At 37.4% G+C, this 129478-nt stretch overlaps 1 protein-coding gene across 1 annotated transcript; it reads left to right on the top strand.

The window, feature by feature from the left end:
- Positions 1–21934: 21934 nt before the first annotated feature.
- LOC150078468 (solute carrier family 35 member E1 homolog) lies at positions 21935–99768 on the top strand. The gene is made up of 6 exons (XM_090384578.1): positions 21935–22259; positions 41293–41363; positions 67056–67193; positions 84039–84164; positions 86907–87152; positions 99562–99768. Exons 1-6 carry the CDS (start codon positions 21935–21937, stop codon positions 99766–99768), a joined length of 1113 nt encoding a protein of 370 aa, XP_090240704.1.
- The last annotated feature ends 29710 nt before the right edge of the window (positions 99769–129478 follow it).

Genomic DNA, 129478 nt, shown 5'->3' with positions numbered 1-129478 from the left:
TGCGGACAAGGTGATAAAGGAGTCATGAAAAGGGGAACACATTCAGGTGAATTAAACTAAATATCCTTCTGATGTACAAGCACACTTGTACATAAGAAGGAAGCTTGTGGTAATCAGAATTTACAATTGAAGAGAACGATAGCTGCCATTCACCTGATCTAACAGATTTTAATCAGTACAATTTTCAGATGAAAAAAAAAAATAGCTTACAGATTTCATTATAGCCTAAATACAGATCAGAAATTGTCCATTGCTACCTTAGCCAAAATTAAATCCGTTTTAGAACGATATGATAATAAAGTAGACAAATACCTACCAGATTTTCTTTACCATTGGCTGCTTTAGGGCATAACGTCAGCAGCTCCACCGGCGAGAGCCCCCTATTGAAGGAGAATCTTTTTAAATATGGCGGGGGGAAAATAAGGTTTCTAACAGACTTTCGCGTTTCTGTATAAGCCATTGACTAGGATAAAGCGGGACCAACGTTACTACCACCGAACTAAACCGATGTTTGAGTCTGGCGCTGAAAAGCGGAAGTTTTCCGATTTATACGCACGATAGGTATGACCTTTATAAACAACTTCACAGTTGCTTGCTACTACAGCTGAAAAGAATTTAATTTGAGCACTGTTTCCGGAAGGAATACGCTGTACTCAATAAACAAGGACTCTCGAGCTTCTGACAAATGCTTCGCCACTGTACAACCCTATCCAATCAAAAATAGCAAACACAACTAGCAAAGGTAATGGAAAAGAAATATGGAAAATAAAATATTGTCTGTTTTTGATTTCTCTTTTTTTTCCTTTTTTTTTTTGTGGGTTTCTCAAAAGTTCCTCCAATCAAGACGGATTCGAACCTAAATTTCTCATGGTGTGAAAGGACGGCGACTGTAACCAGTGTGCCACACGCGAGGGCAAGCTGGAGTGGGGAGGAGTTGCTAACAAAAGCAAAAAAAAAAAAAAAAAAAGCAACATCTTTCTTACCACTTTGTCTTTAGTACAGAAAAGTTACAGCTTGTCAAAAGAATATCTTGCAAGTTTACCAGGCATTTGGGACTCACAAAAAGATCACTAATTAAGTTATCAGCAGATTAATTTGTTTATAACTGATCTAGATAGCCCAGTAAACTTATAGTTCGTTTTGCGATTTGTGCACAGGTCATTGCAGTCTTCTTTCTAGTTTAGTGGAGGATTGGTGTAAATTTATAAGAACAAGAATTCTGAGGTTATTTTCTTCTAAACATGTTTTCTTATACCTTCAATCGTTGCAGAGAAGTTCTGCTTTACAGCTGTTAAGAAACTCGATAACGTTCGCAAGGAATCGCCACAAACCGCTGAGATTCGTTGATTAAAACAAAATGGCCGAGATCTACATCTATATGCTATTTTTTCTGGATCACGGAAATGAAATGACATCCTAACAGTTGTCATTTCATTTCTGTTAAGACGGAAGTGTCCGGTCTACCCATAATTGTTTGGCAAAGGAGTAAGTTTGTTTTTTCTACTATCACTCTTCATGATTTTCGGTCCAGGTATGAAGAGAGGACTTCCATTAGAAATAGTGGATATCTTTCCAACTGCGTTGCTGAACCATCTCATGACCCAGAACTGAACATGTAAGAAGTTTTTGAGATGTATTGTCGGGGCAGAGCGCCAAATTTGGGAAGTATAAATTGTGATGAAGGAATATACCTTCATATGTACTCCTTTGTTAGTTTTAGGTGTCGAATCCTGAGCTCTGTTATCAAGCGTTCCAAAAGTAGTGGCCTTACTAATGTTGATGGCGCCCTAGTGATCAGTAAAAATCCGTCCAACGCGGGTAATGTGGCTGAGATAGTCGATCTCAGATGAGTGTAGCATGGTTTTTCTCCCGGAAAGTAGAGTTTTTCGTCCAGCAAAGAGTCAAATTGACTACAGAATACACGCAAGAAACCGATCAAATGCAATAGCACACAAGAAGACGAATCGTACTGCTTATTGCGGCATCCCTCAAATGATTATGAAGCAGTGTATAAGCGTACCAACGGGGGAGGCTTGGGGAGATAAAGTTCCCAAGAATATTTTATTTTATATTATATTATTACACTGTCACTGACGCTTGTTAAAGCTACCCGAGTGGAAGGTACGAGCCCTTCCGCTCCCAAACAGAATTTCCGGGTGTGCCACTGAATAATAACAATAGCCATGTTATTAAGCATATGCCTCCTTACTGAAAGACCTCGAAATAAATCTGTATATTTCTGGAAATCGCAAAATGTTCTCCAAAGATTTCCAGGAAACGATGTATCGAGATCTTATCAAATGTTGCCTATGTACCAAAAAGAAAGAAAAAGAATAAAGAAAGTTATTCTTTGTTGTTGAGAAGTTTCTCTGAATCCTACATTGTTCCTGAAGGCTTGTAACAGTTCACTTCTTTCAAACAATTTGAGAAACCCACGACTCATTCAAATCTGTCTATATTTCTTTCACGGCTTGAAATTTTGTGGTTTTTTTTATTTATTTTTTTTTTATTGGTTTTATTTTACGTATTGGTAAGGAAGGCCGATTAATTCAAGAAAGCGAAATTTTTCTACCTCAGCCAAAAATAAATAAAAAAGTAATAATAAATATTCAAATAAATCCAGAATATTCATACTATTTCTATTCCCACAAAGTAATTATCCAAATTTGCTTTAAACTTAATCAGACTCACTGCCTGCACCACATTGTGTGATTTCGTATTCCAATGTTCGACAACTCGCTGCCTATAGGTGAACCTGATGAGATCCAATCTTTTCATTCGCCAAGATTTTATATTTGTGTCCTCTGGTTCGTGTTTCACCAACGAGGGAGAACAGACCATCCTCATTCATTTTACCCAATCCCTTCATAAGCCTCCGAAATAAACTTGAAACTCTCGAACAACTCTTGTTGTCCAACAGCATGGATATAATTTGTCTATCCGAAATGTTGGCTTGAACCTGACCAGGAGTCAATAGCCTGTGCTCCGGCCGCTGGATTTTCATCGTTCTTCACATCAAGATCTCAATCTAGAGGCGGCGGTGTTGCCATCTTCGTCAAAGATTCCAACCTGAAATTTGTGCACGTCGCATCTAGCAACTCCTTATTTTATGAAGTAGTACTCGTGACTGTGAAGTTTAATGCCTGTTTAATCGATTTAGTGGCAATCTACATACCCCCAGCTCCAGATATTGCAACAATTTACGATGCTACCGGCTGGATAATGAGTAAGTTACACCATTCTGCTACTCACATTCTCTGCGGCGATTTTAACCTTCCACCCCATCTGAGCCCTCCCCTTCACCGACTAATGAACAATCTGTGTCCATTAATCGTAAACTTTAATGAACAATCTGTGTCCATTAAAGTTTACGATTATCAATGAGGAGCCAACGAGAGACACCAATCGCCTCGACTTGTTTCTATGTTTTGGAATTTGAAGAGTCGACATTCGACCAGAAACGTCCTTCAAATCAGATCACGACCCAATTGCATTTCTTCTTGTTCTGCCTATGCCCAGCTTCAATTGCGATAATACTGTTGAAAAGAAAATCATATTCTCTCCGACTTTTCTGGATCCAAAAAAGTTCCTCGAGGCAGCGCAGTCTATTCCATGACATGTGCTTGATGGATGTGACCCAATCTTCGCAGTTGATCTAATCAAAAGATGGATAAATACAGTCACCCTCTATGCTTCAGCCAAAACCGTACACATTTCTCCAAGGAATAGAGCTTGGTGCACCAAAGATCTAGCACGCAGTTTCCACAGCAAGCAGTACTTTCACAGGCAGTGGAAAATCTCTGGCACAACCCAAGATCGAATCCTATACTCCAGAACAAGAGCTATTTTCAACAGACTCAAGGCATCAGCAATAAAGAGATACACCGATGCTACCTTTTCTAAAGGAAAAGCGCCATACTCATCCAGACACAGTCTTATTAATTCAAATCTTGATCTAGTTAAATGGATAGACTACATTTCAAGATTCAAAACCAATTCCGCTTCTGCTGAAATTCCTCTCCAAAAATCTCAATTTTCTCCTACTGATGACCTTTCCATAATTTCCATCACAAGACAGCAACTGATATATGCTATTAACTCCCTGCGTCCATCTTGTACCGCAGGCCGTGATAAGATACCTCATTTCATAATTAAGTGATTTAGTCCCTATATCCTAGATGCATTACTCTCAATCTACAACTCTGTTCTTTCCACACGAGTTTTCCCATCAATGGAATGAATACCCTGTGAGGCCACTGCCTAAGGTTAAAGCGCCAACAAGCCTAAAAGATTTCAAACCAATCTCGACTTCTTCTACCCTCCTCAAACTTCTTGAAAAGGTACTCCTTCCAGCATTAAACAAACAGCTGATGCCACAGAAGCCGAAACAGTTCCATTTCGCAGTCGCAAATAGATCCACCATAACAAACCTCATGGCCGCACAGACATCGATTGTTCAAGCCTTCGAAACTAAATCAGAATTAGCTATTGTGTACGCCGATATTGAAGCTACTTTTGACAGCCTAGACTTCACAGCCCTCCTCAGTCTTCTGCAATTACTCTTCAGGATTAATGGAGACCTACTAGCTTTATTCACCGCCTTATTGAGGAATAGACGTGTTCACCTCACAATGAAGAAGACCCACTTTACAAGAAAAATCAATGCAGGAGTCCCACAAGGTGGCGTCCTGTCTGGCCTTCTTTTCTCAGCCATTCTAATTCCTTTCATGAGTCCCCGTGATGATGCTCTAATATATGCCGACGATATAAAGTTGCTTACCTTAATCCCACAGTCTGCAAACCCAATGGCAATTACGTCTTCAATCACAAAGAACCTGACCACTCTTTCAACTTACTTGAAGATATTTGGGTTAAACCTTAACCCTTCAAAATCTGCAAGAATGATTTACTCATTGAAACAGCAACCAACAGTAATTCAGCCGTCAGTTTTGGGTACTCTCATCCCAGTGGTTACCTGCCATAAGGACCTCGGTGTCTATTTTGATCCGAAACTGAAATTTAATGTTTACACAGAATACCTCCGGAAGCGATTTAACTCCCTACGCTGGAGAGCGAAGCAACACTTACTTCATTCCAATGATGCCGAAACCACTATCAGATATCTTCAAACCACTGTTTATCCAGTTATTTTATACGCTGCTGAAATTTGGGCATCTGCGTCGCCCTCACTTCAAAAACCGGTGTTCTCGTGTGAATACTGGATCCTGAAATGGGCCAAAAATAAGCATCGCCGACCCCCTCAATGGAGAACAACTGACATGGCTGAGCAGCTAAATGTACCCAGGCTCCCGAGGTTAATTGACAGCAGGCGTTTAATGACTACAGTAAAAATGTACACAGGAGTGATAAACGCCCCAAACATCTGGGATTTCTGTCAGTGGCACAATCCTCTGCCATCCTTGAGGTCAGACCCACACTAATCCTCAAATACAACCGGTCGAAACTGTGCAGTCGGGTCCTACCTGCCCAGGCACTCCCCAAAATTCAGGCACTGCTCCGTCTTGGAGTCGACCTACAGAAAATGGCTACCGACTACAAATACCATCACATGCTCCTCGAGTGGATTACATCTGTGGAATTGGGATAATTTCCTCCACACGACGTTCAATTCCTCTTTATATTTTCCTATTATTATAATTTCATTTTTACATGTTTAATTTTGTGTAACTCATAATTTCCCATGTAACGGTAATTTTTGCCAATTAATCACCTATATAATGTAAAACTCCTGGCCATGTCGCCGTGATGAGAATTATTGTCACTAGTACATGTACCGTACTTAGCAGCAATAAAGAAGTTTTATTTATTTATTTATTTATACAAAATGAAAAAGATCTGGGAGTACTTGTGCAGTCAGATATGAAGTTCTCTGATCAGTGCAGACAGGCTGCCAGAGCTGTTCATGAGGTATTGTCAATGATATGTAGGAATTTTTTTAGCAGGGATAAGGAGGTGATTATCCCTTTGTATAAGGCAATGGTCAGGTCACACCTTGAGTACTGCGCGCAGGTCAGGACGTCTCATTTTAGAAGGGTGTAGAGTTGCTTCAGGGAGTACAGAGAAGGGCAACAAGATTGGTAAGGGCAGCGAAAGGCTGGTCTTACCAAGAAAGGCTTAGTTTCTGCAAATTTCAGCTACTGGAGATTAGGCACCTGCGAGGTGATCTAATTGAGGTGTATAAGGCCTTGAATGGGTTGAGCACGCTGAATTCTGATGGGATCCTTCCACTTGTTCAGATTACGAACCTAAGGGGGCATAACTTCAAATTAAGAAAAGACAGCTGTAGAATAGATGTGCGGAAATTTGCCTTTAGCCAGCAGGTGGTTAATTGCTTGAACAAACTTCCATTTGTCGTTGTGGAAGTTGATAGCTTAAATAAATTCAAGGAGGAACTGGACAAACTTTTAGAGGGAATGGTTGTGTGATTTTTTTTTTTTTTTTAGCTGATGCTACATAAGCTCATACACTTGATTTCTTGCATCACATGCCACGATTACTATTACTATAAGCTTGTATGGAGGATCATTTTCTCACTAAACTATAGGCACTTACTGTATTTTGCTAATAAAGCTAGTTTCATTTCTTTCGGGAACCATTGTCTCAATGATTTATCTGTTCAGCAAGCAAATCAATGGTTAATTTAATTTAATAGTTTTTTTGTTTTTTTTTAATTGTAGTTGTTTTATATCGCTTTCCGATTATTAACCGTGGGATAGGGAGGGAGGGAATATTCCCCCATATTCTATTGTATTAAAATCCGAAACTGTAATTCACTTAGCTTGTTTGTCATTTCTCCATTCAAATGATTTCTTGCATCCTTTTCATATCCCGTTTTGCTTTTAAGCCAAAAGCAAAAGAGGGAAGGAGTATGCCATTTTATTAGAATCGAAACTGTGATTAACAGTTGTTGCCGTATCTCCATACATTATATAAGTACGAGGAATAGCAGTGGAAATGATGCTTATTCCTCGCGGATAGTACAATTGGTAGAATCGCCATCCTCTATACACTGGGAGGAAAAGACGCGAGTTCGAATCCCATCTATTATATAGAGAGTTTAATGGGCCTTTTTCACAACATGGCTGAGTTAGTCGGTCTCAGACGAAGGTGGCATGGTTTTTTCTCCAGAAAACTCGGGTTTTTCGTCCTGCAAACAGTAAATCAGCCAAAGAACACATGCAATATATACAGCCAATATGGCCTCAGTCGCCGATGCTCTTACAACAAATAAACAAAGCAAGCTTACAACATCAGCCAGAAAAAAAAAATAATAAAATAAATAAACTTCCATGTTCTTTCATCAATTTATTCAAACCACCCACTTCCATTAATTCATAAAAACCAAACCAAACCTTTCAGAACCAATTTATCCAAACCTTCCATAAAAACAAATGGAAGCTGCTGTAATGGAAGTTTTTAGCGCAACAGCACATTAGGCCATATTGCGTATCTTCTGTGTTCGATTTACTGTTGCTGAAGAAAAATCAATGCTGCTCCCGCCTCAGATTGATTTACTCACACACACATCGTGAAAAAGACCTTTCCCGTGTCATTGATGGTATTCGAACTCAGGTCTTTTCCACCGCGTGTGGGGAGACCAGTAATATACTGTGCTACAAACGAGAGCAACAAATAGAACTTTGTTCCAACGATCAGACACCAGCTATCTCAAGGGAAACTAACGCATATCCATCCTACAACCATCCTTCCTCAATTTGAATTTATGGACCATCATTTGTGTAATCTCAGCAGGAGGAAGGATGCAATCAACAATGAGCTTGTTCAATCGGACATCTCGCAGGTGCATAGTCTCCAAACGCTGCAATTTGCAGAAATTAAGCTTTTCTTGGTAAGAGTACCTTTTGTTCCTCTCACCAATTTCGTTGGTCCTTCTCTGAACCCATTCCAACAGATCTACGTCCTTCCTAAAATGAGGCCACCAGACCTGCCTTTTTCATTTTTCACATTTCCCTGAGTTTATACCACGCAGTTGGTCTCAGTCTAAGATTGTCACTACCCATACGCAGTATCTGGCATTTGTTAATATTAAACTCGAACTGCCATTTCTCAGCCCATCTGCCTAATTTTTCTAGATGTTGTTGCAGTAACATACCTTTGATTACTGTCATTAACCACCTTACCAATCTTCATATCATCTGAAAACTTGGACATTAAGCCTGATATACCTTTCATCAATTTATCCAAACCTTCCATAACAACAAATGGAAGTTTTTAGCGCATCAGTAACTTATGCAATATTGTGCTGTATATTGCACCTTATATTGATAAATATTGAAAACTACAATGGGTCCAGCACCGAATCCGAAAACTCGAGTTTTTCGTCTTGCAAGCAGCAAATGGGCCAAAGAACACGTGTAATTTGCAGGCTATGTACATACGGCGTGTTATTATTATTATTATTATTATTATTATTATTATTATTATTATTATTAGCCATATGGTGCAAGGAAGCCTGAGGCTCTTGCTGCACCAGCCAAAAAAAATTTCAGTTACCTTGAGAGAGAGAATCAGAAATAGAAGAGAATCATCAAGAAAGAGAAGAATGATAATATCCAGCTCAGGACCCTGGGTGTGCCAAGCCCATATTCACCAGATGTGAGCCCCTAGGGCCAATATGGCCTCAGTCGTCGATGTGCCTAAAATCTTACAACAAAACAAACAAACCAAGCTTATACGACATCAGCCAATACCCCTAAAAACCCAATAACAATAACTAAATCATGAGCCTTGTATATATTCTCCAGGTTCGAATTGATTGGCAAGGCCCTCATCATGTACTCCCTCCTATAATGGACAGGGAGAATTGCAGTCACTTTCAAATTTAATCCTACCTCGGTAGTTTTTCCTCAAGGTTGCCCTTTACTCTTGACGGTAGTTACATCTTTAAGTCATTCCTCATCAATACACTGTGATCACTGCTAACTAGTGGTTCTTTTATCTGCAGATTCTTAATGAATGTAGAATCACTGCTGATAATTAGATCAAGAGTAATACTCTCTCTTGTTGCCTCTCTAATATGCTGCTGTAGAAAAGAGTCATCCAATAAATTCACAAAATTCTTGTTAGTCTGTGAGTGATCAACCCACAAATTCCAGTCAATATCTAGAAAGTTAAAATTCCCCGTTATAAGACATTCTGATTTACTGGCTCGCTTTATTTCTCTGTACAGTTGTTCGTTTTACTCATCAAAATCATTAGGCCTATAGCATACTCTTACTCTCGATATTGTTTTTCCAGTGTTTATATCACACCAGACTAACTCAACATTGCACTCCTCACCCATGTCAACTGGATGCACTGCCTTACATTTAATATTCTGCTTAACTAAGAGCATAAGCCCGCCACTTATTCTGTCCTGTCTGTCCTTCCCGTATACATTGTACTCCCCATATTCAAATTCAGCATCACTTATGTCTGAGTGACACCACGTCTCTGCAATTCCTACAATGTCCAGGGCGCCTCCGTAGCCAGGTGGGCAGGAGCAGCAGTGCGTAGCATACGCTTCTTGATTACACCGGGGTTCGAGCCCGTGCCCACCAAATACGGAGGATGCGGAAAGGTCAGGGAATGACCACCGCATATCCCCGGAGCAATATGGCCTTAGTTGCTAATGCTCCTAAAAAACAAATAACGAAATAACCTACAATGTCTGCCATCGACGATTTAATCAGTACTTCAAATTCATCAAATTTATTTACAATGCTCCTAGCATTAGTGTATATGCAAGTATAGATGCATATGTACAAATAAATAGCCCATGTATTCATTTGTTCCATGATGACCCACAGCAGCACCTGAAATTCCAGACATCCTGCTTTCCAGGCTGCTGCATGTAGCAGTAGTAGCAATGCAACAATCTCTTTCACCTCTGTCTGGATACGCAGAGTAATAGTTAAATTATTAGTCAGTATATCTCCAGGCTAGCAGTTTTTCGACCATCCTATCACTGTCTCGATGGCATCAGCAAATATTCTTGCACCCTTTCTATTTAAGTATATCCCATCCTTGTAGAAACAATCTCTTCTGTTAACATGCACAAACCACGTTGGGAAAAATTCTACCCCATGAGCCTTACACATTCTCTCCAGGACTGAATTGACTGACAGGGCTTTCAACATATACTCCTTCCTATCGGGTCTGGACAGAATTGCAGACACTTTCAAATTCGATCCAAACTTGCCAACATTGCCGTGTACTTCACGGCAATGTTTGCAAAAACGTAGTGCCAACGCGTAGAATAATATCACTTTTTGTGCCCTTAAAAGATGATTCTGTTCTACAACGTCATCTACTTTTGCCTCTAGTAGACATACCCTAGTACTATTTCACGTATCCTTCTTGCACAACATATTTCCCGTTTCCCTAATAATAGAGTCACCGACAATAACTAGCTCCTGTGGGACCAGCACATTCTGTCTTGAAGATTGCCACTGTGTTGTCTGATGCACAAGAGTGAGCTCTGGCTTTAAGTTGGGCAGCTGAGAGCTTGATGAGTCACTCCATTTTAATTCCTTCCAGAGCACTGTCCTACTCTTTAAATTCTCATAAACGCCCATCAGAACTCTGAGTTGGCTCCTAATTTCTTTACACTCTCTGCACCTAAAGACCAGAGAGTTCTACACACATTTCACAAGTTACACACTGTTTTAGCCTGTGATGCGTTGGAGGATTCCCCTCCCCCACTTTTGGCTCTTCCCAGAGCCACAGCATGGGGGATTTTAATTTCCCAGATATTGACTGGAATTTGGGGGCTGGTCACTCACACAGTAGCAAGGCTTTTGTGGATTTATTGGATGATTGTTTTCTACATCAGCATGTTCGGGAGGCAACTAGAGGGAGTAATACTCTTGATTTGATTATCAGTAGTGATTCTTCATGCATTCAGAATCTGCAGATAAATGAACCACTTGGTGGCAGTGATCACAGTGTGCTGAAGTGGGAGTTACTCAAAGAGGTAACTACCATTAGGGGTAAAGGGAAGGGGTATTGCTTTCGTAAAGGCGACTACAATGGACTGAGACAGTATTTAAATTCTATACAGTGGGATCAACTGATGATATTGCCAACAGCAAATTCAAAATGGGAAGCATTCAAAGAACTTATCGTGGAAGCTACTAGGCTTTACATACCAACTAAGAAATATTGTTCAAGGTTTAGGCCTAAATGGTTGTCAGATGAACTAATGAGGCATATGGCAGAGAAGAAAAATGCATGGGATACATACAAATTAACACGTGACACGGATGCCTATGATAGATACAAGTTGATCTGTAACCAAGTTACAAAGGAGGTTAGGCAGGCGAAGGCAGATTACGAGAGATCCTTGGCAAGGGATGCGAAGAAAAACAGCAAAGAGTTCTTTACTTATGTAAACTCTAGAAGGAAGGGGATGAATCAGATTGGTCCACTTGAGATCGATGGGTCAACTGTTGATGACCCTGCTCGGGTAGCTAACAAACTAAATGAATATTTTGCATCGACATTCACACATGAGGAGTTATTCAGCGAGGGGAATGCCAGAGGTGTATTCAACTCTAGCAGTAAGCTAGAGAATCTTGTAATAACTGAGAGCAAAGTGGAGGAGAAATTGTTGAAGATAAACACAAGAAAGGCACCTGGGGTGGATGGGATCTATCCAGTTATATTAAAGGAGGCAGCAAAGGAGGTAAGCAAACCCTTAGCCATAATTATGAGAGCTTCCTTGGACTCAGGGGAGGTACCCATTGACTGGAGATGTGCAAATGTGACCCCAATTCACAAAGGGGGATCAAAGGCTGACACAAGTAATTATAGACCTGTGAGTTTAACTTCTGTTCCCGGAAAATTAATGGAGGCACTGGTGAAAGAAGCACTGCAGGATCATCTAGACAAGACTTCAGTTATAGCTAGGACACAGCATGGTTTTGTTAAGGGGAAGTCTTGCCTGACCAATTTGATTGGATACTATGATGCAGTCACAAAAGAACTGGATGCAGGGAATAACTTTGATATTATATACTTGGATCTTAGAAAGGCTTTTGATACTGTTGCACATGGAAGACTGCTGCACAAATTGGAGCAGTGTGGCATTGGAGGCAAGTTGCTGCTATGGATAAAGGGGTGGTTGAGGGGGAGAAGACAGAGAGTGGTAATCAATGGACACTGCTCATCGTGGACTAATGTTATTAGTGGAGTCCCTCAGGGTTCAGTATTGGGGCCTTTATTGTTTTCTGTATTTATAAATGATATTGATGATGGTATATCAGGCTTAATGTCCAAGTTTGCAGACGATACAAAGGTTGGCAGGGTTGTCAAGGACACTACTGACACTATGCTGCTGCAACAGGATTTGGAAAGGTTGAGCAGATGGGCTTCGAGGTGGCAAATGAAGTTTAACATTGACAAATGTAAAGTACTACATATGGGAAACAGCAACCCCAGAGCAACGTATCAACTCTGTGGTACTACACTGACAGTGGTAGAGAATGAAAGGGACCTGGGGGTGGTGGTGCAGGCAGATATGAAGTTCTCTGAGCAGTGCAGACGAGCTGCAAGAGTAGCTCATGGTGTATTGTCAATGATATATAGAAATTTTTCTAGCAGGGATAAGGAGGTGATTATTCCCTTGTATAAGGCAATGGTCAGGCCACACCTAGAGTACTGTATACAGGCCTGGAGGCCTCATTTCAGGAAGGATGTAGAGCTGCTGGAACGAGTACAGAGAAGGGCAACTAGATTGGTGAATGGGACAAAGGGGTTCTCTTACGAAGAAAGGCTTAAGTTTTGCAAATTACAGTGTCTGGAAACTAGGCACCAGCGGGGTGATCTGATAGAGGTGTACAAAGCCTTGAATGGTTTGAGCATGCTCAATGCTGATGGGATTCTTCCTCTAGCTCAGAAAAATCACCTGAGAGGGCATAAATTCAAATTGAGGAAAGACAGATGTAGGATAGATGTGCGGAAATTTGCCTTTAGCCAGCGGGTGGTTGGTGGGTGGAACAGACTTCCATCCCTTGTCGTGGAAGTTGATAGCCTAAATAAGTTTAAGGCTCAGCTGGACAGGTATTTCGAACGAACAGAGGGGTGAAGTGGAAGTGGTTATTTTTATTTATTTATGTTACTTTTTTTTTTTTTTTTTTTTTTTTTTTGGCTGATGCTGCATAAGCTTGCTTTCTTGCATCAAATGCCTCTACTAATGCTAATGCTAATGCTAATGCTAATTTCCGTTTATTTGTGCCGTTGCTTTGCTGCTCTTGTCTGAGGCATGATTTCGGTTTAAATACAATTTTAATCGATTAACATGAAAATTAATAAGATTAATAAATTTAATTGATTAATTGACAATACTACACTAAGCTAATAATTCCTAAATGCAGTGATACGTATTATGCTGTCTAGTTTTACGTTGTACCTTACAGTATACCGTAACGATTGCAATGTTAAATTAGTTATACCGTTGCTAAAAAGTGAAAATTACTTAGCTCAACACAAAAGAAGATATAGGCCAAACAAGTGATTAGAACCTCAGAGTTACTTATTTATCACAATTAAAATCCTACTGTTCCTCTGCACTGCTCATTGCATGATAGGGTCCCTTTCTTCCCTTTCCTACAAGCGCTCGTATGTAGCACAGTTAGTAGGATCGCCGTCCTCCCCACACCTGGTGGAAAAGACCTGAGCGAATACCGTCGATGACGGGAGGAATTTTTATGGGTATTTTAAACATCGTGGCTGTGTTAGTCGGTCTCAGGGGAGGGTAGCATAGCTTTTTCTCCCGGAAACTCGGGTTTTTTCATCCAGCAAAACAGAAAATCGACCTTGGAACACACACAATTCACAGACAATATACTCGGAGCTACATAGCCCAAGTAGCCCATGCTCCCAATAAAATAACAATAATACTTCCTTCGATCCTTTCCCGTAAGTTTCCCTTTCTCTGATGTTGGAGAAAGGCTTATAGACTATTGACATGAATTATGTGTAACAGTTAAAGATGCTGAAATAAACTGTGTACTTGACCTGGACCCTGCTAGTTAATGATCATTGTCTTCCTTTATCTTATTGCACACTTTATACAGTTATATGCGACCATATTGTTATTTGTCTTCATATAATGTTGACTTCGTGAGATCAGCGGCTCTTTGCGTCACGTTTGGTCTTATTCATGTCATATGGCTTACTGTGCTATGTGCTTGTCCTGTGGTTCCTTGTGCCGCAATTTATATTTCTGTATATCATAAGAATCTGTATATTATCTGCATATCACATGAATCTGTATAATATCTGTATATCATATGAATCTGTATATCATATGAATTGTATATCATATGAAGCTGTATATTATCTGTATATGTATATAGCGGAGTTATCAGTTTTTGGCTGGGAGCCGCTTGCTAATAAAAATGAAAAAAAAAAAAAAAAAAATGAAAACGACGTTGGAGGGATGGTACTGCATTCTTCTTTGTCTTTAGGTGAAATAGCATCTAGAATCTGTTTTTAGGCTAAAAACAGCATTAGCATTAGTACAGGCATATGATGCAAGAAAGCAAGCTAATATAGCATCAGCCAAAAAAAAAAAAACCCTTCCCATTTCTCCGATCAATTCACTCCAAAAGTTTGTGTAGCTCAGCCTTGAATTTGTCAGGGGGTGGAGGGAATGTTAAATCTTACTTTTATTATATACCTTTATTATCATTAATTATAACTTCTGTAATTAATAAATCTCGTTAAACTTTCAGACCCACCTCTCTTAACTTTGTATTTCCCAGTTTATTTTCCCCCTAATTTACCCCCCTCCACATTAACACCTGACTTGTATACTGCACAGAAGATCACAGATTCTGGGGGAATAGAAGTTCGTGTATGTCTCCTCTGGACTGGCTGAGTATTCAGAATGACTCATACTACACTTGATAAACATATACAATATTGTTTATTCACAGTATATACATTAAAAAAATATATCATACATCATCAATTGGGTATTATGTTAATTACTAGCATTGTATGTGTGCTAAGATGTAAAGATAATCACAACTCATATACCATGTCTCTCCATGTCTTTCTTTTTTTTTCCTTCTGGTTTAGGTTACATTTCATAACATTCTCTTGTCTTCTAACAATTTAAACTTCCCAACTGGGATTGCAGCAGTGAGCATAACAACTACATGTGTATTTTCCTAGATTTATAAATCCCCGCTATAATCTTTCTTTAATTATCCCTTCCAAAATAATTACATGTGCTTAGAACACTCTTTAGTCTCAACTTAAAACATACTAGTCTCGAGTACATATATCTAAATCTTCCTTGCTTATTAACTTATCTTTGTGATGAAGTACATATATCTATATCTTATGAACTTTCTCCTTCCCTTTATGCTAAACAATATCAAATCAAACTATCAACTAATTTAAAACATTCCTTAGAGTCCTTTCCTTCAATTCAAACTTAAAATTATTATCTGGTACTTACATAACAGCTTAGGGGATCACTCTTTACACAACCTTTTTCTCAGCTCAGGGGCGGCCATCATCATCAATATAGGGCATCATCAGACTCCTACTGGAATTAGACCTCGGCTAAGGAACTGCTGCTCATCTACAGGAATTCTCCTTCGTTCAGGAACTCACTCTTTTCTCCATAAATGGGTTGCTCTGGCCCGCTTTGGGCGTCTGAGCAGCTCGACGATACTGGGGTGCATAATAAAATTATCAAGACTCTCCTTACTGCTTTATCGAGAAGGCAGACTGTATAACTCTTCCTTATCTTTCTATACCGGGACTTTTCGATCCTTATCACTCAGCTCCAGCATATGTGTTTCCATCTTTCATTGGGCATCTCCTTCCTATTTCTACGTTGCGGCTGACCTCTCCCAGAACTTGCCTAACGAATTGTCTTTGCGACAAACTGCTTCAATTCCCACTACCTCATTCCAACGATTCACAAGAACTCCCACCTTCTTCAAAACTTCCTACAACTCCAGAAAACTCTAAAACTCTCTAATTGCCAAAAACTCCCCAAACTGTCCAAAAGACTGTCAGCCAAAAACTCATTTCTCTGTCCGCTACTCTCCAACGATTCTCCTGGCACTTCTCCGGATTTCTTTCCAGCCGCACATCACTCAGGCACACCCACAGGAACTCTCAACTTCCAAAAACTGCCCAAACTGTCAAAAAACTCTGTGACTCCCTCTCTTCCTCCTGTTGCGTCTTCTTTTGTTTCAGCCACCCCTTCTATTCTGATCCAATCGTAGTTCGTTCTTCATCATCTCTTTATTCTCATTCGCTCTCTCTCCCACTTCCTCCGTTTTCTTGACCCTTCCCTTTCCTGGGGAAACATCCGACTTCTCAAATTTCTAGAAGCTTCGATGAACTTTCGATGAACTTCCGGACGTCTAGAAATTTCTAGATATTTCCTTGTGATCATTCCGATGCACTTACACCCATTAGTCCACTCTGTTTTTTCTCTACCGCTCCTTGAAATCAGTAAGTGATCAAGGAGTCGGTTTGTTTTATCCAGCGGCTAGCCATTCCCACACGGTATATGCCGCATCCAGGGTCCCCTCCACCCTCTTAGTCTTTAAAATTCTTCCTCTCCATAAGGGGGAGTCGGTTCTCTTGTTCTTTTCTTCCAAAGAGCTGCCCACTTTCTGTTTATAGCGACTTGAACTGGCCTTACGGTGCTCACATTGTACTTTTATGCCCTGTCCAGCTACCCCCCGTTGTTACACTAATCCTCCCGTACTTAACTGTACGGTACAGAGCGATTTTTTGCATCCAGTTCCAATCTAAGCTGAAAATCATCCTATGTAAATAATATTATTTAATATATACATATATTTTCTTGTTATGTTATAATATTTATTTCCCTAGGATAAGTGTAAGAATTGGGTTCTTACATAATTTATTTAAGCTTTCAACTCCCACAACAACAGATGGAAGTTTGTTCCAGCAATCAACCAAGCATTGAGCTTGCTCAAACCATTCAAGGCCTTATACACTTCAATCAGATCACCTAACAAGTGCCTAGTCTCCAGACGCTGCAATTTGTAGAACTTAAGCCTATCTTAGTAACAGCAACCCTTTGTTCCATTCACTAATCTCATTGCCCTTCTCTGTACTCGTTCTAGTAGCTCAGTCTTTCTTAAAATGAGGCCTACTTAGATCTGCACGCAGTACTCAAAGTGTGGCCTGACCATTGCCTTATACAAGGGAAAAATTATCTCCTTATCCCTGCTAGCAAAATTCCTATATATAATTGACAAGCCCAAATGAGCTACTCTTGCAGCCTGTTTGTACTGCTCAGAAAATTCAAAACTGACTGCACAATTATCCCCAGGTCTTTTTCATTCTTCACTGCCCTGAGTGTCGTACGGCACAGTAGGTATGTTAATCCGGGGTTACTGCAACCCATGCTGTACCTTGCATCTGTCAATTTTAAACTCAGTTGCCACCTTCAGCCCATCTTCCCAAATTTTCTAGATCCTGTTGCAGAAGTGAACGTCCGCACTGTCATTAACAAACCTACCAACCTTCGTATCGACTGCAAACTTGTACATTAAGCCTGATATAGCTTCATCAATATCATTAATAAATACAGAAAACAACAATGGGCCCAAAACGCACCCCTGAGGAACGCCGCTAATAACATTAGTCCATGAAGAGCAGTGTCCATTGATTACCACTCTCTATCTTCTCCCACTCAACCATCCTTTTATCCATTGTAACAGCTTGCCCTTAATGCCATACTGCTCCAACCTATGCAGCAAACATCCATATGCAACAGTATCAAAAGCTTTCCTAAAATACAAGTATATGATATCAAAATTATTTTTTGCATCCAGTTCCATTGTGAACATATCGTAGTATGCAATCGAATTCGTCAGACAGGACTTCTCCTTAAAAAACCGATGCTGTGTCTGAAGTATTACTGCTGTCTTGTCTAGATGATCCTGCAATGCTTCTTTAAGCAGTGACTCCATTATTTTCCCTGGAACAGAAGTCGAACTAACAGGTCTGTAATTACTCGTGTCACCCTTTGTTCCCCCTTTGTGAATTCGGGATATATTTGCACATCTACAATCCGTGGGGTTCTCCCCTGAATCCATAAATGCCCTCATAATCATGGCTAAGGGACTGCTTACTTCCTTTGCTGCCTCCTTTAATATAACTGGATAGCATTAGCATTAGTAGAGGCATATGATGCAAGAAAGCAAGCTTATGCAGCATCAGCCAAAAAAAAAAAAAAACCTTCCATTTCACCCCTCCGTTCGTTCGAAATACCTGTCCAGCTGAGCCTTAAATTTATTTAGGCTATCAACTTCCACAACAAGAAATGAAAGTCTGTTCCACCAACCAACTACCCGCTGGCTAAAGGCAAATTTCCGTACATCTATCCTACATCTGTCTTTCCTCAATTTGAATTTATGCCCTCTCAGGTGATTATTCTGAGCAAGAGGCAGAATCCCATCAGCATTGAGTATGCTCAAACCATTCAAAGCCTCATACACCTCTATCAGATCACCTTGCCGGTGCTTAGTCTCCAGACACTGTAATTTGTAAAACTTAAGCCTTTCTTCGTATGAGCAACCCTTTGTTCCATTCACTAATCTTGTTTCCCTTCTCTGTACTCGTCCCAGCAGCTCTACATCCTTCTTGAAATTAGTCCTTGTATCCTCCCCAAGCTAGCAGTTTTCCGACCCACCTAACACTGCCTCGATATTCTTGCACCCTTTCTATTTAAGTGTATCCCATCCCTGTAGAAGCAGTCTCTCCTGTGAACAAGTACAGATCAGGCTGAAAAAAATTCTACCCCTTGAGCCTTGCACACTCTTTCCAGGGCCGAATTGATCGACAAGGCTCTCATCATATACTCCCTCCTATCGTGTCTGGGCAAAATTGCAGACACTTTCAAATTTAACCCTAATTCACGGCTTTTTTTCAACAGTGACCTATACTTGTTAAGTAATTCTGCTGGTCTCCAACTCTTAATATCAATACTGCCAACGAGTACAACTATATCACTTTTTGTGCCCTTAAAAGATGATATCCGCTCTACAACGTCATCAACCTTTGCCGCTGGCAGACATACCCTGTTCCTGTTCCACCTATCCTTTTTACAAAGCATGTTCCCCGTTTCCCTGACAATAGAGTCACCAACAACTACTAGTTCATCCACCCCACGTGCCTTCCTTATGTTTTCAATTTCTCCTCCACTTTACTCTCAGTTATTACAAAATAATTTTACTCCATGTTAGCGTTTGATAAGCTTCTGTCCTCCCCTTTCTTACAGAATCAACCTTGTTATCCTTTTGTGAATGTATATGCAAAATGCTCATTCAGTTTGTCAGCTACCTGGGCAGAATCCTTAACAATCGAACCATATATCAAGTGGACCAATCTCATTCACTCCTTCCTTCTGGAGTTTACATAAGTAAAGAAGGCTTTACTGTTTTTCTTTGCATCCTCTTCCAAAGATTTCTCTACTCTTCCTTTTCTTGCCTAACGTCCTTTTTGACTTGATTACTGATTATCTACCATTGACATCTGTGTCAATGGTAGATAATCTGTAAATGACCTGATAATTTATATGCGTCCCACGCATTTTTCTTCTCTGCCACGAGTCTCATTAGTTCATCTGACATCCATTTATGCCCAAACCTTGAGCAGTATTTCTTAGTTGGTATGAAAAGACTAGTACCTTCCAAAGTAAATTTCTTGAATGTTTCCTATTTCGAATTTACTGTTGGTAACATCATCAGTTGGTCCCACTGTATAGAATTTTAAAAGTCTCTGAGACCACTGTCGTCTCATTTACTAAAGCTAAAACCCTGCTCTTTACTCCTGATGGTAGTTACATCTTTGAGTGAATCCCACAGTAGTACATTGCGATCACTACCACCTAGTGGTTTCTTTATCTGCAGATTTTTAATAATGAATAATTCTGCTGATAATCAGGTCAAGAGTATTACTCCCTCTAGGTGCCTCTTGAATATGCTGTTGTAGAAAATAGTCATCCAATAAATCCACAAAAGTCTTGATAGTGTGCGAGTGACCAAACCACAAGTTTCAGTCTATATCCAGAAAGTTAAAATCCCCCATTATAAGACAATCTGATTTACTGGCCCACTCTGTTTCTTTGTACAGTTATTCGTTCTACTCATCAGAGTCGTTAGGCCTATAACACACTCCTACTCTCAAGTTTGCTTTCCCAGTGCTTATGTCACACCAAGCTGACTCAACACTGCACTGTCCACCCATGTCAACTGGATTCACTTCCTTAGATTTTATGTGTTTCTTAACTAACAGCATCAACCCTCTTCCCCTTCTATCCTTTTTGTACACATTGTACTCCCCAAATTCTAATTCTGATTTCCTTATTTCTGCGTGACACCACGTCTCTGGTGTTCCATCAACATCCACCTTTGATATCTGCACCAGCACCTTAAATTCATCAAATTTATTTACTATACTGCTAGCATTGGTGTACATGCAAGTATAGAAGCACCTGTACTTACTCTTAGTTACCCTAACACAACCCATGTATTTACTTGTTCCATGATGACTCCCAGCAGTCCTTGAATTCCCCAACACCTCTCTTTCCAGGCTGCTGTTCATTCCAATAGAAGCAATGCAAGAATTACTTTCACCTATGCCTGTGGCTACAGTTAATCTATTAATCGGTGAATGTCTCCCCCCCACTAAGCTAGTAGTTTTCCGACACATCTAACAGTGCCTCGATAGCATCAACAAATATTCTTGCACCCTTTCTGTTTAAGTGTATCCCATCCCTTTAGAAAGTATCTCTCCTGTTAACAGGCAGAGACCACGTTGAGAAAAATTCTACCAAATGAGCCCTGCACAATCTCTCCAGGGCTGAATTGATTGACAAGGCTCTCATCATATACTCCCTCCTATGGGCAGAATTGCAGACACTTTCAAATATAACTCTAACTCGCGACTTTTTTTCAACGTTGACCTGTACCTGTACTTGTTAAGTAAATCCTTAGATCTCATACACTTAATGTGATTACTGCCAACGTGTACAGCGATATCATCTTTTGTGCCCTTAAATGAGGATATCTTGTACGTAGTACTCAAGGTCTAACCTGACGATTGCCTTATACAAGGAGATAATCACCTCCTTATACTTGCTAATAAAATTCCTGTATATCATTGATAAAACATCGTGAGCTACTCATGCTGCCTGTCTGCACTGCTCAGAAAACTTCATATCTGACATCACAATTTATCAAAGTTACCCGTTTGTATAATTATACCCAGAAAATAGTGGCGTCAGATAATGGACTGCTGGATTTGGGAAATGAAGCTCTATAGGGATAAATTACTTTTCAGCGTGTCCAAGACTACGTTATCAAAGTTGAATGCGGAATACAGGATCCTTTTTATGTGAGAAGAAAAGTGTACGGTTTATTCATTTTTCTCATCACCAAATTGAATTATGAAAAGTCTGCTCGTTGCACCATTTTACACATTCTGATACAATTATTATATAAATGTTAAACCGCAGCTATTGTCCATCCACTGCAGAGATGGAAGCCTCCATAATCTGCCACTCTTGTCCAGTGCGGATTGCAGATCTGCCGTATTTAACAGTTAGGGGATTGAAACCCCGGTCAACTCAAAGAGCGTGTGCTACTGCACTCCCGCTCCTGACCATTCGGTTATATAATTTAAATTAAACTATGTATATATATGATTTAAATTAAACTACTGATATATATACTTCATTTATTTTTTTAATTATTATTATTATTTGCTCTCGTAGTTTTCCAATTTCGATTTCCTGGATGGTTGCAAGCGACACATGGGCAAAGTTTTGTTGGCAGCGTTGACTACAACGTTGTTTTCAATATGTTACTAGTTCAGACTGTGATTTAAATATACGTTTATAATGACTGATAGAACTACATTTAAGGAGATTATCAATGTCGTTTGTCTTTGTATTGTTTGGTATGCTGTGAGCTCTGGAAATAATATAATTGGTAAAACAGTTCTCAACGATTTTCCCTATCCTATGACGATAACCATGGTACAACTTCTTACTGCCACAGTTTGTTCTGGACCGTTATTTGCTCTGTGGGGTGTACGTTCTCGTGTAGATATTTCATGGAGATATTATTGGAAATTTATTGTACCTTTAGCGTTTGGAAAATTTTTTGCTTCAGTTTCATCTCATATTAGCATATGGAAGGTTCCGGTTTCATATGCACATACAGGTAAGTGCTCATCCTTGATGTAAATCTTGGTCAGAACTTCTTGTGTAGGTTTTCTTGTATCATTATGAACTAAATAAATTGCTTTTTTGTGTATTCATTTCAGAAATGTATAAATTCAGAAAAAAGTTAGTAGTAGTGAACAATACAAAGCTTTTTTTATGTTCCATGCACTACAAATCCATGGGGCCCACCTTGCTCTTGTAACAGCCTAACCAAACCAACCCCCCCCCAAGTCTCCCTACCCTTCAGGCTCCCCCACTAGCAAAGCCTTCTCTATGGTATTTTCACCTGAGGATTGTGAGTTGTTTGTAAGTAAAGTTAAGGCAGTGGTAGAGCAGCAGATTTGTAAGTACACAGGCAAGTTTGGCTGAATGGAAAAGTTAAGTGGTCAATGTTTATAAAGCAAGATTAGCATTTTCAGATAAAGATTGAAGGAGCAAAATGGAAAGGAATGTTTTCATGGTTTGTGGGAAGTATCTGGGCAAGATGCAGTGCCCAGATAGCATTATTCAGGAATATAATGGTTCATAAGGGAAGACTGTAAATACTGCATACTACTACCCATTCCTAGAGAAGCACTTTCATTTAGCAACATGATGAAAATACCATTTCTTGGGGTCAACACCAGTCATTATGTACAACAATGCAAGGTGTCATGTGGAGAAGCATAACTAGTTTTACACTTGTGGCAAAATAGTAGAAATGGTTTGGTTTCATAAATTATATTAATTATAATATTCATTAAATTATAATTAAAATATAAATAATCACTGTTAATGGTTAATTATTAACAGTATTACCGTTGATTGTTGATAGTATAATATAATACCTTTACATAAAACAGGCAGGCGTTTATTGTTTTTATCTAAATAGTTAATTTAAATAAAAACAATTGTCAAATATTTTAAAATAACTAAATAAATTTAGTTATTTTAAAGTATTTAACTCACTTAGTGCCTGTAATGAATTGGCAGATGTGGCTGGGGCCACATTTGTTATACCCAAGTTATGCCTGTAGTCATGTGCCTGGTGCTCTGAAATTATAACTGCATTGGTGGTAATGGGAAATTCTTGAATTCTTCTAGTAAAACAGAAGGGGGAGGAGACCTTAGAAACTGCATTTTGCTGAGGAACCATCAACAGAGGACTGTGACAGAAGGTCAGAACTTGGAGAATTGGTATGCTGTTTTAAATATATCCTATGGTCGGATTAAAATATTTTTCACATGGGAGTATTTGTCAACAGGCACGAAAACCATTACTGGGCCCATAAATCCAAAGGACATGGTTGAAATGAGTCAGAGTTGATTGAACACTTTCCACTTGGTACTCATTGACCAATGGGAGTTATTGAACCATTTGTTGCACAGTACGATAAATGATATCTTGATATATGACAGGCATTTTCTCTCCTTAATAAATCAAATTAAATAATTTGAGGCTTGTGAAAATGGTGATGGGTGCATTGAACTGTGTTACAGCACATTTTAAATGGCATTATATTACTTAGCAAATGCTGACTGGGTGATGGCACTGTTTTGACTAGTCAAGCATTACACCTTTAAATATAGGAATAAATTTTCATTCATCAAGTAGCAAGGAGAGCCCATATGTTAATGATTTATCAAACAGTTTTTTTTTTTTTTGTTGAGATAGGAAGGTTAAATTCCAATGTAGAAGGCAGTTGTGAGATCGCACTTGGAATACCATGTCCAAGTTCTCTGTGACACCAGAGTGGTTTTGCCACTTGTTACTAATTCTAGGTTGGAGTCCTGTTGATGACTGGAGGAATGTGTAAAGGTTTCTTCAATCAAGGTTGTGGCTCATTAATTTCAAGCACTGGGAGTAGGGTTCTCCCCATGAGTTATTTCTGTTGTTTTTCAACCCACACAGCATACAAATTAGCCAGTGACTCACACTTGTACAGGCATAATATACAATGGGACAATATGGTCTAAGTTACTGATGTGCCTAAAATAAAAAAATAACAACTGTGTCCAAATATGAAGGACACACCTAAAAAAAGTCATCAAGGTTACTAAAAAAGTTTAGAGACAGGTAGCAAAGAGTATCATTTCTTGTCCTTGACTAATCTGATTGCTTTTCTCTGCACCCATTCCAATAGATCCACATCTTTCCTAAACTTAGTCTTCCAGACCTGCATGCAGTATTCAGGATGTGGTCTAACCCTTATCTTATAACAGCAGTTCCAAAAGTGCTGCTGGAGGGCACACTAGGTTTTTTTTAGGGGGAACCATATGTGCTAGTTTTAATGAACTTTTTTAACAGAAAAGTACAAACCAACCCACTAATCCCTTTTTTAACAGAAAAATACAAACCATCCCACTAATCCAGATACAAAGCTGTTTTTATTTATTTCTGTTATTCATAAATTTCTTTGAGATGAAATGTATTGAAGTACTGTATATATTAATTTATAAAAGGTATAGAAGTTTGAACTGTAGCCATTATACAATGGGATAATTGCCTCCTTGTCCCTGCTGGTAATGATCCCCACGAGGTTTTCTAGCAGCTTCTCGGCACTGTTCAGAAATTCCTCCAGTTACTGACAGAATTTGAAACCAAACCGGGGGGGGGGGAGTGGCCATGCCATGCCACCGTACTGTTTATGGTGGGGTGCTTTCATTTGGTTCATACCATACAAACTTTCAAGCCTAAAAGCAGGTAGGGCTGTGGGAGTTGATGGCATATATCCAGTAATTTTGAGGAAGGTGGTCAACTTAATGAACAATTGAAGTTAATTATGAGGACATCATTGGACTCGGGAGAGATTCCTTTGGATTGGAGAAGTGCCAAAGTATTACCAATACAGAAGTTAGTAACTACAGACCTGTTAGTCTGCTTCAGTGGTAGGGAAAATCTTGAAGGCAGTGATTAAGATTGCAATGCAGGGACATTTAGATAGATATGGCATTTGGATAGAAACACAACATGGTTTTGTTAAGGAAAAATTGTTTAACTAACTTGGTAAACTATTTGGGCACAGGTACCCATGAGTGGGATGTAGATAACAGTTTCAACATAGTTTTATTTGGATTTTAGTACGTTTGTCTGTCTCTCATGAGAGGCTACTGTATAAGCTGGAACATGTTGGAATTACTGGAAAGATTCTAAGTTGGATTGCAGGGTGACTGCAGAGCAGAAGGCAGAGGGTTGTGATTAATGGATATTATTAGCCATATGGTGCAAAAAAGCCTGAGACTTATGCTGCACCAACCAAAAAAATATTTCTGAGTTACCCTGAGAGAGAGAGGGAGAAGGGAATTTCCAAGAAAGAGAAAAATTATGACATGCAGCTCAGGACCCTGGGTATGCCAAGCCCATACCCACCAGATGTGAGCTCCTGAGGTATTCTTCACATTGGTATAATGGCAGAAGTTAGGTCCCCAAGGATCAGTTCTTGGACCACTATTTCTGATTTTCATAAACAACATTGACAGAGTGATAGAGGCCATGATGTCAAATGCAGATGGTGTAAAGATTGGGAGAATCATTAGTGATCAGTGCCAAGAAGCACTCCTTCAGGGTGGCTTGAGCAGGCTTCAAGAATGTTGAGAAAAGAAGCATCTACTATGTTTTAATGCAGCAAAATGCACAGCCTTGCACTTGGCAAATAGCAACCCCAACATATGTGTTTGGTGGAATTGAATTAAAAACAGTAGAGGAAGAAAGGGATCTAGGAGTGATGATACAGTTGGATATCAAGTTCTCCGAGCTGTTTAGCCGTGCAGTGACTAATGCCCACAGTGTCCTTGATGATTTTTCAAACATTTACTTTGTAGCAATAGGGAGGTCATAATATGTATGTATAAGGCAATTGTAAGGCTACCCTTGGAATATTGTATCTAAATATGGAGACCTCAACTGAAAGAAAGGCATAGAGCTTCTTGAAAGGGGTCCAAAGACAGACCTTCACATGATGAGATTGGCAAATGGGCAACTGTATGAGGGAAGGCTTCATTTATACGGGCTATAGAGCTAGACCTTAGAGGAGATGTCGTTGAGGTTTATAAGACACTGAGGGGGGGGGATAAAATTAATGAAGGCAGAATTTTCACTCTTATTAAGAATTCCAGAACCAGGGACCTGAAATTTAAATTACAGGGGAAGAGATTTAGACTAGACTGTAGCAAGTTTTCTTTTAGCCAGTGAGTTATTTGTTACTGGTACAAGTTGCTTCTGCAGGTAGTTGAGGCCGACAGTTTGAAGAAATTTTAAAGGTCAACTGGATAGTTACTTACATGAGGAGAAAAGCACATAATTTTCATTGCTGACCAAAGGAATGTTTTCTAGGGTTTTTTTTTTTTTTTTTAATTAGATGCTGATTTAGCCACTCTCAGACAGAATCATAAGAGTGTTTCCACAAGGAATATAAATTTGTCTTGGTGATTGGTTTATTTTATCTGGTTTGCTATTAAAATGGAATGTTTCATTGGAAAAATATATAAACTAAACTAATCTTTAGAAAAACCACACACGATTTGCAGATACAATAACTGCTATCATTAATAAGATTTATTCTGATTAATGATAGCAGTGCTTTGTTTTTGTGTGGTTGTGTCCATCCCATTATGGAAGCTAAAACAAGTTTATGGAGTTGTAAAATATGAAGAATGAAGCCCTGAAAATCAGAGTACTATCAATTGTGCAAAAACAACTGAAATCTGATACATCATGTGAAGAGGTAACAGGATAGAAGACTAGCCAAGGAGAAAACAAAAAAAAAACCCAGTAAATTGTACGTATATATATATATATACACAGGGTGTCTCAAAAATACATGGCATAACTTCAGGAATGAGTTCCTCATACGTAGACAATAAAAATATTTTATATCAACATAGCTCATGGACTTGGAAGACGATGCCAAATTCCTGGCATGTTTCGTATTGTCTCACAACCTGCCACAATTCGATTGCGGAGAGTTTCCACATCAGCTACCAGAGTCAAATACACCAATGACTTTAAATGGCCCCACAAGAAGAAATCTAGTGGGTTTAAATCAGGTGAGCTTGGAGGTCTGGCATTTGGTCCGCCGACCAGGAAACCTTCGGTTCAGGTAATTGCTGGCTAGGTGGCTGAAATTTGTGCGAGCACTATCGTGCATGAAGTGTGCTTGTTGGTGAATGATCAGTGGCATGTTGTCCAAGAAATCATGTTGTTTTCCAGAAAGTTTCTGTACGCCTGCCCTGTGAGTTGGTACCTCCATAGACAGGTGGGCAGGAGTGTCTTCAGTTTGTCTTCGGTTTAGATATTGCATCGCTTCTTGATTAGACCAGGGTTCTAGCCCACGACCACCAAATACGGAGGATGCGGAAAATGTCAGGGAATGACTACCGCATATCCCCGGAGCAATATGGCCTTAGTTGCTAATGCTCCTAAATACCAAAAAACAACAACAACAGTCCTGTGAGTTTGTTTGGAAGTACATGTGGCCCAAATAACTTATCACCAAAAACACCCGCCCAGATGTTGAGGCTGAACTGCTGTTGGTTATGTGATGGAAGAATTGCATGTGGGTTTTCCTCAGCCCATACATGCTGATTGTGAAAGTTTTGGATTCCGTCTCTTGGGAACTGTGCTTCATCTCTGAATATCGGCGCCTCCGTAGCCAGGTGGGCAAGAGCAGCAGTGCATAGCACTCGCTTCTTGATTAGACTGGGGGTTCGAGCCCGTGACCACCAAATACGGAGGATGCGGAAAGGTCAGGGAATGACCACCGCATATCTCTGGAGCAGTATGGTCTTAGTTGCTAATGCTCCTAAAAACTAAATAACAATAACAATATGTGAATATCACTAAGACAGGAAAGTGAGGAATTGTACCACACTGCTATAAGAACCACTGGCAAAACATTACTCGTGCAGGGTAATCTGCTAGTGACAAGGCCTGTACCCGTTGCAGATGGTAAGGATACAGTTGGTGTTCTCTCAGCACACTCCAAATAGTCGAACATTGAACAACCAGTTGTATTGCTATTCTGCGTGTGCTGATTCCAGAAGTAACATGCACAACATCCAAAATCTCCTCTACTTCAAGAGTTGTAGATCTTGGTCGTCCTCTGTCGGCAGCACGAGGTGTAAAGGTCCCATGTTCACAAAGGCGGCAATGGATACCTTCAAACGTTTTCATGTCTGGACATCTTCGTTCTGGAAACCTTTTGCGGTACAAACAACGAGCCTCCAGAGCATTGCCGTCTGCCAAACTGTACATAAAGTGCATATCCGCTTGCTCCTGATTTGAGTACATGGTCGGAATGGAAAACCACCAGATTCTGTCAGTACCTTGTGATGAAGAAAATCACCTGCGAGAGATAAGACATTCCGGTTAATAACTCGGGATCCAAGCATTTCCGGAACTATGTTGATATAAAATATTTTTATTGTCTACATATGAGAAAGTTATGCCGTGTATTTTTGAGACACCCTGTATATATATATATATATATATATATATATATACAGGGTGATTCTGCAGGAATAGTAAATATTTTTGGAGGTTATAGTATCAATTATTCTGATTATAAGTGTGTCCAATTCTCAATGGAATAGGAGATACAGCTGTTTGAAACTGGCACGCACAAAGCCATTATGAGAGGTATTAAAGAACGATAAATGACTTATTGTTTGTATTTATTGACTTTTTGAATGATACAAAATGCAAATAATTGACATATTTTTTACAGTTCACAATAAATGTTCAAAAATCCCACCACCAACCTCAGTGCACTTTACAACTCTTGTAATAATATGGCATGTTCTTCTGAGGTTGTCTTGGCATTCCTTTAGGAGGGCAGCAGTATCAAAAATGCAAGCAAGCAATTTGTCTCTGTATTCATCTTTTTTTTGGTATACAGAATACCTCGCACAGTGCAGTTAATGCGTTGGGAAAAAACTACCGCACTGACTGAACGGGGAATAATTTCAATGGGAAAAATAATGATACGTGGGTATCAAAGGATTTTTTTATATTAGAAATAATTATGCATGATTAGTTAGAAAAATAATAAATACAAATAGTAATGAGGTAGACTAAGAACGAAATTAATTGATAATCAATTGCAGTTGTAGATTATAAACTGCACTATAGTGAATCCTGTACTGATTGAAGCCACACTGTGCAAGGTATTGCTGTACTACGCTTTTCATCCATCCCCACAAAGAAAAATCTAACGGAGTGAGGTTTGGAGACCTTGGTGGCCAATGGACAGGATCACCGTGGCCGATCCATCGTTTAGGGAAAGTTCGGTTTAGATATTGCATCAGCAGACGGGTATAATGTTCATGAGCTCTGTCATGCTGAAAGTACATACCAATCCTTGTAGTCAAGGGAACATCTTCCAATAGTAGTGGAAGTTCATTTTGCAGAAATTCTAGGTAAATGGGCTCTGTAAGAAGATTTTTAACACAACTGGCCCAATCAACTGATTGTCGATGATACTGCACCACACTCTTACAGAGAAGCGATGTTGAAAAGTTTTCTTCATCGCTTCTCGTTTTTTTTTTTTTTTTTGTGTACGCGCTTTTGTATGGGTGGCTCCTAGGACGAAATTTCATCTCTGCATCGTTGCTCTGTTCAGTTTTTACAGACTGTCAAGGTAAGGCCAGTGTGTGTCGTGTAAAAAAAAAAAAAAAAAAAAATAAATATATACAGGGTGATTCATTACCAGTGCAACAAACTCGCAGGAGGTGTAGGGGGGCACAAAGACGAATCAGAATCACATAGCATTACAGGGTCCGAAATGCCTTCGTCATGCGGTAGAGGACGTTGAATGGGAGGTTGCATGAACAGCGATCCCGCTGGAAGTCAGCATTTGCGAACCGGTTTCCTAGACAGTAGGATGGACGAGTATTCAAACGTTGAACTGGCGGACATGCACCTCGCGTATGGAGCTGCGGACTGTAATGGGTGTGCCGCTCTGCGTTTGTACCAGGAACGTTTCCTGCACAGGCATGCTCCTCATCATACGATTTTCGCACGTGTGCCCAGAAGGTTACGTGAGACTGGTTGTTTCACGAGATGTACCATGAATTGAGAGCAAATGACGAGGATGCCAGACAATGAGGAGAATGTCCTACGTCTTGCAGAAGGCAATCCGAGTAAGAGTACTCGAGCGATAGGCCAACGATTGGGTATTTCCCAGTCCACTGTATGGAGGATACTGTCAACAAACCAAATGAGTTCATACCATCTGCAACGCGTCCAATCATTGGAGCCTGCGGATTATCCACTCTGGAGGACTTTTGCTACTTAGTTTCTTCAACAGAAACGGTTCGCAAATGCTGACTTCCAGCAGGATCGCTGTTCACACGACCTCCTGTTCAACGTCCTCTACCGCATGACGAAGGCATTTCGGACCCTGCAATGCTATGTGATTCCAATTCGTCTTTGTGCCCCCTACACCTCCTGCAGAGGCGCCTCCATAGCCAGGTGGGCAGGAGCAGCAGTGTGTAGCACACGCTTCTTGATTAGACCGGGGTTCGAACCTGTGACCACCAAATACGGAGGATGCGGAAAGGTCAGGGAATGACCACCGCATATCCCAGGAGCAATATGGCCTTAGTTGCTAATGCTCCTAAAAACCAAATAATAACAACAACAACAACAACAACCACCTCCTGCAAGATTGTCGCACTGGTAGTGAATCACCCTGTATATATATATATATATCATGCATAGCAATATCCCATGCTGGATAAAGATAGATGGGCGAGCAGGCAAGAGAGAGAAAGAAAGAAAGAAAGAGAGAGAAAAGTTTTTTTATCCCACATGAGAGAAAGTGACAGAAAAGTAAAGCTGTGTTTGTGAGCTTGTTTGTGTTCTGTAGTGTGATGTTTTGTTTTGGCTTTTTGGCTATCTGGAAGCAGTGATCACCTCAATGACTGCAACCAGGTACTCATATCTAGCAGTGTGAGGGCAAGGCCTCCCTTACTATCTGCACGCCCTCCTCCCTGGGGAATGAGTTTCCCAGGGAGGAAAGAAAAACTTGTATAAGAGGGAAGGAGAAAAGAGAAGGACTTCCCCGGCTCAGAAGCCCCAATCCAGGATGGATTGCTAGAAATCCATCCTGGATTGGGGCTTCCAGGACAAAAAAAAAAAAAATAAATAAATAAAATAAAATAAAAAAACCTATATAGGGTGAGAGAGGGAGGTGCTGGCCTGGTCAGGGTAGCCCCAGCAGAGAGCAGAATGCAAGAAAAAAAATAAAAGAAAAATAAAAAAAAAAGAGAAAGTTAAATCGCAACAACCTAGTCAAGGAAAGAAAGAGTGTTGGCCAGGATGCCAGCAGACAGAATGATAGAGAGAAGAAAAAAAGTTTTTCATCCCGCACGGGATGAATAGAGAAAGACTAGCAGATGAAAGCTATGGCTACTCCAGATCAGGGACCATCCCCACACCCAAAGCAGATCATGAGACAGGGAGAAGAGAGAGGAAAAAAAAAAAACTAATGGAATTAATCGACGATTAGAATTTACCCAGCGACAAAATTCCAATCGCTGGACATTATGTCCTGGTTGAAGGTGTTGCACCCGCTGTATGTGGCCACCTCCGTAGCTAGGTGGGAAGGATCAGCAGTGCGTAGCACACGCTTCTTGATTAGACCGGGGTTCGAGCCCATCACAACCAAATATGGAGGATGCGGAAAGGTAGGGAATGACCACCGCATATTCCCGGAGCAATATGGCCTTAGTTGCTAATGCTCCTAAAAAAAAAAAAAAATAAGAAAACCGCTATATGTCTACAGTATTCTCTACAAGCAGTAGTAGCACTTCCACCACAAGCCGTGCTCATGTAATGTTCACCATACTCTTGTCTGTGGAACACTGATACGTGTAGAAATTCTTTGTGTGCTAATAGTAGGACTACGTTCTGCCAGCTGAAGAGTGTGTTCCGTTTCATCCACATTTTGTTTATTCGCACGTTCAAAACAAATAAGAGCGCTGGGAATTGTACCAGTCTCACGCAGTTTGGTGTAAACTCTCTTGAATCCAGTATTCTGCAGTTAGGAAACCATCTACAGTATTCTCTACAAGCAGCAGTAGCACTTCCACCACAAAAATCGTAGACAAACACCATATCGGCATATTCAGCATGTGCGAAGATGTCTGGCATTCTTAACAACACTTCTAACACCAAACAACATCGGGTTATAACTGCTTCTTTGTCACATATGATTCAGGAGTTGTGCTTGCCAGTTTCAAACAGCTGTATCACCGTATCCATTGAGAATTGGACACATATTTATATCAACTTTTTTACTCAGAATAATCGATACTATAACCTCCCAAAATATTTACTATTTCTCCTGAATCACCCTGTATATATTGAGTGGAATGCGTTCTTAAATTGGCGCCTCCGTAGCCAGGTGGGAAGGAGCAGCAGTGCGTACCACACGCTTCTTGATTAGACCGGGGTTCGAGCCCGTCACCACCAAATACGGAGGATACGGAAAGGTCAGGGAATGACCACCGCATATTCCGGAGCAATATGGCCTTAGTTGCTAATGCTCCTAAAAACCAAACAACAACAACGTTCTTAAATTCCTTTCTGAATTGAAAAAATCTGTTAGTGTTAAAAGAGCACTTTATATATAATGCATTATAATGGCATCAGTCTTTCATAATAAAGATCACAAAGTAATATAAATTTAAAAAATAATTACAGGACAGACACTCCCCGGCTTACGTAATACTCAACTTATTGAAATTAGACTTTACACAAGTTTTTGCTGGCCAGTGTAAACTTAAAAAAAAATCGTGGAAATGTATTTTGCATCCCGTAGGAATAAATGGAGGTATCATGAAAATATCGTAATATGAACCCAATAACACTTTTTTTTTTTTTTTTTTGGCAATTCATCCAAGACATTGGAAGTTGAAATTTTTGCTATATAACTAAGCTATTTATCTCTCTAAAAGATCATTGGAAATTGTACTACACTTTCATCATTATCATATGTTCAGTTAAATTATCAACCCACTGCAGAATGTAAGCCTCAAAAATTCATGTTGAGGGAAATGGACCGTAATATGCCATGCTGGTCCAGTGTGGGTTGGCAGATCGACCGTATTTAGCAGTCAGGGGCTTAAACTCTGGTCTACTCAAAGAGTGTGTGCTACTGCACTCCCGCTCCTGACCACTCGGCTATGGAGGCTTTGTTCAGTTTTGAATCAATTTTGAATGCCTTAGTGATATTTTTCTAAAACACATTTCTGGAGGTCGCTACCATAAAACAATAAAAACAATTTTCACTTTCCGGTTTATTGGACTTTTCTGGTAGTACAATCTATTATAAACAGGTAGTAAACTCGATCTTATTGCATTTGTGATAATACCGATAACTAGAATTGTGTGGGATTTTATGTCACGGTATTATGGTGAAATGAATTCCCCTTCACTGAAATCTTCAGTCATATAAAAAAACAAATAAATTTTCAGAATCTTCTCTTCATTCCTATTTACTTATTACAATGGTGAAGGGAAAGGGACCAGTGGAAAGTGCAAGTGCTGGCTGTGCTAGGAAACTAAACAAAATTGATTTAAAAATGAAGATGTTTAATTAAGACGTACGAAGCAGGACAAAGTTTATTATCTATTGCATGGAATTAGGTCTCGCTGCTTCAACAGTGAATACTGTTTTAAGGGAAAGTGCGCGTATAAAAGAACATGTTAAAGGTGCAATGTATTTAAGATCAACAGTGGTCACAAAACAGTGTTCAGTTGCTATATCAAAGATGGAAAAGCTATTAATAATATGGATGGAAAATCAGATTCAGAAACAAGTGCCAATGAGTCCAATGGCCAGCAAAAGCAAGAAGTATTTATGAAGATATTAAGGATAAGTATGGCAAACCCCAATCCAAGTTCCTGGCAAGCCACGGGTGGTTTAATAGGTTCAAGCACTACGCTGGTTTCCAAAACATTAAAGTATGCAGTGAAGTTGCCAGTGCCAATTCTGCAGCTGCAGAGAAATTTTGTGATGTGTTGGAGAAAACCCCTTCTAAATCTCCACAGCCCTCAACTTTTGCAGCGGAGAGTTAATTCTGGCAATGATGTTCGAAAGGTAAAACTAACTTGCTTGTCTCCTCTCTCTCTTTTTGTAATTTTATAATTTTCGAAATTTTTGTAATTTTGTACACTTTTGTAATTTTTCCTGTGCATGAGATAAAAAAAAATTGAATAAATAATTCTATTTACATGTTCGGTGAACATTTCTTTTTTGCTTCAATCAAATTTGTGAGTGCTGCATAAGCATTTTAGGGAAATTCGACTTACATAGAGTTCCACAGAACCCAACCCTTACGTAAGTCGGGAGTGGTTGTAATTAAGTTTCGTCGCAAATACAAGCTTTTCATAAAGTGGAAGGAAGGGAGGAAGAAAAAAAATTAAATGTAAACTGATGAAGTTATTTAAATTACATTGTGAGCATACAGAATAATATATGAAAGTATATAATAGGGTGATTCCGTGTTAAGTGACCTAATTTGAAGATAGTCCCTGCTCAACCATCTTCAATTTTGTTAAAACTTGGTGTAGATGTTTAAACAGGTTTCCAAAGAAGCTGTGCACAAATTGAGTTCAAAACATATTATGCTTGAGGCACCAGCACCCAGCTGGTGATTCCAGCAGTGATTCAATATCTTCACACTCACTTGCTTATTTCAAATTGTATTGTGTTTTAAATAAATTTTGTCTTTTTAAATAAACATTATCTTTATTTATTTATTTTTTTTTTATGAGAACCCCAAACACGAGAGGTATTAAACCTATAGTACTTAGTACTGTGCTTGGGTTGGAGGTTGAGAAGACGAAAGAAGATATTTGTTGATATTGGACTTGAACTTCTGTAGATTGTAATTTTCAGGAAATACGTATGAAGGAAGGTTGTTCCAGAAAACGGCAGTTGAATGAATAAATGAGGAAGATGAAAAGTTGGTTCTGTGGGTTTGAAGTTGGACAGTAAATGGATGTTGGCTGGTGGCGGCACGTGTTCGGACTGTTTTGAAAGAGAGAGCGGGAATTATAGAAGCCAATTCAGAAGAACAGTGCCCATGGAAGTATCTGTAGAAGAGGCATGCAGCAGAAACAGTGCGTCTATGAGACAGCGAGTGGAGAGACTCTGTTAGAGATGAATCATTAATTGTTAGAGATGAATCATTAATTAACCGAACTGCCCTCTTCTGAATGGAATCAAGAAGCCTGAGAGAGGTTTTGGGGGCACCACCCCAGATGTGGGAACAATATTCCATGGCAGGGCGGATTTGCGATTTATACAGAGTGAGCAGCTGTTTGGGAGAAAAGTAACGCCGAGAGCGAAAGAGAAAACCAAGTTTTTTAGATGCAGAGGAAGCAATATTTGTAATGTGCTTGTGCCAAGAGAGATTAGAAGTCAGGGTAATCCCCAAAAGAGATATATCATTTTGCCTAGAAATCGGAGTGTCACTAAAGATAAGCATAGGAGCAGAAGAATCCTTTTTGCGAGATATAAGACAAGATTGAGTTTTAGAAGGGTTGAAATCAACTAAGTTGTCTTTGCCCCACTGGAGAATTACCTGAAGATCGGCATTTAAGGAATTGGCAGCAGATTGTCGAGAACTTAAAGCTGATTGAGCTGGACAAGGTTTCTCAAAATGGAAAGTTGAATGCAATGTGCTATCATCGGCAAAACTATGGATAGGATTTCCAGTCAATGGAAGAAGGTCATTGATATACAAGAGGAAAAGAGTGGGGGAAAGAACTGAACCTTGGGGGACACCGGCATTAGTGGAGAAGTTAGAAGACAGAGAGCCATCTACCATCACCCTCAGTGAGCGATCAGAGAGAAAACTGGATAACCAATTACTAAAAACAGTTGGCAAACCATAAGATGGAAGCTTGTTTAGAAGACCTTTATGCCAAACACGATCAAAAGCCTTTGAGATGTCAAGAGCAACTACTTGTGTTTCACCGAACCTTTCCATTGAATTAGTCCATAAATGGGTAACATAAGCCAGAATATCACCAGTGGATAGACACTGACGGAATCCATACTGGCGATCGTTGATCAGACGGAAAGTTTCTAGGTAGTTTAAGAGTTGGCGGTTAATTGATTTCTCCATTACTTTAGAAAGAGTAGAAGTAATTGCAATGGGACGATAATTGGATGGGAGGGATTTGTCACCCTTTTTAGGAACTGGCTGGATATGAGCAAATTTCCAAGCAGAAGGAAAAACACCTTTGGAATAAGAAAGTGAAAAAAGGCGGCAAAGAATAGGAGTAAGTTCAGGAGCACAGGTTTTGAGAACAAGTGGAGAAATACCATCAGGACCTGGAGCTTTCTTAGCATCAAGATTCATCAAAATCCTTCTGATATCCTTTTGACGGAAGACCACAGGAGGCATTGAATGGAGCGTGTTAGGAATGGTGGGAGGTGTTTTACCAAGATCGTTAATACATGAGCTCAAAGAAAAATGGGATGCTAGCAGGTCAGCTTTATCCTTGGCTGAAGTGACAACAGAACCATCTGGTTTGGACAGAGGTGGGAGCAGAGATGGGCAAAAGTTGCGGCCAATAGCTTTGGCAAGAGACCAGAATGCTCGGCTACCATTAGGGCAAGAAGCAAGTTTTCTACTCTTAGCCTGTTCAAACTCTAGTTTGGACTGATTAATAACTGCTTTACAATTGTTTCGAGCTTTGGTGTAGGCAGAAAATGAAACTGAAGAATTAGAAACAAGCCAATTACGATATGCAACGTTCTTCTCTTGGACAGCCTTAGCACATTTATTGGAAAACCAAGGTTTAGATAAAGGATGAGATTTTAAAGTGGAGTGTGGGATAAAGGATTCCATTCCTGCAAGAATAATTTCACTGACACGATCTGAGCAAACGTTGACATCAGAAGTTTTGAAACAGTAATCAGACCAAGGAAAAGAAGAAAAGAAGTCTCGCAGGTCATCCCATTTTGCATTCTTGTAATGCCAAACAATACGAGGTTGGGAATAGCCATGAGATAAAGGTTCCATTGGAGAAGAGGCAATCACCAAGTTGTGATCTGAAGTGCCTAAAGGACCTCTCACTTCAACCTTGTACTTAGAAGGGTTGTTTGTGAGAAAAAGATCAAGCGTATTGGCTGTATGATTAGGATTGTCCAGTATTATTGTAGGTAAATGAACAATCTGTGCTAGGTCATTAATAATTGCAAAAGCCTCAGCATCTCGACCAGCTGAGTTGGTGTGACTAGAAAACGAAAGCCAGCTGGAGTTGTGAACGTTAAAATCACCAAGGAAAATTACCTCACTGTTAGGAAAGTTGGACTGGAGAAAGTCAAGTTGCAAAGAGAGGAAGTCAAAGAGCTCCAAGTGATTAGTGGAGTTGGGAGAACGGTAGAGACAACAGATGAATTTTACACAATGAGGTAGAGAGATTTTAAGCCAGAGAAGATCAAAGAGAGGAGATTCCAAATTGCCAAGTCTCTGACAGGGAATATCAGAACGGACATATGCACAAGTACCACCTTTGAGGCGAAAGGAATCATACAGCAAATAATTTGGACATCTGAGATGAGCAGTAGTTGAATCAACTGATAACTGAGATTCAGTCAGAAAAAGTACATGGGGTTTGGAAGACTGCAAGTGGAAATGGACATCGTTGAGATTAGAATTGAGACCACGTATACAGTGGTACCTTGGATTACGAGTAACTTGGTATGCGAGTGTTTTGCAAGACGAGCAAAAATTTTTAATAAATTTTAACTTGATAAACGAGCGAGGTCTTGCAATACGAGTACAGTCAGTTCTCGTATAACACGTGTTTACACTACACGAATTCGATCATACACGATTTATAAATAGGGGAACGATATCTTATATAACACGAACCGAATTCGCTTATGCACAATTAGCCTTTGTGTTTACAAGAAATGGCAGTCGAACGCAGAGTCACCCCAACCGAACGCAACCCGATAGGAATGAAGAGAAGATTTTAAAAATGTATTTATGGTTTTTTATATCAGTGAAGGGGAAACACATTTCACCATAATAACGTAAAAACCAACAATTCCAGCTATCGGTATAACCGCAAATGCAATTAGATCGAGTTTACTACCAGTTTATAACAGATTCCACTAGCAGGAACGCAACTGGAAATTGTTTTTATTGTTTTATGGTAGTAAATTTTACTAAAGCCCTAGAATGTGCTTTAGTAAAATGTGAGGTGTTAATAGTGTATCTCTGCCTTTATGGTGTTGTTTATTCAGTTGCTACACGCGCGCAGCTTTGTTTATGTGTATCAAGCGTGCCTCCTCGTTTTGTAATAGTGCGAGCGATGAATCTGATTTCCGTGAAATCCTCAAAAGGAGGCAAAAGCAAGTGTCATTGGAAAGATTCCTTGTTAAAGTCGCACAAAAAGAAAAAAATCAACAGATAGCAGTGATTCCGTTAGAGACAGTGAAAGTCGTCCTACCCAATAATTAATAAATTCGATTGCTTTATGTATATTAAATTTAAATATTAAAAATACAAAAAGGTATGTATTTTGTATTAATCATTTTTACAGTATATGAATATTTTTGAGTTTTGGAACAAATCATCTGGGTTTCCATTATTTCTTATGGGGAAATTCGCTTTGATATACGAGTGCTTTGGATTACGAGCACGTTCCCGGAACGAATTATGCTCGCAAACCAAGGTACCACTGTATTTGTGAAATGAATTAGGAAGTCCTTGGGAGGTTTAGATCTTTTCGCAGATAAGCTTGCTCTATTATTTTGACAATTCATGGTGTATTCAATAGTAAGAAAAAGTGGGTGGGACATGCTGTATGAAGTAATGAAATTTTTGGATATGGCGTACATGTGGTAAGAATATACCCAGATCCTTGACATAACGTGGCCTCGACAATGCTCCCCGCATACACACTACTCGGACTCCCTCCAGTCACTATCTGGCAGAGTAGAGGTAGCAAGATTATACACTAGCTGATCCGGAAGCTTCCTAGAGAGTTACCAATAGGTTCAGTCCGGTGTACTAACTAGCGGCCGGCCTGCAAACACCGTTTTAGAGCTGTACCCTCGGAATGTAAGGAATATTGGATCTCGCCACGACATTCATCATAACCTCAAAAATCATCAATCATACTGCATGATGGAAGAGTTGGCCGGAACTTAGCTCTAGAGACTAAACATGGGTTCCACCACTTCAAGCCTCCAATAAGCAAAGTGGTGGTATTTCACCGGTTGATGAGTCATCTACCACCTAGTACTGCCTGGTAACATAGAGGGGCGGCGTTCCTCCATGTGGTGTGGGCGCCACACCTCGACCCCTGCTTACGTTGGTTCACACCTGGGTGGTCACCCACCATGTACTTGTGCATGAAGGTTATACCCAGGATTACTAACAGTCCCACCATCGTGAAGGTGCAAGCAGAGGATTTGGCTGTCATAGACCGTCCGGACTTCGCCGAAATTGGGTCCACTTTGACTTGAGTGTCACCCGAATATCAGTTCCATCAGCGTTTTAGACTCACAGGTAGCAAGAACAGCTTGTCTGGCATATCTGAGAGAATGTCTGTGACAGCCTCAAGGACCATGCTTGGAATCCAGAATAAAGACCACTTATGCTTGGAATCCAGAATAAAGACCACTTTTGGGGCTTGGGAACTTGCACTAAAGAAACCAATGCAATTTCTTTTCTTGCCATTTGCACTCCCATTGTAAAAAAATACAGATCTTTTTGCGAATTGGCAATATATCCTTTTTCCTTAAACCAAAGGGAAGAGTAATTGCAGAAAATTTCATTCTTGTAAATGCAATAGTTCTGTCCTTAGTGAGATGTGAATCTTCACCATCAAATAAATATACAAATATTATGTGGAAAATATAAAATGTTTAAGGCTATTTTTTAGGCCTTAAGTATCAAGACACAAAACTGAAAAACCATGATTCTTGTTGCTTAAAACCTGCTCTTTCCAATGGTGGCAAAAATAAGAGAATTGAAGGTGTCTCACATTAAGATATTTTGCCCCTAAAGATAGGTAAAATTTTGAGTCTATCTTTGAAGGAAAATATCTCAGCCAACAAATAAGTACAAGAGCTCATATTTAGTTAGGCTGAATTCATTCAGCTGATAAGTGGAATGTCCAAAGAAGAAGGTACCAAAGGTTTTTATTTCAAAGTTATGACTTTCAAAAGTCTTGCTTAAATTTGTTGCGACAAATTTTTGGTGCCAGTTTTAGACCACATTGTAAAAAATGTGAAGGTTTTTGAGGCTGGACACCAAAAGTTTTGCATTCTCTGCCAAAAGTTAACTAGGTGTAACAAGTTTCAGAGCACTACCTCTCACCTTTGTGCAATAGTAACACTTAACACTTGGAAAATTTTTTGTGATTTGCTCCGCGTAACACAAGTGACCTCCACAAAAAAGGTGCTGGTGCCTCAAGCATACTATATTTTGAACTGAAATTTTTCACAGCTTCATTTCAAACCTGTTTAAACCTCCACACCAAGTTTCAACAAAATTGAAAATGGTCGAGCAGGGACCCCTAGGCCACTTGACCTAGAATGACCCAATAGTAGTCATATTATATAATGTTGAAAATCCTAAACAATTTAGAGCCAATGAGCTTCAGACAGTGGGAGTTTTATAATGCTTACTCATGTGTAGTGCAAAAGCATCAAACATCTCTTATTATTAGATTCTCTACTAGTTTTCTCAGTCTAATATTGAAGTAAACAGCATTGCTCCTTAATGAGCATGACATTGCTATTTATTTATAATATGTGCCATTACCCAGGCATCAATTTTATGCATTATTAAAAGGAAAACAATCCCTGAATTGGTCATATCATATTCTACTATTGTGGCAGAGGAATGCATTAAACTTTCCAGTCCAATTTAATTCATATATTCAAAAATACAGAACTATTAAATTAAACTCCTTTTTTGTGATTGAGCATATAATGCAAATCTTCTATAAATGAGCTTTTCCCTTCATGGTGAAATAAGTAAAGGTTTTCATAACTTTTCTTTTTATGCAGTTAAAGCTACAATGCCATTATTTACAGTGGTTTTATCAAGAATAATTTTAGGTGAAAAACAGACTTTTAAGGTAAGTTATTTTTTTACATTTTTAGTGTAAAGTATTTGTTAAAGTCTTGGTGTTTATTATTTGTTAAATTTTTTTCTATTTTACAGTACAGTGTATTTCTATTATAAAGTACGGTGCATGTTGTGTACTTTTTAGGTAAATCCTCAGATCTCCTACTCTTAATATCATTAGCACTGATATGTACAATAGCATTGCCTTTCATGCCCATAAAAATATAGCTACTTTACATCATCTTCATCTTTTACCCCTGGCAGACGAATCCTGGTCCTATTCCTCTTGTCATGTTTACAAAGTATATTTCCCATTACTTCAACAGTAGTCACTGATGACAGCTACTTCCTCGGGTGCCTCCGTAGCCAGGTGGGAAAGAATAGCAGTGCGTAGCACATGCTTCTAGATTAGACTGGGGTTCGAGCCCGTCACCACCAAACACGGAGGATGCGGAAAGGTGAGAGAATGACCACCGCATATCCCGGAGCAATATGGCCTTAGTTGCTAATGCTCCTAAAAACCAAATAACAAACAAACAAGCTACTTCCTCTAGGACCAGCACTTTCTGCCATGGAGGATGTATATGAATGTATTTATTTTCCTATAAAAATAAATACACTCATGTTTTCCTTTTTATTGTGAGAAAAATAAGTGGACAGTAGTTTCACAGAGAAATCAATTCTTACAAAGGGTAACCAGAATGGGTATGCAGAATAAAATAGTTGTTTGATGTTCAGAATGTCATCACAGCTAAACAGGAATAATTAGTTGGGGTAGGGGATCAGAGGTGGACTGGCCATAGGACTTACCAGGGAAATCCCTGTGGGCTGGAGGCCGGTGTGATTTTGGATATAAACAATATGTCCATGAACCCTAGATGAGGCCACTACAAGTTTTTTCCCCGGTAAGAATTTTTGACCAAGTCTGTCTCTGGGGGGAATTAATTCAGTATTTCACCTTCAAGAAAATATTTTTAATTCAGTAGAACTGCCATTATATTCATTATTATTATTATTAGCTATATGGTGCAAGGAAGCCTGAGGCTTATGCCGCACCAGCCAAAAAAATTCCCGAGTTACCTTGAGAGAGAGAGAGAGAGAGAGAGAGAGAGAATCAAATGGGAATCACCATGAAAGAGAAGAATGGTGATATCCAGCTCGTCAGGACCCTGGGTGTGCCAAGCCCATATTCACCAGATGTGAGCCCTTGGGGTCTTATCTGGTGGTCATTAAGTTTGTAACTCTGAGAACTCAGTTACTTTTGGCAAAAGGTAGTGTATCATTTAGAATACTGACATTTGTTAACCTTCTGTCACAGTTTAAAATAATAACACTCATGTGAGATACATGTAATACCCCTTTTTGTTTTAATTATAAAAAATGAATTTTCTGCTTTTTTTACTGAATTGAAAACAGTGATAAATATTGAATGAAAATAAATGAGAGCAACCAATAAATTAATAATAATGAAGATTTTATTTTTTTTTGGGTTTTCAAAGTCACTGATTTTCCAGATGTGTGCATGGCATCTGGGAGATGCAACTGAAGACGTATTTTTGTCAGCTGTTCACACTGGTGAAATCAAAGTTCTATCTGTCATGGCGCAATATAACCTTGTTGTTTTTGGCCCATAATAAACCAACCAACCAATCAAAGTTCTATAACAAGATTAGATAACCATTGCTGGTATCTCACAGATGCTACGTGGAAATGGGAATTGTCTAGAAGAAAGACACTTTTTTTGTCTTTCTTCGCTTTTGACCCTTAGACACTTTTTTTACACCTAGACACTTTTTTTTATATACATGGACACATTTGTCTTTCTTCTCTTTCTTGGCATCTGTTAAATGCCACACAAAAAATTGGCTCATATTGCATAATATATCAACATGAAAACAGAAAATACTGTATAACTAGTTAACTCTGTGATAAGTATTATCATCATCTAAATCTGTTATAGCATTAGCTTTAGTAGTGGCAAATGATGCAAGAAAGCAAGTTATACAGCAGCATCAGCAAAAAAATTAAAAAAAAAAAAACAAACCATTTCTCATTTCACCTATCCATTTCCTCCAATAGTTTGTCTGATTCTTCTTGTATTTATTTAAGCTATCAACTCCTACAACAACAGATGCAACAGATGGAAATTTGTTCCAGCAATCAACAACCTGCTGGCTAAAGGCAAACTTCCACACATCTATTCTGCAACCGTTCTTCCTCACTGTAGTCTGAGAAGAGCAAGAGTCCCATTGGCATTGAGCTTTCTCAATCCATTCAAAGCCTTAAACACCTTAATCTGATAACCTTGCAAGTGCCTAGTCTCCAGATGCAGGAATTTGCAGAACTGAATCCTTTCTTGGTAAGTGCATTCCTTTGTTCCCCTCACCATTCTCATTGCCCATCTCTGCACTCACTCCAGTGGCTCTACATCCTTCCTAGAATGATGCCTGCAGACCTGTATACAGTACTCAAGATGTGGCCTGACTATTGACTTATACAATGGGATAATCACATCCTTCTATCTGTTAGCAAAATTCCTATATATATTGACAGAACCCCATGAGCTGGCCTGGCAGCCTGTCTACATTGCTCAGAGAACTTCTTATCTGACTTCACAATTATCCCAGGTCTTTTTCATTTACCACTACCCTGAGCATAGCACCACACAGTTAGCATTGCATTAGTAGAGGCATATGATGCAAGCTTATATAGCAACAGCCCAAAAAAAACAAAAAAACACTTTCTTCCCATTTCACCCTTTCTTGGTAATTGCAGCCCTTTCGCCAATCTCGCTGTTCTCTGTACTCATTCCAGCAGCTCTACATCCTTCCTAAAATGAGGCCTCCAGACCTGTATGTAGTATTCAATCCGTGGCCTGACCATTACTTTATACAAGGGGACAATCACCTCCTTATCCCTGCTAGCAAAATTCCTGTATATCATTGACAATGTACCAAGAGGTACTCTTGCTGCTGGTCTTCACTGCTCAGAAAGCTTCACATCTCACTGCATAATTACCCCCAGGTCCTTTTCGTTCTCCACTACCCTGTGGTTGGTACATTACTCTGGAGTTACTGCTACCCATATGCAGTACTTTACATTTGTGGATGTCAAACTTCAGTTGCCACCTCTCAGCTCATCTGCTCAACTTTTCTGAATCCTGTTGCAGTAGCATACTGTCATTAACAACCCTACCAACCTTCATATCGTCTGCAAATGTGGACATTAACCCTGATATACCTTCATCAATATCATTGATAAATACATAAAAAAAAAAGGGCCCAACACTGAACCCTGGGGGACTTCACTAATAACATTAGTCCCCAAAGAGCAGTGTCCATTGATTATCACTCTGTCTTCTCCCCCCACTCCCCATACTTCCCATGCATGGTACTAAGTACTATAGGTTTTGATACCTTTTGAGTTTTCATAAAAAAAAAAAAAAAAAAAAAAACCATCCCTTTATCCATAGCAGCAACTTACCCTTAATGTCATACTGCTCCAATTTATGCAGTACTATTGCATGTGCAACAGTATCAAAAGCTTTTCTAAAATCCAAGCATATGATATCAAAATTATTTTTTGTATCCAGTTCCTTTGTGACCACATCATAGTATCCAATGAAATTTGTCAGACGAGACTTCTCCTTAACAAACCCATGCTGCGTCTGAACTATAACTGCAGTCTTGTCTTAGATGATTCTGCAGTGCTTCTTTAACTGATAACTCCATCATTTCAGTTTAACTTGTACATATTTATATTTTTATACATATTGACATAGTGGCCTAACCAACTACATCACTACAATTTTTACTGTTATTCAGTATGGCACGTGGTTTTGACACATTATAGCCCTAGTTGCTGATGCACCATTAAAACTCAAAACAACTAACTCCATCATTTTTCCTGAAACAGAAGTTAAACTTAACAGGTCTGTAATTACTCGTGTCACCCTGTGATCCTTTTTTGTGAAGTGTGAACACATTTGTACTTATCTAGTCCATGGGGACCTCTCCTGAGTCCAGGGAAGCTTTCATAATTGTGGCTGAGAATTTGCTTACTTCCTTTGCTGCCTCCTTTAATATAACTGGATAGATGTCATCCAACCCAGGTGCCTTTCTTATGTTCAAGTGCGTAGCACACGCTTCTTGATTAGACCAGGGTTCAAGCCCGTGACCACCAAATACGGAGGATGTGGAAAGGTCAGGGAATGACCACCACATATCCCCGGAGCAATATGGCCTTAGTTGCTAATGCTCCTAAAAAAAACTGAATAACAATAATAATGTTCTCCACTTCCCTCCAGACTTCCTCATGTGTGAATGTAGGTGCAAAATACTCATCCAGTTTGTCAGCTACCTGCAGGATCATCAGCAATCAAACCATCGATATCAAGTGAACCAGTCTGATTCATCCCCTTCCTTCTAGAGTTTACTCTGGAGTTATTGCTATCTACATGCAATACTTTTGCATTTGTCGGTGTTAAACTTCAATTGCCATTTCTCACTTCATCTGCTTAACTTTTCTAGATCCTGTTTCTGCAGCATAACTTCATTCCTGTCATTCTTCTATTCTGCCAACCTTTGTATCATCTGCAAATCTGAAAATTAAGCATGATATGCCTTCCTCAATATCATTGATAATTATAGAAAACAACAATGGGCCCAACACCGAACCCTGCGAGAATTCCACTATTAACATTAGTCTACAAAGAGCAGTGTCCATTGATTACCATCTGTCTTCTCCCACTTATTCGCTCCTTCATCCAAAGCAGCAACTTTCCGTTAATGCCACACTGCTCCTAATTGTACAGCAGTCTTGTATGTGCAGCAATATCAAAAGCATTCCTGAAATCTAAGTCTAGGAAATGAAAATTATTTTTTGCGTCCAGTTCCAGTGCCCTTGTGACCACATCATAGTATCCAATCAAATTGGTCAGACAAGATTTCCCTTTAACAAACCAGTGCTGTCTGAAGTATAATAGCAGTCTTGTCTGCATTACTTCTTTAACCATAACTCCTTTATCATCCCTGAAACAGTAGTTAAACTAACTGGTCTGTAATTACTCATGTCACACTGTGATTCCCTTTTGTGAATTGGGGATACATTTGCACATCTCTAGTCTGCAGGGACCTCTCCTGAATTTAAGGTATGCTCTCATAATTATGGAGAAGGGTTTGCTTATTTCCTTTGCTGCTTCCCTTAATATAATTGGATTGTTTGTTTGTTTTTTGTTATTTCGTTTTTAGGAGCATTGGCAACTAAGGCCGTATTGCTCCGGGGGGATATGCAGTGGTCATTCCCTGACCTTTCCACATCCTTCGTATTTGGTGGTTACAGGATCGAACCCCAGTCTAATCAAGAAGTGTGTGCTACGCACTGCTGCTCCTGCCCACCTGGCTACAGAGGCACCCTATAATTGGATAGATCCCATCCATCCCACGTGCCTTTCTTATATATCATTGACAAGATACCAAGAAATTGTTTAACTTCAACAATTTCTCTTCCACTTTCCTCTCAGTTATTACAAAATGCAATGGGTCACTATGGTGGTACAAATCAGTCCTTGTGCACTATCAGTATGATTCTTCTTTATTTTGTCCTATCATAGTGATAAAGATTTCGGCCTGTAAATTATCAAATTTGGTCAGTTTAATTCTATATTAGCTGCTTGTTCTCTTTTATTGAGTAGCCACAGAGCTGACTCCCTATTAAGAGATTACATCACAAGGTGAGTGAACATTGGGTCAGGACCCTATTAGTCAGTTCACCATACAGCTAGCATAGGAGATGTGGTGTCTTCTGTTTAGTTAGCCTCAGACCCTTCAGTTACCCAAGGTTGATATTAGAAAAAAAATATATAAATAAATATCGGTCTTAATATTGTTTTGCAAGCATGTGCTCATAACTATGTGTGTTATGTTTCTAAAACTGGTGTGTGCTGAAAAATCCAGAATAATTCACAGGAGAAAACCATCTAATCTCCACCGGAGATTGTCTGACCAAAGCCTCAATTGAGGCCTACTTTAGAAATTCCTCCGGTCATTGACAGGAATCAAACCTAGAACACTCTCCAAACAAGTGGTAGATAGCAATATGTTTTGATGATTAGGCTGCCTCAAAGGGCTAAGTACTAGGAAAAGAATTTTCCCTCCTAGATTATAAAGAAAGTCCCACTGTAGCAACACTTATTTTACAAAAAAAGAATAAAGAATTTTACTGTACTGTACAAATATGTACAATATAGATTAAAATACAGTGGATTCCGGTTATTTGGGCCACTGGTTAATTGTGGGAGCCGTTTATTTGGGCAAATCTTAAAAAAACAGAACCCAATTAAGAAAATAGCCAGGGTTTATTTCACTTAATTGGGACAACATTCTGTTTAAACGGGGCAGGCGATCGCAGCACTGGAGATTACCCTATGATTGTCTCCAACCGTTCAGCCGGATTTCTGGAGGTCACAACCATAAAACAATAAAAACGATTAGCATTCACCTGTTTATTGGGCTTTTCTGTTAGTGCAGATTATCTTAAACGGATAGTAAACTCGATCTTATTGAATTTTCAATAATACTGACAGCTGGAATGCTGCGGGTTATTATGGTGAAATGTGTTTACTCTTCCACGGAATCTTCAATCATATAAAAAAATTAATTTTCAGAATCTTTTCTTCATTCCTATTTTTAAAGCTTCGTAACTTGTTACTCCATTCTCACTTACACATATCGTGTTATTTGCAATTTGTGTGTGTGTGTGTGTGCCATGTTCTTTGTAATTGATTACTTATCATTTTACTGTTTTTAATTTTATCCCTCACCCACAAATGTCAGCGTACAGAAATGTCAGCTAGTTAGTATGTAATATTACAGTACGTATTAATTATTCCGATTTTCACGTATCATTTAATTTTTTAATTGGTAAGGTAATAAAGGGTAAATTTGTGCTTTAATGTCTTTACTTGGTGCGTCCATAGCCAGGTGGGCAGTAGCAGCAGTGTGTAGCACAAGCTTCTTGATTAGACCAGGTTTCGAGCCTGTGACCGCCAAATACGGAGGATGCAGAAAGGTCAGGGAATGACCACCACATATCCTCGGAGCAATATGGCCTTAGTTGCTAATGCTCTTAAAAAAACCAAAATAACAATGTCTGTACTTTTATAGTCTGTGGATACTATTCCTCCTATTTTCGCTAATTAGAATCGCTGTTTAATAGAATTGAAATTCAATTCACAGACATGATCACAATGACTGGCACTTACTACACATCGTATAGTGAACTGAACTGTACTATACTATGATGACTCCATCGTAACGTGATTTGATTGTACAGTGAACCAATTGTAAAGCGGGGCTCCATTGTATTTTTACATGAAAATTCGGATAATCGGGCCAAAATGCACTAGTCCTGATGTGTCCCAAATAATCGGAATCGACTGTACATAAATATCAAAAGTATTTTGTTCACATTAATTTAAATTTATAAATATTCTTGCATAGTTACTTCAAATGAGTAAGAGTTTTTGAGATTAATTTCTCAAATTGGTTGTTTTATAAGTTAGGAGAGTACTTTATTCTTGTTTCTGTGATAATGCCAAATATTCTTTATTTTTATTTTTTATTAAAAAAAATCTTCAAATACTAAAAGCTGGTTCCATAGTTGCTTTATTCTTAGCCCTGCAATATTCCTAGAGCCAGCCTTCCCTCAGGATTCTATTTTTATCAATTATTTTTTCCCTTGTATCTTAACAACTTGTCCTATTGATTGGAAAACCTGTTTGTGGTTTTGTTATGATAATGTACTGCATTTCACTTTGCAGTTTTGACAAACTTTGCTCTGCACAAACAGTCACAACTACTTGACTGCAGACCATCATTTTTACTAAATGTTGGTCTTAATGTTAGTAATTCTTCCTCTGTTCAGAGCAAGAGAATAATATAGTTAAGTCCTAAAATCCAGTCCTGCTTTATTTTTTATGTAGCAAGAGCATTATTTTTTTTTATTGCTAGCACTTGTTATTTGCTTTGAAAAAAAAATAGCCTTTGGTGACACACACTTTTCACTTTCGAGCTTTGCAAAAATTATATACTTAATTATGACTCATCCTGTGTATATAAGGCTGTTTGTAGACTGTTTCTAATTGGTAACAAAAAACTATCCATGTAAAATTTTAGGGTAACAGAATTTATGTTGCATTTTTATGCTGATATGATATAGATCAATCTAATGCTCTAAAACAGGCATGTCAAACTCGTTTCACACCATGGGCCATATAAGCTATTTTGCATTAGGCTGTGAGGGTCACATGCCTTCAATACTCAAAAAATAAATGAAATATAATTTTTAGAATTACTGTATTTAGTATATGGATAACCTGTTTTGTATCCTATGTTAGTTTTTAAATTAAACCTTACAATATTTAATTTACTTAATTAATTAATTAAGTAAACTTTACAATATTTAATTAAATACTTTACAATATTTAATAAAAAATAAACAAAACCACAGTTTATTATTATATTATTTTTTAAAGAACACTTGACATCGTTTCCACAAAGCAGATCATCAAAATTTGGTCGAATGTCTTGAGCTGATGTAATCTTTAAGGTTGATGATAGATGGTGATCGGTTAATCTTGTACTTTCTGGAGTTTTGTTATTTTTCATTGAAGAAAACAGTTGCTCACATAAGTATGTGCTGCCGAACATAGCGAGTATATTTGTAGCGAAAGATAACATTTTTGGAAATCAATCTGTGGGTAAATAAGTGTAAAAGTCTGGAATTCCAACTTCTGTATATTTTTGCTTTAGCAAAAAGTCACATTGGATTTCAGTTAATTCCATTTGTAAGCTCTCATCAACAATTTCAATATCAATAGGTCTATAGGCGAAGTAAAAAGACGAAACTGTAATTCAGTTTTTGAAATCAGAAAATCTTCTATCGAACTCCATTTCTAACAACTTAATTTGGTGTGCATATTCTGTAAATTTTAAGTCAGGTGATTTTAGCAATGATTGGCAACTTTTAAAATGAGATAAGTTTTCTTTTTGTATTTGTTTGCGCCAAAGTAATAATTTTTCTTTGAAAACATTAATATTATCAAATAAAATTGTAACAGTGTGATGTTTTCCTTGAAGTTTAAGATTAAGTTGGTTAAGATGACTTGTAATGTCAACTGAGAAGGCCAGATGCTTTATCCATTGTGCATTTTTTTAATTCAGTACATTCATAATTTGTTTCCAAGAACATCATTTCATCCAGCACCTCGAGGATTCGTTTTAAGACTTTGACTCAAAATCCATCGAACTTCTGTATAATAGGGTAGATCAGTCTGTTCACTTTCTATATCTTTCAGAAATGAAACAAATTGTCAATGATTAAGTCCACGTGCTTGAATAAAATTTATAATTTTGGAGACTTTTTTTTTTTTTTTTTTTTAAGCACATGTCCAATATTTAAAACCTTGGAACATAATACTTGCTGGTGAATAATGCAATGAAAATGTTCAAAATGATTATTACCATGTTTGCATGTTTCTTTTAGTTTTGCAATGACACCCTTAGTAATACCCATCATGGCAGGTGCACCATCAGTTGCAAGACAAACCAACTTGTTCAATGGTAATTTATATTTATTCAGAATTTCCATGAGTACACCAAAAATATCAGCTCCAGTGGTTGTATCATGGATAGGAATAATTTCTAAAAACTCTTCACTTACTTTCAAGTTCACATCACACCCACAAATAAAAATGGCCAGTTGAGCAATATCTCAAATGTCTGTACTTTCATCAATTGCAATAGAATAAGCTTCAAATGTGGATATCATTGAATTGATCAGCTATTTCATCGATCCTATTAGCTACTGTTTCTACTTAAGCTTACACTTTTGAAGCTTTTTACTTTCTCTGGACACAACACTTTCATTACTTTAATTAAACACTCACTAATAAAACCTCCTTCTGTAAAAGGTTTTGATTTGCTTGCAATTAAATGTGATAACAGGTCAAGCTTTTACATCTGCTGTATTTTCCTCAGAAGGTTCGGTAAACAAGTTCTGTTTTTTAAGAATTGATTTCAATCCTAACAACTTACTTTCACGATGTTTCTCGACATATTTATCATAGATTTCTTTATGATGTGTACTATAATGTCTTCTGATATTGTATTCTTTGCAGACTGAAATAGATTTACTACATATTAAGCATACTATTTTGCTCTTTTTCTGGATGCAGTAATAGTCTAGCTCCCATTCCTCTTGGAAGTTACGGCATTCTTCTTCAATTGTTCTTTTCTTACTCATACTGGTATTAGGGATTGACATAATGTTTATTATTATGCATCTTTTTAATTAATACAAATAAAACACAAAATTAACTGCACACAGTTAAAAATATAATTCAAATATACAACCGAGCAAACACTTTGCTGTCTGTAGTATTCAAAGCTGTAGGCGTAGGTCTAAAAATGAAACATTGTCCTATCTTTTCTCTCTTTTTAGAGCGCTGCATTGAAAATTGGTGAAATGTAAAAATTCGAAATAAATTGTGTGAAAACAAAAATAAACTTGATTAGTATTTTTTTCCATTTCTTTTAATTAAAAAAAAAAAGATTTTTAAGAAATCTCTGTGGGCCAGAGCCTTTTTGTTGGAGGGCCGCATGTTTGACATGCCTGCTCTAAACGTTTTTCAGGCTGTAATTTTGTAATAATTTTATCCAGTTTATACAGGCTGGATAAATTTCTTTTTTTTTATTTTTGGGACAAGAGACAGTATTACAGGTCTCAGCAAATCCGGGCACCCATTCATAACTGGTATTTTAGTAGTCATTCTAGCAAATGGAAGGTCAAGGCTTAAGATTGGGTGCAAGAGTGCATGTGAACAGGCAAAGTTCTTACGGCTCCCGCAAATAGAGAAGTTTTTGCTTTTTTATTGACATTCTAAAAAATTTTATTTATTTTTTAGAGTTGCTTTATATTCCTAGTAACAATACTTTAGTTTAAATTGAATTTAGATAGAGATTTTGTAGGTTATTACTTAGTATCGGTAAGGGTATCAAATCCACGTGTGGACAGGTTTTGCAGCTCCCGTGAACGAAAAGTTTTTAATTATACTTAGCCTCTTTATTGACTTAATTGTTAGATTAAATTATTTTCTATAAGTAGCTTACAGACCTAGTCAAGCACTGTGGTTTATTTTAAATTTAGATAGTGCGATTTGGAAAGTAAATAATACCTCGTGTCCGTAGATTAATGGTTCGTAACTTGCCGCCATTGTTATACAATACAACGTGTGCTAGCATAAGGTTTAACAGACAACTAGATAGTGTAAGGTTTAACAGAAAACTAGATAGAGAGTATAGTAGTATCAATTAATCAGTAAAATTTATTAATCTTATTAAATTTCATTGTCAATTGAATTGTACTTTTTTAACTAAATAAATATACGACCTAGTTATTACAAACATAACATTATAAATTAATACATATAAGTTAACAGGGGATAAGAAAGTCATATAACGAAACTCGGAGATAATATTTAATACCGAAATACTTATATATAGTGTTATAACTGCATTGGGATATAGGTTTAGGGTTATATTTTGTATTGGAATTTTATTGAACTTGAATAGAAATCATGACTCAGACCAGAGCAGCAAAGCAAAAGGCTCAAACTAGTGGAATTGCTGTAGCTCGGGAGAACTGTGGGTGGCAGTTGTCCTCTGAATCACAGCCTATTGAAATGCACTGCTTGTTTGATGTTTGTGGAGCAATCAGGAATGGGACATGATATTGCCAAGGGGAATGTCTTTGTGTGTGCATGATGTAAGGAGTGCGAGGAAATCATTCACCAACTCGGCATTGTTATGGGCTTATATGAGAGCTTGAAGGACAGGATGGATGCCCTTGAAGGATTTAAATGGAGGGGCTCATCAATGCCAGAGCTTGTACTTGAACATCATGCAACACAGCAGCAACCCCCAAGGCAGAATGTGCTGGTCCCAAAGGAACTAGTTGTTGTAGGTTATTCTGTTGTCAGGGGAACATATTGTGCAAAAAGGATAGATGGAACAGGACCAGGGTATGTCTGCCAGGGGCAAAAGTTGATGACGTTGTAGGGCAGATATCATCCTTTAAGTGCACAAAGGTTGATATTGTTGTACACGTTGACACTAATGATATTAAGAGAAGGAGACCGGCAGAATTACTTAACAAGTACAAGACAATGCTGAAAAAAAGCCGTGAGTTAGGGTTGAATTTGAAAGTGTCTGCAATTCTGCCCAGACACGATAGGAGAGAGTATATGATGAGAGCCTTGTCAATCAGTTCGGCCCTGGAGAGATTGTGCAAGGCTCAAGGGATAGAATTTTTCTCAGCCTGGTCTGTGCTTGTTAACAGGAGAGACTGCTTCTACAGGGATGGGATACACTTAAATATAAAGGGTGCATGCAAGAATATTTGCTGAATGTTTCATTATATTTCATTTTGAATAGTTGGACTCAAATATGTTGATCGGTAATTACGTTTTGAAATTAATTCCTTTAATATGGGATCATAGTTTGATAGAGGCTCAATTATAGACAAAAAAATTCTAGTTTTTATATTTTATCATTCAGATTTTCTCAGTGACCTCTGAATGCCATGTTGCAACTGCTTAATACTAATGTAACATGAATAATGTGTTTCAAACCTTATTTTTTTCTTCAGTTATACTGGTTACTAAATCAGCATCAATTGTTTTATTTGTGTGCCAAAGATCGTATATTATACAAGCAGAAATGTGAATAGAGGAAGCTTAGTGTCTCTTAATTTTATTAGGCTCAGGTGGTAGATGACTTTCATCAACCGGTGAAATACCACCACTTTGCTTATTGGAGGCTTGAAGTGGTGAAACCCGTGTTTAGTCTCTAGAGCAAAGTTTCCGGCATCCCCCTCCCCCCATACTTCTCCTTCAACCCATGCACGGTACTAAGTACTATAGGTTTTGATACCTTTCGTGTTTGGGGGTTTCATAAAAAAAAAAAAAAAAAAAAAAAGATAAATTTTTCTAGTCAGATATGCCGTTTATTCAAGATTTTTTTAAATCTGCATTAGAGTGATCTCCAAATAACCAACATGGTTCACAATATACAAAATATGATTTTTGAGAATAACATAGCCATGTAACTTGTACTTTAAGACCAGTTTTTGTTGTTTTACTATAATAAAATTCAGAAAATGACCTCGACCTATTATTTTGTACAGTAATTGGAAAGGGACCTTTAGGTTGACATGGACCTGAAGCTATTATCATACATTTGTCTACATCAGAAATATTTTCTGAAAAATTTGCATGGTCTTTTGGATACTTTTGCAAAATAACTGAAGGATCTAATCTTGAACCTTTGTAAACAAATGAGTTTGTTTCTGGACTTACTGCTTCATTTTCCATAACTTGATGGTCTTGATCGTCATTTATTCTTGCCAGATCCAATGAAGCAGGATGATCTTCACTCAATTCAGCTGGTACATTATGTGGATTGGCCTGCGGTTGTTTTTGGAAAAAAATATCAATCTTCTGCATTTTGTTTAATTTTCGGTGGTTTCCCTTACTTTTTTTTTTTGTTTTTGTGCACTGCTAAGGTGTTTATATACATGGCAGACATCTGCAATTTATGGGGTAAAGTAAAAAAAAAAAAAATGAAAATTAGATTTTTTAAGTAGGTATGTGAAACTTCATGCATAAATTGATTAAAATGGCCAGTTGCACCAATGTAACTTAAATTGACAATATCATATCGAAAGAAATGGCAAATGATTTATTGAGTGTTGCGTCAAAATTTTGATGTGTAGTTTTTTGTTTAAGTCTAGCTTAAAATTTAAGTCTGATTGGTGCAACTGGGCATAAAAATAATAACTTTAAGTTATTATTTAAGCATTAAGCTGAGGTGTTTAGCGTGAGGAGTTTCGAAAACAGCTTCAAAAGGGTGAATAATAATAATCGAAATAATATAAGATAAGATTCAATAGCGTCACTAAAGTCTATTTGGTTTAAAGTGCAGCATAGCTTGGTATAGGGTGCAAATTTGATGGCTTGTGATTGGTGCAGACACGAGACAGATACAGACTGTCCCAATGTTTATATTTACGTTAACCATTGTTGACACTGATCAATCCGACTTACATCCTTCACTTACTGCACACGATTTATGGTTATGATGTATTGGTCTTCTTTCCTGAATACGAGTGTAATATATCGCCATTTTTAACCTTAAAATGTTCCTGCGTAAATCGGTCTTGCCAAGCACCCCCTAGTGCTGCACTCTTAAACCAAATGGAGTTTAGCTGTTTTTTTGTTCACCCTAGGATCTCATGTTGCAGACCAAGGTGATACATAAAGTTTCACTAGGCAATAACATACTTACCCTTTAAATACCTTTCCTATTTGTTTTCCACACACAAAAACATAACTAAGGAGGTCACAAATTAATATGAAAACAATTAAATAAAATTAGCCAAAGACACTGGGCCCCTAAAGGGCCCGGGCCAGGAGGCAATTTCCTTGCCTGCCTGGTAGCTACACCACTGTCATGTACACTTTTTTGTGAGTTAAGTCGTTAACAGTTTGACTCTTCTAAATGTAATTTCATTGTCTAGGAAAAGATGTTATATGTTTTTGTTTACTCGCTAACTGAATATATTACATTGGCAAGTACAGCAGCTAATTGTTCCCTTTCATACCAACACCCAAGAAGTAAATGTTTACTTATAGAAGTTTCCTTATGAAATTATCTCCTTGTAATCTCCCTTCCCCAGCCTTATCAAACTTCCACTTGCAATTACATTTGTTTTAGAGTTAATGTCTAGTCTTAACAGTTATCAGCTAAGGTAAAGAAAGCCAACATGGGAAACTTCAGTAAACTTACCAGGCAAACTCATTTCCCACTACTGCAGTTTCTCCCTGCATTCTCAGTAAACAGATGGTGCGTGTTATCAGTAGTGGCAGTAGAAGTCTATAACAATGTATTGATTAGTTTTTTCTCATTATTAAAAGCAGATTATTGGAGTTCATGAGTGGGCCGAAATTTATTTATGGGTACACCCTCCAGGCTGCCCCAGTCTTAGGGTGTTTATTCCCTCTTCCTGCTATTTTAACCTGATAGGAAAACTTCTACTGCCACTACTGATAACATGCACTGTCTGTAGAAGTTGTTTTCCAATTTTAAAACAGTGGGAAGGGGGTATGAACACCCTAAGACTGAGGCAGTCTGGAGGGTGTACCCATAAGTAAATTTCAACTGCAAAGGCATTACATTCATGAACTTCAATAATCTGCTTATAATAATGAGAAAAAAACTAATCAATACATCATTATCGACTTCTACTGCCACTACCGATAACATGCACCATCTGTTTACTGAGAATGCAGGGAGAAACTGCAGTAGCAGTAAGTTTGCCAAAGTTTCCCGTGGTTCTCGTGCTGGCTTTCTTTACCTTTCTTTATCTTATTTACAAAAAGACTTAACTGTCCTCCTGTAAATATTGATGATTAAAGACTTTTGCACCCAGTTATTAGTAGTTGCTAGCTTTTCCAATGTGATGTGATGTATAGCTAATTTCATCTTGATCATTAATACCCCTTGTTTTGCAGAATATTAGTCTATTACACAGAGTAGAACCCCACCCCTCATCAAAGAAAAGGGTTGGATGACTGATTAGAACAAGTTTCTTTTGATATCACTGCATGTATATTCTCTCACAACTTTAAAAAATTTTTTTTATTAGTCATGCACCATTACAATTTGGTTTTTCTGTTGTCCATGCCAGCAGTTATAATCATTTGAAGAGTAAAGTGAATCATATTGATATTTTCATGCTCAAAGGTCTTTATTCTAGAAAGTGGATATGCTCATTATGTGTGATGATAGCCATCTATCATGCCTCTTGTGAAAAGATCTGTCCTTTTCTTATCCCATTATGTTTCACCTACCTTAATTGACTGTGCATCCCTTTTTATATCATACATTTAAATGATTCTTACGTCTACCTATTGTGTAACCTCTAGAATTGAATATAATTTCCCAGTGGTGGTGTTCCTATACATGGTATGTTTGTGTCAGAACATACCATGTACAGGAACACCACCCTGTACATGGTGTGTGTGTGTGTGTGTGTGTGTGTGTGAGAGAGAGAGAGAGAGAGAGAGAGAGAGAGAGAGAGAGAGAGAGAGAGAGAGAGAGAGAGAGATGCAGATCAGGAAGCTGATGAAAAATCACAGCTTCGCTGCATACTTGTCTTTGTCTTAGAGTGAAATTTCTACTTGTACATCATTCAACGATATTGTGTAATCATAAGGCAGAGGTATCCAAAAAGATTGTCAACAACATGCTAACTGGTTTTCCTGCCCTTGGTTGCAGTATGATGATAAGTTTCATTTTCTACAAGCCCACCTTTGCTATTGGTGGCCTTGTAGAAAGTGAAGTTGGTGAAGAGCAGGGTGAAAGGTTTCACCAAGACCATAGAAAAAAAAACAGTGCCAGAACACCAAATAGGCATTGATGCCTATTTGTTCAAAAAAGGATTTGTCTACTCTTCACAAAAAAGATGTGCAAATTCACACATATAAAAATAATTTCTTGCCACCAAATCAGCACTCAAGGTACGCTATTGTATGCTCTGATGTCATAAAGTCCCAAATACATGTAAAAAACATTTAATAGTCAGCATTTTGGTTTTTGTTATCACTGTTTTTCCTTATCATGGTTTATGTATGTGCAGTGGAAGTGCACATACATAAACCATCTTAACACACTGATTTGTTCTTGAATTCCAACACGTTGCATGTCTAGTTACTGCTTTTGCTTATTACATTTTACGTGGTTGTCAGTGGCATTACTACCAATCTGATTGTTTTACAGTAGAGCATTAACTCATTTGTAATTGTTGATTTTAATATTGTCTTTATTTATTTTTAATAATTTGTATCGATCTCCAAGAATGTTAATACTTTCATTTTTATTGCTGACTTTCTCAAAGAAATAGTGGCTGGAGAGATTGTGCAAGGCTCAATGGGTAGAATTTTACTCAGCCTGGTCTGTGCTTGTTAACAGGAGAGACGGCTTCTACCAGGATGGGATACACTTAAATAGAAAGGGAGCAAGAATATTTGCTGATGCTATCGAGGCAGAGTTAGGTGGGTCGGAAAATTGCTAGCTTGGGAGGATACACAGACTAATAGATTAACAGTAGCTGCTGGCAGAGGTAAAAGTGATTTTTGCCTACTTCTATTGAAATGCAATTGAGCAGCAGCCTGGAAAGCAAGGCAGTGGGAATTTCCAGGACTGCTGGGAGTCATAGTGGAGCAAGTAAATACATGGGCTGTGTTAGGGTAACTAAGAGTAGAAACAGATGCATGTATACTTGCATTTACACCAATGCTAGGAGTATAGTTAATAAATTTGATGAGCTTGAAGTGCTAGTCGAGACATCAAAGGCAGATATTGTTGAGATACCAGAGACATGGTGTCGCACAGACATAAGCAGTGCAGAACTGGAATTTGGGGAGTACAATGTGTACAGAAAGGATAGACAGGACAGGAAGGGAGGAGGGGTTATGATGTTAGTTAAGAAACGCACAAAATCTAAGAAAGTGCATCTAATTGCTGTTGGTGGACAATGCAATGTTTAGTCAGTTTGGTGTGACATAAGCACTGCGAAAGCAAAAATGAGAGTAGGTGTATGTTATAGGCCTAACGAATCTGATGAGTATGATGAGCAATTGTGCAGAGAAATAGAGTGGGTTAGTAAATTAGAGTGTCTTATAATGGGGGATTTTAATTTCCCAGGTATTGACTGGAATTTGTGGGTTGGTCACTCACACACTAGCAAGGCTTTTGTGGATTTATTGGATGATTGTTTTGTACAGCAGCATGTTCAGAAGGCAACTAGAGGGAGTAATACTCTTGATCTGATTATCAGTAATGATTCTTCATGCATTAAGGATTTGCAGATAAAGGAACCACTAGGTGGCAGTGATCACAGTGTGCTGAAGTGGGATTTACTCAAAGAGGTAACTACCATCAAGGGTAAAGGGAAGGGGTTTTTGCTTTCGTAAAGGTGACTCTGGTGGTGTGAGACAGTATTTAAATTCTATACAGTGCGACTAACTGATGATGTTACCAACAGCAAATTCAAAATGGGAAGCATTCAAAGAATTAATCTTGGAAGCTACTAGGCTTTTCATACAAACAAAGAAATATTGTTCAAGATTTAGACCTAAATGGATGCCAGATGAACTAATTAGACATGTGACAGAGAAGAAAATTGCATGGGATACATATAAATTAACAGTTGACACAGAAGCCTATGATAGATATAAGCTGGTCTGTGACCAAGTCACAAAGGAGGTTAGGCAGGCAAAGGCAGATTACGAGAAATCTTTGGCAAAGGATGCAAAGAAAAACAGCAAAGAGTTCTTTACTTATGTAAACTCTAGAAGGAAGGGGATGAATCAGATTGGCCCACTTGATATCGATGTTTCAACTGTTGTTGATCCTGCACAGGTAGCTAACAAACAAACTAAATATTTTGCATCTACATTCACATATGAGGAGTTATTCAGAGAGGGGAATGCCAGAAGTGTATTAAACTCCTGCAGTAAGCTAGATAATAATGTAATAACTGAGAGTAAAGTGGAGGAGAAATTATTGAAGATAAACACAAGAAAGGCACCTGGGGTGGATGGAATCTATCCAGTTACCTATTTCCCCATGTATAAGATGCACCTTAATTTTGGGGCCTGAAATTTGAAAAAAAATTTATTACGTAAAGTTACTGGACTGATATTTTATTCATCATAAAATTCATATAACTCCTCATCACTGTTAAAACTCCCATCCATTAGCTTGTCCTCATCTGTGTCTGATGAAGAATCACTGTCTTCATATATTGCCTTGTCCTCAGTTCCATCTGTGGCATTTGAAATGCCACACTTCTTAAATGACTTGACAACGATCTCAATCTTGATATTATCCCAGGATCTTTTCACCCAGGTACAAACTTCTCCTATAGTTGGTTTCTTCATTCTTCCTGCTGGTGTCAAATTGTCCCCAGAAGACTTCATCCATTAGTTCCATTCGTCTCTCATGGCAGCTTTGAAGGGTTTGTTAATGCTGACATCAAGTGGTTGGAGCTGGGATGTCAAGCCTACAGGTATGATGGCAAGTTTTGTTTTCTGCTCTGCAGCAATCTTCTTTGTGTTTTTTGTTATGTGTGCCCTGAACTGATCAAGCACCAATAGGGCAGGTTTGCATAAGAGCCTACCTGGTCTCTTGCTCCAAACTTTCTCAAACCAGATCTTCATCCCATCCTGATCCATCCAACCCTTGTCATGAACGTGGACAATCATTCCTCGAGGAATGTCTTCTTTTTGGCATTGTTTTGCATTTGAAAATCAGCATAGGAGGCAGCTTGGTTCTGTCGGCACAACAAGCTAGAACAACTGTATAATGGCTCTTTTCATGTCCACTTGTCTTCACAGTTACAGTTTTCACCCCCTTCTTATCAACAGTCCTGTTACTTGGGACATCAAATTGAAGGGGGGACTTCGTCCATATTTGCAATCTGTCCCAACTGATGTCTTCCGACTGAATGACAAAACGATGAAATTCAAGGACCTTCCGCTCATAGCTTTCAGGCATCTTTTGGGCAAGTCTGGCGCATGTACACATGCCATTCCGTTTCATGAACCTAAAGCATCAATTGTGTCCTCCTTTGAAATCAGTAACTTCTTTTTCATCAGCAATTCTTCTTGCCTCATGCTGAGCCATCTTTGAGGACACAAGAATTCCAATTGCCCTTTGCTCTTCAATTCCCTCTCTAAATCAGGCCGTTTTGCTGACTTGCCTCTCATGGCCTTCTTCTGCCGTGGCGTTTTCAGTAGGGTTTCTTCTTCCCGTAGCCAGTCTCGGATTGTTTTCTCAGTTGGAGGAGGACCAAACTTATGTTCAGCAGCATAATTTCCATTCACTTTTGCAAACTGGATAACTTTTAACTTGAATTCATCACTGTACGAAAATCTTTTCTTAGCCATTTCTGGGCAGAACGTGGCAAAACGTAACCTAATATACTGGTAACAAGTGCGAAACAATGAGTGCAAAGACAACAAGCGTGAAAAAACGGGAAATGCAAGTAAAAAATCTACAACCACTGTATAAGACGCACCCAGTTTTTAGACCACAAATTTTTCGAAAAAGGGTGCATCTTATATATGGGGAAATACGCTATATTAAAGGAGGCAGCCAAGGAAGTAAGCAAACCCTTAGCCATAATTATGAGAGCTTCCTTGGACTCAGGGGAGGTAGCCATGAACTGGAGATATGCAAATGTACCCCAATCCACAAAGGAGGATCAAAGGGAGACAGGTAATAACATACCTGTTAGTTTAACTTCTGTTCCAGGAAAATTAATGATGGTTAAAGAAGCATTGCAGGATCATCTAGACAAGACTTCAGTTATAGCTCAGACACAGCATGGGATATGAAGTTTTCCGAGCAGTGCAGACGGTCTGCAAGAGTAACTCATGGTGTCTTGTCAATGATATACAGGAATTTTTCTAGCAGGAAAAATTAATGATGGTTAAAGAAGCATTGCAGGATCATCTAGACAAGACTTCAGTTATTCAGACATAGCATGGGATATGAAGTTTTCTGAGCAGTGCAGACGGTCTGCAAGAGTAACTCATGGTGTCTTGTCAATGATATACAGGAATTTTTCTAGCAGGGATAAGGAGAGGATTATCCCTTGTATAAGGCAGTGGTCAGACCACACCTTGAGTACTGTATACAGGTCTGGAGGCCTCATTTTAAGAAGGATGTAGAGCTGTTGGAACAAGTACAGAGAAGGGCAACAAGATTAGCGAATGGAACAAAGGTTGTTCTTACAAAGAAAGGCTTAAGTTTTGCATATTACAGTGTCTGGATACTAGGCACCTGCCAGGTGATCTGATTGAGGTGTATAAAGCCTTGAATGGTTTGAGCATGCTCAGTGCTGATGGAATGCTTCCTCTTGCTCAGAATAATCACCTGAGAAGGCATAAATTCAAATTGAGGAAAGACAGTTGTAGAATTGATGTGCAGAAGTTTGCCTTTAGCCAGCGGGTGGTTGATTGCTGGAACAAACTTCCATCTGTCGTAGAAGTTAATAGCTTAAACAGATTCAAGAAAGAACTAGACAAACATTTGGAGTGAGTGGATGGGTGAAATGGGAAGGGTTTGTGTGTTTTTTTTTTTTTTGTCTAATGCTATATAAGCCTGCTTTCTTGCATCATGTGCCCTTGCTAATGCTACTTGATTTTAATATTTTCTTTATGTACACAGTTCCACCTTTTAATATACATAGTTCCACTTAGCATTAATAAAGAATGCTGAACACCTGCATTTTTGTTTCCTCAGTTATTGTTATCTTTTAAGCTGTGTTCCAAAGTGATCACAACAAATTGCATCCACTGTGCATGTTAAATTTAAATTTTAACTTAACATATACTGTGTATATAAATATTAACTGCCTCTTTGTCTTTTTTTTTTTTAATCTGTCAACAACCAACAACTTCATTGTTGATCCTACCACATGGTTGGCTTACATAATATATGGTTCCCTAATAAGCTGTTATTAGGAAGAAAAAAAAAAATTGAGAAATGCAACAAATCCCAATCCAGAAAATGCTCAGTGGGCCCCACATGCTGAGAGTTACTCTTCAAAAATATTATACTGAAGTTAGTATTAGCATGGTGCAAGAAAGCCTGTGTCTTATGCTGCACCAGCCAAAAAAAGTATATACAGGGTGTCTCAAAAATATTGGTACAAACGTTTAGGGGAATATAGGTAACATCTAAAGGAATGTGAATCGCATAGGAACCCATAACCAGAAACGTCACTGTAAATCAGTAGATGGCGCGGTAGTCGCCACACGAAGAGCATGCATCGATATAAGAACTGTGATCTGGCAGACATGCATCTAGTGTATGGATTAGCAGAGGACAATGGACGAGCCACTCAACGAATTTATTGAGAACGCTTCCCAGACAGACAGACAGACATGTACCGGACCACCATTTATTTGCGCGTATGCATCAAAATTTGTGCAGTTATGGGTCATTTAGAGGTAACAGGAGTAGTGCAGGCAGACCACATTCAATGCAAACTCCCGCCATGGAAGAAAGTGTGTTGAATGCCGTCCAGAATAATCCTACTACTAGCACACGTGCTGTTGCCTCTGCCTTAGGAGTGTCTTGTTGCAGTGTACAGTGGGTCTGGCACGACGATTCCTTACATCCCTTTCATCTCCAAAGGGTTCAGTTACTGCTCCCCCCAAGATCATCCTGCATGTGTGGCTTTTGCGCAGTGGTTTCTCCAAGAAAGTGTTCAAGACTTGAATTTTCCAGCCTATGTTTTGTTCACGGTTGAGGCTTATTTCACTCGGGAAGGCTTAATCGATCAGCACAATGCTCATATGTGGGCTCACGGCAACCCACACGGTGTGCACCCCATGCGCCACAACATTGCTTCGCAATAAATGTGTGGGCAGGTATGGTCGGTGACTGCTTAGTCGGCCCATACCTGTTACCATCCCGCATGAGCTCCGCTAAATATTGGATCTGTCTTGAACAAGTTCTACCAGGGTTACTTGACAATGTTCCAGCAAATGTGAGAGAACATTTGGTTTCAACATGACGGGGCGCCTGCCCATTATGGAAGGTGTGTTCGTGACCATTTGAACAGGCGTTTTGGGCGTCGATGGATTGGCCGTGGTAGACCTGTTGCCTGGCCCCCACGCTCACCTGATTTATCGAGCCTTGATTTCTTTCTGTGGGGGCCCTCAAATCTATTGTGTATGAATCGCCTGTGGAGACGGAAATGGATCTCGTGGGGAGACTCGTCTGTGCTGCTGCTACTGTCAAAGAAACTCCAGGTGTGTTCTACCGTGTCTGCCAATCCATGCTGCGTCGGTGCCACGCATGCATCACGTCTCATGGTGGAACCTTCGAGCATCTGTTGTAACATCCTGAAATGCATCCATCTCGTACTCCATTGTTAATATTATGTCAAATGTTTGCCACTAATTACTGTCTTGTGTCATTTCTGCTCTTGTGCCTCTGCTACTACTTTCCCGTGACTTTTCCGGTTGTGGGTTCCTATGCAATTGACATTCCTTTAGATGTTACCTACCTCCCCTGAACGTTTGTACCAATATTTTTGAGACACCCTGTATATATAATAATAATAGTAATAGAAAAATAAATAATAATAATAATAAAATAACAAAGAAAATAAATAAAATAAAATAAGAAGAAAATAAAAAATAATAATAATTAATAAATAAGAGAAAAGGAAAAGGACAACCTACGTGTTTCCCTTCTCCCATAGGTAATTATCCAGCTGACCTTTGAATTTCCCCAGACTGTCAGCCTCTACCACCCATGTAGGTAACTTATTCCAGTAATTTATAACTCTCTGGCTAAAATAAAGCTTCCTGCAATCCAGCCTAAACATCTCCCCCCCCCCCCGTAACTTGAAATTATGGCCTCTAGTTCTAGAATCATTTATAACCATGAAAATTTCGGCTTTATTCATTTTGCTTATGCCTCTCAGAGCCTTAAACACCTCAATCAAGTCTCCTCCAAGGTGCCTAGTTTCCAAGCTCTCAACCCACATAGTCAGTCTTTCCTACTATGAATGCCCTTTTGCCAATCTCACCAGCTGAGTTACCCGTCTCTGGACCCTTTCAAGAAGCACAGTCTTTCTTTAGGTGCGGTCTCCATACCTGGATACAGTATTCCAAGTGTGGTCTAACACACTAGCCTTATACAATGAGATAACAACGTCCTCATCTCTACTAGCAATTGTTCAATACATCATCGATAGGACACCATGGGCCTTCCTTGCTACCTGTCTACAATGCTCAGAGAACTTAAAGTCTGACCATATCGTAACACCCAAGTCCCTTTCCTCCACTACCACCTTAAGTTTAACTCTGCCAAGTTTATAAGTTATTTTGGGGGTTACTGTTCCCCAAGTGCAATACCTTACACTTTGCTGGATTAAAGCATAGCTGCCATTTTTCTGACCATCCGTGAAGTCTATCTAGGTCATTCTGAAGAAGCTCTGCTTGGCAATGATCATTAACAACTCTACCAATCTTTACATCATCTGCAAATTTAGACATCATGCCCTCTATCCCTTCATCGATGTAATTTATGAAAATCAAAAACAGCAGTTGTCCTAATACTGATCCTTTGGGAACTCTGCTTCTTACATCAATCCAATCTGAGGAATAACCATTTATCACAACCCTCTGCCTCCTGCCCTGAAGCCATCCAGCTATCCATCTAAGGATTTTCTCTGTGATTCCAACCTGTTCCAGCTTATAAAGTAACTACTCATGTGGGACTGAGTCAAATGCTTTGCTGAAATCCAAATAAACAATGTCAAAATTATTCCCAAAGTCCAGCTCTTTAGTGACCCTGTCAAAATAGCTAACCAGATTAGTTAAACATGATTTTCCCTTTACAAAACCATGCTGAGTATCCTTCAGAATTCCATTTCTATCTAAATGATCCTGAATTCCAATTTTGATCATTGTCTCCATGATTTTCCCTACTACTGAAGTTAGGCTAACCAGCCGATAATTTCCCACTTCACTCTTAGAACCGCCTTTATGTATTGAAGGCACATTGGCACTTTTTCAATCCAGTGGAATCACTCCCAAGTCCAGTGATGCTTGCATAATTAGTTTCAGTGGTTCAATGCACTCCTTGCCACCTCTCTTAAGATTTTAGGGTATATGCCATCAACCCCAGGAGACTTACTGGCCTGTAGGCTCAAAAGTTTTTTCATTAAATAAACATGTGAAATTTCAACATCATTAATTACATTTTTTTCAACTTCACTCCCATAATTTCTCATTGACGTAAAGGGTAAAACTTGAGCAAAATGAAAACAACAGTAAAAGTTCCATACATGTACCCTAGACAAAATAAGTATACACGGTCTGCTACAAAGGAGTTTCTGGAAAAATTTTCAGATAATGCTCGGAATGCTAATTTTTAGCAGATTTTTGTTGTATCAAAACATTGTATGAACTATATTTTGTATCAAAACACTAATTTGTTGGTTATTCTTTGTCGTTTCAAAACTTTTTTTGATACAATTTAGCTGTTGCTGAATGAGTCTTCCATTTGTATTAGAACAAAAGGGAGTAGAAGAATTTTTCTGCCTTTGGATGTAATGTGGCATGACATCAGTATATTAAACAATTTTCTGATGAATTTCTGTTTTAAAACATAACCAGATGTGCCGAAACTTAACGTGACCCTTTCCCCAACTTAAATGCAGAGTATGCCATTCTTGTAGTTGCAAATGAAACAAAATGGGATAAAAAGAAACAAACTTATCTCAGAAAAATTTTAATGGTATAACACTTAAGATTTTTTTTCTTAGATTTAAAGAATCTGATTACTTTGTCTTAAATTAATGGGCCCAGCCTTGATGATTATATTAAAACCTTTTAGTTAAAATGTAGGCTTTATAAACCTTAAAGCTATAATAATAACTCTATATTTCAATAAGTGTAATTGTAACACTTTTTTGGTGTTAACTTGGGTATTATTGTCATCAGATTTATCTCCTCTGAAGAATTAATATATTTTGGTATATTTTTGATTTGTAGGTTTATATATCTCTTGTACCTATAATAGTTGGAGTTTTAATAGCAACTATGACAGAGATATCTTTTAATATGGTTGGGCTTATAAGTGCCTTGTTGGCTACAGTAGGTTTCTCTCTACAGCACATATTTTCTAAGAAGGTAAGTCCATAATAATTTTTTATTATTAAATGGAGGTTTTTTTTTTCTTATTTATTGGTATTTTGTCATATATATAATTATGTAAAGAATATATTAAAAGTGCAAACATAAATTAAGTTTAAACACTTTTCAAATGTAAATATGATGACATTTACATTTGAAAAGTGCAAATTTCTTCAGAACACTTCCAAACCTATAGAAAAGAACAAAGGTTGAAGGAAATTAAAGTCCTTACTCAATTTTTGAAGGCATTAACACTGAAGTTTGAACAAAGTGAATATTTTCTGATAAAAAAAACAAACAGGCAATCTACAATACCGATAGAAAATGTTGGTGAGTTTTACAAGCTGTAAACAATTTGCCTCAACTTCACCTTTAGGAGAATGCAGTGGAAGAGAGAGATGTCTAGATGTTTACCTATATCCAAGGCATCTATATTTAAAAATCTGTACTACAGAAACAGCGAGCCTGCATATTGGTGTCTTTCCTTTCACTTTGATGGTTGACCTTTGGTAACATCTTCAAAATTTCATGCCGAGTGTGTGTGTGTGTGTGTGTGTGTGTGTGTGTGTGTGTGTGTGTGTGTGTGTGTGTGTGTGTGTGTGTGTGTGTAACTTTAATATTGTATCACAGAGATATACAATTCTAATTCTCTGTAATATTTTATATTTACTTAATATACATATTAATATTCACTGAATAATAAATTTGTGGTTAAAATTTCTTTCAATTTCTTCCAACCAGTTTAATTGCTTATTGTCCACTGTAAATTATCATAATACAGCAGGCCCTCGTTATAACGTGGTTCGCTTTACTCTAATTCGCTATAACACTGTTCTTATATTGTTACCCGTATCTCACTATAATGCTGTCACAACTCATTATAACGCTATTTTACTAGCGTACAGATTGAATTTTTGGCAAACCCGGCTTCGATAGAGTCTGTTTTTAAGCCTTTTTTTTTTTTTTTTTGGCAAAAGGAGAAAATAGCCACTGTGAAATTAACTAATTATTTTTATAATTTCTACTCTATGTACAAAATTGAAACTTTCAGTATGCTCTATTTTTTTTTGTGTGGATTTGATGTTATCACAAAGTTTCAAGGGAGAAATTCTTTTTTAGTACACAAGCTGAAAAAATTCATCATCCAGTGTGGTTAAAAATGCTGTTACAAAGTCTGCATTTCCTGTTCTGACCTATAATAGAAAGATATACCCTATTGAAAATTAGATCTCTCTTCTCTCCTATCTCTTCTTTTGTTTTACTGTGGGAACTATAACTTGCTAAAAGGTTATTTCACACAGTCAACCTCATGAGTGCTATTTCTTGTATTCTCTTATCTTCTGAACTCCTCTGACCATGTGGTCATCCCTAAGTACAGAAAATTTGTTTGTTTTACTGTCCAAATGGCCATATATACTCCATTCTGTCTTCTAAGCTGCATTGCCTTGATATTATCCCCTTTGGGAATATTGGCAGATACATTTGTTAGAAGCAATTTACATTCCCCCGCCTTAACAAATTACTTTCAGTAACATAAAGGATAACTTCCCTGTATGGGACTTCTCAGAATAAAACACTTATTGTTACTGTCTTCATGCCACTTGACATTATTTTGAGATAGAATATTGATAAGTACAGGATTGCTAAAATTAAAGTATCCCTATGTAGAGGACCCTGGAGTGAGTTCTAAGGCTCATACTGAAGAGAAATTTGAACAACAGGTACAATAAAGAATGCGTTCACCATTTATTGGGGGAAAATTAGTTACAAAATTTGTCACTGTATGGCATGTAACTATCTTAGTTACGATTATGCAAATAACGTAAGTTATTTGCATAATCTGGCATCAGAAGCGCATAAGCCGTGGACCTATGACTGTTTGTGCTGTCCGCAAAGTTATTGCGAAACTTGAAACAACAGGACATCTTGGCATTCAACCAGGTAGAGGTCGAAAACGAGTGGACTCCTCTCGTGTTGAAGATTTGGCTATGGCTGTTGTGGATTTATCAATTCTAATTCCCCATGTGGTAGCGCAAGTGTCCAGCTGTTTCTTGGGAAGTAGACATGCTGGCACACTTGCGCTGCCACATGGAGATTGACTTGATAAATCCACGACAGCCATAGCCACATCTTCAACATGAGAGGAGTCCACTCGTTTTTGATCTCTACCTGGTTGAACACCAAGATGTCCTGTTGCTTCAAGTTTTGCAACCATTTTGCGGACAGCACAAACAGTCATAGGTCCACGCCTTTTGCGCTTCTGATGCTGGAATTCTCTGATAGCCACAGCTGTATTGTTGCTGTTCTGATAGTACAGCTTCACTAATACACCTTTTCCTGCAACGTTGTTGGCATTGCAAGCAAACAAACATCTACTGTATGATTTTGAAGAGACTGCTTTGCCTTTATACAGTACAGTAGAGCTGAATAGTGGCGCTGTGGCAATAACTTACGATTATAAGCATAACTAAGATAGTTATGTGCCATACAGTGACTTCAGTTTCTGGCGTGAATGACAGTGGATATCACTTGGCCATGGAACATCCTTTGGAGTGATGAAGCCCACTTCTGCTTAAATGGACAAGTGAATACGCACAACTGTTGCATTTGGGTAACAGAAAACCCTCGAGTTATCCAAGAGATCCCATTGCATTCTCCAAAAGTGAAGTGTGTTGTGGATTTACATCCACATTCATGATTGGGCCATATTTTTTTGAACGGGTAACACCGACTGGACTTCACACCTGTTCTGTCACCAAACAGCAATATCATGAAATGTTGGCAAATTTCACAATACCAGAGCTGCAACAATGTGGGTGCCTTCAGGATTCCATATTCATGCAAGATGGTGCGCCACCCCACATCCAAGATCGATTGACTTTGTTGTTGGATGGTAATGCTGCAGGGGATTTTAAATTAAAACCCCTTTTAGTTTTACCATTCGGAAAATTCAAGGGCTCTTAAAGGTTTAGCTAAATCAAACCTACCCATTGTGTCCAAAGATTGCTAAGGCAACACTTTACAGAAGAACGGGTCATCAGCTGTTGTTTCCAGACATCTTGGCCACCCCGATCACCGGACCTCACCCCATGCGACTTCTGGTTGTGGGGTTTTAGAAGAACCAGGTGTATCGGGAAGGATATCAAACTCTGGCAGATCTGAAGGACAGCATTAGATGTCATGTGCTGGCTATTCCAGTTGGCACGTTACGTTCTGCTGTAGGAAATGCTGTTTTTTGAATGGAAACTCCATTTTGACCAAATGGAGTTTCTAGCGTGAATGACAGTGGATATCACTTGGCCATAAAACATCCTTTGGAGTGATGAAGCCCACTTCTGCTTTGAACAATTGTAGTGCTGTTCAAGTGATTTGTGCTACAGCACCGTATAGTGACAAATTTTGTAACTAATTTTTTTTTTCCCAATAAATGGCGAGCGCATTCTTTATTGTATCTGTTGTCAAAATTTCTCTTCAGTACAAGCCTTAAAATTTGCTCCAGAGCCCTCTACATAGGGATACTTTAATTTTAACAACCCTGTACTTTCCATCCATTTGAAGCAGAAAACATTCTCCAAAACTCACACCATAATTGATTACAATACTTTTCGTGCAATAAAGGATTACAGTACAACTGTTTGATTTTACCGCAAAGTAAAATTGAACTTTTCAGATAAATAGAACACTAGCTGTTACTGTCTTCAGCTCAGTTTCCAGAGGGATTCTAGTCATTATTCTGTACATACGGTGTTAGACATATGGACAGTTTACTGTATTCGAACATCGTATCACAATCAGTGCAACACAGTTACATTTTCAGAGTTATGGCGGATAAGAATGAAAAAGCAACAAAGACTGGAAAGGTAAGAAAAACATTGAGTTTAAAAATTAAATTAGACATTTTGAAGAGAGTCGATTCTGGTCAACGACAAGTGGATGTGTGCAATAATTTAGGACTGGCAGATTCAACTGTAAGAACAATTATAGAAAATAAAGAATCAATTTTAGCAGCTGGGAAAACAGCTGTTACCCTGCAGGCAACTAAATTGACTAGGGCTAGGCCGGCTGTTATGATTGAAATGGAGAAACTTCTAAATCATTTTATTGAAGATAATATTCAGTGCAGAATTCTGTTAAGTTCAATTATTATTAAAGAAAAAGTGAAGAGCCTATATAAAGATTTGAAGAAAGCTCACCCCAAAAAAAATGTGGAATCATTTAACGCTAGTAAGAGCTGGTTTGATAGATTTAAATAGCGCTATAACCTACACAATATAACAATACAGGGAAAAGCTGCAAGTGCAGATCAAGAAGGAGCCGAAACTTTCAAAAAAAGAACTTGTTAAAATTATTGAAGAGGGGTGTTATGCTGCTCAATGAGTTTTTAACATAGATGAAACAGGTCTTGTTTGGAAACGAATGCCTAAAAGAAGTTTCATATTGAAAGAAGAAAAAACATGCCAGGCTTCAAAGCGTTTTTTCATTGGTATGCTGAGTTCTTCTGTCCCGCAGTGGAAAGATATTGTGCAAAAAATAACCTTGATTACAAAGCAATTCTGATCATTAGCATTAGCATTAGTAGAGGCATTTGATGCAAGAAAACAAGCTTATGCAGCATCAGCTAAAAAAAAAAATAAAGTAAAATAAATAAATAAAAAATAACCACTTCCACTTCACCCCTCTGTTCGTTCGAAATACCTGTCCAGCTGAGCCTTAAACTTATTTAGGCTATCAACTTCCACGACAAGGGATGGAAGTCTGTTCCACCTGCCAACCACCCGCTGGCTAAAGGAAAATTTCCGCACATCTCTCCTACATCTGTCTTTCCTCAATTTGAACTTATGCCCTCTCAGGTGATTATTCTGAGCAAGAGGAAGAATCCCATCAGCATTGAGCATGCTCAAACCATTCAAGGCTTTGTACACCTCTATCAGATCACCTCACTGGTGCCTAGTCTCCAGACACTGTAATTCGCAAAACTTAAGCCTTTCTTCGTAAGAGCACCCCCTTTGTTCCATTCACTAATCTTGTTGCTCTTCTCTGTACTCGTTCCAGCAGCTCTACATCCTTCTTGAAATGAGGCCTCCAGGCCTGTATACAGTACTCTAGGTGTGGCCTGACCATTGCCTTATACAAGGGAATAATCACCTCCTTATCCCTGCTAGAAAAATTCCTATATATCATTGACGATACACCATGAGCTACTCTTGCAGCCCATCTGCACTGCTCAGAGAACTTCATATCTGCCTGCACAACCACCCCCAGGTCCCTTTCATTCTCTACCACTGTCAGTGTAGTACCACAGAGTTGATACATTGCTCTGGGGTTGCTGTTTCCCATATGTAGTACTTTACATTTGTCAATGTTAAACTTCATTTGCCACCTCTCAGCCCATCTGCTCAACCTTTCCAGATCCTGTTGCAGCAGCATAGTGTCAGTAGTGTCCTTGACAACCCTGCCAACCTTCGTATCGTCTGCAAACTTGGACATTAAGCTTGATATACCATCATCAATATCATTTATAAATACAGAGAACAATAAAGGACCCAATACTGAACCCTGAGGGACTCCACTAATAACATTAGTCCACAATGAGCAGTGTCCATTGATTACCACTCTCTGTTCTCCCCCTCAACCACCCCTTTATCCATAGCAGCAATTTGCCTCCAATGCCACACTGCTCCAATTTGTGCAGCAGTCTTCCATGTGCAACAGTATCAAAAGCCTTTCTAAGATCCAAGTATATAATATCAAAGTTATTCCCTGCATCCAGTTCTTTTGTGACTGCATCATAGTATCCAATCAAATTGGTCAGGCAAGACTTCCCCTTAACAAAACCATGCTGTGTCCGAGCTATAACTGAAGTCTTGTCTAGATGATTCTGCAGTGCTTCTTTAACCAGTGCCTCCATTAATTTTCCGGGAACAGAAGTTAAACTCACAGGTCTATAATTACTTGTGTCAGCCTTTGATCCTCCCTTGTGAATTGGGGTCACATTTGCACATCTCCAGTCCATGGGCACCTCCCCTGAGTCCAAGGAAGCTCTCATCATGAACAACACACCAGGACACCCAAGCAAAGAGAGCTTAGAAGACTTGAACAATCATATAAAAGTTTTTTACATGCCTCTGAACACTACATCTCTGATCCAATCAATGGACCAAGGTGTAATTGCCACATTTAAAGCGTACTACATAAGGAAGACCTTTTCCCACGCTATTAAAGCTATCAACATTGAAAATGTACCGAGCCAAAAAGGGTTTTGGAAATCGTATAACATTAAAACCGCCATCTACAACATTTCAAGTGCCTGGGATGAAGTGACTCAGAAAACTATGAATGGAGTGTAGAGGAAAGTTTGGAAGAATTGCAAAAAACATTATCAGGAACCTAATGATTCTGTTGAAAATGTTAAAACGCAAATTGTTGAGCTTGGAAAAGAAGCAGGATTAGACGAAATTGATGATGATGACATACAAGAGATGATGACAATGACAGGGATGGCCTCTCTAATGAAGAACTAATGGAAATGATAAAAGAACAAGAACTTGCTATTGAGAGAGAAGATGATCAAGATACTACTGATGAGGAACCAATGAAGTTGCTGACTGCAAAAGGACTTAGTGAAGATTTTGAACACATCGAAAAAAATGTGTGATTATTTCCGGGAGAATGACCCTGACATGGAACGAAGTGCCAAGGTAATAAGAAATTTTAAGAAAGAAATGAATCCCTACATGACGTTGTACAACGAGAGGAAGAGGGCCAAAGCACAACCCAAAATCTACACATTTTTCAGTCCGAAAATATGAAAACTCAAGCGCACAGGGTCATCAGATTAATAAATTCATGGTTTTAGTTAGTTAATTACCACATAATTATATACATATGTAATGTAGAATATTTTATATGTACAAAAATTTGAATATTAAATATTTTTAACTGACATTTGTGTGTATTTTCACTACTATTTATTATTGATTAGAAAATATCCTATGGAATAGACCACAGCTCACAAATACATATGTTACCTTATGGGAATATGGCACTCACTTAGCACTGATTCACTTAGCACTTTGTTTTTCAGGAACAAATTATCAGCATTAAGTGGGGTCACCTGTACCTAAATAATATGTATATAGCTGGATGATATAGTTAACAATGGAAAAAGTAAATAATAGCATAGGTTATGGAAATAAATCTTAAAGTACAAAACATGTATAAGAAGAATGTAGTATAAATATATACATTTAAATGACTGAATATTAAATTAAATACAATGGTCAGTGTATTGAATGCCAGTGATAAGAGAAATAAAGAAAAATATGAAAAAATAAGAGAATAGTAAAAGTAAAAGAAGGTAAAAATCAAAATATGAAATATACATTTCAAATGATAATAATAATTAAATAAACAAATAGATTAACAATAATTTGAAATATGTCACTTATATGGGGGGAGTCATTATTGGACAAGATACAAGTAGCATATTTGTGGCATTTTTGAACCTCCACAATGAAATGAAAAGTGTTCAAATAATTGCATATTCACTAGCAAATTCCTGTATTATGCTGTGAATTAGAAATAACACTGGTTAGAAGGTAGTCCCGATGCTATATAAATATCTGTAATAATTATTATATTAATTTGGATAAGTTGATTAGATGTAAGTACCAAAATACACTGCTTGACAAAATTATTAGAACAAATGTTTTTCATGAATATTTTATTGTGAACAGTGTCGCCAAAGACAAATATTTGATATTATAGGCAACCTGGTATGCAAATTATCATGCCTATTAAAACACAGGTTGTGACCATATCACTTCATTCTCGTTTTTTGGCTTGCTCAATGTGATAGCCACATCTCCAGTACTCAGGATAGTGGGCCATTAGATGACCTGAAGCCGGGCAATCGCAGGCAGAGGTGGCATGTTGGTTTAATGTGTCATGCAGTGTTGTCTTGGCACTATGGAAGCAGTTTCAGGAAACAGACCCATTACAAGAAGAGCTGGCCAGGGTCGCCTGAGGGGTATGTCAACCAGAACAGACCACTGTCTGGCTCTAACAGCTGATGGAATCCTACGATGTCCTGTCATCAGCTGTCTCTTGAGGTTGCTGCGAACACAGATGAAGACCTTTTCAACCGGACTGTATTAAGAATGCTCAATTCAAGTAGACTGTACACAAGGAAGCCAGTGGTTTGTATCCCACTAACCCCAATGTTTTGGGGGTTAGTGGGATACAAACTGGTACTATGAACATGTGATGTGATTTGGAGCCCTGACAGATGGGGTCAGTTCTGTTCTCTGATGAGTCCTGTTTTAGCGTACGGACTAGACATTATTTCATCTGAAGACATCCAACATCAGAGAAAGGGACACTTACAGTGGAGACAGTGTTCTTGTGTGGGGTGGAATAATAATAATAATCGGTAGCACCCCGCTTCATGTTTTTGATAGAGGTACTGCGCTGAGGTACCGAGAACAGGAGGGAGTTATGATGAGAGCCTTTTCTATCAATTCGGCTCTGGAGAGATTGTGCAAGGCTCAAGGGGTAGAATTTTTCTGTCTGGTCTGTGCTTGTTAACAGGAGAGACTGCTTCTACAGGAATGGGATATACTTAAATAGAAAGGATGCAAGAATATTTGCTGAGGCTATCGAGGCAGAGTTAGATGGGTCAGAAAAACTGCTAGCTTGGGGGATACACGGACTAATAGATTAACAGTAGCCGCTGGCAGAGGTAAAAGTGAAGTGATCCTTGCACTACTTCTATTGAAATTCAATTGAGCAGCAGCCTCGAAAGCAAGACAATGGGAATTTCCAGGACTGCTGGGAGTCATAGTGGAACAAGTAAATACATTGGCTGTGTTAGAGTAGAAATTTAAGAGTAGTAAATTAACTAAGAGTAGAAACATGTGCATGTATACTTGCATGTACACCAATGCTAGGAGTATATTAATAAATTCAATGAGCTTGAAGTGCTAGTCAAGACAACAAAGGCAGATATTGTTGGGATATCAGAGACATGGTGTCACACAGACATAAGCAGTGCAGAACTGGAATTTGGGGAGTACAATGTGTACAGAAAGGATAGACAGGACAGAAAGGGAGGAGGGGTTAGGCTGTTAGTTAAGAAACACATAAAATCTAAGGAAGTCCATCCAAACATAAAATCAAAAGTAGGAGACCGGCAGAATTACTTAACAAGTACAGGTCACTGATGAAAAAAAGCCGTGAATTAGGGTTGAATTTGAAAGTGTCTGAAATTCTGCCCAGACATGATAGGAGGGAGTATATGATGAGAGCCTTGTTGATCAATGCGGCGCTGGAAAGATTGTGCAAGGCTCAAGGGATAGAATTTTTTTCAGCCTGGACTGTACTTGTTAACAGGAGAGACTGCTTCTACAGGGATGGGATACACTTAAATAGAAAGGGTGCAAGAATATTTGCTGATGCTATTGAGGCAGTGTTGGGTGGGTCGGAAAACTGAAAGCTTGGGGGGATACAAGGACTAATAGTTTAACAGTAGCCGTAGGCAGAGGTGAAGGTGATTCTTGCACAACTTCTATTAGAATAAGTAGTGACCTGGAGCGAGGGGTGTTGGGGGTTTCAGGGACGGGTGGCAGTCATCGTGAAACAGGTGGGTATATGGGATGTGTTAGAGTAACTAAGAATAAGAATAGGTGCATGTATACTTGCATGTATACCAATGCTAGAAGTATAGTAAATAAATTTGATGAATTTGAACTGTTTGTCAAGACATCAAAGGCGGATATTGTTGGGATATCAGAGACATGGTGTCACACTGATATAAGGAATGCCGAACTGGAATTTGGGGAGTACAATGTGTACAGAAAGGATAGACAGGATAGGAAAGGAGGAGATGTTATGCTGTTAATTAAGAAAAACATAAAATCAAAAGAAGTGCATCCAGTTGATATAGATGAACAGTGCACTGTTGAGTCAGTTTGGTGTGACATAAGCACTGCAAAAGCAAAAATAAGAGTAGGAGTGTGTTATAGGCCTAATGACTCGAATGAGTACAGTGAACAATTGTACAGAGAAATAGAGTGGGCTAGTAAATCGGAATGTCTTATAATGAGGGATTCTAACTTCCCAGATATTGACTGGAACTTGTGGGTTGGGCACTCACACACTAGTCATTCTTTTGTGGATTTATTGGATGATTGTTTTCTGCAGCAGCATGTTCGAGAGGCAACCAGAGAAAGTAATACTCTTGATCTGGTTATCAGCAGTGATCATTCATGTATTAGGAATTTGCAGATAAAAGAACCACTAGGTGGCAGTGATCACAGTGTACTGACGTGGGATTTACTTAAAGATTTAGTTACCATCAGGGGTAAAGGAAAGGGTTTTTGCTTCCGTGACGGCGAGTACAGTGGTCTCCGACAGTTTTTAAATTCTGTACAGTGGGATCAACTGATGATGTTACCAACAGTAAATTCTAAGTGGAAAGCATTCAAGGAATTAATCGTTTATGCTACTAAAAGTTTCATACCTATTAAGAAATATTGTTCAAGATTTAGGCCTAAATGGTTGTCAAATGAACTAATGAGACTCGTAACAGAGAAGAAAAATGCATGGGATGCATATAAATTATCAAGCGACTCAGAAGCTTATGGCAGATATAAGTTAATCTGTAATCAGGTCACAAAGGAGGTTCGGCAGGCGAAGGCAGATTACGAGAAATCCTTTGCAAAAGATGCTAAGAAAAACAGCAAGGATTTCTTTACTTATATAAACTCTAAAAGGAAGGGGATGAATCTGATTGGTCCACTTGACATCGCTGGTTCGACTGTTGATGATCCTGCTCAGATAGCAAACAAACTGAATGACTATTTTGCATCTACATTCACACGTGAGGAATTATTAAAGTTTAAAATGGCAGAAGGTTATCAAATTGTAGCAGGATACTTAAATGATTTTGTAATAACTGAGAGCAAAGTGGAAGAGAAACTGTTGAAGTTAAACGTAAGAAAAGTACCTGGGGCGGATGGGATCTATCCAGTTATATTAAAGGAGGCGGCAAAGCAACTAAGCAAACCCTTAGCCATAATTATGAGAGCATCCTTGGACTCAGGGGAGGTTCCCACGGACTGGAGATGTGCAAATGTATCCCCAATTCACAAAGGGGATCGAAGGGTGACACGAGTAATTACAGACCAGTTAGTTTAACTTCTGTTCCGGGTAAAATAATGGAGTCGCTGGTTAAAGATGCATTGCAGGATCATCTAGACAAGACTGCAGCAATAATTCGGACACAGCATGGGTTTGTTAAGGGAAAGTCTTGTCTGACAAATTTGATAGGATATTATGATGTGGTTACAAAAGAACTGGATGCAAAAAATAATTTTGATATCATATATTTGGATTTCAGGAAAGCTTTTGACACTGTTGCGCATGGAAGACTATTGTACAAATTGGAGCAGAATGGTATTAAAGGTAAGTTGCTACAAGGGATAAAAGGATGGTTAAGTGGGAGAAGACAGAGGGTGGTAATCAATGGGTGCTGCTCTTCGTGGACTAATGCTATTAGTGGTGTCCCACAGGGTTCGGTGTTAGGTCCACTGTTGTTTTGTATATTTATCAATGATATTCATGAAGGAATATCAGGCTTAATGTCAAAGTTTGCAGATGATACAAAGGTTGACAGGGTTGTTAATGACAGTAATGGCAGTGTGCTACTGCAACAGGATCTAGATAATTTGGGCAGATGGGCTAAGAAGTGGCAACTGAAGTTTAACCTTGACAAATGCAAAGTACTGCATATGAGTAGAAGTAACCCCAGAGAAACGTACCAACTGTGTGGTACTACACTTAAGGTGGTAGAAAATGAAAAAGACCTGGGAGTAATTGTGCAGGCTGATATGAAGTTTTCTGAGCAATGCAGACAGGCTGCCAGGGCAGGTCATGGGGTTTTGTCAATGATATATAGGAATTTTGCTAGCAGGGAAAAGGAGGTGATTATCCCTCTGTATAAGCCAATGGTCAGGCCATGCCTTGAGTACTCTGTACAGGTCTGGAGGCCTCATTTTAGGAAGGATGTAGATTTACTTGAGCGTGTACAGAGAAGGGCAACAAGATTGGTGAGGGGAATGAAGGGATCCTCTTATCAAGAGAGGCTTAAGTTCTGCAAATTGCAGTGGCTGGAGACTAGGCACCTGTGTGGTGATCTGATTGAGGTGTATAAGGCCTTGAATGGGTTCAGCACGCTGAATTCTGATAGATGTGCAGAAATTTGCCTTTAGCCAGCGGGTGGTTAATTGCTGGAACAAAACTTCCATCTGTCATGGAAGTTGATAGGTTGAATAAATTTAAGGAGGAACTGGACAGGCATTTGGAGGGAATGGTGTGATTTTTTTTTTTTTTTTTTTGGCTGATGCTGCATAAGCTCATACATTTGCTTTCTTGCATCACATGCCACTACTACTAATTGATATTGGTGGACAATGCAATGCTGAGTCTGTTTGGTGTGACATAAGCACTGGGAAAGCAAAATTGAGAGTAGGTGTGTGTTATAGGTGAATGTTAAAAGTATTGCTAACCTTATGCTGTCTGTCCTCATGGATAACAATGCACTTTTTAAACATTTTCATAGGTCCAACTTGATGACCTGAGCATCAGAATCCTCAACTAAAGTTTGGCTGTCTTGAAAACGTGAATCCCATTGAGAAGTTTGTTCTACTCACAACATCATTACCATATACTTATTTGTAAGTCTCCAAATCTGTTTTCCCAAGTTTATGACAAAATTTGATGCAAATTGGCTGTTCCTTAAAGTCTGCCATCTTACTAAGCTATAATGTAGAACTGGTGATTTAAAGTCAAAGACACACTTAAACACCAATTGCACAAAAGCATAATGTCCTATTGGCACAAAACTTACCACACTAGCTCACAATCAGTTAGTTGAGCAGTATCTAATGGCACTCTATCTACTAAATGTGGTTTGCAGAGCCAGTATTGAAACTTTTGGCTTGCACATAATATATACGTAAAAATAAAATGAATGACAATAATAACAAAAAAAAAAAAAAAAAATGAAACTAGTGGAAGGTACCACTTTCTGATGAGAGGGCAAATAACTCAGAAATGGCTATCTGGGTGTGGTACCCACTGAGAATAATTGACAACAGTCTTCTCTACCGGGGGTAGCATTACTTATTCGAGGTATAATGAGATAAGCAATTCATGAAGGAATTCACAGTATGAGATTTCATGTAATGATGCCACTGCACAACTTCTGTTGGTTTAATGAGTATAGAAATCATGCTATTGTACTAACTTATGTGACATTAAACTCTTCTTGCAGTCAAATGCTTTTTAACCATGTTAAAATAGACTAATTATGTGATTCCTGACTGAGATGAGAACTATCCAGTTGACTTTTGAATTTCCCCAAGCTGTCAGCCTCCTCTGGAAGTAACTTATTCCAATAATCAACAACACAATGGCTAAAAGAAAGCTTCCTACAATCTAAACTCCTTCCCCCATAATTTGAATTTATGGCACCTAGTTTTGGAATCGTTTATAACAATGAAAATTTCACATTGTTAACATCTCATCACAAGCCACTATTCACTGCACATTACCCATATTTCCACATTCACATTTCCCATCTAGTTTAAAGTGGCTCAGATATTTGATGGAAGCAGCAACATGTGCCTTCTGATCAATTTTCAGCATCTTTGAAAACCACAATGTACACACTTTTTTGAACAGTGAGTGTCCATCAGTAATTGCCTCTCTTGCTTCAGTGTGGAACAGCAGCACCACAAAGCATCCCACTACTCAAAATTTTTTTTGTGGTGGGAATTCTTTGTGGTGCTCTTTCATACTAACACAACCTTTTTCTGGCAAGATAAATGCGAGTGTCAAATGGGTTGATTCTTGTCAGTTTTCTGGCACCTTGTGCAACAGTTAATGCTCAGTATTAAAGTACCTTGCTTCTTAATAATGTGCATGCTACAGTTTTGAGAAAAGGCTTGGTAAACTGCCAAACATCAGCAATCTTTGCCTGGAAAATCATGAACTACCATCCTTACAGTCTGGACTTAATTCATAATAATTATCACCTATTTGAGCCAATGAAGGAGCACCTGGGAGGCCAGAAATTTTTGAGAGATGAAGAACTTGAGCAGAAAGTCCTGAGATGGCTATTCAATTGGCCTATTTTTAGTCATGCCAAGCAGGACTGTTGTCCCTCTACACCAGTGGTTCCCAGCCTTTTTTTAACTTACGAACCCCTTTCAACGTAATATTTTTTATCACGAACCCCTTTCAACAATATTTTAATGCGAACCACTAAGCCTATATTCTCTGAAATCATATAATATTTCTGAATTTTTATTATAAAATATTTCCAGTATTACATTTTTATAAGCAACATTACATAATAATAAAAATTATTATTAAGTATTATTTATACTGTACTTCGTAAAGTAGTTATTAATCAGTCCAAACAGGTTTCGAACAGGTTAAGAGTAGAAAACTTGCTTCTTGTCCAAATGGTAGCTGAGCATTCTGGTCTCTTGCCAAATCTATTGGCCGCAATTTTTGCCCATCTTCGTTCTCACATCTGACAAAACCAGATGGTTCTGTTGCCACATTAGCCAAAGATAAAGCTGACTTGCTAGCATCCTATTTTTCTTCCAACTCATGTATTGATGATCTTGGTAAATCACTTCAAACCATTCCCAGTACACTTACTCCATTCAATGCCTCCTGTGGTCTTCGGTCAAGAGGATGTCAGAAGGATTTTGATGAATCTGATGCTAAGAAAGCTCCAGGTCCTCATGGTATTTCTCCGCTTGTTCTCAAAACCTGTGATTCTGAACTTACTCCTGTTTTATGTCATCTTTTTTCACTTTCTTATTCCAGAGGTGTTTTTCCTTCTGCTTGGAAATTTGCTCATATCCAGCCAGTTCCTAAAAAGGGTGACAAATTCCTTCTATCCAATTATCATCCCATTGCGATTACTTCTACTCTTTCCAAAATAATGGAGAAATCAATTAACCACCAACTCTTAAACTACAGATTACTGACAATATCTTATTGTTACCTATCTATGGACAAATTCAATGGAAAAGTTCGGTGAAAATCAAGCCATTGCTCTTTTCATTTCAAAGGCTTCTGATCATGCTTAGCATAAAAGTCTTCTAAATAAACTGCCATCCTGTAGTTTGCTAGCTGTTCTTTGTAATTGGATATCCAGTTTTCTTTCTGACCGCTCACTGCGGGTGATGCTAGACAGCTCTGTCTTCTAACTTTTCCACTAATGCTCGTGTTCCCCAAGGTTCAGTTCTTTCTCCCACTCTTTTCCTATTGTATATTAATGAATTCTATCTTCTATATTAAGGAAATTCTATCCATAGTTTTGCTGACGATAGCACATTGCATTCCACCTTCCAGTTTGAGAAACCTTGTCTTGCTCAAACAGCTTCAACTTCTTGAGTATCCACTGCGAAATCCTTAAATGCTAACCTTCAGGTAATTCTCCAGTGGGGAAAAGATAACTTAATTTCAATCCTTCTAAAACTCAGTCCTGTCTTATATATCACAAAAAGGATTCTTCTGCTCCTTTGCTTATCTTTAACGATGCTCCGATTTCTAGGCAAGACCTTGGGGATTACCTTGACTTCTAATCTCTCTTGGCATAAAGCACATTACAAATATTGCTTCCTCTGCATCTAAAACACTTGGTTTTCTCTTTTGCTCTCTGTGTTACTTTTCTTCCAAACAGCTGTTCATTCTGTACAAATTTCAAATCCGCCCTACAATGAAATATTGTTTCCACATCTGGGGTGGTGCCCCAAAAACCTCTCTCAGGCTTCTAGATTCCATTCAAAAGAAGGCAGTTAGGTTAATTAATGTCTCGTCTCTAACAGAGTCTCTCCATTCTCTGTCTCCATAGACTTTCTGTTTCTGTTGCATGCCTTTTCTATAGATACTTGCATGGGCACTGTTCTTCTGAATTGGCTTCTATAATTCCCGCTCTCTCTCTCCCTTTCTAAATAGTCCGAACATGTGCCGCCAACATCCATTTACTGTCCAACTTCAAACTCACAGAACCAACTCTTCATCTTCTTCGTTTATTCACTCAACTGCCGTTTTCTGGAACAACTTCATCCATATGTATTTCCTGAAAATTACAATCTATAGAAGTTCAAGTCCAGTGTCAACAAGTATCTTCTTTCATCTTTTTAACCTTCAACCCATGCATGGTACTAAGTACCACAGGTTCTAAAAAAAAAAAAGTACCTATACTGGTAAGATAGTAAACTAATTATAAGGAATTGTGGGTTTCTTTCTTTGGCAATTCTTTACTTTTATTTAATTTTATTTTACTTTATTTTTTATTATTAGTTACATTTTGTAGTTTAGAATAATATATCTATGTAAATCTAAGCAGATGCCATTACAGAATTTTTAGTGTGAACCCACTGGAACACTTTTGCAAACCAGCGGTTGAGAACCGCTGCTCTGCACTGACACCTTTCTGCCATTAATATGGCAGAAAAGTGTCAGTGTAGAGGGACAATGTCTTGAAAAAAAAAAAGAGTAGTGAGTTTAGTGATTTTGGAAATTCTGGTATCTTCTGTATTTTGTAATAAAAGTCCTGGTCAGTCTTGAACCACAGTTGTTAGTATGATTATGTATTTTTTAATATAAAATTTTAATTTTTCTGGTAACTTTATTTCATATTTATCATAGATTTTTCATACTGATCGTAGATTTAATGAATTAAAAAGCAGAATGAGATGATTTTAAAATTTATTTATTTATATTTTATTTATTTATTATTATTTTGTTCTTTTGTAGGTTTTGGGTGAGACTGGAATTCATCATTTAAAACTTTTGCATGTTTTAGCAAGACTTGCTTTATTCTTTTTCATTCCAGTTTGGGTCATGATTGACCTCAGGGTTATAATTACTGATGAATCTTTGGTAAGTTATATAACTTTGTGCATTTGCTCTATTTTTTTTTTCTCTCCTCTCTCTGTTTCTGAGCAATGTTCCTTAAAAGTATCAACAAAAAGTAACAGAATTTGTATAATCATGTTTTTTTTTTTTTTTTTTTTTTCTTATCAGCACACTCACTGCATTTTAACTAAATTCATTTTTCTTAATACAAGAATTTGTTTATTTTGACTGAAAGTTGCTCAGATCACTGAAACCCAAACTTTCTTTTTCTGAAGTGTTAAGAGAAGTGAAAATAAAAACTGAGTTACAAAACTGGGGAGAGGTAGGCACAACAAAGTTAGGGTTGAATAAGCACTTAGCAGGAATCAAATTTTCTGTAGTGTTCAACAGTGTCACATATTCAAATTTTAGCAAAAATTTTATCACCTACCTCCACATTCAAATTGAATAGTTCTAATGGTCTGAAGATGCCTGGTCAGCGTGAAGAGAAAAAGCCCAAACCCTCCAGCACATGACAGTAAGACGAAACAAATGGCCCTCAGTCCCCAGCAGCTTTCACTCCCCCTCTTACAGCAGCGAGAGGATCAGAGTGGAAGCAGAGGGTGCTAAGAATCTCTGGGTACTACCAGGCTGCCATGCACGGAAACTGAACTTGGCCTGTTACAACGTAAGATCGCTCATCGGTGAAGACAGAATATTAGAGCTGGAAAAGGAATTAGAAAATGTGAATTCAAATATCATCAGTTTGGCTGAAACAAGAAGAAGAAATGAATCACTTATAAGTTTATCAAGTGGAAATCTGCTGTACACCAATGGAAAACAGTGAAAGGAGTGAAGATGGAGTTGGTTTTCTGATCCATAAAGATATAAAAAACAACATTTTGGAATTCAAAAGTACATCATCACCAAGGGTGTCGAGACTACTACTCAGAATTTCTAAGAGGTATAAGCTAAAGGTTATAATGATTTATGCACCAACATCGAGCCATGATGATGAAGAGGTTGAAGAAATGTACATCGAAATTGAGAATCTTCTAGATGAACAGAAAACTCACTACACTATCATTATGGGGGACTTCAATGCTAAGGTTGGAAAGAGACAAAACAGTGCAGAAAGGGGAACTATAGGAAATTTTGTAATTGGTGAAAGAAATGAAAGGCTTGTCGAATTTGCAGAATCTCGAGGAATGTCAGTAATGAACACTTTTTTTCAAGAAAAGGGTGAACAGAAAGTGGACATGGAAGAGCCCAAATGGATTAACAACTAATGAAATTGACTTCATCCTCACTAACAGAAGATATATCGTGACATGTCTCTTCCTCCCAATTTTAATAACCCTACAGTAACTTCATCTTCCCCTGGGGCTTTGTTATTCTTCATTTTCTTCAACACATGACACATGATGTTACTGTCCTGAACAAGGTAAATGTTGGAAGTGATCACAGAATGGTAAGATGCACACTTAATATAGATGTAAGAAAAGAAAGGAAAAAAAAACTGACTCGAGTAAATAATACAAAGGTCTTTGAGATAACAGAAGAGGAGAAAGAGCAGTATGTACTGGAACTTAAGAACAAGTTTGAGCTTCTGCAGACTGCTCAGGACCAAGATATCGACAAGGAATATTACAACTTTCTGAAAGTGCCCAAGAAACCTATAGGTAAAAAGAAATCCAAAGAAGAAAAAATTAGTCAAGAAACACTTGTCATGATGAACTGAAGACGACAAATGAAGAGTAAGAAAAACACTGACAAGGAGAAAATTGAGTATACTGAGTTATGCAAAGCCATTAGAAAGAGACTCAGAGAAAACATAAGAAAATTTAACAAAGAAAAGTAGAACAAGCATTAAACGAAAACAAAGGATTTAAATTAGCAGCCATGAGCAGTAATACAGAAAGACAAATGATACTGAAACTGTAGAATAGTGATGGTGTACTTATAAATAGCAGAGAAGGTATAATTCAAATAGCAGAAGACCACTATAAAGAGTTATACAAGGAGCGAGGGAATGATGCCAGCAGTGGGGAAGATGGATTGCAAATTAGTAACATACAACATACGTAATATCCTTCTTGATGAGGTAGAACATGCGTTGAAGAAAATGAAGAATCAGAAAGCCCCGGGGGAAGATGAAGTTACTGTAGAGTTATTAAAATTGGGAGGAAAAGACATGACACAAAAACTTGCAAAACTCTTCACAAAATGCATTAGAAAAAGTGTGATGCCTAAGAAGTGGAATAATGCAATCATAGTTTTGCTGCATAAGAAAGGAGATAAATCAGAAATTGGAAATTATAGACCAATTAGCTTGTTATTCCACATCTACAAGTTGTTCACAAGGGTCATTACTAACAGATTAGAAAGAATACTTGATGAGAATCAACCAAAAGAACAAGCTGGCTTTAGGACAGGATTCTCAACTATGGATCACCTTCACGTAATGTCACAGCTAATGGAGAAAGCAAATGAATATAAAACACCATTATGCCTGGCATTTGTGGATTATGAAAAGGCAATAAAAATTCATTGGAGGTTCAATTGTTGCATATTGTTAGATAATAGGTGCTTTTTTGCATTCATGAACATGTCTAAAAAATGCTTTGCAGTGCAACTGGTGATACTGATAGTTGACTAGAAATTAATTTCATCCTGATTTTACTTGAATTATGCAGGTTGGCATTTATATATATTTTTAACTTTTAAGTAAAATAATGAGGATCTGATGTAATTTTATTTGTATAATTTTTTTTTTTTTTTCTTCAGCTTCAGAATACTGACAAGTTTGTTGTCATCTTCCTATTAACTGTTGATGGTGCCTGCAACTTTGTTCAGAATATAGTTGCCTTCAGTATATTATCAATGGTATCTCCTTTAACGTACTCAGTTTGTAGTGCTACAAAACGAATATCAGTAGTTACAATATCATTGTTATTACTTCGTAATCCTGTTACAGTATTCAACTTTTTTGGTATGATGTTGGCTATATTAGGTGTTCTTGGATATAATAAGGTGAGTTTTTTTTTTTTTTACTGAATTTTTAATTACCTTTTAATGTGATTTCACTCGTAAAGAGAATAATTAATGATATTATATCTCTTAAGATAATTAAGGTTTGCCATAATCATACATTAGCTTTTGCTTGCCCAAAGAGATTTTATCATACTCTTTAGAATTGCTTGGCTTTTAACTCTTCCCCCCCCTCCCCCAACTATCATCTTTCTTTTACCACTAGTCACTGAACCCCTTACATACTCAACATCAAAACTCAGACAGGTGGCTCTGGGAAAAATGAAATTCATCATCCTCTGTTTTATGATAGTACCATGTTTCAGTGATTCCTACAATATCAGTGATAGGTGAGTTGATCAGAAGCTCAAGTTCATTTGTTTTATTTATACATGTAGGAAAATTTATTTACACATTTTACCTGTCTGTATAGTAATGCCAGGAGTGCTGGCATTACTATACAGACAGGTAAAATGTATTTTTATCAAGTCTTTTTACTACTCTAATACACCCCTTATAGTTATTTACCCAAGTAAGTTTTTTATAGTTATTTATACATTACAGAAAAAGGCTTGGGTGAAGTCTTTTTCTCTAGCAGTTATGTATAACTGCTAGAGATTGGGGGTAATTCAAGTTTTTCCATGTGTATAAAATTACAAAGTATCCACAATTAATGTTGAGAAGGATGCAAGTGTAACTTTGGTCAATATCCTTAACCTGATAGTAGCCACACTTACAATTGTTGTACATGTAGTCCAACTGGGTCAGAGAGATCCGAGAAGGAGACCCAAAAGGAAACACAATAGCTTACTGTCATTTATGAAAATTTCTCAAATTTTTTCCTTTCCTTGTTACTATCTAGTTCTCAAAACCAGAATTTTTTAATCACAGTGGTTATTTATTTATTTTTTAAAATTGCATTTACTCAGTATTCAAATTCATTTTCCTTCCTTTTTTGATTTGATGCTGACTTTTGAAGATTATATATAACACTGCTGCCAATAAAAAATTTTCATTGAAATTTTGTTAAGTCAAATACATATAAAAGAATGATTTTGTATCCATACAAATTTCAAACAATTTTTTATGAATAGAGATGCTCTTTTGACGTTAAAACTTTTTTACTGGCGTTTACCAAAAATTTTGTAATGAAAAACCATCATGCAAAAAGCGTTACGGAAGTGACGTCATCTTCAGCTTTCACCAGAAGGAAATTCTTGTAACTTGTCACTTCATCAGAAGAAAATTCTTGTAACTTGTATTGTTGGAATCATACTTGTATGATGGCGACAATAATTTATCTTCTACTGGACCAAACTTGATGAAATTTTGCACGGAGCTTCATCTTAACTCTATACTAGAAGAAAAACTTTCAAACCTCTGAAAATTGGAGTGGTATTTCCCGAATAGCCGAAAATATGAACATGTGATGAAGGAAATTTTCTCTCTTAATAAATTGGGATAATGTGGATGTATAGCATATCGTTAGAAAGTTAAGAAATTTAGAAACAGAAATATTAAAGTTGTAAGATACAAAAAACTTTCAGAAACTGGGAAATGCGTTAATTCGAAGACTCATCTGGTTTCAAGTCACCTGGTGTTTTCAGATTGAATGTAATTTTTTTCTTTACAATTAAACTCTGAGGCTGGAAAAGAGTTCTGCACATTTATGAAAACATTCTTCAACTTGGACATGTTATCAGATCTTTTGATAAATACTACACAACACATAATGGTAGAACTATAGATGGTGTATTTAGTCATGAACTGAAATCTCTTCAATGTAAAAATTATACATCCTACTTTAGTCATCACAGACCAATACTTTCAGTAACTGATATTTAATTATTATTAATCAAATAAAAATATTGTTATATTATTATCCATGAATTTTATTAATATCTGAAAATTAAAATGTTTTTAATGCCTGCTAATGACTTAAATGTAAAACATGATAGCAGCAGGATACATTATTTACCTGGTACAGAATTTTTTTTTGTGTGCAAGGTAAGATGGATTATAAGATTTCAGTTTCATGTCAATTTTAGGAAGATTATAACATGGCTGCCAACAGATAAATTTCCTTGTACTCATGTCAATAGATGCAATACCCATCAAAGAAAGAATATGTGATAACTGTATTTTTTTTTTTTAATGAAAACTCTGTTTTATGTGATAACTGTTTTTCAAAAAACTAACATTTGTTATGAGGAGTGTCCACTTTTTTCCTCTGAACACAAAACAAAACTGAAACCTTTACAACTGTTGCAAAGGTTTCAGTTTTTGGAAGTTTCAATAGACATTTTATAGAAGTTTTGTAACAAGATCAAGCAGTATCATTTCCCAGAAACAGTTATACTCATATGTGAGTAATGCAAACTTTTTTTTTTTTTTTTCCATTAGCTAGTGTAACTGTGATATAGCAGTTATACCAGTTTTGAAATTTTAATTGGCTGCCAATAGATAATTTTCCTTGAAATTTTTTTAATAGATGCATTACACATTGAAGAAAGAATATATAATTTTTTTTTCAAAAACATTCTTCGGTTTTATTTACACATAAAATAAGATAGTGTTTCTATTGTAATAAAGATTATTTACAGTAACCTTTAGATCAACTCTCTTGCATAAATTTGTTTCGTGCTTATTGCACCTATTTGAACAGACAGTATTGTGGTAATTTTCTTTCATAAAAAGAAAATTATGAGATAAAATTTGTACAACTCAGTGTGATCTTTTGTCTGTATCCTGACAACATGCATATTTCATATATATGCATGACAGATGTGTATAATTTGATTTTTCAAATTCTGTATATAGCTGATTCTCCCAGCAAAGATGTTTGCTTTAGCTGAGCAATAAGCTACTGTTACCATCTGATGACAGTAGCTGATTCTTTATAGTTAACACACACTTTTGTTGAAAGTATTGGGATTTTCTTCTGTCTGGATAGATGAACAGTATAAACTGCTGAATTTCCTTTTGGATTTGATAATCACAGCATGACTATTAGATGGATTTTTTTAATCTGAATCTTCCCAGATACTTCTTTATTCCTCCCTTCCCCACAAGCAGTTTACTTGGATGGACTCTTAGGCCTCTGTGGTATTAGCAAAGGCCCTTGCACTTCTCTTAGCCAAATGAATTTTATCCTTAGAAAATAAAACCTCTTCTATTAGCTAGGGCAGGCTAAGCTATAAAAACGTCCCCCCCATAAGCCAAGTCTCACAAGTTAACCCACAAGTCTTTTATCACATAGTATCCAATTGTGCCTGAATAGAATCACAGATACAATAACATTTCAACCTATCTTGTAGCTTTTTTCTAGCATGATCTTATATTTCTAGACCAAGTCATCAACTCATTTTTGTTTTAAGTCAGTTCCCAAATGTATAACTATACACCCTCTAGTTCCCTCAAGAACCAACAACTGGTTAGTGACATTATCAATTTTAGTGCCTTTTAGTAACCTGGTTCTATCTATTCTGTCTGTCTGGATTACAGATTGCATTCCCAATTTTCATTGCACTGCCTAATAATTGGGTCATCCAATAAAATTACTTCACTTAGAACCAGAATATTCTCCATTTAATGATCCATTGCAGGTACCTGGTCCTCTGGGACAGCATCCCTTGGTTTAACACTGGATAATTTAATAACTGCTAAACCCCTGGATTTGTTGCTCTCCAGGGCGACCACTTTCTGGCTCAGAGACTCATTTACATCCACTAGTAAGCAAAGTCCTTTGTAACATTGTAATAGTTTTGCCACTTGTCACTCATTTGGAGCATTGTGGGTTTAATTCATGTCAATGACTGGAGGAATTTCTAAACTCATCTTAATTCAAGGCCCTAGCCAACCTTATGTGGAGGGAATAAGGTTTTCCCATGAATTATTTCAGCCTTTGTAGCCCGCACAATATGCAGCTCAGCCTGTTAACACACACTTACACAGACATTACACAACGGCTTGATATGATCTAAGTCATTGATGTGTCTAAAGCCCAATAACCACCACCAACAGTTAGTAAGCAAAGTTTGACTTAAGGTCATCTCATTCTGTGCACCTTTAACAGGAATTTATCATCATTAGCTAGTGACAATTTACATACATGCATGTAACATTTTGTGCAAGGAAACAGACTGTAACTCACAATCTGTTTCCTTGCACAAAATTGATTCATTTGTGAGACTTTAACTCACAGATGAATCACCAGTATCCATTCCTTCAGGAAAACATCCCTACGCTTTCCTGAAGGAATGGATAACTGAATAACTGCCAAAACCCTGGGTCTGTTATTCTACTTGGCAATTACTTGCTGTCTCAAACTCAGTCTCATCCATTAGAAAACAAGGCCTCCGTGACATATGGTAAATCATGGAGGCTTTGCTTATCACTAGTCAGACTTGTCATTAGTCCTGAGACGTGTTTTGCTTGCTGTTTCATGGAATTTTGAAGTTTTCTAAAAAAATGAAGAACTTTATATAACGTACAGGCAACCACATATAACCCGGTTTCGCTCTAACACGGTTTGAGAATTGCAGGAAATCTCACATAACACAGTATTTTTTCACTTTTGTGCTGGGAAAACCCTTCTGTTATGTTGGATGTAATTTTTCAACTTTTCCATTCCATTTTGTGAGTCCCCACTGTTGACTCGCTAGTCATCACCTCGTGATATTTTTCTAAAGCACATTTCTGGAGGTTACTACCATAAAACAATAAAACAATTTGCACTTTCTGTTTTATTGGGCTTTTCTGTTACTATAATCTAATTATTAAATGGGTAGTAAACTTGATCTTCTGGCATTTGCTATAGTACCGATGGCTGGAATTCTGTGGGTTTTCACGTTATTATGGTGAAATGTGTTTTCCCCTTCCATCAAATATTCCACTATATAAAAACATAAATAATTTTCAGAAACTCATTACTCTGTATCTCACTTGCAACTTGTGCGTGCCTTGTTATTTGTTGTTAATTGCTTATCGTTTTTACAGTTTTAAATTTTACAACCAAAAAAAAAAGAAAAAAGTCACTGAACAGAAATATCAGTCAGTATGTACATATTACAGTACATATTAATTAAGCTATGTACGTGAACGTAAATTTATTTTTATTTTGCTAACTGGAAAATATTCATCTGATTTTCACGTATCTTTTAACTTTGTTAATTGGTAAGGTAATAAAGTTAAATTTGTGCTTTATATCTTTACTTTTATAGCCTGTGGATAATATTCCTCCTATTTTAGCTTATTAGGAATGCCATTTAAAGCATATTTTGTTATGAAGAGTCTGTCATAAAGTGATTTGATTACAGTGAACCAATCGTAAAGTGAGGGGCCACTGTAATTTTTGGGAGATCCCTGGGTTGGGATCTGTGCGTGTTTGAAAGCATAAAAAATTGTGACTTCAAAGTGTGCAGTTCGGGACTTAAAGTTTTTGTAAGGTTATTTTGGTTTTTATTTGATGAATTATTCATTTTTCCGGGTATGTATTACTAAAATTTGTTCTTTGTTATGAATTAAATTCCAGCCCTAAATTATGTCCATGGAAAGCAAAAAAGCACCACTCAAAAGAAACTTTATTTCTTTAGAATCAAAGATACAAATTTTGGATTGTCTTAAAAAAGGGAAAAAGGTATCATACGTTGCAAAAAGTTTAAATTTAAATGAAGCAACAATCTGGACCATAAAGAAAAATTAACAGAAAATTAGAACTGCTGTTGCTACAGGATCTTTCATTTCTGTAAATATGACAGCTCATCCCCGAGTACCAATAATTGAAAAAATGGAAAAAGCACTCAGCATGTGGATTGACGATAGTAATAAAAAATGGATCCCATTAGACGGAAATGTAATTAAACAAAAGGCACTAAAAATTTATTTCATTTAAAAGAAAATGGAGAATCTTCTGTTAACCTGGAGTTGTTGCCAGTAAAGGTTGGTTTGAGCGATTTAAAAACCACTTCTCATTACAACATAAGAATTCAAGGGGAAAGTGCATCGGCTGATAATGAAGCTGCCAAGAAGTATGCAGAGGAATTTAAAAAAATTATTGAAGAGCATAGATACACACCACATCAAGTTTTCACTGCCGATGAGACAGGCCTTTGGTGGAAAAAAATGTCCAACAGAACGTTTATTTCAAAAAAAGAGAAAACTGTCCCATGTTTTAAGGCATCAAAAGATCATTTAACATTACTTACATGCAGTAACACATCAGGAGATTACATGATAAAACTTATGATGGTTTATAGATCCTTTTTTTAATCCTTGTTTAATGAAAGGTGTAAATAAAAATGCATTACCGGTATATTGGAAAGACTGATTTGTTTAAAGAATGGTTTCTAAATTGTTTTGTGCTAGATGTGGAAAAGTATTTAAAGCAGAAAAATTTAGATTTAAAAGTTTTATTACTATTGGATAACGTGCCAGGCCATCCAAAATGTTTAAGTCATCCAAATGTTGAAATAATGTTCCTACCACCTAATACAACTTCTTTAATTCAGCCATTGGATCAAGGCTTTAAATCTCATTACATCAGAAAATCATTACAATGGATTTTGGAAAAAAATTATTCCGAATCTATTGAAGTGATGGAGGCATGGAAACATTTTTCAGTTGTGGACTGTGTCGGAATCATAGTTTCATCGTTCAGAGAAATAAAACCGTCAATGATAAATGCGTGTTGGAAAAATGTACGACCAGAATCAATTCATTCAGGAAATATGGTCGAACCTGCAGAAAATAGAATTGGTGCGATAGTAGAACTTACTAAGTCGGTAGGAGGAGAAGGTTTTGATGATATGACTACTGAAGACGTTCACGAATTACTAGTAGAAAAAGAGGCTGGTGAAGCAGATTTGGTGGAAATGGCATCGGAGGTAAACCAAATCAATTCAGAGGATGATAGCACAGAAGAAAATTCTGAAGTTCTAAATTTTACACTAAAAAGCATATGGGAAGGCATAAAGTTAGCCGAGCAATTAGAATCATATTTTTTGAATGCAGATCCTTCAACTGAAAGGAGCACAAAGTTCAAAAGGGAGCTTCAAAAATGTTTAGCTCCATACCATGAAATTTACAAAAATCTATCAAGAAAAAGCAAACAAACCCAGATTATTGATTTTTTGAAGAGATCAGAAGATACATGAAATCAAGATGCTGCAGAAGATAGTTCAGAAGGTGAAGATCAACAGAGAAAACGTTATCGTTTGATTGTGCTTAGCAGCGATGAAGAGAAAGAAAATTAAATGAAAGTACATTATCTGACATATGTTTCACAGTTTGTGAGGTAAGATTTGTTCAGTTATTACTATTTAAGTTACTACTACAGTGGATTCCAGTTATTTTGGCCACCGGTTAATCAGGGCAGCCGTTTATTTGGGGCAAATCTTAAAAAACATAACCCAATCGATCAAATAGCCAGGGTTTACTTCACTTAATTGGGACAAAATGCCGTTTAATCGGGGCAGGAGACTGCAGCACTGAAGATTACCCTACGATTGTCTCCGACCGTACCACGTAGTTCGGTCGGATTTCTGGAGGTCACAACCATAAAACAATTAGCAGTCACCTGTTTATTGGGCTTTTGTGTTAGTGTGAAATCTATCATAAACTGATAGTAAACTCGATCTTATTGAATTTGCGATAATACTGACAACTGGAATTCTGTGGGTTATTAATGGTAAAATGTGTTTACACTTCTATGGAATCTTCAATCATATAAAAAAAATAATTTTCAGAATCTTCTCTTCATTCCTATTTTTAAAGCTTCGTAATTTGTTACTCCGTTCTCACTTGCACGTATCGTGTTACTTGCAATTTGTGTGTGCCGTGTTCTTTGTTATTTATTGCTTATCTTTTTACTGTTTTAAATTTTAACCCCTACCCACAAATGACAGTGAACAGAAATGCCAACTAGTTTAGTTAGTATGTACATATTACAGTACGTATTAATTCTTCTGATTATCACGTATATTCTTCTGAATTTCACGTATCATTTAATTTTTTAATTGGTAAGGTAATAAAGGGTAAATTTGTACTTAGTATATCTTTACTTTTATAGCCTGTGGATAATATTCCTCCTATTTTAGCTAATTAGAATCGCTATTTAATTGAATTAAAATTCAATTCACAAACGCTTATTATGACCGGCGCTTATTACACAACGTATAGTGAATGGTACTTTACAATGGTGACCCATCGTAAGGTGATTTGATTGTACAGTGAACCAATTGTTGGGGGCATTGTATTTTTAACTATTTACGTGAAACTTCGGATAATTTGGGGCAGCTGCTTAATCGGGCCAAAGTGCACTAGTCCCGATGTGTCCCAAAAAATGGGATCGACTGTATTATAAAAATAAAGTTAAAATATTAAGCTACAGTCGGTCCTCGTATAACACGTGTTTATATTACACGAATTCGATCATACACGATTTACGATTTATAAATAGATTTTACGATTTATAAATAGTTTACGATTTATAAATAGGGGAACGATATCTTATATAACACGAACCGAATTCGCTTATGCACGATTCGCCTTCGTGTTTACAAGAAATGGCAGTCGAACGCACAGTCACCCCAACCGAACGCAACACGATAGAATTAAGAGAAGATTCTGAAAATGTATTTGTTTTTTATATCAGTGAAGGGGAAACACATTTCACCATAATAACGTAAAAACCAACACAATTCCAGCTATCGGTATAATCGCAAATGCAATTAGATCGAGTTTACTACCAGTTTATAACAGATTCCACTAGCCGAAACGCAACTGGAAATTGTTTTTATTGTTTTATGGTAGTCACCCCTAGAAATGTGTTTTAGTGAAATGTGAAGTGTTAATAGTGTATCTCTGCCTTTACGGTGTTGTTTATTCAGTTGCTACACGCGCACAGCTTTGTTTATGTGTATCAAGCGTGCCTCCTCATTTTGTAATTGTGCTTTATTCCCTAAAAATGAGTAAAATACTTAAAAGGTGTGAAAAGGAAGCGTCCTGGTGAAGACACTACAGATTCAGAGAGAAAAAGAAAAGCAATATCGATAAACAGAGGCGGACTGGATCTAATTCTTACCCGGGAAAATTTATAGTGACCTCATACTACGGTTTATGGCCAAAATCACACCGGCCTCCGGCCCACCGGGGTTTCCCCGGTCAGGCTTATGGCCAGTCCGCCTCTGTCGATAGAGAAAAAATATTAAATTGTGAAACGCTTTGAGCGAAATGAAAGACCATGTGATATTGCACGTGCTTGCAGACCTAAATGAGGCAACGCCGAGAATTACAAAGAATGCAGAGAAAATAAAAAATTTCATAGCAGGAACAGAACAACTCAGTGTAATTAAAATCCATTAGATTAAGACACAAAGAATTGGAAGAGATGGAACGGCTGTCATCTGTTTGGATAGAAAATCAAACAAAAATCAAGTTTGCTTACGATAGAAGCAAAAGCATTAGCAATATTTTATTACATAATAGTCGTAATAAAATACGTAACTATTTTATTCGTAAAAAATACTTAGGTATTTTATATTATATTATAATAAAATAATAATAAAAAATATTATAAAAAATTATAATATTTTTATTACGTATTTTAATCATAATAAAATACGTAAGTATTTTATTACGATTATTTATTGTGTTTGGTAATGTTTTGGTTATGTGCCAGCCACCCAAGATTGTGTTCAATCTTGGGTGGCCGGCACCTAACCCTACTTTTCCCATAGGACCTGTTGTTTATATTGCACGATTTTGCATTGCACGAGGGTTTCCAGGAACACAACTATCGTGCTATACGAGGACAAGACTGTATTACTATTATAAAAATTTAGTTGCTGATAGAGAAAAAAAATGTGGTATATTTTTGTTAGCTTTTGGAACGTAACCCCCCTTTTTGTACTGGTTCTTAGTCCCGTATAACACGGTTTCATATTACATGAGATTTTGTAGGCACCAAATAACCATGTTATACATGGTTACCTGTATATGCATTTAAATATTAATTTGGCCTTGTTTTAATGAAATAATATCTTCCACATTTATTTATTTATCATTGATTTCCTCAACTTATGGATCTGAATTCCAAGGGAATTTCTTCAAATTTTCAGTCTAAAGGGAGCAAAGAGAGCATTAATGTTTATTGAACACAAACTGATAATTTTGTTGAATTAAAAATATAGGACTATACTGAAAAACTTTTGCAAGTTAGGTTAGAATGTATGTGTCTGCAAGGTTTACTGGGGAAAAATTTTTACCAGCATGGTCTGCACTTAGTGGGGACCAGGGGTAATACATATACATATTTATCTGATAATGCAGGTCAAAGGAATGCTTGCATATACCTTAAGATTTCTTGTATGAGGCCTTACATTGGTAGAAAGATGTACCGATGTCAGCAATAATTTAAATAAATGAGAAGCTAAGTTGGGAAGTAAAATTCCTAAATGAAAGTACTGCTATAAGCAGCTAAATGGAATGAGTTATAGTGGTAATAAACATAAAAAGGTAGTACCTTGACTGTTGTATACTAATGCTAGGAGCTTAATATATTTAATGATTTTGAGGCACTGGTTAAGTCAGCAAATGCAGACATCATATTCCTATGCATTGTCTACAATATGGTGTCATTCTGATACACTAGATATAGAATTTGTATATGCAAAATTTGTATATGTAGAATTTGTGTGTGCAAAAGGAAGAGAAGGGGAGGTGGGATAATTCTTTTACTTGCCAAACTTATAGGTTCAAAACAAGCAAATCCAGTAGATTTTTTTTTGAGTCTAAGAAATTATTTTTCCTCTTCTCTCTCTCTCTCTTTTCAAGAAAATGATTTTTATTTTACTCTACTATATTAAGTACAGTCAGTCCTCGTATAGCACGATAGTTGTATTCCTAGAAACATTCGTGCAATGCAAAATCGTGCAATATAAACAATAGGCCCTATGGGAAAAATAGGGTTAGGTGCCGACCACCCAAGTTTGAACACACATTTGTGACCAAAACATTACCAAACACAATAAATAATCGTAATAAAATACTTACGTAATTTATTACGATTATTTTATTACGTAATAGTTGTAATAAAATACGTAAGTAATAAAATACTTACGTATTTTATTATGACTATTACGTAATAAAATATTGCTAATGCTTTTGCTTCTATCGTAAGCAAACTTGTTTTTTGTTTGATTTTCTATCCAAACAGTTGACAGCCGTTGTATCTCTTCCAATTCTTTGTGTCTTAATCCAATGGTTTTTAATTACACTTTGAGTTGTTCCTGCTATGAAAGTGTTTTTATTTTCTCTGCATTCTTTGTAATTCTCGGCGTTGTCTCATTTAGGTCTGTAGCACGTGCAATATCATATTTTTTCTCTATCGACAAATTTCATATTTTTTCTCTATCGACAGGTGGACTGGCCATAAGCCTTACCGGGGAAACCCCGGTGGGCCTGAGGCGGGTATGATTTTGGCCATAACCATAGTATGAGGCCACTATAAATTTTCCCGGGTAAGAATTTTTGACCCAGTCCACCTCTGTTTATCGATATTGCTTTTCTTTTTTCTTTTTCTCTCTGAATCTGCAGTGTCTTCACCAGGACGCTTTCTTTTCACACCTTTTAAGTATTTTACTCATTTTTAGGGAATAAAGCACAATTACAAAACGAGGAGGCACGCTTGATACACATAAACAAAGCTGCGCACGTGTAGCAACTGAATAAACACTGTAAAGGCAGAGATACACTATTAACACCTCACATTTTACTAAAGCACATTTCTACGGGTTACTACCATAAAACAATAAAAACAATTTCCAGTTGGGTTTCTGCTAGTGGAATCTGTTATAAACTGGTAGTAAACTCGATCTAATTGCATTGGCGAATATACCGATAACTGGAATTGTGTTGGTTTTTACGTTATTATGGTGAAATGTGTTTCCCCTTCACTGATATAAAGTAATAATCTGTTGGGGTGATTCTGCATTCAACTACCATTTCTTGTAAACACAAAGGCGAATCGTGCATAAGCGAATTCGGTTTGTGTTATATAAGATATCGTTCCCCTATTTATAAATCGTGTATGATCGAATTCGTGTAATGTAAACACGTGTTATACAAGGACTGACTGTAGTTCACTTTACTGAAGAGTTTATGTTGTATTTTCATATATCTTTGAGACCCCAGAAACATTATTGTGAACATGGATATCATTTTCATCCAAATTTGTTTTGATCAGGTTTTACTGTGTTTGAATTTTTTGTGAATGAACTACTCAATTTTTGTAGACTGAATTAAAAAAAAAAAAAAAAAAAAAAAAAACCTAGTTATTTTGTAGTGTAATATTTTATGCAATTGTAAACCAATCAAGCAGAAGTTTTTCTTATTAATGCTCTTTTATTTTTAGGCTAAATATGATTCCAATATCGTTAAGAAGCAAGGATCATCTGTTTTGCCATTTATCAAAGATGATGTTTGTTTATTAGAAGAGTATCAAAATAGTAACTATTTACAGCATATTCAACATTTATCTGACAAGAAATTTTCTTTGCAAAATGGTCAATTGCATGGAATTTCCAATGGATTACCAAAGAGTGCTATGGAGAATGTTTAGGTTTTTTTACATAAAGTTTAGATCAGTTTTATTTATGAAAGAATAGTTGATACCATGGTTAATACTATATATAGTATTTTTAATGACTGCATTTAATGTTTGTATTTGCAAAAAAAAAAAAAAAATTTAAACTGAGATATATTGCCGATGTAAAATTGCTAGTCGTTTTCTCCGAAGCATTTTAAGAGTGTTTATGATTTTTGAAATAGGTTACATTTAAATAAATGTGTAATGTGCATTTAGGTAAAATGAATATTTATTTTTTTAATATCTATGTATAGGTTTACATTCCTCTGTACTTTGCATTGTGGAAGTTTAGCGTTCTTAAGTCGGATTTTTAGGTTAGAAGTAAATTATTTATTTATAATTTATTTATATTTAATTTTAAGTATTGGCAAATAATTCAAAGGTTTGGAAACTGCTGGTGGTAAAATGTGTATATATGTATATATTTCTGTTTTTATTTCTTTAAAATTAAATGCAACTACAAATAAAACATTTCTGAAGTATGTTTGTTATGTCTTCTTGAAAGACATAACAAACATAGGTGAAATAATAAGGTTAAGTCAGAAGGGCACACATTATCTAGGTTTTAAAAAATTACATTTATTACTCTTGGATGCATTATTTGAAAGTTGCCATATTTTTTTTATTTATTTATTTTTTTTTTCTGATGTTGAATCTATCTTCTCAGCAGAAGGAAGAAATTATGAATATTTATATTACACGACAGGCACACACACACACACACACACACACACACACACACACACACACACACACACACACACACACACACACACACACACACACACACACACACAGAGGAAGGAAGGAAGAGAGAATATGAACATATGATGTCTAATTAGATTTGCTAATCAGAATATTTGGAAGTGGCACTTGTATGGATTTTTTACTAATAAGCACTGAAAAAGATTGGAATAAGAATAGTGTTTACACACTGAACTGTAGTGTGAAGTGTATATACACTTCACACTACAGTTCACACACTGTGGTGAGAAAAGGAAGGAAAAAAAGAAATTGTTGAAAGTTTGCTGTAACAAATACTTGTAACTATGTTTTCAGATAGGCTGTGTCAATAATTAAAACTAAAGAAGAATGCTGGTAATTGATAAATTAACAAAATCGAAAATATGAGTTGAGGAACATACATAAATAACCAGAAATAATGTGATGCAAAAAAAAAATTCATATTTTCGTAATGTAATGACCAACCATTTTCTGCAGTGTGCCATAAAGCAATTCAAAAATTTATCGCATGCTGCATAATGCCACATAATATTCTGTTGCATAATTTCCATTAAATTTTGGTATAGAGCACTTTTAATTCATCTTGGTGGCAAACAAACAATTTAGAATTGATTTAAAATTAATATATATGACTAATTATAATAAAAACAAAATATTGCACATAATTAAAGAGAAATATTAAGAGCAACATGACAGCTGCTTGCAAAAAACAATGTCAGAATTCAATGTAAAGTGTGAAAGTTGAACGATAGATGTGACCAACACAGACTCACTGGAATTAGTTAATGTTAGATCACTGTTTCTCCATTTTGTTTTTTAGATGAGTTACAATCTCACTTCGGTAGTATTTCGTAATCCTTGCAAGCATAGGTCATTATAGCTAGAATATTTGTATAGGGGTTGAAAATATTCTCTATCAGATATTGGGACTTTTTATAATGAATATTAAGTATTTGAATATGTATTAATACACATTTAAAAATGATTGTATTTGGCATAAAATTTCTCTCTCACGTTAAACTATTCTTAAAACAACTTCAAAGTAACAGAATAATTAATGAGGGATTGACCTCCACCAGTTATGCCAGTGCTTGCATGGTACCCTATAAACCATTCCATTCTGATTTTCCTCCTAAATCAGTTTTTTTCAGTTTCTAAAATTGCTCATAATTTCTTCTTGGGAGTCTGCTTACATCTGATATTCTGAGTGCAATATCTTGCTGACACATTCAGATACTTTAAAAAAAAAAAAGAATGTATACAGTACCTTCTGGAATTCTCTCATCACTGGAAATAGATTTGTTGTAACTTCTTTTGCATCAGTTGATTGCATAAGGATAAACCACATCTCAACATATCTGTAATAATGACAGAACTCTTTATTTCTATCCTGAGGTCAGCTACAATGGGACCATGCCCAGTTAAACACGTTTGCTGCCTTTTATATTTGAAAGCATCCTTTATGTATGTCTTGGGGCATTTTTCTTGGTGTGCTGGAACAAATAGGCAGTGATTTTTAGTAAATGGATTTCATCTGCAAAGAATCATCATTCCAAGAAACACCGGCATCTGTTGTTTGTAGCATCAACAAAGAGCTAATTCAGTGTCATCAACATACTGTCCATTCCCGTTCCTTTTCAGTCCTGATGTCTCAGGCTGTAAATCCATTATAACAACCCTTTATGGTAAAATTTTATAGGAAAACACTTTTACACAAAATTTTATCAGGAGATAAAAAAAAACAAAACATCACTAAAATGATGTTTTGTTTTTTGCAAACTAAAAATTCAAATCCTGCAAGCAAAATCTTTAAAAAAATTTAACGTTTTCTTGTGAAAAATATTAAACTAGATAAAAATAACTTCAGCATAAGCAAAGAATATATGGAACTGTGAACCAAGTATGTATACAGCCTTTATAGCATTCTCTAGTCAATGCGATTGATGCTAAACAAAATCTGAGTTGTAATGCAAATAACCCATGGTTCAGTCAGTGTGCTAATACAACTCAGTTGTTCATTTCTTGCACCATTTCCTTTACAGCACTCATTTATTGACTACAACTGATTGGATGCATATCTGCATTGAGACAAAAAAAATTGCAGTTCATTTGGACACAAGTTTGTGTTCTAGCAGTGAGCATGTTAACAAAGCTCTGACTACACTATTCTTATATCCAGAGGCATGGACTTATAATCCATGAACTGTGGTTTACATCAGGTTATAATAAACAAACTTTGATTGCAAGTTGATCACCCTCCTTTATTCTTTCTAATGCTTCTTAGTTAAAATCCATACCAGTGCTGTTTCCAAGTGTCTTGATACATTGCACTGTCATATTCTCTTCATACACATAATGTAAATATGGATATGAAATAAAATAAGCAAAACTGATCTACTGCAATTAAACAATTAACCATTTTATTGAAAAATATTATGAGTTTGATTATAACTGTTTTATTGAAAATGTTACAAACATACCTCAACAAATAAACTTATACAGTTTGGTGACATTTCACAAAGTTGCTGTTTCTTGCTATCAGGCCTGTTAGAATAGTTCCTGAGAACTCAAGTTCCAGTAATGTTCAATCTGCAGCAGTCCAGAAGCTATTCTAACAACCCTAATGAAGAGAAACAGTGACTTCTTGAAACATCACTAAACTATGTATATGTGTTTTTAAATGTTTCAGTTAACTTGTAATGCTTGCAGTAAAACAGCTTAATCATTGCATGTGGTAGATTAGCATTGCTTTTTTGTATTTTGCATTCATAGAATACCACATACTACCACTCTTTCAGCTAATAATGCAAATATTCTTTCTTTCTCTGCTCAGAAGTGGAATTCAACATCAGCAGCTTCCAGATATTATTGCTTCTTCAGGTAAGTAATAAACATAATTTCTTGGAAATGTAGGACAGGTATCCTTCTTATTTTGCTTTATTAATTAACAACCATTTGGCAGTTGTTGCTTAAATCTTGCTGAATGTGATGGTTGTAAGTTGTAATATGGTCTCTTAAAGAAAACTGAATCCAATAAAATCTAATTTATCTTAGTATGGTCTGTTAAGAAAAATGTGTGTGGGCAAAAATTATCCTAATTATGAAAATGAAATTAATAATGAATATAATTCTTTAAACATCCAGTTTTTTAAAACACATAATTCTGTTGTATCCATAAAAGTTTATTATACTATAGTTTTATTATAAACTTTTATGTCATCTGTTATTGGAATACAGCAACTACTAGTTCCATTCCTGTTATTATTGTCACTTTCTTATGGCAGTTGCTAGCTTATTGCTCTCATATTTATGTAATACCTAGAATTGGGAATTCTAATTAGAAGGAACAATATTTTTTGAATTTCTTTTATTTTCTGGTCTCGTTAGTATTACAGTTTATTGCCAAGATCACAAAATTTCTGTTTTTGAAATCTTATGTATTCAAACACATAAGGTGCTATCTGTGTAATTCTAAACTGAAGCTAACGAACAGTCCATAATAATATATTTTATGTATCAACAGAAGATTTCTCCTGGAACTAGCTTAGCACCAAGTATGATTGGGTAAATCATGCAATATAGTTTTATCTTAATTAATATCAGGAAAGATCTGTGTGGAATTTATCAGCTTAATTGGTGATTAAATTTAACTGTTATAAATTTTTTTTCAGAAAATAAAGTACTTGAGTATGATGCTTGCATCGTATGCAGTCATCTTTATGTGAGAAAGTTTTAGTATATAAGTACCAGTTAGAAAAATCATGCTAGCTACACACTGAAATTATATTTGATTCCGTTCAGAATTTTCTGTATTGAAAACTACCTAGATGTTTCAGATTGCCCTCCTTTTATCAAATACAGGATTACTTAAAAACTGTACCTATTTCTCTCTCTCTCTCTCTCTCTCTCTCTCTCTCTCTCTCTCTCTCTCTCTCTCTTGAACAAAAGTATAACTTAAATTTTTCATTCTAAGTTGAGGCAGGCTCCATTTTTATTTGCAGTTTTCTGATACACTTTGAAATATAAAATCTTATTAATTGTTTCTCTCTTGAATTAATATTTTCACTTCTTTGAAACTGAACTTATAATTTTCAGTTTACAATTTATCTCTGTTCCATATAATTTCTTTGCACTTCTCCAGTGCCATGACAAATTTATGCATTCTCATGGGTAGCACAATGGCTGTTGTTCTTCCACTGAGACATGACAGTACACTGGTTTCATTACTTACCACCAGTTTGTTGGGATCTGAATTCACATATGTCAGGAGTGGAGTCATTCTTAAAGGTTTTGTAAATTAAACCTATAGATAACATATCTTGGGCAGGAGTAAAAATTTTTTTTGGCCATTCAGTCTACACAGAATGCAAATTAGCCCATGGACACTCACCACAAACATAATATGTGATAAAAATTATATAAACTAGCATACCATAACAAAGTGACATGCTATGACCAAAGTAGCAATCAACCAAAAAACCTGAAAGCAGCCACCCACACCATGTGGAAAAGGCCTAGGTTCAATTCCTATTCAGATAAGAGGAAAGTTTTTTGTGTGTTTTTTTTACAGTGTGCCTGGATTATTTACCTGTTTTGCTGGATAATAATTCAGTTTATTATCCAGCAAAACAGGTAAACAACCAGCCATCCAATCTAATTTATACCATATTTGTTTGGTATGATTCCTGCCCCAGTATATATTGCATAAAAAATGGCACTAGGAGTGTCGCAAAGCACAAATATGTTCAAAATTCACCCAAGCAGTGTTCCAAAATATATTCATGCAGTCATTCTTAAGCGATCAAGCAACAAGTGTTGTAAAGGCACATGAAATTAACAACTGCTCTGTGTTGGCACACTGACTGAACACTTTTCAGTAATGCTTGACATTTATTTATAAACTTGGCACACAGTGTTATTTGTTTTTTTGCTTGTGTTGATGTCAGTTTATGTACATGAATAAACTTCTTATAAAATTTTTAGATTTGTTCTGATTTATATATTTTAAAATAAGTTTTGCAAATATTATGACATGTAGTTGGCCATGAAGCGTCATCCGTAAATTATGTATATTTTATGGTTGGATTCCCTGTTTTGTTGGATTCAAAAAACAAGAGCTTCTGTGAAAAGATAAAAAATCATGCATCATTTTTCTAAGGCCAATTAGCTCAGCCACACTGAAAAAAATCCCATAAATACCTCTCTATCGAGATAGGATTGAGCCTGGCCCACATTGCTCGGAAAGACTATTATAGTTGCTATACTAGCGACAAGGGAATCATTTAAAAAAAATAAATTGAATCATTTTTATCAGCATGTCACAGGTGGCTGTTATTTGGGTATTTTTTTGCATAGAATCTTTCACAAATATGATGTTGTGAGAATAAAGTAGATATAAAAAAAAATTAGAATAAAATTTCCACTTATATGAACAGTTATAGAGCTTAAACTCTGACTAGCAGAAGCCTTATTATCCAAAAATAATATAACCTGACTACCTCACTTACAACATACAGTGATATAGATCAAAAGCAAAATCAAAAACTAAATAAATATTAAAAAAATACCTTGATTTCTCTCTGGTGTTACAGTTAATGCTACTCCACAAATGTTACACGAATGGGCAAATTGCATTTTATTTATTAATACAGAGAGATGTATAATTAATAAAACACCAATTACCATTTTTGATTCAACAAAAAAAAAAAAGCTAAAATTTTATTTTTTATAATAAAAGAACTGGTAAATAGTGACCATTAGTATTTTTGTTACATTTAGTGTGTGCAGTAGAGGGTTAATAAAATTCATTACTCTTATTTCAGATTATCTTGAAGATTTTACCTTGAATTTTGGAACTGTTGTCAAAATTTTGTTTCTTGCAATCTTATTTCACAGCATGATTTCGGTGAACTATACATGTTTATAAATATACATCTTCAAATCATTATAAAGACAGATCAAAAGCAGGTTTTTATTTAACTGTGCTAAGATCCATACAAGGTTGCTAGGATAAAACAGTTTGTTCATTTTGTTCCACAAACTTTATGAAATTAATTTTACTCATTCCCTTGACTTTTCGAACAAATAAGAATAAATAAGTGTCCTTATTTATGTTTACTGTATTATAGAAAGTATTACTTACAATGAATATATAAAATAAGCAAAGTTGTTATTTATACTGTGAATGTTTACAAAAACAAAACTACCTTCCTGTATAGATCATTATATATTGCCATCCAGAATTGAGATTATTAGTCTAGTGTTTATAGTTTTTTGAAATTTGTTTTTGTGGGATAAAAATTCATTACTGACCAGAGTTCCAGAATAGATAAGTCATCTGAATGTTGTTTCAATCAAACCATTTTAATAAATATCTTAAATAATAACTTGGCATAAGTAGAATATGGAAGGAGAGTATGGAATGTGAACGATAAGAGAAGTATCCAAGAAATTAAAGCCTGACTATATTCCACTGAGGCCCTTATTAAAATGCCAAAAGATATTGTTAGCAAAATATTGTTATCCTTATTGAATAAGTGTCATTTTATGCAGTTTGAATGTGTACCTGAAAATTTTAGCTCCATAAAACTTTTAAAGGCAGATGGGTTAATGAACTGGAATTATCACTTTTCTGCCATTTTATGTTAATCAGAGAGAACTGAAAAGTAATCATTAAGACAAACATATTTTACTATTATCCATAAAATGAAAGTTGTCATATTTAGCTTCGAAATGTGATTAGTATTAGGTTAACTTCATATCATTCAATGGAGACACTATATAATACTTTTGTAATTTGAATTTCATGCTGAAACAAAATATAAAGCATAAGGTCTCTCTCTCTCATGCATGCATTTCATTATGACAGTTTCCACCTGTGAAACTATTTCTATTAGTATAAACAAGAGTGATCCTGAACAATTAGGTAAAATTTTTTTCATGACATAGTCATGGGAATGACAACTTCTCAAATTTTATTTGACCATATAAAATTTCTCTTTTATTACTCTTTTAAAATAAAATAGAATTATATTCAAAAATAAATTATTATTGTCATATTGGAAATAAGCTATGCTTCCAGACATGCTCTTGATGTCAGTGATGTCATAAAAAATTTAATTGTAACTGACTTTTGTGCTGAAAGTGAAATGCCTGAAGATGATGGACTCTACTTTTAGTAAGAGTAACTCATGAAAGGTTAACATCATGCGGTGATACTCATGTATGCTGAAATTTAGGTATGCTGTATCGCACAAATTATAAATAAATAAAAACTTTTTCTGTGTAACAAAATTATAATTTATTGGATCATAAAAGTGAGAATTCTGACAAATTTTCTAACCCTGTACAATACTCGATATACAGTGGGCCAGGATAGGGATTTCCACATAAATGACAGAGCAAATTTTTTTTACTATTCTGACTCACTGCCCTAACCATTTTTTTTTTTCTTACACAAAAAAAAAAAAAAAAACAGTAACTATGACTTTGCCATTAAATTCAGATTTTAAAAATAATTTTGTGAATTTCTGCTTGAATTATTCATCTTTAGTTGACAAATTGGCCATCAGGTGTGCTAGGCTATCTTGCATAAAATATCTTCCAATAGGCCTCTGGGGTTGGGAATATTCATATTCATAATAACTGCACAATCCTACACCAACTGTTATTAAATAAAATAAATAAATAGCGTTGTGTTATATTAAAATAATAATGATGCAAATAAATGAAATAAATAGAATGATATAATTCCACCAGATAAAACTGATAAAAAGGTAACTGTCTGTACAATAAAATATGAAATTTTAAACTGCAATGAATAAATTACAATAAACAATGTAGATAAAACACAGGATAATAAAACCGATAAGAGCACTAAAACATTGTAGCTTTCAGAAGCATCCACCTCCTTTTTCAACAGCGAGGTTTATCGTACAGCACATCCTTAAATATCAGCCGGCTCACGGTTCTCAGCACGTGTTTCTACAGGAGCATGGGCAGTATTCTCCCCATGTGCACTGGAACCAGAAGTGGCTCGGGAACGTGCCAAGTGGAACCGCTCGTCCTGTCCAAACACCACTGCCTCGAAGAGCGAATGAATGCGAATTCCCATCTCTATTAATGGTATTGCTCTCAGAGGAGCAAATCTGCAAGCTCCTGAGCCATTTGCAGTCCCAAAATCTATGTGCCGGTCGACAATAACAGCTTCGTGTGGGGAGATTTTATGGTGCTCCTCCCAAAAATGTTCTGCCACAGCAGACTTCCCATAATCTGCATTTTTGTTGCATTCATATGCTCTCCCAGACGATCTTTAAACTGATGTTTCATTTCATCAACATAACATTCCCCACCTTATCTCATACACGACCCCACTTGTACATTCTCTTGGTATGGGGTCTTTGACCTGTGACACAACTGTGTGCAACCTGTGCCGTGGCAGCTGCACACAGCGTGTCCGGCAATCACATAATACCCTAGCTATACACTCAGTCAGGCCCAGATAGTAAGGAATGTATGCAGTGGCAACTGGTGTAAACTAGTGAAGAATTCGTGCAATTCAAGATAGTGGCAATTTCATGCAATTCGTAAGGGATCAGGCTGTAGAAGAGGGCGAGGCCACGGTGTAATTTGATGTGATATCCTTGTTCACGTGCATTCCTATTGACCATAGGGTGCAATGTACACGTATGGCATTGGAGAAGGATAACACCCTAAGCAATAGGACTCTGTTAAGCATGGTGGACATTTGTAGTGGGGTGGAGCTGTGTCTCTCAAGTACCACCATGGTGTTTCAAACCACAATGTACAAGCAGGTTCACGGTGCAGCAATGGGTTCCCCCATTAGTGCTGTCAATAGCAAATTTAGCTGTGGAGGAGCTCAAAGCCAGGAATTTTGATGGGTTGGTTCTTCCCATGCACGCATGGAAACGATATGCCGATGATACATTTAAAGTTATTCGGAGAGGGAGAGAGGATGAGGTGCTTGGTTTCTTCAATAGCTTCTCCCCGTTTATTCAGTTTACCTCGGAGGTGGAAATAGAGGGTACCCTCCTTTTCCTTGATGTGTTGGTGCATAGGGAAAGCCTTAGGGTGAAAACCAGTGTATATAGGAAACCCATGTGCCGGGCCCAATATACACATTACAATACGGCACAAGTCAACCATCATAAGAACATTGTTATTAGGGCATTGTTGGATAGGGCTGGGTCCCATTGCAGCACCTTGAGGATAGGAAAGAAGAATTTAAACGTGTCACAGCAGATCTCAAAAAATGCAGCTATCCCCCAGAGGATCATAGATAAATATATTCGAGAAGCGGAGCACGGACAAAGAGAACCATTTACACCAGTTGCCACCGCATACATTCCCTACTATCTGGGCCTAACTGAGTGTATAGCTCGGATATTGTGTGATTGCCAGACACGCTGTGTGCAGCTGCCAGGGCGGAGGTTGCACACAGTTGTGTCACAGGTCAACGACCCCATACCAAGGGAATGTACAAGTGGGATCGTGTATCAGATAAGGTGCCCAGATTGTGGGGAATGTTATGTTGGTGAAACGAAATGTCGGTTTAAAGATCGTCTGGAGGAGCATATGAATGCGACAAACGCCACGGATTATGGGAAGTCTGCTATGGCAGAACATTTTTGGGCGGAGCACTATCAAATCTCTCTCTCTCCAGACGAAGCTGTTATTGTCGACCGGCACATAGATTTTGGGACTGCAAATGGCTCAAGAGCTTGCAGATTTGCTCCTCTGAGAGCAATACCATTAATAGAGATGGAAATCTGCATTCTTCCCCCTCTTCAAGGCGGTGGTGTTTGGACGGGATGAGCGGTTCCAGTGCACATGGGGAGAATACTGCCTATGCTCCTGTAGAAACACATGCTGAGAACCGTGAGCCTGCTGATATTTAAGGATATGCTGTACGATAAACCTCACTGTTGAAAAAGGAGGTGGATGCTTCTGAAAGCTATGATGTTTTAGTGCTCTTATCGGTTTTATTATCCTGTGTTTTATCTACATTGTTTATTGTAATTTATTCATTGCAGTTTAAAATTTTATATTTTATTGTACAGACAGTTACCTTTTTATCAGTTTTATCCGGTGGAATTATATTCTATTTATATCATTTATTTGCATCATTATTATTTTAATATAACACAATGCTATTTATTTATTTTATTTAACAGTTGGTGTAGGATTGTGAAGTTATTGTGAATATTGCATAAAATATGTAATTGCATTAAACCACCTTTTGTGTGTGGTGGAGAGGGGTTAAAGCTAAAACTGATTTAACAGCACCATTCAGTAGTAAGATGCCAAAAAAAATAAATAAATTGTATTGTAGAGTTAAAGAAGACATACATGCAAGATTTTCCATGTATTGTAAAATCTAGGACATAACAAATTTGCTTTGTGTGCTGCATATGGATGTGATCTTTCAGTTACAATTAGTGGGAGCCATAATTTGATTAAACATTTGCAAAGAAATAATCTGCAATCTCCAGAACACAAACTTCATTCACATTTATCATATAATTTTTAACCTTTCACATTTATCTTATAATTTGAATTGGTACTAATTATACTTCTAGTGTATGCCACAGTGGTGATTTGCCAAACCTGGAACTAACACAAACTGTAGCTTTACTGACATTTTAAATTATTCTTGTGGTAGCAGTGGTGGTATAGGTGCTAATAAAAGACAATAAAGCAAACCTCTCATCAGAATAATTATTTATTATTTTAACATCAAATCTCATTTGTATATAGCATGTATTTTGCATTATACTGCCACCTGACATCTATATAAATGAATTCTCCCCCCCCACACAAAATGATAGCCGTAATTGTGTAATATGTGCTGAATGCCTATTAGCATCATTTATCTCAGAACATAACCTTCCCTTTGAGCTGTGTTAATCATGGGCAGAATGTTCAGAAATTTGTTTCTCAATAGCAAAATAACAAGCAAAATAGGGATATGGAAGAACGAAAACAGCAGGCATTGTTAGTGAAATTGGACAGGAAAAGAAGAGGTACTTATGGCTTTGAAGAATATCTGTTTTTGTTTGCTAGAGACAGTAAATCAAAGTGATTCCAAGCCTAAGGGCAATCTACCCTTAAAAAAAAGCAGCCAAATCAGGAGCAGCTTTCTCTCAGTGTTAGAAAGCAACTCTATAGAGCATCCTCTGATCAACTTGAAATATAATAAATCGTCTCAGTTGGAATTTTAATAATTTCTCATAGTAGGTAGTACTTGATGTTATTTATGCCACTTTTATGATTTATGATTCACTTAACTGAAGTACAAAGGTATTAAAAGAGTAGACTGAGCATTTAGTAGTAATAGGCTGTCCTTATTATGCTTTTGTCTGAAAATAGATGAATAATTAGTGGATATTTTTTACTACCTAGAAAGCAGCACTAAAAGAAAGGTGGATTGAAAGAGTTCCAATTAACACCTGCCACTGAACTGAAAAAAGGTTTTGAAGCATGTATGTACATATTAGCTGTCTTTGGGTAAATGTCTAACTAGACTGGTAAAACAACAGCAACCTATGAAAAAAATCTATTTAAAGAAAAGTTTAGAAATTGTGAGAGCTTTTCAGAGTTATGTAATTGAAATATGCAACAATCAGTAGAGAATGATTGGCTCACCCACATTGAGTTCATGATCCGAAAGAAGACATTAATAACTACCTCAAAGGAAAAGAACTTCTAAATCACAAACTTCTGGTACAAGCAATCCTAAACAGTATAAACAAGCTGAACTCTGGACAAATTACCCTTGCACATGTAGAAAGTCTTTATCTTCCTCTCATCTGGCTTAATAAATCATCTTGCTTGTTCCTTTTAAAATTTAAGCAGTGTTCGAAAATCCAATCATAGTTCTTCAATCAGATATATTGAAGAATGTGGTGTTAAATTTGTTAGAAAAATTGTTCTTAAATCTTCCATCTTCCAAATTTTCTGCCTGCATTATAATTATAGGCATTTCTACTGTCAATTTTATGGAGAATAAGACAAGCAAAATTGATTCTTTTATTTTATTCAGCAAAGAAGTACTTTTCTGTGTGTGACTACATGGTACATAAGCTCCCACTGAAAAATTGTTCTTATAAATTTTAGGAATTTACTGTGCATCATTTTAAAATCGGAAATTTTTTGTGGACAAGTTTCCAGAACTCAGTATCGTTGAAGGTAAAGAAATTAATGAAGCAGTCAATGTTTTGCTTATCAGTTCTGCCAATTTTAGCATGAGAACTCACCAGAAACTATTGTGAAATAAGAAAGAATTGTACAGTGGTCCTTGGTTGGGGAACTGAAAAGTGCAAAAGGAAACTTGAAATATAGCAAATCATCTGAAGTTAAGATTGAAATTTTAATAATTCCTCATAGCAATTCTAAATGAGAGGATATTCAAGCAGGTTAGTGGGGAACTAAATTATTCCTTTAGCAGTATGATTTGCAGGTAAATTGAAATGGAGAATAGTGAATATTTAAGTGCTGCAACCTCATTTCAACTTTGCATACTAATAATTAAGGTCCTGAAGTTTACAGTGTAATAAGGAAATAATTAAGTTGATGAAGAGAGTGGTACAGGAGGTACTACAAAACATCTGAAAATTACCTGTACACCTTTAAGAAATTAAAGACAGATTTTACTCTGTGCAGGTTGAGGTGCTTAAATTTCCACTGTTCTCCAGATATTTTTGTAACGAAACTTAGGAAATGCTCTTGAAAGCAGAGCCATTGTTATAAAAAGAACTCAGACTCAACACTTCCCAAGAGGTTGAAGCCTAAGAAAGAGAGAGAGAGAGCAGTTTCCTTGATATAACAAATCAGTTTGTGGTGTCTAACAGACAATCCAAACAGAAATCTACCAGTAGAAAAATCCTAGGTGTGCTAGTTTTTGAAAGTGTACTGTACTGATAAACAGCCCTGTAGATATCTTAATATAAAATGCATATGTTGAGTGAAATTTAATTTCAAGTCCAAAGGCTGGATTTTTAAACAATCTGCTTTTTTTTTTTTTTTTTTGGTAATTATGAAATATTTTGATTTCCAAAAATCAGAGCTTGGCAACTATGTTAATTTTATGAAATGTTCAAAATTACTTACAAGTAACAAAATGCCAATGTCAACTTTGAAAACATGAAATTTCTACTAATTTCTGATAATTGAAATAATTGAATAATTCCCCAATTATTTCTAAGTTACACAGATTTTGAACAATTCAGATAACTTTTTTTATTAAATTTGCTACAATAATATTAAAATAAAGCCAACAATACTAATGTGCTGTATAAATAATACTCGAAATGATCTTTACAGTACTGGTTGAATTAGACTTGCTCTTGAAAAAGAACACTTTAGAGAGACATAGCTAATCACTTGTATTATTTACAAGGTGGATGCTTTTCAGTTAATGAAATAAGAAATTGGTTTTCTTTTATTTTAATATTGTGTTTTATTTTATTCTAATATGAAATAGATATATTAATTTTATTAACTATGCACTTAGAAATCATTAGAAGCTGTGAGAAATAATTAGAATTATAATGTTTTTAAAAATTCAATTTCTTATAGCTCTTTAATTACCTTGTAATACATTTTATATGCTTTTTAATTAATCAGACAGAATTTCACAGTAGATCTAGAAGCTCTATATTAGTTTGAGTACTGTACAGAAGTTTCAGAAAAATTTTCACATATAATCCATTTTTCATGTAGAAAAAGTTTTTTAATTATATTTATGATTAATATAGTTTTTCCATTACCTTAAAATTTTGAGCGGTTCATTAAATTTATGTAAGAACTACTGTTCTGGCTGATGGCCCACAGAGATTATGAAAAGCTTGAAGAACCAATGAATACTGAATGTGTCCTGTCCTATGTGAAGGACTTTGATGTTCTTGTGCAGGAACTGTCTCCTTGGGAAAACGTGGCTTTCTAATTATTCTTGTATCTGAATTGTGAACTAGGTTTTTCCCATAAGCCCTAATTGGTAGCACAGTTGGTATAATCATCGTCCTCCCCACTCTAGGTGGGAAAGATCTGAGTTGGTACCCTGTTGATGACACGAGGATTTTTATGGGTCTTTTTCACGTGGCTGAGTTAGTCGATCTCAGCTGATTGTAGCATGGGTTTTTCAATTTACAGATATATATATATATATATATATATACACAGCAATATGCTCCAAGTTGCTGATAAGCATAAAATCCTACTACAACCAACCAGTCTTCTCATAATGCAAAGTTTGTGTGCCGATCTTGAAAAGGAGCGAAGGAACATCATCTGAGATGCATGCAGTGGTGCATGGAGATATTTTTTAGCTCGTACATTCCACATTGGTAGGTTTTACAAGTGTCTGACATTATATAAAAATGTTTTTGGATCTTTAGCCCATTCATAGGTGTGCCAATAATCAGACATCCCAGTGCATGGTATTAATGCTTTCATCATTTGTCTGTAGTTAGGAGAGGTCTAACTCAAATTCCATTGTAGATTGGAAGAATTGCTTAGGGCATCTTTGGGAGTAGTTAACTAATATCAGGCAGAGAGATTATGGCTCCCCATGAGTTATTCTCGTTTTTCAGCCCATTATTGTTTTCTGTATTCATTTATGAATACAGAAAACAATAATGGACCCAACACTGAGCCCTGAGGGACTCCACTAATAACATTAGTCCACGACGAGCAGTGTCCATTGATTACCACGCTCTGTCTTCTCCCCCTCAGCCACCCCTTTATCCACAGCAGTAATTTGCCTCCAATGTCACACTGCTCCAATTTGTGCAGCAGTCTTCCATGTGCAACAGTATCAAAAGCCTTTCTAAGATCCAAGTATATAATATCAAAGTTATTCCCTGCATCCAGTTCCTTTGTGACTGCATCATAGTATCCAGTCAAATTGGTCAGGCAAGACTTCCCCTTAACAAAACCATGCTGTGTCCGAGCTATAACTGAAGTCTTGTCTAAATGATCCTGCAGTGCTTCTTTAACTAGTGCCTCCATTAATTTTCCTAGAACAGAAGTTAAACTCACAGGTCTATAATTACTTGTGTCAGCCTTTGATCCTCCTTTGTGAATTGGGGTCACATTTGCACATCTCCAGTCTGTAGGTACCTCCACTGTTGGACTGAGTTTTTTTTTAGTTTACTTAACTTTGTATGTCTTGGCATTGTTAACCCCTGGCCTGCATGCTGTGACGGGTTGGTTGCAACATTAAGTTCTCTCTAACTATCTTTGGTTGCAATAAAGATTTTCTCTCTCAAATGTTATACCTGTACACACTTGTGAACACTCTTGTACTTGCATAATACTATTGTGATATTGTCTAAGTTTGTACGTGATGCACCTAACAATAATAGAACAGCTATTTGAATTTGTGTCCTGCAAGCCCTTGTGGGTAGCACAGTTGGTAGGATTGCCATTCCCTCCTCCCACACTGGGTGGAAAAGACTAGTTGGAATCCCATCGATGATGTGAGGAATTTTTCTGGGTCTTTTTCACGTGGCTGAGTCGGGCAAGGATAGCGTGGTTTTTTCTTCCAGAAACTTCAGTTTTTCTCCAGCAAACTAAATTGACCTTGGAACACAATTTACAGAAAATATACATGGCAACATGGTCACCAATGCTAAAAAACCATCGCAACAGCCCCTTTCATTGTAATTGCTATTAAATGATCACACTGTTTATTCAAGGACACGAGCTAAATTTAATCACCTGAAACCTCAGGCAATCAGATTATACGTTAACCGTGATCTGGCTAAAGGAAAAATTCCATACAAGAAAGTGAACCTTCATTAGCATTTAACATTGTATTTAGCATTAGTAGAGGCATTTGATGCAAGAAAGTAAGCTTATGCAGCATCAGCCAAAAAAAAAAAACCACTTCCACTTCATCCCTCTTCGTTCAAAATACCTGTCCAGCTGAGCCTTAAACTTATTTAGGCTATCAACTTCCATGACAAGGGATGGAAGTCTGTTCCACCAACCAACCACTCGCTGGCTAAAGGCAAATTTCCGCACGTCTATCCTACATCTGTCTTTCCTCAATTTGAATTTATGCCCTCTCAGGTGATTATTCTGAGCGAGAGGAAGAATCCCATCAGCATTGAGCATGCTCAAACCATTCAATGCTTTATACACCTCTATCAGATCACCTCGCTGGTGCCTAGTCTCCAGACACTGTAATTTTCAAAACTTAAGCCTTTCTTCGTAAGAGCACCCCTTTGTTCCATTCACTAATCTTGTTGCCCTTCTCTGTACTTGTTCCAGCAGCTCTACATCCTTCTTGAAATGAGGCCTCCAGACCTGTATACAGTACACAAGGTGTGGCCTGACCATTGCCTTATACAAGTGAATAATCACCTCCTTATCCCTGCTAGAAAAGTTCCTATATATCATTGACAATACACCATGAGCTACTCTTGCCGCCCGTCTGCCCTGCTCAGAGAACTTTATATCTGTCTGCACAACCACCCCCAGGTCCCTTTCATTCTCTACCACTGTCAGTGTAGTACCACAGAGTTAGCATTAGCATTAGTAGAGGCATTTGATGCAAGAAAGCAAGCTTATGCAGCATCAGCCAAAAAAAAAAAAACCCACTTCCACTTCACCCCTCTGTTCGTTCAAAATACCTGTCCAGCTGAGCCTTAAACTTATTTAGGCTATCAACCTCCACCACAAGGGATGGCAGTCTGTTCCACCAACCAACCACCCGCTGGCTAAAGGCAAATTTCCGCACGTCTATCCTACATCTGTCTTTCCTCAATTTGAATTTATGCCCTCTCAGGTGATTTTTCTGAGCTAGAGGAAGAATCCCATCAGCATTGAGCATGCTTAAACCATTCAAGGCTTTATACACCTCTATCAGATCACCTCGCTGGTGCCTAGTCTCCAGATACTGTAATTTGCAAAACTTAAGCCTTTCTTCGTAAGAGCACCCCTTTGTTCCATTCACTAATCTTGTTGCCCTTCTCTGTACCCGTTCCAGCAGCTCTACATCCTTCTTGAAATGAGGCCTCCAGACCTGTATACAGTACTCTAGGTGTGGCCTGACAATTGCCTTATACAATGGAATAATCACCTCCTTATCCCTGCTGGAAAAATTCCTGTATATCATTGACAATACTCCATGAGCTACTCTTGCAGCCCGTCTGCACTGCTCAGAGAACTTCATATCTGCCTGCACAATCACCCCCAAGTCCCTTTCATTCTCTACCACTGTCAGTGTAGTACCACAGAGTTGATACGTTGCTCTGTGGTTGCTGTTTCCCATGTGCAGTACTTTACATTTGTCAATGTTAAACTTCATTTGCCACCTCTCAGCCCATCTGCTCAACCTTTCCAGATCCTGTTGCAGCAGCATAGTGTCAGTAGTGTCCTTGACAACCCTGCCAACCTTTGTATCATCTGCAAACTTGGACATTAAGCTTGATATACCATCATCAATATCATTTATAAATACAGAAAACAATAATGGACCCAACACTGAGCCCTGAGGGACTCCACTAATAACATTAGTCCACGATGAGCAGTGTCCATTGATTACCACTCTCTGTCTTCTCCCCCTCAACCACCCCTTTATCCATAGCAGCAATTTGCCTCCAATGTCACACTGCTCCAATTTGTGTAGCAGTCTTCCATGTGCAACAGTATCAAAAGCCTTTCTAAGATCCAAGTATATAATATCAAAGTTATTCCCTGCATCCAGTTCTTTTGTGACTGCATCATAGTATCCAATCAAGTTGGTCAGGCAAGACTTCCCCTTAACAAAACCATGCTGTGTCTGAGCTATAACTGAAGTCTTGTCTAAATGATCCTGCAGTGCTTCTTTAACCAGTGCCTCCATTAATTTTCCTGGAACAGAAGTTAAGCTCACAGGTCTATAATTACTTGTGTCAGCCTTTGATCCTCCTTTGTGAATTGGGGTCACATTTGCACATTTCCAGTCTATGGGTACCTCCCCTGAGTCCAAGGAAGCTCTCATAATTATGGCTAAGGGTTTGCTTACTTCCTTTGCTGCCTCCTTTAATATAACTGGATAGATCCCATCCACCCCGGGTGCCTTTCTTGTGTTTATCTTCAACAGTTTCTCCTCCACTTTACTCTCAGTTATTTCAAGATTCTGTAGCTTACTGCTAGAGTTGAATACACCTCTGGCATTCCCCTTGCTGAATAACTCCTCATGTGTGAATGTCGATGCAAAATATTCATTTAGTTTGTTAGCTTCCTGAGCAGGATCATCAACAGTTGACCCATCAATATCAATCAGTTGATACGTTGCTCTGGGGTTACTGTTTCCCATGTGTAGTACTTTACATTTGTCAATGTTAAACCTCATTTGCCACCTCGGCCCATCTGCTCAACCTTTCCAGATCCTGTTGCAGCAGCATAGTGTCCTTGACAACCCTGCCTACCTTTGTATCGTCTGCAAACTTCGACATTAAACTTGATATACCATCATCAATATCATTTATGAATACAGAAAATAAAGGACCCAACACTGAGCCCTGAGGGACTCCACTAATAACATTAGTCCACGATGAGCAGTGTCCATTGATTACCACTCTCTGTCTTCTCCCCCTCAGCCACCCCTTTATCCACAGCAGAGTACTGCGTACAGGTCTGGAGGCCTCATTTTAAGAAGGATGTAGAGTTGCTAGAACGAGGACAGAGAAGGGCAAAGATTAGTGAATGGAACAAAGAGTTGCTCTTACGAAGAAAGGCTTAAGTTTTTGCAAATTACAGTGCCTGGAGACTAGGCACCTGCGAGGTGATCTGATTGAGGTGTATAAAACCTTGAATAGTTTGAGCATGCTCAGTGCTGATGGGATTTTTCCTCTTGCTCAGAATAATCGCCTGAGAGGGCATAAATTCAAATTGAGGAAAGACAGTTGTAGAATAGATGTGCGGAAGTTTGCCTTTAGCCAGCGTTTGGTTGACTGCTGGAACAAACTTCCATCTGTTGTAGAAGTTGATAGCTTAAATAAATTCAAGGCAGAACTAGACAAACATTTGGAATGAATGGATGAGTGAAATGGGAAGAGGAATTTTTTTTTTTTTTTGTCTGATGCTCTATAAGCTTCCTTTCTTGCATCATGTGCCTTTACTAATGCTAATATGTGTAATGCTGTGTTATGTTATTTAGTTGTTTCTGGTCGCTTTTCTATCAGGAAGCAACAAGCACCAGGGAGGTATGTTCTGATACCTGTCTATGTCCGAAGAGGTGGGGCACAACTGAGCGCGAACTGCTGCAAACCTCGTATTGAATGTCCAAACCATTCAAAATATGAGCAAATAAAACAAAACAGTAAATTAATAAAAATTATAAAAATAAAAGGAATTAAAAAGTTAATAATAAATAGATTTTTGAAAAACAAAAAATAAATAATCAGAAAAATTAAAAGGTGAAAATGAGTAATTAAAATAAAATTCAGAAAAATAAAAATAAGTTAATAAAATGAGTAAAAATCCCGCAACAGTGCAAGTTGGTGCCAGCAGATGATCCTGCCTCAGGACCAGCCTGAGGCCATCAGGAGATAATTCAAGAAGACAGTGAAATCATCCGACGTCGTACAAGTTTGATAACCAAGTCGAAGATGGTACTTGAGTTAAAAAATGGTTGGAATAACGGTGGTGGTATCACGAGATTGCGACGATAGAGATGCTGGTCTGGACTGGAGGTAGAGCTGGAACAGTAGTTCCTGAAATTGGGGCACTTGATGAGTTGCCCATGTCTGGCAAAGTCTTGCAGAAGATGAAATTTTTCTTTGGAGTCCAAGAGAGACGACTCATTGCCTGGAGAAAATGGTTGACACAGCAGGCAGGCTGACGAAGATACAAGTAACATGGACAGGTGAAAAGAACATGCTGCCAGTCTTCTGGGCTGCCACAGTTACATGGGAAGAATCACACAGATTAAACAGCAAGTTTAGCACCACATGGGAACCATGGCCAGTTAGAAGAAAAAGAGTGCAGAGACTCGGACAACCATTTTAGAATAGACTTGTAAGGCAAAGGACATGGAACAAACTTTCTTATGACCATACCCCTTGGAAGAAGACCACCGATCTTGCCAGAGTTGAACCAGGTGGTTCCAGCAACGAGCTTTTTCCATTCCAAGATTGCAGTGGATATTAACAGTTAAGTCTAAAAAGTCAACTGGAATGGTATAACTAAGTAATAGCAAACACCTCTATAAGCGATTTGGAGGTGCAGAGGTAGGCAATCGTTTAAAACCTACAGCGCAGCTGTTGAGACAGTGCGACAAATTCAAATTATTATTTTAGGGCCACCCGTTAATTTCTTACATCTACCCATATATTTATTTGTAAATTGTATGTGTTCTCTGGTCGATTTGTTGCTGGACGAAAAAACCCCAATTTTTTGGGAGAAAATTTCGCTGTCTACACCTGAGACCGACTACCTCAGCCACGGAGTGAAAAAGCCCATTAAAATTCCTCGCATCATCGACGGGATTCGAACCCGTGCCTTTTCCACCCGGTGTGAGGAGGACGGTGACGATACCACCCGTGCAGACAGACAGTGCGACAGGTACGACTCATCATTAAGAGCATACGTCGTTGGATAGAGGAGAGTTTCTCTTGAATGATAATCGTAATGTACCAAAACCAGGCGCCAGCGCCATAGGTACAAATTGGAACGAATACCTCTTTGTACAAAAGACGGGAACTATGGTTAATACCCCAGGATTGATGTGAAAGACGAAAAAGCATAGGTGTATACTTGTCTATTTTATCATGAAGGTGCAAGATATGTTTCTGGAAGTTTAATTTACGATCTAGAATAATACCCAAAAATTTATGTGAGTCAACTGTGGAGAGAGAACGCAATGTGCTGAGTCTTGTTGAAAAATGCGGTTTTGGAAGTCTGGTGGTCCCTAATAATGGGTTTCATGCACTCCTCCAAGATAGACCATCTGACCAGTGGGGAACTTTACAGTCGGTGTTATACAGTCAGATCGATTTTCGCCTTCTGACATATCGCTTCCCATCCGAGCCATGCAGGTTGAATTTTGATTGCAGAAAATATGACGGTGTTCCATTGCTCTTTTGTCCATGAAACATGCGTTTTAGCCCAAGCAAGTCGCTTCTTCCTCATTTGTTGGGCCAACAAAGACTTCTTCTTGGGCCGATAGGCATCAGACCACATTCCGAAAGCCGTCTTTGGTTAGTTCTGCACTTCTTTCAACACCAGAGGCCATCTCAAAGTCCAGTTTTAGATCAGGAGCACTAGCATTATGATTAAAGACATAGCCGTTTCAAATATCGATCTTGGGAAGGCGTAGTCACTCTCTTACGGCCTGATCCAGGTCGTCTCTTCACATCACCGGTTTCACGCTTTGATTTCAGCACCCGGGATACTATTGACTGATAGCAGCCTATTTTATCAGCGATAACACGCGTAGAAAGCCCTTCCTGGGACAGAGCAACGGCTACACTTTTTTTTCTTGGTGTCAACTGAACACGCTTACACCTCTGCAAAACAAAATACTAATGAGCGTGTTATACCCTTCCAACGCCGTATTTATGGAAACTGCTGATGCAATATAACTGTTATATGATGCAACGACAAACAAAATGACTGTAATCAAACAATATCTTATACGTTTCACTACAAATGTTACTTTTTTTTAAGGTGATGCAGTTTTTTGTCCGCCACTGTATATCTAAATCGAACTTTCCCTGACCGATGGATCAGCTGCGGTGGTCCCGTTCATTCACCATTAAAGTCTGACGACATCACTCCGTTAGATTTTTGTTTGTGGGGGTGGATGAAAAGCACAGTATACGAAGAAAAGGTGAATACAAGAGACGAATGCTCGCTCGAATTTTGGATACTGCTGCCCTCATAAAGGAACGCCAGTACGACTTCAGAAGAAGAACACGTCATATTACAAGAGTTGCAAAGTGCATTGAGGTTGGCGGTGGGATTTTCGAACATTTATTGTGAACTGTAAACAAAATTGTCAATTATTTGTGTTTTGTATCATTCAATAAGTCATTTATCGTTCTTTAATAACTCTCATAATGGCTTTGTACACGTCAGTTTAAAACAGCCGTATCTCCTATCCATTGAGAATTGGACACATGTTTATATGTACTTTTTTACTCAGAATAATCAATATTATAAACTCTCAAAATATTTGCTATTCCTCTTGAATCACCCTATAAATTAGGCCCATTTATCTATATATATATATATATATATATATATTTTTTTTTTTTTTTTTTTTTCTTTATACGACTTGATTGAACTTAGATTGTATGACATAGTGATATATAAGACACCAAAGAAAAACAAAATTATCAGTTAACAGCAAAATCACTTGCATTGATTTGCTTTCTTGGCTGGGAAGAATTCATTAAATTTTGGAAACTAGTTTCCATTAAAATGTTAAAACAGTTAGTATATGTGGAAGGAACAACCAATCTTTGCATCCTTCAAGGATCAAGATTTGACTCTTTTTGTCTGGTCTAGAATTCCAGTAGGAATTCGAAATGTCATTGGATGAGCAAGGTTTTTTATATTTAATTGATTTGAATCTACATAAATCCAACATATAAAAGAAGCTTTGATTAAAAATATGGAGTGTTTATTATTACTTGTTTTTAGAATAAAAGTTTGTTTTCTTTTACAGTAAGATTTCTCACCCTGAACAAAACTATGGTACAGCTATATTTGATTTTGTTAATGATAATTTTTCAAAATCATTGCAAGGGAAATCAAACCTTTCTTCTAAGAATTCTGTACTCAAACTGTTTTCAGGTTTACTACTCACTGTGCTTCCTCTGACTGGTGGGAGTGGTTGCGAATCTTTATATGATGCGACAAGAGGGAGAATCTTCTCTATTATATCAGAAGATTCTTTTTCTGGTATACTTTCATTCATTAGTCGATTATCATGTTTACTTGGAGAATTCTGTAAACTTGAATCTTTATCATCTAAATAATGGTTTCTTCTCTTCTCCAGCTGGTATTTTGATTCCGAGTGCAGTGGACCATGAATTTTGTGAGTAGCAACATCCACTGGATCCAACGTAGGTTTAGAGGATTTCTGAGAAGATCGATAATTGTATGAATTTGAAAGCCAAGAGTTAATTTTCCAGTGTGCTCTATTTCCAGAAGATTTTAGTGGATCGGCATGAACAGTTATACTTTTCAATGGTGGTGTTTTGGAAATAAGTATATTGGCATGTTTCATTGTTTCTTTATGCATAATTAAAGGGATGGGTTTTCTTTGTGAAGTATATGCATATTTTATAACTTCTTTCGGTATCGAATTCTTCCGATCTCCCAATCGATTACTATCTACAGAGTTCAAATTTGAATATTCGGACAAAATTTGTCGTTCGTAATTAGTATCATCGCATATTTTATCCTGCTCTGTGCTACTGTCTGGCGTGGGTGCTCGGTCAAGAATATTTGGACCTGGAAATTCCTGCATTATCTTGGGAAATTGCTGCGCTTCACGAGTTAGCAGTCGTGAACAGGCGTCATGTTGATTCCTTGATGCCAAATGTAAAGCGGTCAATCCATGAATGTTTTTCTGCCCCACATATTCTGTTCTGCTGAGTGATCGAAAGAAACTTAAAAATATTGAAACCACATCAGAGTGTCCTATGGAAGCTGAATACATTAGAGCTGTATTCCCTTCAGGATCTTGCAAACTTGGATTTGTTTTCTTCTGTAAAGACAAAAATACATTACATAAAAATTTATACAGGACAATTTAAAATTTCTAATGGCATATTAGCGTTATTGTTCTCTATAAATAGGCCAATCAGCAAGTTTGAAAGCTAGAAAACCACAAGTATCGATAGATACTTTTAAGTGTTAGCATTATACCTAGAAATTGCATATTATCTTATTGGAAAATTAAAGCGATCTCAGTGTAGTGCAAGAAACTGTTGGAGTTTTGAGGGTTGTGTTATATTCATTTTAAAAGTAAGCGTATGCGTGTGAATATTACTGCGAAAAGGCTTATATACGTACTGTACTTTTAATTCCAGAAAAAAAAAAAAAAGCCTTAAACTCTATATAAATGAGCTGTACTACAAATACAGAGTAATTACTTAAATAACTGCAAGTAATGTAGGCAGATAAAAGATTTACATTTATAGTAAGTTAATAAAAATAGTGTGACATTAAGCAGGATCGAATGTAAGCCTAGATAACTTTGGCAATTGTACTGCACTGTAATGTGGCATGCCTGTGAAAACTCCAAGATGAGTTCTGTTGCATAAATTACATTGTTTTCAATTAGGCACGCATAAGTTAATAAAGAAATTTTCTGTTTATACTCAGCAAAGGCTACATAGGGTTAGAGGAGTTTATTAGATGTAGTGAGAAATAAGAGAGCACCATACTTAGCAGTCACGCGAGCTAGAAGCACGGTTAACTGCAACTCGTGCACTACTGTACCTTTACGATTGGCCACTCGGCGGCTATGGCGGTCTTATGCGTTTACTTTAGCACACTGTATATGACATGCTAGAACAATACCACTTTTTTAAATAAAAAAAAACATAGCCTTCCTCGTTTGACTCCGTTATTCTGAAAATTTCCCTGACACTCTCTTCGCATGGATCCATATACATGTTTTGTCTAGACCCTGCAAATAAATGCGCTCCTGACATTAAAAAGAAAAAGCAACAAAGGTTTACAGATCAGATTTTAATACACTGTAAGACTTTCTATCGCGAAGTACATTAATCTAATTAATTAACAAATGATGTAGACTTCCATGGAAGAGACTTCACATAGCAATATTGCATAGTTTAGTCGCCGATCGAGCTAGCCGGGTGGGTAAAGTGCCTGCCTGGCAACCCAAAGGTCGCGGCTTCTAATCCTGCCTCGGGCTTGGATATTACGATGGTGCCTTACTCGTACCTCACGGCCACGAAGGAAGCAGGAAAAAACTGGTTCCTTCGTGTATTGCTCACATTATAAGATAAAAAAAAAAAAAAAAAAATAGTTTAGTGGTCAGGTATCACATACTGAAAAAGTGATACTTATGTTATCACACCTAGCTACAACTATGTTGCTAAAAGTAAATATTTCAAAGAACCTTTCATTGATTCAATATTTAATAACATGCCTGCCCATCTGAACTTAATTACATATTGTATCCTCGTCGGTAGACTCGGAACTAATTTTTCATAACAGGAAGGTGGCAAAGTTGGCTCCTGGCCTGAACAGCTCATGACATCTAGGATTCTGGGCAGGCAACTGAAGCTTTCGCACTTCCACGCCTTCAGACAGGTCGCTAAGGTTAAGCAATATGACATGATGCATTGTCATAATGAAGCAGCAAAATTGTCCATAATATCAATGCACCACATGGGACATACTGTTCCAGGAACGTTGAATGGTCCAACAAAAAACAGTAAGAAACAACCTCAGATGGTAAAAGCATTTCTGCTAAACATCCCAGTTGGGATGATACACTCTGGTAAATAATGTTCTTCTTAGCTTTGACTAGTGCGTTTGCTTACTTCTAGGGTTAACATACTTGCTTTTACACCTATTCCTGACACGGATGACATGTATGGTTCATTCTTCTGAAATCCCAGGAGTGTCCGGACATCTTTGTCAATACAGTACGTTTGATGAAAAATTTTTGTCCTTGAAACACGCGAGTTCTGCGCCATAAGATATGTCTATATCGTACCTTTCTTCCATATGTCTGTTGGAAGAACGATATGTCGAGGATGTAATAGTATCTCTGCTTCTTCTTACACAATGCCTAAACATGTCCCGAAGGGACTAGTAGTTGTTGGTGACTCTATTGTCAGGGAAACGGGGAACATGCTTTGTAAAAAAGAAAGGTGGAACAGGACTAGGGTATGTCTGCCAGGGGCAAAAGTTGATGACGTTGTAGAGCGAATATCATCTTTTAAGGACACAAAAGGTGATATAGTTGTACACGTTGGCACTAATGATATTAAGAGTAGGAGACCGGCAGAATTACTTAACAAGTACAGGTCACTGTTGAACAAAAGCCGAGAATTAGGGTTGAATTTGAAAGTGTCTGTAATTCTGCCCAGGCACGATAGGAGGGAGTATATGATGAGAGCCTTGTCGATCAATTCGGCCCTGGAAAGATTGTGCAAGGCTGAAGGGGTAGAATTTTTTTCAGCCTGGACTGTACTTGTTAACAGGAGAGATTGCTTCTACAGGGATGGGATACACTTAAATAGAAAGGGTGCAACAATATTTGCTGATGCTATCGAGGCGGGTCGAAAAACTGCCAGCTTGGGGGGGAGAGAGACAAAGACCAATAGATTGACAGTAGCCACTGGCAGAGGTGAAAGAGATTCTTGCACTGCTTCTATTAGAATGAGCAGAAGCCTGAAAAACAAGATGCATGGTATTTCAGAGACTGCTGGGAGCCATTGCGGTACAAGTAAACACATGGGTTGTGTTAGGGTAGCTAAGAATAGAAACAGGTGCAGGTATACTTGCGTGTACACCAATGCTAGGAGTTTAGTAAATAAATTTGATGAATTTGAGGTATTGCTCAAAACATCAAAGGCAGATATTGTTGGGATATCAGAGACGTGGTGTCACACAGATATAAGGGATGCAGAACTGCAATTTGGGGAGTACAACGTCTACAGAAAGGATAGACGGGGGGGAGGGGTTATGCTATTAGTTAAGAAACACATAAAAACCAAGGAAGTGAAGCCAGTCGACATCGCTGGACAGTGCAGTGTTGAGTCAGTTTGGTGTGACATAAGCATTGGAGATCAAAATTGAGAATAGGAGTGTGCTATAGGCCTAATGACTCTGATGAGTATAATAAGGAACTGTACAGGGAAATAGAGTGGGCCAGTAAATCAGAGAGTCTTGTAATGGGAGATTTTAATTTCCCAGATATTGACTGGAATTTGGGGGCTGGTTACTCACGCACTAGCAGGGCTTTTGTGGATTTATTGGATGATTGTTTTCTACATCAGCATGTTCGGGAGGCAACTAGAGGGAGTAATACTCTTGATTTGATTATCAGCAGTGATTCTTCATGCATTAAGAATCTGCAGATAAATGAACCACTAGGTGGCAGTGATCACAGTGTGCTGAAGTGGGATTTACTCAAAGAGGTAACTACCATTGGGGGTAAAGGGAAGGGTTATTGCTTCCGTAAAGGCGACTACGATGGACTGAGACAGTATTTAAATTCTATACAGTGGGACCAACTGATGATGTTACCAACAGCAAATTCAAAATGGGAAGCATTCAAAGAACTTATCTTGGAAGCTACTAGGCTTTACATACCAACTAAGAAATATTGTTCAAGGTTTAGGCCAAAATGGATGTCAGATGAACTAATGAGGCATATGGCAGAGAAGAAAAATGCATGGGATACTTACAAATTAACACATGACACAGAAGCCTATGATAGATACAAGTTGATATGCAACCAAGTTACAAAGGAGATTAGGCAGGCGAAGGCAGATTACGAGAAATCCTTGGCAAGGGATGCAAAGAAAAACAGCAAAGAGTTCTTTACTTATGTAAACTCTAGAAGGAAGGGGATGAATCAGATTGGTCCACTTGATATTGATGGGTCAACTGTTGATGATCCTGCTCAGGTAGCTAACAAACTAAATTAATATTTTGCATCGACATTCACACATGAGGAGTTATTCAGCAAGGGGAATGCCAGAGGTGTATTCAACCCTAGCAGTAAGCTACAGAATCTTGAAATAACTGGGAGTAAAGTGGAGGAGAAACTGTTGAAGATAAACACAAGAAAGGCACCCGGGGTGGATGGGATCTATCCAGTTATATTAAAGGAGGCAGCAAAGGAGGTAAGCAAACCCTTAGCCATAATTATGAGAGCTTCCTTGGACTCAGGGGAGGTATCCATAGACTGGAAATGTGCAAATGTGACCCCAATTCACAAAGGAGGATCAAAGGCTGACACAAGTAATTATAGACCTGTGAGCTTAACTTCTGTTCCAGGAAAATTAATGGAGGCACTGGTTAAAGAAGCACTGCAGGATCATTTAGACAAGACTTCAGTTATAGCTCAGACACAGCATGGTTTTGTTAAGGGGAAGTCTTGCCTGACCAACTTGATTGGATACTATGATGCAGTCACAAAAGAACTGGATGCAGGGAATAACTTTGATATTATATACTTGGATCTTAGAAAGGCTTTTGATACTGTCGCACATGGAAGACTGCTACACAAATTGGAGCAGTGTGACATTGGAGGCAAATAGCTGCTATGGATAAAGGGGTGGTTGAGGGGGAGAAGACAGAGGGTGGTAATCAATGAACACTGCTCATCGTGGACTAATGTTATTAGTGGAGTCCCTCAGGGCTCAGTGTTGGGTCCATTATTGTTTTCTGTATTTATAAATGATATTGATGATGGTATATCAAGCTTAATGTCCAAGTTTGCAGACGATACAAAGGTTGGCAGGGTTGTCAAGGACACTATTGACACTATGCTGCTGCAACAGGATCTGGAAAGGTTGAGCAGATGGGCTGAGAGGTGGCAAATGAAGTTTAACATTGACAAATGTAAAGTACTACACATGGGAAACAGCAACCCCAGAGCAACGTATCAACTCTGTGGTACTACACTGACAGTGGTAGAGAATGAAAGGGACTTGGGGGTGATTGTGCAGGCAGATATGAAGTTCTCTGAGCAGTGCAGACGGGCTGCAAGAGTAGCTCATGGAGTATTGTCAATGATATACAGGAATTTTTCCAGCAGGGATAAGGAGGTGATTATTCCATTGTATAAGGCAATAGTCAGGTGTGGCCTGACTATAAGGCAATAGTCAGGTGTGGCCTAACTATAAGGCAATAGTCAGGCCACACCTAGAGTACTGTATACAGGTCTGCAGGCCTCATTTCAAGAAGGATGTAGAGCTGCTGGAAC

This window comes from Mastigoproctus giganteus, chromosome 11 (assembly GCF_048544385.1).
Source record: "Mastigoproctus giganteus isolate SK-2022 chromosome 11, ASM4854438v1, whole genome shotgun sequence".
NCBI lineage: Eukaryota > Metazoa > Arthropoda > Arachnida > Uropygi > Thelyphonidae > Mastigoproctus > Mastigoproctus giganteus.
This window is presented reverse-complemented; position numbering and strand designations above follow the sequence as displayed.

Excerpts from the sequence above, each read along its gene's own strand:
- LOC150078468 (XM_090384578.1), top strand. The coding sequence starts at position 21,935 with ATGACTGATAGAACTACATTTAAGGAGATTATCAATGTCGTTTGTCTT. Across the intron at positions 67,194-84,038 it reads AGCACATATTTTCTAAGAAG|GTTTTGGGTGAGACTGGAAT; the intron begins GTAAGTCCATAA and ends GTTCTTTTGTAG. Across the intron at positions 87,153-99,561 it reads GTGTTCTTGGATATAATAAG|GCTAAATATGATTCCAATAT; the intron begins GTGAGTTTTTTT and ends TTTTATTTTTAG.